The 121,896-nt window shown below is 43.3% G+C and overlaps 1 protein-coding gene across 1 annotated transcript; it reads left to right on the forward strand.

Annotated features, from left to right (window-relative positions):
* Positions 1 to 8,463: 8,463 nt before the first annotated feature.
* Positions 8,464 to 121,382, forward strand: LOC139205159 (carbohydrate sulfotransferase 8-like). The gene is made up of 3 exons (XM_070835299.1): positions 8,464 to 8,623; positions 118,810 to 118,847; positions 120,228 to 121,382. Exons 1-3 carry the CDS (start codon positions 8,464 to 8,466, stop codon positions 121,380 to 121,382), a joined length of 1,353 nt encoding a protein of 450 aa, XP_070691400.1.
* Positions 121,383 to 121,896: the final 514 nt, after the last annotated feature.

Here is a 121,896-nt window from a genome sequence, read left to right on the forward strand (position 1 = left end):
TCTGTTGTTGGCTACAAGAACCAACACAACAGTCTTCATGTCCTCCCCCCCCCCACCGTCTGAGGAAGTGAAGACCCAGACAGTCTAATTATTTTAATAATATACTAATATATTTATATTAGAGACATTTATTTATTCGTGTTAAGAAGATTGTATTGTATTTCAGGGCTTCCAGAGAAATGGGATGTGGCCACACGTACATGTGTGTGTTTGTTTGTGTCTTTCAATTTTATACTCATGCAGCTGATTCCTTTAAATCCAACCTTCTTCTTGATTACTTGCTCCCCCTTGGACAGGCCTGGAGGCAGAAAATATTAGGAATACTGAGTTGCACCAACGTTGCACCATCTGTCTCTCAGTATAAGGCATAAAAGTTACTCAGCCCGTCTCCTCCCTTCAATCTACCTCTTCCTTTCATGATTGAAGTGCATTCAATAGAAGATATAAACAGTGCGCGCTGTAGATTCCAGCTTGTTCCACCTGATTATTCTGTTCATAGACGGCAGGCGACCTTCTGCCCATAGCTTTTATTTAGCTGTGAGTTGTTGGTGAGTTCAGTGCACCATTACCACGAAGAGCCCATCGAGTGTAATTATACGAGTTTTAAATAGCAATGAAAGCATTGGACAAAACCGCCTGTTTGCCCAATGAAGCCTTTGTCTGGTGCATCACGGTCAGGTGTGTTGCTGGCGGAGAGAACAGGCAGTAGCCTCGACCCTATCAAGGTACTATGTTATAATCATTATTTATCCAGCTGAAATGTAGACAATAAAAACTGCAACTCAGAAACCACAAAAAGTCTCATGCTGCTGCTTTGTTTTCCAGCAGATCCTCACCATTACAAGCACGAGTACGAGAATCCAAATAACACTAAAAATCTCACCTAAAGACGAGACGGCAGATTTTTCTAACCTGATTTTAAGACCTTATAAAAATGACTGAGAGACATTTTTTTTCTAGCAAATGGGCTTGCATGTAATTTATCTAGTCTACTCTGCTGGTAATTGAGCTGCTGTGAGGCCCAACGTATTAACAGAAACTAATCTGTAACCTCATCTGAGAGGTGTGTGGCAGAGCACAGCAGTGCCCTCTGGCAGGTATTGGGCTGACATGATACGGCGAGGATGTGTTGTATTTGAGCATGTCCGATTGTGTTGGAGCTGTCATCACCTGCTCTGCCTGAGCGGGTAGCTTTCCTGAGGCCAGCATGCCAGGTCACCGTCACACAGCTTTCACATTTGTGAGGGAGCTGGGAGATGTTTCTGGTGTGGCGGTACTCTGGTAGCCATCTCTGCAGTGGAGGTGGGCGCGTTATATAACGCCATTTGATCTGTGACTATTTGTTCATTTGGCTTCATTCCACACAGAAGGGGGCTGCCAGAAAAAGGAGGGATGCTTGACATATAAAAAAAGAAAAAACTAGATGGCCACACAGTGGAAGTGTGGGCACTGATTGGTCTCATTCATTAAAGATGTTCCTTCATGTATCAGTTTGACATGTGGAAATTACAGGTTGTTTTCTTGAGCAACTGATTATCTCAAATAAAAGGTGTAGCTTGGTATAGCATGAATACATTTTGAATTAAGGATTCTATTGTTGTTGCCTCACTCATCCACAGAGAGGCAGGTCAGGTTATTGGACCGTCGTCCCGCTGAACAGGAGAACCCGTTTTTTTAAATATGTGTAGGCCTTTTCTGTCAGTAAGTGTGTGAGAGAAAGTGAGCTGGGTTGATGGCTGATCTCCTGCCTGATTATGAAGGCTCATCAAAGCAGTGTGGCAAATGCATTACTTCATCCCACAGATCACCAGCTGTCTTAAATAAAGACAATTAGCAAAGCTTTGAACATGATCCTATACCAGCTCCTCTTCTCCCCTCATCAAATTCCCATGCACGTAATCATTAATTTATGAGTCAGGCCTGGCAACGGCTTCCATCTCTTTTTGTTTACTAGCCAACACTCTCCCTGACATACTAGAGGGACCAGACATGCATTTAAAAAAAAAATCCAGGAACATTTTCTAGGACGTCTGATATGCTCTCAAATTTTGGGAGGAAGCAGGTGACTGGAATATGTAGTGAGATACTGAAGATGGATGTACTTGGCTTTCTTTGTCAGTGTGTGTGTGGTGAGGCAGTCAGCCCACACACAGGGTTTGATTCGTGTTTGTTATTTGTGTTCTAATGCGTAGAACTTTGATATCTAATTTCAGGGATGTAAAAACTTTAAGGAGACTTAGAAGTATGTAAAGGTTACACCTGTTCTCCGTAGTTCTGCGGGCGCGGAGCCTAGTAGCTCTACAGGTTAGCCCACTCATCCCTGCCAAGCAGTGCACTAAAATTTTCATGTACAGGGCTATACACTCTTAACATTCTTCATACGCTCAAGGGGGCAAAGCCTGATACTTACAGCTCTTTCCGCTATCGCGCTTTCACACAGACGCATCTGTCAAGAGCACCAACTGTGCACAAGAGAGAGATTAAGCACATCAACAGCCGGCCCAGTAACCAACGGCAGCCGTAACAGTTTGAAGGAGCAGCAGAGAGGATGCATGGATCCGGGGTGGTCCCAGTTCTAAACTGGGATACGCCCACCTCGGCCTCCACCCAGCCGAGGGCAGCAACACGAGCTGACAGTTACCTTAAAGGTCCTCCGTGTCCTACTTGTGGATCGAGATGTGTCACAATGACATTATTGATTCCTCCTCACTATCTCCATCAACCTGCGCTGTCCTGGATGCTACCAAACACTGAAGCTGGTAAAGCGTCAGGGCGTGGCGCTGCTGCACAGTGAAGTACAATTCACGTGGAACAAAAGAATCACATTCTCCCAAGTGATCAGAGTTTAATACAGGAAGTGTCTGTCTCTGAATAATAAATGATCCATTCACTTTTTTGCGTAAGACTTTAGCTAATTGAACATTGTTCAAAACATGCTTTTATGTTGTATCACAATCATTTTGGAACGGAAATCATAGATGTTTCATTTCAGAACAAAACACTTTTCATTTCATTAGAAACTAGAAGTAAGACATTTGGATAAGATGTCACAGTGAAACTCTACTGGTGTGTGAAAACATGTAAATAAACAGCACATCCGTTTGACTGGCATCATTTCTTTACGCTTTGATGTGTATTATACATGAACATCAAACAAAGAATCATCTCCATTACCACTCTGACACAGAATGCTTCTTTTTCTGTATAAAGTGGGGCATCTCGTGTCATTTCTTGGCATATACATCTGTTGGGAAGTAGAGTACAAAGGCAGTGCCTTTAAAATGAAGTGCTGTTTGATCACAATGGGATGTTTGTGTCAAGTTGTGACAGTTGCAGAGATTTGGTTTTCATCTTTTGTTTTATTTTCTCACATAAAGTTGACTAAAACTGCAAAGGCCTGTGCAGCTGTGCCCTGCTTCATAGTTTACTGTAGTTACACGTGCAAACAGCCTGCAGACGTCCACTGCAGCTTCTGTCTCACCTTCTCTGTGAGCAGCAGGGTTTGGCAGTGAACATGTGTACTCATATGTGTGTGTGTATCATCAACATGCTCAGACATATCATGTACTAGCAGCTGGGGAGCCTCACCATGGCATTCTCTGGGCATTTTTAGAGAGTTAAATGGGAAATGTTTGGTGCCATGCCATTGTTTCAACGGCCCATTATTCTGAAACCCCCAATAGTCTGAAAAATGTCCCACTGGACTGAAAGCCTGTTATCCTGACAACAAACACTCACAAAGGCCCTTTGCTCCGAAAATACACAATCTCCCTGCAATCCTTTGTTCAGTGGGCGACACTAACCCTAACCATAACTCCCTAATATCTAATAACCAATATCAAACACGTTTGTTAGTCAGAGCAGTCAAGATGACAAAAGGACAGACAGCTGACTGAGTTGGTGACGAGGCTACGTCTAATGACTTCGTCTGTGATAGTAAAATGGCTTGAAATGCTATTTGGTGTGAGGCCAGGCAGACAGAAACTCCCACCGATTCAGCACCACGGACAGAGCCGGCAGTCACTGAACCAACAGCTGCAGGGAGACGGGGGACTTTCAGAGCAACGGGCCTGCAGAGCAATGGGTGTTTGTTTTCACGGGCTGTCAGACAAATGGGCTTTTGTCAGACTTTTGGGGTTTTGGAGTAATTGGTTGTCAGAACCGTGGTCCAGTCCCCCAACTGTTTCAGGTTTTACACAATATAGTCCATGTAGACGAGATTATACTTATTCGCTTCACTCTTTAGCTTCTCAGCTTCATGGCAGTCTATGATGAAGATGATTCATCTCATATTAGAAGAACAGCAAAATGTTTTCTCTCTGACGGCGGTCATCTCTGTTGCTCTTGGTATGGAGCACCCCAGGGGTCTGTACTAGGACATATCTTACTAGTTCTCTTTTAAGGACATGTTGCTGCCACTTTGTTGTAAGATTTGATTCGATTAATCCGATCTAATGCTTTTAAAAAAGGCATTTTATATAACATCTGTGTTCCACATCACATACTGCGTTGGGTTTTATTCTGTATTTTGTATTCCTGTCTATCTGACCTCAGATTCCACTTTTGTATCTTTGTGCTGTCTCCCATCGTACTCCTCCTTATCATTTTATGCTGCTTTGCAACTCATGTTTTTAATGAGCAAGTTAACTCGCTGTAAAAGTGGGAGCAGATAGAAATAACAGAAATATCTGCAGCTCACGGTAAGGAGGCTTGTGTGACACAGTCTCAGTTTACCAATATAAAGGGACCTGCTGGAAACAGCCGCTTCCTTGAGGCCAAGAAAACAAGGACACTCTTTTCAAATCACTAAAATCAACACTGACACGACTGCATGGTTTTCACACCGCACTGGCCCTGTGCTCCTTTGCCATTCTTTGCACTGGACTTTAAGGGACACTGTATAAATCTGAAAACTAGTTTGTGCCGTTTAAAAATACCTGGAAAAAAAACAGCACATGGGTGTTTGCCTGACCTCAATACCTTGTACAAAACGAAGGTGATGAAATTGTGAGGTGAGATCTGCAAAAAAATGGAAATGGAAGTGAAAACCTGGAGTGATTTCCTGTGATAAGGTTACATTCTGTGGTTTTGTACTGTCAGCATGAATGACACTGAGGTGTAAAAGGTCAAACTCTGTTGAGAAACCGTGTGAAAGGATAGCATCTTTAATCGTTTCAGGTTCCAATCTTGCATTAAATGCCTTCATGACTCTGAAGGTATCAGAGGAAAACTGAGCCAGCTGGATTGCAGTCACTTCAGTCCTCACGTGCAGTGAAAGACTGAGTTCATTTCAGAAGTTATTATCTAAACAAAGATAAACCTTATCACTGATGATTTCTTAGCGTCTGTCGACTACGCAGGTATCATAACATGGACATGGCGGCGGTACAACAAACGTGAGTACTGTGGCTTTAAATCAGTGGATAGAAGAGCATTAAAACTGATCAAAATGTTTTCTAGTAGCGTTTACACATAGGGATATGACATGTATTAATCAGACTGAAATGTATGCATACAGTAAACCCCCATGGAGCTGTTTCTTAGATCACATAATACTAAATAGTGTTTTCTTTCCTTCTCCTTTTTTCATTTATCTCCATCAAATTAGTCCTCTCTGTTGCTCAGGGCCAGAATAGAGGAAGAGTGGAAGATGTGAAATGTCTCCTCAGCTGCTATAAAACTCAATACTTACAAACTTTACTGAGCACGAAGGGTGCATTATCCTCATTATGCAACAATGAGCACGACCGTCTGCACAGAGATCACAAATGTTTGTCTACAATATGTACCAGATATGTGTGCTATTTGTATTTTTACCTTTTTTAACGCTACTTTCATTCTGCAGGGGTCTGTAATAACTGTGGTACCAAAGTGAAACGATAAACACACAGTCTCCAGTCATCACAGTGTGAAGAGAAACAGACATGTTGAAAAATAAATGCACTTTCATTCTGTCCTCTACATCAAATGTAGAGCAGCCTGTTCATTATAATCATGCTTATGCACTGAGAAATCTATTATGGCACTTTTTAATGACACTTTCTGTCCAGTGTGTGGCTTCGCCTGCACCGTTTCCCTTCAGAATGACCAGAAGAACATTCATATGGAAATGAAATGTGGTCGATAAAATGAATAAATGGGCTTCAGGGTGGCTAATGGTTTGACGCCTCCATGACTACTTTAATCCCCACAAAAACGAGGGCTGTGACATCGTTGGTACTTTTCCTACTGGTTTCACCAGACCGCTCAAACTCCTCACATGCCGCTGCTTTGTCCCCCCCTACGGCGTTTGATACCGACGAACAAGGCACCTTGTAGCATCTGAATGAGACGCTGTATGGGCGTCGACTAAAGGGCCATGTAGTGTATATATAAGGAGGAGGTCAGGTGGATGTGTGGTAACTGTCCTGTGTTCAACCAAAAGGGAAACTTTTGATGAATTATTTTAATCTAATTGGGAGTCCCGTGGAAAAACACTTCCACTATGTCCTGCGTCAGGCAGACATGAGGCCAATATTACACTAAATGAGGCCTCACACCAAACTATCACTTCGAACAGAGCAGATCTGATCTCTGATCTCTGCTCCTTGTGCTGCTGCACGGCCTCGGCAAACTTTTGAATAGCTTTTAGCTGATTGCTGATAAACTGACCATCATAACATTGCACTGTAAAATATGTACAGTTCCCTCCGTCCTCTTAAAACACAGACACAAATACATCTGCACCTGGATGTGTGTCTTTACTCTCTTATTCATACATTTTATTATTTTGCACCATTCTCCTCCATGTTGGCTTTTTGCTGTGTTTTGTAGCTTTCTTTGCTGCCTTGATTATATGGTGAGACATTTTTATAATCCCCTTGGGGTTTCTGTTTCACCTGCATATTTGTGCCTCATGCCGTATGTCATTATCTCCGTATTTTATCACTCACATAAACAAGGCAGCAATAAAGTCAAATCTTGTCAGAACTCACTGTATATTCAAGCATCATGGCATGAAACATGTCACGTTTGTTATCTGACGCTCATTTACAGTTTATTTATAACTTCTGGTTTCACCACAGGGTGCAATGTGAAAGTCAAATCTTGACATCACTAAAACAGAGCTAATTTTATTTTCTGCGATGACAACACATGCTTCAGTAGTCACCGGAGTTCATTTACATATTAATTTGAAGACAGCTGCTACACGGTCCTTCTGCTGTATGAACAGAGCCCAGAGTTGGTCTGCGCTCCTGCTAGTCCAACTGGATCTGTGTTTACCAAACTGAATCCCTACAAACAGAATACAGATCTCTTTATTTGGAGGAATTTCCGTGTTTCTACAGAGTTTCCATGATGAATTTCTGAGCAGTTTTGATTCATCAGACTTCACGGATTCTTCCTTCTAGCTTAAATAGACAAAAATAATAATATACGCTGGCTTAGTTAGTCCTCCTGTACGTCTGTAACCTAACTGAACTGTTCGTGCTACAGGTGAGCACATTAAAATCGGACTTCATGCTGGTGTAAACACTATAATCAGGAGCCACTCCTGTGAACTGAGACACTTCTGATATGTTTATTACAAGTAGACTGTAACGAGGAGCGGTAGTCAGGAGCAAACAGAGTCAGAACCAGGACATCAGTCCAAACAGGAGTGCTGGAAGGTCAGGCATGAAGCTAAGACAGTCTGACAATGAGGGAGTCTACTGCTGAACCTTAAATAGGCAGGTGATTGCAAGTGAGTGCAGCTGGGGAACCAGGTGAGGGTGATTGCCACTGATTGGAAGGCGTGGCCAGGTGAGCAGGTCAGACAGCGGAAAACTACCAGCAGCAGCAGATTGAGACAGAGACACATCATGTATTTATTAGAATCAGCTCAGAACTTCTTCACTTCAGCAAAAGTAGAAATACTACAAGTAAATGCCCTGTTGTCAGTAAAGTAAAAGTATTATTGGCATAATATATTTAAAGTATCAAAGGTACTCTGAGAGAGAGAGTGTGTGTGTGTGTGTGTGTGTGTTTGCTGTGTTTATACGTTTTATCAGCAGAGTGACTGATAACTAAAGTTATCATATAAATGTAATGGAGTAAAATGTGTGATAATTACCTCAAGTAAATATATAAATTAGTACAAACTGTCCTCCAGACTCTACTGGCAGTAAACAGTAATCAGGTGATGTTCTGCTCTACAGCTGCTGTGATGGTTTAGTTTTGACTTTGGTCTTTTAAAGAGTCTGTTTGGATCCAAACTACCATTTTAAAGAACTCACCCTAACCCTAACCCTAACTCACGGTGACATGTCTGTTTTTGTCAATGCCATGTACCGTAAAGTTTGAAGTTCGACCTGCAGTACTGATAGTAAGAAAACTCTGCTCACTCCACTTTTGTCTCTGTCTCGCTGCCCCTCCTCTTCCCATGTCCCGCTCCCTTTGATTTTCTCCAGAACGTATTACATTGGTGTCTGACTGTGCCGCGTCATGCTGTGGATGAAGTGGAAGATGGTGGTGGACTCCCTGCGAGGGCGGAGAAGGAGGATGCCCTGTTCCCTCTGGTTCCTCCTGCTGTTTGCTGCTGGAGGCCTGGTTCTCTTTATCCACCAACGGGATCTGTCGGAGATGGTCCAGCAACAAGGCCCAGGTTAGTCTCTACTTCCCCTCAAAGGCATGACGATCAATCGACATGGCGATTCAACGGCTGAGGCTTGTTCTTGAAATATTCTCTGCAGGGTGCAGAAGCTTTTAGGTTTGGGGGCGAAAACACAAATTCAGTTTTTTCCTGATTGATTAAACATATTTTAGCATAAATGCTTTCAAAAGCACATGATTAACATTTGAATCTGGTTTGTTTTCACTTAATTGTCAGAATATTCTTCTGAAATTTCTCTTGTTTCAAGGCGTTCAGTGTTTCTTATAAATAACAAGATACAATAGAAGCTTTTAGCCAGACAGCAAACAACACTGCAAACAAGTGTTACATCAGACGCTGTGAATAGTGGCTGCAGTGCAGTCAGTCCATTTTACATTCAGTGCTACGTCTGCGTTCTTTCCACACCACTCCACAGACGTATCTGTACAATACAGATGAACAATGGGTTCGTCTTCGGTTCTTAACAGAGGCCTCGCTGTTGTATCATGAATGTATTTCAAGTTTAAGTCGTACAGTCGCCTGTGTACAGTGTGAAAGGTAGAGGTGAACTCACACAACCTTGGGCTGCTCCTGAGTTAGTAATGTCTGATTAACTTTAATTATCTGTATTTTCTTTGTAAGAAATGGAATAAGGACTAGTCTCCACTTGAATCACCTTTGCCAGTCGGCGCTCTGGCTGAACTGTGTTGAGTGCAGATGTAAAATCAAGTCCAACTGCATCTTCTGTGCTTCGATTCTGCTTATGTGCAGACTGATAACAGTCACGTTCGCCCCCAACAGACATGGTGAGCTGCTGAACCACACGTCTCTCTCACGACAGCAGGGGTTAAGGCTGCGGGACAATAATCTTCTTTAGGACACGGCGTGTTTGGGGGAGGTATTACATGTGAGGGCTTCCCCATTTCAGGTGTTATGTGAGTGTCTAAAACACAGAAGGTTTCCTGAGGTTATCTGGCTCGGTGGCCTTCCTCTGGCTTAAATGTTAGAAGATGCTCCTCGCCTGCTCAACACAGACGTCCTTCTGTCAGACTGCACAGGTATTAACAACACGATCTGAGTGATTTCCTCCATCAAACCCAGAGAAGAACTTGTTCCGGTGATTTGCAAACTGCCTCATTATCTGCCTCTAGTGTTTTGTGAGTGACTGACAGTCCAGTCATCGCCTTCATGGTGTCCTATAAGAGATTAGTATTGTGACTTTCAAAGGCCTTTTCTAGTTAGTTGTAGCTTGTGTGCCCTGTTTGTCTCCTAATTTCCCCCTTAAATCTTTTTCCACACACTTTAATTCTGTTGTGTCCTTGTTCTTGAAGCTTAACATCCTTAGTTATGTACATCTTGTTATTTGGACTGGTTTTTATGTCCTTGGTTGGCATTGCAGGCTGCACACAGAACTCCATGTAGTCTGTTTTTACTGCTCATATTCCATCCAGGGAGCCGTGATGAAACTCTTCCCACACAGTACAGTCAAAGCATGCTTTGGGTTTCTCTCTGCTGTCAGATGACCAAACACTGATGACATTCCTCTCAGCTTTACTGCTTTTCCACTTGGTCCACAAGATGGACCACTTTAGTTGTAGGAACTTAGCAGTTTGTCATCAGCTTTGAGAGAAAACCATTTCTGTGCATGCAGCAGCAGCAGAATCAGGTAGCCAGATGGTTCACCGTCAGGCAGAGGAGCATGTAAGTAAGTAAAAGAAAATTAATTACCCTAGTTTTAAAATGTTTTTCCCTATATGAACACTGTCAGGGGAATATTTGATTGCTATAAGGGAGGGACTCTGTACACTGTGTGTGTGTGTGTGTGTGTGTGTGTCCGTGGCTGATTTAAATAAAATACTGGATCAATCAGTCTAAATAATTTCACCAGTCAATCTAAATCTAATAAGATAATGTTTGCTGAGTAGCCTCTCATGGTTGCAGTGATTTCAGTGTTCAGATGCTTTATGAACACACATGCACAGGCACACACACAAATGTGTTTTGCTATGTTTATGGGGACTTCCCATAGACATAATGTATACTGTCACTAAAAACACTAACCTCTGACCTTAACCATGACCAAACTGATATTTTGACACACTTCGCTTTGCCACTAAAAAAAAAAACATAGTATGCTTCCCCTTTATTTCCAGCTTGGTGGCTTGTGTTCAGAGGGAGGGAGGCCTTGTTTTCAATTTCCAAATGAGTCAAACCTTTGTCCTCATAAAGGGACCCGATGTGCTCCTGCTTTAAACTCAGCATTAAGGAGATTGGGGTTTAAGCAGCCGTGATGGAAAAGTGTCCCGAGCGTGTAAAGTAAGCTGCTTCATGTCTCAAAAACAAAAGATCAGCTGCTGCCTCTTTGGCTTGTACTTTACTTTGTACCTAAATGAAAGCAGCACTAGTTGCATGTTGCTGCTGTTGTACCATCATCACAAACTGCACATGTTGGGTTGTTCCTTATAGTCCCTTTGGTCTACAACTCTGTGTTACTGTTTTAAAACAGAGGATGACTACAGGTGTAAAGATTCGATGTGTCCGGTGTGCTCAAAGAAAGCGGTGATGAACTGGTCCAGTGGATCTCTGGGGATAAAACCAGCAGAGACAGAGAGACTGCAATCCACTCTGTCGCGACACTATCGTGTGTCAACGGCACTGTGAAAAATGAATATCAGAGCAGTGTCACACTCCACAGAAATAAGAGCCACTTAGCCAGAGTGGGATCTCTCCAACCCTCTAATATTCCCCTGATTGTCAGATGCTTTCAGACGCAGTGGCAGGTGAAAAAAAGGCCATTCACAATGACAAACGTAGGACACACACAGAAGCACATATCCAAGCCAGACGCCCACATGATGTTCAAATACACAAACCGTGACAACCAGTATTTAATTTTCATAGACCAAAAAGCTTGTAAGAAGTTGCTTCATGTATTCGAAGATTACACCAAATTGATAGTTTTCAACCTTTCAATTTTGTAACAAGAGCCTGAGGCATGTGAGGAAACCATTTGTGAGAGTAGCTTGTCTGCGTGATGCTATGGGGACGTCTTGTTTTTGTTTTGTCCCCAAAAAAGATTTTCTTGCTGCATCTAGTTAAAGATGTCTAATACATGTGTTTCTCTCTGTTTTTAGTTATTCCTCTTTGAACCAGTTCAACGTAAACCTTCTATGACAGCTGTATTGTTGTTTAATGTTAATGTATTTATGTTTGGAAAGCTGTTGGTAAAAGTTGCCTTGGCACCGATCCTGTGCTCCACCTTTACCTCACAGTCACTGCAGTCAGCACAGGCTGCCTACTGACTGTGTGGCATCATCGGGGACACATCTCCCCCTCCCCCACAGGGACACAGCTCCCCCTCCCCCACAGGGGACGCCTCTCACCACGCCCACAGACTGTTTGTCCCCCTCCCCTTCGGGAGGCGCTACAGGACTCCCCGTTTGTGGAGCGACAGGTTCAGGAGCAGCTTGTTCCCTGCAGCTGTCATCCTGCTGAAGTCTTTATCGCCGTGGTAGCTCAGAGGTCTGGGTGTAATCTGTTCGCAGGATGTTCAGCGGTGTTTTTCATTTGACCAGGATCGAGTGAATACTGAAAATGAAAGAGACCGTGGCAATTAATTGACGATTTCTCTTTCTTTTGATTACTAACCTTTTTTCAAGCGAATGGAGTATCTCTTAGGTTAAGTTTTGCAGCCTAAGCACATCCTTTTATCTCGTCTGCTATATCACTACTTGAATATTGAAGTAAGAATTCTACTTTACTAAATCATGCATGAGAGACTGTGTGCTGTATACAGTGCACAGTGGCTCCACAGTCTTCCCAGGCCTCTTGCTAAAGCACAATGAGCAAGCAGTATCTTTGCCTTAAGCTATGGTGCTTCACCCCAGCAGAAGCTCATATCTAATAGAGCTGAGTTATAATACATTGGGTGTCAGCTTTTATCTGCCTCCCCCTCCTTCTCCTCCTCTTTATTTGGCTTGCAGTGCGCTTGAGAGCTTTGTATCCCATGGTTTAGAAGGCCTGCACAATGGCGTCTGCAGTTTAAACTGCAGTTTAACTGGCAGCAGTCTCCCCCCTGATCTCTCCCAAGTAATTGTTTAAGGACAATTGAAGAAACAGCAGCCAGTTTCTCAGGGACACCTGAAGAGCTAGCAGTTCAGATAAATTGTCTGCGCAGATTTACACCTCTGGGCATTTTTCAGATGAGTATGGCACAGAGGACCAGCTGCTCCAGCGAGTGGAGGGTCAGCGAGGGTGCCACCTCACGAACCCCAGAGTCAGAGGAACCCTTAAACGGAGAAGAGGAGGCAAACTTGTTTTCATTTGTGTCGGTGAAGATATGTGCTCACTAGCAAGCAAGTGCCTGGATCTCAGTGTTAGTGAGAACACACCATTTGTCAAGTGCTTTTAACAAAAGCAGCCTACATTAGCCTAAGTGCATACAGTTAAGCATCATCTCAGCTGGCTGCACACAAAACAGACGTTTATTTAACTTCAAATTAATGTACATAACGTTTTAATTAGACGGTACAGTGTACACTAAAAGAAAGCTTTGACAGAGATCATTTCCAAGCGTGTGTCTATGTTAAAATGATGTTAAAAGCAAACCCCTCTCAGGCAGCTGTGGGGTTAAAACAACAGCTTGTGGAAACATGTTAGTTTAAGGGAAAGAGGCCAGATGTTTTGATGGCTCTCAAATGAGAGTTTTAAGTAAATGTGCCACTTGTGAAAAATTAGTTTTGCATGCCTTTTCACTTTTCAGCCTACTATGTTGCTATACCCATCAGCCTTCCAGCTGCAGCATGCAGGTGTCAACAGCTAAGAGCGCTCATCAGCTGTAAATGACACTGGAAAATAGCACATAGGCCCATTCAGCATGAAAGTGCCACAACACCTACCGGATGAAATAAAAACAAAGGTGTGAAAACAGAATTCCAGACAGGTGTGACTGGATTACATAAATTTCTCTTTTTACTGGCTAGCACTCGATGTTTTTTTTCCTTATCATGACAGCTTGTGCTACTTATCTTGTAATCTTTAATCAAAGAACAAATTATGATAAAACCTAAAAAGCACGTGTTTCCTTAGAGCGGCCCTAATCAATATTTTTATAATCACAAACGTAAGAGGTCGCTTGTGGAGAATTATCATCGGACTCTGCAGTTCCCCTCAGGCCTGTGTGAGAGCTTACACTCGGTTCAGCTCATTGTTTGGTGCTTCCAGCCTGCAAACTGTCCCACTGTATTGTTTTTTCAGCCATAGCAGACATGTTTCATCGTGCGCCTCCTTCCCAGCTCAGTTAACCACTGGCCAGGCCAACGTTGGGGGTGCCAGATAGAGCCAGAAAGAGGAGATGCTGGAGTTACGTTTTGGCCATGAAAGAAATGAATGCTAATGTAGCTCTGAATCTGTTTGCTAGGAAGGTCATCAGCCACCTTAAAAGGTGATTATATGTCAATGTTGTGTTTACAGCTTGAGTCCACTGTCCACAAAAAGTTATTGAACGTTTTTTGTAACTTAAAAGTGTGTTTTCACCGCTCACTATCTGGCTAAGGTGGATGTTAAAAACATCTTCTAGCAAAGAGAATGATGTCAATACCTTTGATTTTGTCTCATGTCTAACAAGGCTTACATCTTCTGTAACTGTAGAGGGGGGGGGATTGGCAGTGAAAGGCCATGGTCTGAAAATGTCAGACTCCATTGACTGACTTTCCACAAACAAAGTAAAAACCTTTGAATGCCACGTTACATGTAATCCCATGACTTAGCCCTGTCCGTTCTACTACTAATACTGCTGCTGCGAAGAAGAAGAAGAAGGAGAAGAAGAGGGAAGCAGAAGAAACAGAGGATCCATATTCAGTGATGCAACATTTAGGCAGCATGTCACACAGTAAGCTGGCAGGCAGGAGTTTAAATAAATAGTTTAAATTGTTGGAGACTTGCAGACAAAACATTGCAAAAGCAGGAGAGGTTAAGAGCTGGGAGAAACTGGGGGGGAAGAGAATAGGAGGTAAAGCCGTGGAGACAAACAGCCTCTTCAGACACACAGAGGTTTGGCTGTGATCATGTCACATTTATTTTGAAACACTGTGCTTTTCCACATGCAGGCCATTTTGAATACAGTGAATAAAAAAGTGGAATAAAATTAATCTTCTGGCTATCCACCATTCGCCCCCTCCAGCTCCCCATCCCTCTATCTCTGCCCACATGGAGCTTGCCAGGAACTGGGCATATTGTTTCATGCTTGAAGGTAAAATTTGATCTCTCCGTCAGAGGTCCAGTAATCCCTTAAGCCTTGTCTGTTTGCAAAGTCCAATTTAGCTGCCTCTTAATGTAATTAAATTGTGCTGATGACCCCCAGAGCAGAGGAACTGCACTGTACTGTATTTGAATGCAAATCCTCTGCTGGATGTTTGTGGAAAAACTGAATGTTATTTTGCCCTGCTTTTCCATTCTTTCATCTGTGTCCGCAAAGCTCCTTTAACAAAGCCTGTTACTGTTGTGCTGGCACTATCCCCTCCATTCCTCCCAGAGCAGGAAGATCATTGGAAAGCAATACTTGGCAAAGACACCCCCATCTCAGTGATTTTTAAACCAACCTTGCATGCAATATGTTCCCTGAAAACAAGGGGTATTATGTCTTTTGAGCACATGACAACATGCCTTAATTGCAATGTCCTGCGCGGTGTTGGAATCACATGACATCTGGCACCGGGCGAGGGTACCCCAGCAACGACTAACGCAGTCGCTGATCCGCCTCCAGCTCCACCTACCCCTGCTCATCCCAGAGAGCAGAGGAAACCTTAGTGGAGGCCTCTGGGAGACCCTGAATGGAAAGAAAGGAAAAAAAAAAAACAGGCGATTGTCATGCATGGGTATCAGGTGGCTGCATCGCCGTCTCTCCAGCCTCTTCCAGACTTGGTCCATGTCAATTGGATTTAAAATGGAACCTCTCTGAGGCAACTGCAAGGTCATGTGGTTTTCCATTAACATTAATGCCCGGGGTTATGCCACTGGAGCCCTGCAACATAATCTGTTTTCCCTACCATCTGATCCCGCTCGCCAATAGCTGCTACATGCCAATCCATACAAACAGTTTTATTTTTCACCTTCCTGGTCCAGCGGAGGTCAGTGTCAAAAATATGCAGTAACTGTCCCTCGAAGAAGAAAACTTTTATGAAGGTTAACAAACCACATGTGGAATTACAAGAATGGAACATTTTCTTCTCAGTTCCTTTTTTTTTTTTATACTATGAGAGAGAGGTTACTGTGTGTGGTAGAGTCCAGTGGGTGTTCAGCCACAAATCACATTACTGCAGAGCTCTCCACTGAACTGTTCTTCACTCTCAAACGTAAAACAGAAAGAAAAAAAAAAGACAACTTCAAAACAGCTGATCTTGTGTTATCCAGAAAACCATGAAATATAAAACACTGGTCCAAAAAGCAGTCATACTGTATGAGGAGAGGGACGACAGGGAGGGCGGGAGGGAGGGAGGGAGGGCATTGATTGATTGAAATTAACAAAAAAAAGTGTATATATATGCTTTATATCTTCTTTCTTTCTGCCGATGCATCTTTTGAGCTGCTGACAAGCGGGCAGGGTTAGGACCCCTACTGAGCACCAAAGCACGGCTTTGCTGTCCTGCTGGTGGTGGGGGTGCTTTCAGGTTGCCCTTTTCCATAATGGCACGCTGAGTAACATTAAAAACTCCAAAGGAAATAAAACAGAACAAGGCTAGAGCACCAGGTGGATCCAGCAGTGAGGCTGATTTTTAGAAATGTCTTTGAAGACTGTAATCACAGATGCTGCCTCCCAATGCTGTCAGTCTGTCCCGTGTTACATCACTGCAAGAACCACAGCTGAGGCTCAGTGCACTCTCTGAGGCTGTGCACACAAAAGGTTTCATCTTTAGCAAGACAATTTCAGATAAACACAGACAAATGGAAAATCGCAGATACAGCTACAAATAAAGGCCGAGTGCACGGTGGTATTCATGCTCCAAAGTCCAATTTTCTGCCCATATCTGATTGTCTTGGATGACTGGTCGTATTTATTTTAGGCTTGAGGCCATTTCCAATAGCAATACAAGCTAATTGTGATTTTAAAAAGACATCTGTGAAGATGTCACATCTGCTGGCACACTACTGGCAGGACGTACCTCCTGAACAATGCATGTATTGTAACTGTGTTCGTCTGTAATTACTACGAACAGGCCGGCCTCGGCAGTCCTCAGAAATGCAGACGCTGATTGAACTCAGCACTTGGCTTCTTGCTCACTATGGCGTTGTCCTGACTGCCGGGGTCCCGAGTCGTTCTGCTTTCTGTCCGGCTATGAATCTTCAGGCGTATCTTGGAATGAGAGGCGTCTTGTTCCCGTGGGAGCACCAATTAATCGGGACTGGACTGGTTATCAAACAGTTCTTAATAACAGCAGCATGACTGACAAATCTGGAGCAAAAACTGACATCTCTGCTCTGTATCCAATAAACTGAGGGAAAAAACAAACTGCTGTTTACTTCTCTTTGTCTTATTAGCCCAAAATCTGTCAGTTTCAAAGTGTGTGTCACAGAGTTTTTTTTTAATAGTAAATTAGTTTTGAGCCAGTTAGGTTTGAATCACACTGGCAGAATCAATGAATCACTGCAGAGCCTCGGTTGTTAGTGTGGCTCCTTCCTCTTCCTGAAGATGCCCACTTAAGCTATAGAGTCCAAGCATATAGTGGACGTGCTTCAGTAGAACTGTGGACTCTTCTTCTTACTGAACAGAATACTTCATATCAAGCACAACAACAACATAATGTTATCATCTTAATATTGATTTTACTTTTTACACAGTATCTAATCTTCAGTTTGTGTGTTACATTTCACTGTCGGATTATTCTGTGATGTCGTGTGTCTGTTGAAGTTCAGACAAATTTCTCGATCAACACAAATATTTTTCCAAATACTTTAAAAAATGTATCTTAACTCCTTCCTTGTGTCATTTTTGCAGGCCTACATGTATAAATGTAAACTGTGCAGACACTCGTAACTCCACTGCTGACCCTTGGATGTTGTAACATTACATTAGAAGCTTCTTTTCTCTGTTTTTTTTTCCATTTTATTTGTGATTTTTACTCTTAAGACAGCCTTGAGCGCAGTCTTTCCAATTCCTGCTCCAGGACAAAGTGTGGTACTATATCAGCTTTTGTCAAGAGACAACTGTGGAAAGATGTGGGCTTGATTTAACCTTGTGACAAAAGATACTGTGTTGTACCTCTCCCCATAGTACATGGAAAGACAGAGAAGTCATTAAGCTGACTGATCATACAGGAAACCTCTCGCCAGCAAGATCTTGCCTGTCCTCTATTAATATTCAGTCTCAGTGAAAGGGGCGTTCACTGGAGTCCATAGAGCACCGAACCCAACCAATTGTCTCGACAGGCCGAAGTATTTCAGTTTTCTGTAGAGTTGGTGGGGATGCTGTCTGCTTCTGTGTCTCTCTGCAGTCTGACAGAAAGAAACTTTGTCTCTAGAATTCATTTTGTCAAACAGCACTGATGTGTTGCATAAGCAGTGTGATTTTTCTAGTGTCACTGCCTCTGTATGAGTCTGTTTATATCAAACATCATCGTCCCGTCAGAAAACTGGTGTTCACCACTGCAAGCACATCAGAAAAGCAGGAAGCCTTGTTTTAAGTATTCCCAGCCAAACAAGCTTGTACGTTGAGCTTTTCAGCCGTCTTCCAAGTAGGCTTGAGAGGCTGCGAACGCCATAGACAGGAAGAGGCATACAGAGAGAGAGAGAGAGGGAGAGAGAGAGAGAGAGAGAGTGGGAGGAGAGAGCGAGCTTATATAACCACAGTTCTCACCAAGGACACAACTTGCGGTTTCAAAAGCAAAGCAGTGATAATAAATGCCAATGTTCAAGGTTGCTCCAACTTATGCAAGATGGGTTTTTGTTAGGGCAACAAAACTGTACATTTCATTAACCTGTTTAAACAGCTCAATATCTGTGAGTATAAGTGACTCTCTCCCAAGCATAATGAGACTACCCAAGGCTCAAATAATGTTATTACAAGAAATAACCTGCTTGGATAGTCTAGTGAACACGTTTGTGTCTGTCTGCCTCTTTATTTAACTATCTGTTCACAGATGATGATAAAATGTAAAATGAGGTCAGTTTACTGTATTGTGAATGTTGTCAAAGGTGAAAAATCCAAAGCTCATTTAGATCAAATGTCAGTTTAGAATCAAAATCCTGACACCCCTGATGTTCATGGTGCAGTGGACTGACTTCACTTAAGTGTCTCAAATATTTTTGCTGCAGGAATCTCAGAGCCACTCAGGATCGACAGTTCTCCCAGTATTTCTTTCCGCTCCACCACACAGAAAAAAAAACAAACTTCAAGGACGACACAGAGTAGCTTATTGGTAGCCTGCAGCTGAATATTTGGAGACATCATGGCCTCTGCTGGAGTCAGAGATGACAAAGAAACAACAGAACTGGAAAATCCTCCAGCTTCCCTGAAGTCACCTGGGTGGTAACATTTTGCCTTCCCAGTGAGCTATTTGAACAACGAATGCATCGTTGATGGGAAAACTATAGTTTGTAGGCTATGCTGCACGCGGGTGCCATACGCCACCTCAGGCAACACGACAAACATGGCAGCATGTATTCACAGGCGTCATAAACACGCAGATTTGACAGGAAAAAGAGCATTGATGCAAAGTCAAGCTGTTGCTGCAGAGTGTCCTTCTGCTATCTGATACCTCCTCCTTTTTGTTTTTGTGTTAAACAGCTTGTTCCCCACCGACTGGTGACATTAGTTGTTGTTTATAACATTTTGACCGTATGTCCTCGGTGTGTTGTATGGTGATCGTCTCACACTTGATGTATCCTTTAATAGAAGAATTTGGAAACTTGAACGACAGGGCATAAAACCAACGATCTGTTTGCGAATCGAGGCTCGATTGTCCAACAATGGCATAGCTGTCTGAGCTGTCAAATCGAATCATGGACTGCGAGAGCTGTGACACCCCCGATAACTAGACTGCTGAGGAAGAGCTGGGACAAAAGGCAGCTGGATGACCAGGTGTCCATCAAGGTGAAAATCTCCAAACATAGAACCTTGTTTCTGTTAAAGCATCGTGTCTCTGCCCTCCTCTGAACACTGTCAGTGTGAGCTACAACACTGCACAAGCACCACGCCGTTCTCCACCCCTATTGTGGTCATGGATATTATTCTGAGAGGGATTCCACATGATTGTTCCCAAAGGACAAGCTCTGCCTTAGGAGCTGTGATCCGTCCCTCCAGACTGAAGCCAGCATGCCCATTATCAAATCAGACTTGAACCCATCCCCTATCTGCTAGGCAGACATGTTGAATGGATATCATTGTGCACTGCTGAGGCTTCCATCACTGTAATCCCTCTACAAAGTGCAGACACTCTTAGAGGAAGATGAAAGAGAGGAGGAGAGAGTGGCCTATTCACCATGTGTGTCACTGCAGAGGGCACAAGGAGGGAAGTCGGTGGAATCAGTGGCCTGAGCTGACGACTCCTCAGCCCTACCCCAGCCAGAAAAGAACAAAAGATTAAGCCCTCCTGCTATCCAGAGTGATAACAAGCTGTCAACTTCTAAAATGTAATCTGCTGACTCCGGGAGGAAGTGGTGGTGTCAGTGGAGTGGGCCGCCAGCTGATGCTTATCTCCTGAATGGCATACCATTGATGGAGAGAGCTGTGGCCCTGCTGGCAGATACACAAAAGCCACCTCTGTCTGTGCCCAAACAAAGAGGTCTGCACGAGTAAAGGAATCCATACTGAGCCAATTTTCAACCTATTTATCTACATAAACCCCCTCCAGACCTCGTCCCACTATCTGACGTGGGCCACAAAGGAAAGGTGATGGGAATGATAAATGACATGAATAGAAGCCAATAGACTGGGGATAATAAGGCATTGCCCCTGACAATGCTGACAAGTGATGGGAGGCTCCCCTCTGTCAACTTGCCTCCCGAGCCCTTCCACTCCATCTGGCCACAGATTGTTAAATGTAAAAGCCATATTGCTGCCAACACCGAGTCCTAATGCACACTTGAGTGGGCAGTGAGGCTGCGATATGGGAGCTGTCACCAAACTGCAGCCAGTGAATCAATTCATCCTGGGCATTATCCAGGGGATTGCCATGCAGCTAATTGCCCGCACCTACTGAATCTCTCTGTCTCTCATCGACCTTATGCCCTCCCACCCCCACTCTGTTTGTTTCTCCTAAATGTTACAACTCCGAAATTGCTTTCAAATTACCCAACAGAGCTGCCAGATGGCTCGTAAAACATGCAGGCCATCTTTGATCATATTAGCTATTGATATTGACAAGCCATATTTTTATCTGCGTGGATGTTGTGTCTCTAATAGGGTAAGGAATGCAATTTTCTGGTCCATACAGGGAAGCCACTTACAATCTTATGGCAGAGAAAGGGAATTAGTCACACAGGAGCTATTTCAGGCTGTTTACAATTTGATTTCAGACGAGAGCCAGAGGGTTTTCCCTTGTGGACTTTGGGCTATTGATCCCGAAACACCAGTCATATGATATGAAATAGATACTCTTAGATGTTTTCTGTACAGCAGAGTGAGAGAGAAATGACTTTGACCTGCTGCTATTTTGGATACCTTGGAGTCACTCTGCCCAGGCTGGTTTGATGGTGTCTGCTGCTCCAAAGTACAGATTGACTGCGATCACATAACCAAGAAAGTTGGGAAAACTTTTCCAACAGCAGATGGATCTGATGGACATACAAATGGCTGTAAAGGAAGTAAAACTGTGTATTATGGATAGTTTCATGTACGCATCAACAGAATAGCCTACAGCCGTGCAGCAATGATGAGGCTAACGTGCTGCTAAACGCTGAAAAAGATCCAGTGGTGCTGATGATGGGAACGCTCATCATTTTTACAGGTATGGTATGATGATGGTCTTGGTACCATGAGTGCATCAAAGCTAACACGGCCAATCCGGTAGTGGTCAATAAAACATTAAAAGACATACAGTGTGTCGACAGAAAGACAAACAGCTCATGGGGGGGGGGTTCACAGCGGTTTGTAGCTCTGCAGAATGTTTTTAATCCGATATCACAGAAGCTCGTGTGAAGTGGAACAGATCGGTGCTTTGGTCAAAACTTTTCCAGCATGTAGGTTGTTGTTGCTGGAAAACAGTAGCGTGCAGATAGTTGAAAGGGAGGAGAGTTCATCCTAGAACAGTCGGCTTATTCCCACAGCCCACTTCTGCTGATAGACAGATAAACCTGGAAAGAATGAGGCTACCCTCAGTGGTCCATTTGGGTGTCATGGTGGTGCGATTCTCTAAAGGTACTCCGGCTTCCTCTCGCAGTGCAAACACATGCAGGTTGGGTTAATTGGTGAGTCTAAACTGCCCGTCCGCCCGGTGAGTCCAGGGTGTACCTCGCGATGCAACCGGTGCCAGCTTTGATTGGCTCTAGCTCCCCCCGCGACCCTCTAAGCGGTGCAGATAATGGACAGATGGATGTGGTCTGGTGTCAGTCTCTGTGTTTTAATCAAATCAGAAATGATGTGATGTGATCTGTGTTGGTGCCACCCCCCTGTGCTGTTGTCGGCTCATCAAACGGCGACGGTGGTTGGAAGATATCAGAAACTATGAGTTTGGCCTTGGACAAAAAAGTCAATTTCCTGCCTCGTGGCTCGGTCACTGGTGTGGTAATGAGCGCGTCTGTGCCAGTGGCTGATGTAAGTGAAACCAGTGCGTCGAAGAAAGGAAATGAAGTAGACTGAAGATCCTGCTATTTGTCTTGTTTAATTATTTTTACATTCATGAATCCTGGGGGAAATTGACAGTGCAAGGATACTTTTATTCAGCACCATGCGGCTTCCCGCTCAGATACACTGATGAGGGAAAGGATTCTGTCAATTATCCAGTTTAAATCCTGAAAAAATGGGAGTAATGAAGGTAACAGTCTTCTCCTTAAATATAATAAGCACTGCTGAGCTGCCCTCACAGTGTGTGTGACAAGCACTGCAGACGACTGTGTTTGTACAACAGCACCTTAAAAATGATTTTGTGTGTGACTCCCAACACCAAGCAATCAAAGTAACACTTCACTTTGTTAGAGAGAGAGCGACGATTGTTTCATAGAGAAGGGTTACGCTGGGAATTACCTTTTTACATAAAGTTAACCTGTTACTAATATTCCCTGTACAAGTATAAATGTGTGTAAATGCAGCTGAGGTGGTTTAAGTAGGTGTAACATGAGTCATCAGGTTTAACCTCTCTATTCAGTATAGAAATGACATGTTTATATTCACCTCCATTTGAATCGGATCATCTCTTTGTAACCAGTGTCCCTGGTCTCTTCTCTGCCTCTACTGGTCATTGGTTTTCTCCCTGACAGGCGTGCAGAGGACATTAACGGAACATAAATTCAATCATGTGCAACTTTGCAATCAGGTAACATACTGTGTGAGTTCTTTTCCTGAACATGGGCAACATACCCAGTGAGCCCACCTCGGCCATGACAGGGCTCAGGACGTGTAACCAGCTAAAGTCGGCTCCAGAGCTTTGTCCTTTGTAGCTAATGGCCTTCACCAATGAGAGACCATTAATGTCAGTTCTTAGGATGCAGCAGAACAATGAACCCCATTTCAGACTCTATTTCTACTGTCAGGTGAGGACCAGACTTTTATGAGACCTGTTTTGTGCTTATTTTGCCGTTGGCTGCCTGTATTCTTGAAGGTATGCACTGTTGTACACTTGAGACATGAATGGACCTTTTAACCTTACTTTTCAAGGGAACAAAAGTGAATTGAGATATTGAATCTATCTTATTTTTCTAGCATCTTGTATCTGGCATTTTCTAGGTAAAGTGGAGACATTTGTGCTTTTCGGTTTTGTGCGTGTGTGTGTGTTTTTTTTTTTAAGCCATATATGCTAGTGTTTTAACGCAGCTTTTACTGAAAATTGAAAAGCTTTCAGGCAGCTGCCAGGCAGTTTTCAGCCTGTTTCCCTGAGTCAGAAGCATTTTTGCTCATTGTGTTTTACTGCATTAGCCTGAGCCCATAACAGGTACAGGCCATTAAATTACATCGAGACAAATTGAGCTATTCACCACCCATTTCCAATTTTCTCAGAGGTTGGCACAAAAGAGAATTAGACATAGATCCCCTTATATTTATTTCCTGATATCTCGGGAACTCTTGGAGGCATTTTGTCTTCCTGTGCTATAAAACACAGCACAGCTTGTTTTATGAGGTCTGACTCGGGTGAGGCAGAGGCCAAAGGACTTAACCTCCATATATGCAGTAGGACTGTCTTCTATTTCCAATTGTCGCTCTGCATTGGTGGGGGATTTTGTTCAGCTCCACTGGAACTGGTACACTCACCCCGCTGTACTGTCTCAAATGTCTCACCGCTCTTTTGTTTATTTGTGTCTTTTTAATAGTCAGTGCAGAGAATATAGGACCCCACCTCGTACGCCCTCGTCTATTGATTATGAATCAGACCGGACTTCATGACAGAACATTTCCTTATTTTTTGCCAACGTCATTGTGGGTGTTTATGTGCAAAGAGGATTCCGGAGCATCCATACAAAACGTTAGGAGCTGTTGAGAAATAAACCCACTTCAATGGAGGGATTTGCAAAGCCCACTCAGAGGTAGGAGGGAGCCTTTTAAAGCCACCTTTATACCAAGGCTGTTTACTGCACTGTACTCCAGACTCCATGTTCCCCTCAGCCAGCACAACCAGCAGCACATTCAAAAACTTAAGGGTCCACCAATGATCTGCCGAAGCCTGCTGTGACTATTTAAAACAGAAGAACAATGGGACCTGAAAGCTTCATGATGAAAACACACCTTCTGTCTTACAAATGTGACCAAACCAAAGATGCAGTGCTGCTTCTGTTCACGGTGGGAAATGTTTTCCTTCCTTTTAGTTTTTAGTGTTTGTTTCTGGCAACAGCACAGATAATGAATGCCTTTCTTAAAATACAGCCAAAATAATAGAAAGAACACACGTGACAATATGGTGGTAAGACAATATAACCTCACAAAGACAAGAGAGAAAAAACAGTTGATCAGAAGGTGAATGAAAGAGACACAATGCAGTGAGTATCCTTCCAGTAATATGAATACGTTTAGAAACTTAGATATAACAGGTGGAGAGTTTCATACAGTCCCACACGTCACTGGAGCCTTTTTCCTCGTTCATACTGTGTTGTGCTGCTTTGTGATGGTTTGTAGTATTTTTTATTTATTTTTTTTTCCCTTGGCTTTGTATTTTTCAGTAAATTTAGTTCTTGTTGGAGCTTTAATTATATTTCTTTCACCCAACAGAATAATTGAATCTATTATCTTTTCAGCCAGAACCCTAACATAATTGTATTACAGGTGCTGGTTTAAGATAAATGTAGAGTGGCCTCAGTCAGTTTTGGATGGCCGTCCAGAAACCTGCAGTGTGGACAATAGAAATTCAAATGCAACTGGTCTTCTTCTTTCTCATTACAGAATCTACATAATGATGATTGGCCAATGTGAAACGTGAAGCTGTTTTTTTTTTTTTTAGTAGCAGTGGTTTTGTAGCACATCTTCAATTGAAAGATTCTGGAGGTGGAATCAACTGTTGTTTTGTTAATTGTTCTGTAAAAAAAAAAACATGTCCAAGGTATTGAAATATTAATTTCTCTTCCCACAAGGAGCAGCCTGAAGACAAATGCCTTTCCGTTATGCCACACAGTGGAAATTAAAGATTCTGCTAACAGATCAATGTAGGCTTAAACCTGACAAATACGTGCTCGGCACCGTCTGTCCCATCATGGTATGACTGACCCCTAAATGGCAACTCCATCAATTCAGTGTCAATCCTGCTGCCAGCAGAGCCACAGAGGGAAGTGAGGCAGCATTAATTATGAGCCTTCAAGCTCCAAGGGACAGTTAATCTTTGTCATTTTGCTACCGGAGACGTTTGGATCTGCCACCAAGATTGGAGCCAGGTCACAGCTCTTGACCCTTAACTAAAAATAAGAATTCTGCTCACGCTTATGTAGGAAACCTTTTCTGCTCTTTTTCTTTCTTTTTTCCACACATCCCCTCCAGGCTGTTCTAGTCTGAGCAGTAATGTCTCCTCTGACTGAAAAGTTTCCATGATTTGAATCACTTGATGACCTCTCAGAAACACATTTCATCTAAATAGTTTGAACTCAGAGAAACTGAGCCGAGTTGGCTCGCAAGAAATCTGGACAGTTTACACATGACTTCAAGCATTTATAGCTTAATGTAATTATTGTATTTCATTCTATTTCAGCTTATTAAGTATAATATTATAAACCAAAGACCAAGTTGGCTTAACATATCATGACTGTTCTTATCATCCAGTCACTGTTGTGTCATTTTTTTTTTAACATAACTGATAGTTTGCTGTGAAATATGTTCAGTATTATGTATTAATTTTAGATTCACACTGATATACTTGTGAATGTGAGAGAGCTGCAAATGTTTCCATCTGCACTGATTTGCAAATTATCAGGACTTCAGTAATTGAATTTGTTAATGCACAGAAACTAAATTGTCAGCGAGTTGGAAAGAAGAAGCCTGTCCGTCCTCTAATGATGCCACAGCAGCACACAGAGGCTAGTGGGGGGCATCATAACCCAGGTGTAAAGAGCTGATTGATTCTCACAGGCGAGCCAGGCAACAAAGCAGCACAGAAAAAAGCAGGAGGACTCAGTGAGGGAACATTTTGACAGAATTGGGGCATCGCCTCCATTATACCTTCGCAGTGCCCTTTTGTGTGTGTTTAATATCTTTGGAACAAGACAGGTTTCACTGCAATAAAAACGATGACGATAATAAATACAAGCTGTTTTTTTTTTCTACTGCACATGTAAAGTCCAAGTATTCACACGAGGCAGCCCCCCCACCCCTCCATCCCCGTGGGTGCATGCGTGCATACATTGTCTCCATGCTGACAGCAGTCTGAGGACACACACTCTCTGCATTAACAGCCTAAGCTGCACCGCAGTATGCAGGGTCACGGGCACAGGTGTTGCAAATATAAAGAGGAGATTTCAGAGCTGCTTAAGCTGTTAATTCTGTAAATGCCTCCACACAGGTTATATTCAAATACACGCCCTGTTTGCCTTTCATCTGCTCCCCACCACATGCTCAATCTTTTGCTTTGACAACGTGCTACACGTCCAAGATGTTGAATAGTGCTCTCAAGAGAATATGCCACCTAGCAGACAGGCAGAGGGAAGAGGGAAACTCTGACTCAAGCTGCTATAAAGATTAATGAGGCTCCTGTTGTCGATGTCAGTTTTAGGCCATCTCAGCATGGAGACGAGCGTGGGATGTTTGAGGAAAGAGACCTGCCGTGCAGCATCTCCTGGTTTGAGCTCAGTCTGTCTTATCTTGGAAACAGGAAGATGTGGTGGGGAGGAAGGCAGATCCTGATGTTGGCAGCGTGAGAGTGGGTGTGTGTGTGTGTGTGTGTGTGTGTGTGGGTGTGTGGGGGGGATTGATGGAGTGGCACTGTGCAGAGCGGGAAAAAGGGGGATGTGTTGACTCCGTAAAGTTCAAAGGCATCATCAGTTTGGTTTGTGGCATCAGAGCTGCTCAGCTCCAACAGCTGCTCCATCTGGACACCGAGCTTCTGCCGCTATCATCTCCACGGTAACGCCCTAGGAGGAGCGTAGTGAGCTTACTGACAAATGTGGATGAGGAGTGGCTGTGTGCCCACTGATTTGGAAAATGTCTAGCTACTTTCTGACTTCTACCGAGCAGGAGTTCAACCTGTAACTGTTTCACAGGAGCCTTTAGATTGTTTCTTCACCTCCATATCGTTCTATATAATATCTGGTACCTGTACTGTAAAGGTCTCTCCTGGGAAGACCCCCACAGAAAATGCATTATGTTTACAGATACAGTAACAGCTGCTCCATGCAGGAATCGCTCGGATGTGAGCAGCCAATAAAGCATCAATGTTGCATTCCCAGAATATAAGAAACCTGAAAGATGAGAAGCGATGATGAAAAACATTCCTCTTTTTATTCTTGTGGGCCTCACCATTATTTATTATTTACAGAGTACACAGGCAGCGCCAACATTGGATTGAATATTAGCCAAAAGAAAACTTTCTGATTCTCATACATCAGCGTATGTTTCCAGGCTTGATCAAAAAAAAACAGCCAGTGTAAGCAGAAATCATCTTTATAACAATTTTAGTTCATCATTTGCTTGTGGCTACCAACTATAAAGCACAAACAGAGGTAACAAACTAGTAACACATCTTATAAAGTGCATTTGAAATATCCATGCAGTGCTGCTAAACCTTCAGTGGGTATAGCTGCCATCAAAGTACAACTGCTGTACATTTGCTGAATCATACTTTAAATTCCAGCCTCTAATTGGATGTGTGCCCAGGGTGTGGATTATCCACCTTAAACAGACATAGTAAGAGTGTGGGTGAGACATCGATTTCTTAGTGTTGTCGGCACAGAGGTGTTTTTTCTGACTAACAACTGATGGAATCATACATTTGAGAGGGGGATAGGGTATTCACACTTTGTTATTCATGGATTTGCTTTATGGAAATGTATTTTTCTTTTTTAGCAGAGGCTGAAAATGTTCTTTCTACTGCATTGTGAGTAAGATTCAAGCGCACACACACACACAAAACCACGCACACAGCTGTGGTTAAATGGCTCAGTGCCCTCAATAGGAGTGACGCTACAGAAAATAAGAAGCTGCCTGATGAAGATTTCCTGATTCAAATTCTCCAATAGTTGAAGAAGATCTGTCAATAAGAAGAGGAGCTCTTCCTGGACAGCAATAAATTAGCAGCGGGTTCACAGAGGTTTTATCCGTTTTATCCTTTTCAGTGCAGCACCTGTCATGTTTGGAGTGACTCTGTGCCAATCACCACATCAGAGAGATGATCACCATGTTCAAATTTGAACAGCCGATTAGATAGGCTTTACTGTTTACACGCTCATTAATTGGGAGGACGGTGCCGCTCTGTAACACAGGTGATGAGGACAGGCCTCCATTCTGGCCTCGCTAATCGCCCTCAGGAGAAAATGGCCTCAAGTAATGGATTCATAAAAGTGTTTCTCAGGGTGAATCCACTGACATTGTGCCAGTTTTCAGAATAAATGGTGTTTGAGACATTTCCTTGAAACTTCGTCATCCGTTGCGTCACAGCGAGACAAAAGCTCCTGTGAAGTCAGATTGTAAAAATTCCACTCTGGTGGTGGTGCGCTGTAATTGGAGGGTTTCAGAAGTCACTTGATGAATGTGTTGGTAAAAAGAATGGCTCTGAATTAATCATTTCAAAATATATCAAATATATTTCATCACCTCACTCAGGTGCCATCCAAACAGTGCAGCACTTTATATTATTGAGCCTTACCTCACCCTATTTGTCACTGTCCACGGGGAGACAAAGTTATCTGCAACACGGGATTAATCTATTGGTTTTCTGGCTTCTCTGTTTCAGTGTGAATACCTGCAGGAAAATCTTTCATTTGTCTACGTTTCTGCTGAGAGATGATGTAGCTGATAAGTTACTGCCTGCTGGCTGATATGACGTTACGACAATGTTATTTCTCCCAGTGACAAGCAGTTTAGCTAATTAATTTTCAGTGATTATATAAATTACCGTGTAGCAACTCGTGATGTGATAATTGTGCATAATGCAATTAAAAAATCCAATGAAAGCCCATGATGTAATAACCTGCCTATTATGTAGTTAATACACTGAATGCATAATATGGTCTTTGTTTTTGCATGTACAGGTTATTACATTGAGTCTATGGACATGGAACAAAATGAACTGTCCCACGATTAAATTCAAGAAGCTTTCATATTTGTGCTTCTCCTGGATTTCATATGTTAAATGACCAATCAGTGATTCACTTTCACTGAAGAATTATTTTCTCTGATAATCAGTCACCGTCCTTGCACACTAACACCGTCTTGCAGACTGATTTACTGTTGCTTCCTGGCAGCGGATGCAGGTGCCTCCCTGGATTTTGTAGACATCTGCGCTGGCCACAGTCCCGCGTCTCCCCTGCACCATGTTTGTCCTTGTCTCATCTGTGCTCCTATCTCACGATACCGTTCTCCCTTGGCATGTACTGTAATTCACACTCGGGCGTCCAAGTGATGATTCCCTTTAGGACTGACAGTGCGAGCCTTTCTAACATTTCCTCTGCTGTGGTTTTTTTTGGGTGCCTCACCAAAGCAAACAATAATTGCCTCAGTCTGTGCAGGTCAGTGAGAGATGTAGGGCAGGAGGAGCGTGAAGATTGGGTGAGGCCTCCCCGTGCAGCCAAGCTCATCTAATGAGTGGTCTTAGCGTAATTTGGCCTCATGGTCCGTCTCTCCCTGGTCCCCCAGCTCAACAGGGCCAGAGGGGTCAGCGGGCTCAATATCCTCCTCTTTAATTACTCACCTCATTAACACATGGCTCCTCTCACTCTATCGGTGCTGGATGGACGCTCACCAGCGACTGCAGCAAGCCTCTCATAACACAGCCTGATCGATTGGGCTCGCTCTGGTTACAGCTGTTAACATTATTGGCACAATCAAAAAAGATGACTGGGGTGGAAGCTCAGGATACGTCAAGACAGCGTTTGTTATTGATATTGAGTCATACCACGACTTCTGAGACAAATACAGCTCAATATCTACACGATGCTTTATAAGGACCGTGTGATGCCGTAGACACTTTTTGGTGAGAGAATGTGCTTAAATCCTCCTGCCGGCTTTGATTCATATACAATAAAACAGTCAAACTAAGTGGAAAGCAGAAAGCACATTTGTTGCGAGCCTTTGGAAACGAACTAAGTATCTCCCCTCTAATCCTAAAGTGGCAAAGTTTTGAATAATGCATAAAGGCAAACCTCTTTCAGGGATCAGTAGCCTCTCTGCTGACCAGTGATAAATCATGCGTGCATTATCAGTCCCGCTAAAGTGAAGAGGACGATAAGCAAGGTGCCACAGAGACAATGATAAATTCTCATCCTTTCCACGGGAGATGGAGGGGATTTTTGGATCCGCTTTGTTCTATCTTGACATCTGTATTATTGATTCTCTTTCTTTTGTGCTGCTTTGGCTGAGGTTTCTAATTGGATTCACTCACTGCCTGATTTGTACCTTATGGCCGCTTCAAATTATACTTTTTTTCCAGCACATCAATGAAAGGGTGTAGTTTTGATCTTCATCAGTCGTAGACCTCTAGTGGCCTCCGTAATTATGATGAGAGCAAAGAAGGAAGTCCGTTGACGTAGTATAAATAAGTCAACTTTGACTTATTTTATCAGACTTATTTTTGACTAACGCCAGACGTAACTTATGTCACTTATTTTTACCTAAATCAGACTCTAAACCAAACCAAGTAGTAGTAGTAGTTTTGTTGCCCAAACCTAACCAAACTGCGACTGTTTCACAATGTTAACATACATATGTAATGTAATGTAACATAAAGGGGACATATTGTGCAAAATGCACTTTTGGGTTTGGACCGTCTGCTCTCTTTTTCTCCTGCTCCATCTTTCACTAAATGTCTGACACTTGGCGTTAGCTTGTTGCTCGGCTAATGTGTTTGCCCTTCGGGGAAGGCAGAGCTGTGCCTGTTCAGGCTCGTTGGAGCTGACCAATCAGAGCAAACTGGTCCTTAAAGAGACAGGAGCTAAAACAGAGCAGTCACAGAGAGGCTGAACAGAGTAATATTAAAATAATGTGATTTTTTTGAAAATCACAGCATTAAACATATTCTATATTTTTCTTCCCTTAAAATCTTCCAGAAAACTACTGAAAGTTGTGAAACCTTTTTGAATGCATATGTATAATTTCTACCATCACAGCTACAATTTGTCAGTAAAGAAGAAGAATACATTGCATTGCAAAGATAATAGCTGGCTACTACCTATAAAATAGTATCTCACCAGGACGTAGAGGCACAGTTAACCCCCAACACTGTGTAAACCTCACCTAGAGGCTACAGTGGATATAGTAACATCTAATATTGGCACAGAGGCATCTAATATAGTGACATATCACTTCTAGCCAGTTTGTTCCATTTATTTGATTCTTCTCTCTGGAAAGAACCCATTGTGTTTGAGGCCTGGAGTTATTGCAGCCATTTGTTTGCTGGAGAGCAGCTTTATTGCAGAGCACCTACAGTAGAATATGTTTTCTGAATACTACAGGCTGCTTCCATCCTTTCCTCCACTCCGCTGGAGGTTTGACGTGATTAATATTGTCATGGACAGTATTAATGAAAGTCTATTTTTAAATCCTGGACAAAAGCAGCGCTTCCGCTTGTGCAAAAATAAATGAAGAGCTTCAGCTTCTGTGCATGAAAAAAGACATGAAGAGTTTTTTTTTTTTTTTTACTTTTGACTGATTGTTTGACGACTTTTGCAGTAATTCCTCTGCACATGCTTGGCTGTTTTTGTATTCTACTATTAAATGCTGTAGTCGTGAGATAATATGTTCAGCCTGTGCGTCACTGTTTGTTCTGTTCTCGGTTTATGCTTTGCATATGTGGGCTTCAGTACATCTGTCAGTGTTAACTATTAATGCCTATACCTATATGTCACAGTAATCTGGACCACCGTCATTAAAATCCCTGCATATTTATTCCTTGGCACGCGAAATAATTGTGTTCTTGAGTCATGCTGTCAGCTATGTGTGTCTTCTGAGGCTTTATGATATGGATATAGAGAAATATATAAGTGTGTGTGTGTGTGTGTGTGTGAGTGAGATGGACAGCAGAACACCACCCACTTCAGATGTTATCAGCCCAATAAAGGTCCTGTTACCAGTCATTATCGTTACCAGTGGAACTGATCTGATAGCAACATTATCGGACCACCGTCGCCATGGTAACAGTAATGAAGATGTTGCAGTTTGGTTTTGTTTTAAGCACCAAAACTACTCTGTAGTTTAAAAGTCAAAATAGCTACCATAGTTGCGTCCGTTGTGAAAACGCTGACTTTAGTTTTTCACACTCGTCAGGCTCCTGGGTGGAAGTCCTGTGTTTGACCCATCCGACCACTACAGAAGCTTTGCCAGTCAGAGTCAGGAAACAACAATCCTCAGTTGAGCTCTGCAGTTTGGACATGTTTTGACATGTATTGCACGGCCTGTTTGTTGCACAAACTCTGTTTGTCCATGCAGGACAAAAGGTATTCAAAAGGTAGCTTTGGCTCTCGCTGCAGCACCAAAAACGGCACCTTGAAATAAAGGCTGAAGCACACACAGGTGAGCAGTATACTGTTAATATCATCACACACTAACATGCAGAGTTTAGGAACAGTTTTAAGGTATGGATGCTGTTACATCATCTACTTTATAGCTTGAATATAAGTAAACAGAAATTACATTTTTATCTTTGAAAAATATTTGTGAAAATCAAAGTGAAAACATTTAGAATTTTTTAAACACTATTTTTATAGCATTTTTCTTTTTTTTTTTATTTGACCTGGACTCTGAAGCTGGCCACTGCAGTAAAGCCTTCATCAGTCTACCTGGGGGGGCCCCATCATTTAGTATTATTTTATGTTCACAAATCTAATGATTGGAGGTGTTACAAGTGAAGAAAATAGTCAATGAGTACAAGAAGGTGGACACATTATTCAGCTTGACGTGATATAAACTGACCGTTCATCAGTTCTCTTTACCAGAATCATCCGTAACATCATTACATCTGTCACTCAACTTCACACATCATCGCGTTCATCACTGTCATCAGTGATCATGATACTTGTGGTATCTGTGTCAGTCTGCTGGGAAATACATTCAAAAGGCAGTCTGGCATGTTTTTACTTTTACAGTATTAACATGAAGACAAACCTTTAAAAAAAAATCTGAAATGTAACTTTGAGTTTATTTGGCAGTTAACAGGATAGAAGCAGAATTTATATTCATGAAAATAGAAATATATGTATACATCATAGAATATAAAGCCATGCATGTATGTATTTACACCCACACACACACACACCCAATACAACCATAGACACATATACAACCAAACATACAAAACAAATCCCAAACACGTCAGCTATCCATCTTTTAAACAAGGAATGAGTTGCAGATGATACGACACAGATTAATGAATATAATCACATCTAAGTTCTAATATGTTTGATCCATACAAAAAGCTAAATCTAAGGGTGTTTTGAAGGGGGGTTATGTGTCAGACTTGCAAAGAAATGGTGAATTGCTTTAGTTACACATTTTTTTGCACAGATTGAACAAACATAATATAATGTATGTGGTTTAAAAGGTTAATTCAGATCCAACAAATATTTGTGGAACAGACAGGAACAGGAACCAGGCAGCAGCAGACCAGCAGCTCCTGTGTTCTGTGAGGTAAAATCACTGTTTTTGTGAATGGAGTCTGGTGTGTTTGAAGGATCTCACAGGTCTCTCTCTGTAGGGATCCTTTCCATGGTGTTGTCAGACACTTAGAGTAACAATCTGAGCCTGTCAGTGGCTGTCGGAGCTTGATTGCTGCAGATAATCTGAAATCAACAAACCCAACAAGATGCTGTTCATTAATTAATTTGTGATTTATGTATTTATGTCAGAAAGCTACAAATATTTTAATGTATTTAAATTTTAATTTTAAAAAAAAGCCGCACATTTCACTGGTATGCACTGGACTGTGAGAATGTGGGTGCATATTGTCAGTCCATATAGCCGTGTCCATACCAGTCAGCAGAGGCCTTCCTCTGGCTTGTGATGCCAGCATGCATGGTTTGCTGTGCAGCCGCCCATTCATGTGTGCTCTTATGTGCCCTGTTTACTGGCAGTGCTTAGTCAAAATAACCACTCCATTAACACAATGCACTTTCATATCCATCAGCGAGGGAAATATGTTTAATCATTTCACACTGACAGCTATGTCGAACGGGAAAACATGAACATACAGAAAGAATATTAATTCTTCTTACTTCATTCAAGATCTTATTTTAGGCTCCGTCCTTCACTTTGGTGCTCCTCACTGCTGTGTGAGTCAGTTTACCTCCATGATTGCCAGGTGTTTGCTGCTGTATTCTTTTGTCATGATGCCTCCTTGAATTAAATGTCAAAAGGAGAAAATTAGTGATCTAGTTGCAGAGTCAGAGAGAGGAGCTCTGATTGGTGAGGTTTGATTCGGTTTGATTCTGTTGGATGCTTGCTTTTATTTTTCAGGTGTCGTGGGGTTAATTCAACAAAACATCTGCGCTGTGATGACTGTGTTGACTACAGAGCTGCTCACACTGACTTGGCACAGTGTTGCACCAAGAATCAATCTTCAAACAGTCTTCCCAGTTTATAAAACCTCCCAGTTAAACGTTGACTTAATCACTGGCTCATCACATTATTTTTGGGAGCCTGAGCTGCTTGTCACTTCCTGAGCGTCGTCTCTGTGACAGACAGATGATTCTTCAGCAGTTCATAATCTCTCAATGAGTACCAGTCACCTGTGGTGTGGAGTATATAAACTAGGTGAGGCGCGGGGAAATAGCTATTTTAAAAATTACATTTGGTTAATGAGCCCTGCCTTTCCACTGCAGCACCTTGGAAGCGCATTGGAATAAATGAATATCTACGTGCTTGGAGAGCTCCTGTTCAGTGGGACAGCTCCCTGTTTTCGGCCCATGGCACCTCCCGTTCCGGCGGTCTTTGGGGGCCACGAAGAGGCGAGAGGGAGCGAGTCATTATAAGGAGTCTTCCTCAACAGCAGGGTGGGTCAGCAGTTTAGATTAGCATTTTAATGAGAGGAGCACTGGGAAAGCACAGCGGGATGACCTATCAGGTGACACTCGGAGTATGTAAATGATTAATTACAGTATCCAGAATGCATTGGGATCATTCGCTTGTTAAGTGAACGAGGAGCCTGTCAGAATGCAATTCCACTATTGATACTATCTCCCTGTATCACAGCGTTCCCCGAGTCATCCACCAAATGGAATGTGATGATAATTAAGTGGGAATTAATGAGATTTCTCAAGGTAATATTTAAGAACATCGTCCAGTGAAAGCTGCTATTAAAACACACACTGTAGAGCCACTGGCGTGCATTAGCCTAAAAGAGGACAGATTTTCAATGTTTTATCGCTTTTTAATGAAATCCTCATTATCTTGGCAACACCTTCTAATCAGAGGTTTGTTTTCTGAGGGGGAAAAAAGCCATAATACTAGATTAGCAAACCCTCTAAAGTTATGCACAAATTAATTTAACCTCGATAGTGAACAAGCTGAAATCTGCATTATAGACTCACTCCTCGCCTCTCGGTGTCTGCTGAGCCGCCTCTTACTCCAAAACAGTAAAGCAGACATGGCATGACTGCAGTCTTAATATTAGTGGGTGATGAGCATGATGAATATCACCCAGCTTTAGCTTTTAATATACCATTTAATTACATCAATTTGGAAATTAGTGTTGCCTTCCCATTAACCCTTTCCTGTGTAGACAGGAACCCGGATTTGCATAAAAAAAAATTGTCTGACTTGTCCACTTGTAGGAGTACCTGCTCATTATTTGGATCACACACAAATCATATGAAATGAGTTATTGTCTGAAGCGGGCGGGCGGGCACAGGTTAGAAAAAAGCCAGGTACATCTATGTGACATAAGCGTTAATCACATTTCTTATTTGTTACTCAGCGGAATAAAAAGTGCAACGTGACTTGGTTGGCAAGGCAATGAAAAATAATTTGTAGGGGAGGAGAGTAGACATGAGCTTTACCAAACTGCCCATTTTCAGAGCAGAACTGAACAGATGCTGTAGTTTTTATTCATTACAATATTGAAAGGCTGCAGGTAATCTGTGTGAAAGACCAAGAACTGACTTTTAAACCCTCTCCCCTGAAAGCCTTTAAAGAGTCTCAAAGACTATTTGTAATATTTAATGTCTACCATAACTGGCATTGACTTTGTAAAAGCTGCACTTAAAACTTGATGTGTGTCACAGGACTGACTCGCAGTGCCAAGGCCAGCCATTTTAATTGACAGGGAGTGGATGGATGGGGATGGATATCCAGTGTGTGATTTTAGGTCCCTCCTTGGAGATGATCTATGGACGGTGTGAGGCAGGCGGGTTGGGCAGAATGTAAATTCTTGTTATCGTGTGTCAGAGTGTTTCTTCGGCGAGACACAACTGCATCAGTTGTGCAGAAATCTGGAAAGGAAATCTTATCAGTTTTGCTCCAGGTCTGCTCCCCAGGTGTACCCCTGATGCAGTGTCCCCCCCCCGTGGAGAGGTTCACAGTGGGGTTAGAGACGGGGAGTTCTCCTCACACTAGCCGAAATTGAAAGATGATGTTTAGTGTGTGAGGGAGAGTGTGACAGGTACATTCAGGCCGGAGAGGAGGAGCATCATTGAGGAAACCATGCAGCAAGGTCATTTTGATGAAATCTACTCCATGCGGTGAAATGTGAACCTTCAAAATGTCACGCACAGTAGATACAAGGATACCTTCATTCACCTTTTGTGTTTGGGCCAAAAAATGAATACAAGACTTATTCACGGCAGAAAACACCTACAGAGTTCACTGTTTTCATCAGGAAACTAAATGACATCCTTCACAGCACAACGCATGTCAAATATAACTGCACTGCACTGGTTACCTGCACTAATTCCAGGAGTGGATTTTGAACACGAGTATTACATACCTGCATATTTCCCAGGACGCTGCGTTACAAGACTATCTCAGTTTAAGATGGTGGTTTTGTTTTACAGTCAAGAATGTCCCCCTGTGTGCACAAAGCACTCTTAAACAATTCAAGGCCAGTGTAGCAAAACCTTGAACAAAGCTCAGGCTGGTAGTGTATACATGTAATTACCACCCAGGGACTGTGCTTAGTGGTTCATGGCATCCAAAACACTGCCTGCCCTGTGCTTTCTTAATTACACTAATTATACTGCTGATTCCTTGCGCGCCTGTATTTCTGATTACTTCCTGAGAACAAGCCAGTGGGAGCGAACTAATGCACACACACACACACATACACAAGATTTGAGCAAAGCTTTGAAAAGAAAACCTAAAACGATCTAACTGTAACCATGTGAACGATAAAGACCAGATGCACGTTTGAAACATGCACCAGCCGAGGCTCTTGCTTCCATGTGAAAAATATGTCACAGATCATATATTGTACCTGCATGAAGTATTAGTGTCGACTGATGCATTGATTGCATGCTGCTCACAGCTGGTTTTCAAGTTAGCGGTGTGTCAAATTGCTTAGTTTAGGCTCCAGTTCTTCATTTCAATTCATTTTAATTTTGTATAATCGTGTTTGTTTGACTTCACTGCACAAGTCGCAGAGCCGCGTTTGCCCGATATAGAAATAGACTTCACTTTGAATCACTTTGTGGTTAGTCTGATGAAGAAAACATCCAAACTCTGAAGTTCGGTCTCTTTAGACTCAAGCAGAACGTTAAAAGTCAATATTGCTGTAACTGTATTGTCAGTGGTGCTGCATTGTTGGCTGTATGGCTTCTAACATCAACAGTCCCTGCATGATACACAGGAGCACATGAATAATACATGACAAAATGAATATTCTATGTCACCATGTTTTTTTTTTTTTTATTTCTATAACATACAACACACACTTTTCATTTATTCTGTGATCGCCCTCCTCTCGGGGCCCGATTCCATTTTCGTTCCGTGTGTGGAGGTAATTCACAACAATATTGACACCAATCTCGAATGCATTTCACCACCAACACCTGCTTGTGTAAAACTTCCATTTATATAATGGATCATGTGGTGTGCAGATATCCATACTGTATTGACCTTGAGCTGAATAAAGTGAAGACAATACCAACTCCGGGGGCCCTGCCCGGTGGTTGACCCCCTACTCTGGCCTCACTGGCAGTGGAGGCCGATCAATAAAGTATCGCAAAAAATAATAAGTGCAGCTATCTTTCTCCTTTGCACATTCATTATGACATTCCTCCAGTGTGAGGAATGACGGGGGAATATAGATGATAGAGCGTCTGCATCTGCAGACTGTCCCCTCTCTCATTTTCACAAGATAATAAAGCTAGCTAGCTAGCTCTAGATAACAGGACATCTGGCAAAATGGGGAAATATTTTGTGCAACATTGCTCTCTGGGGAAACCAGACCGGTGGGTGCCAAATCTTTTAATTCATTCAGAGACTTCCATCGTGCCAGTAAAACGCGCTGTACACCGGCAGACTGGACCTCAATCAACAAAAACGGTATGTTTTTAAAGAAAGTGCACAGCACGGCGATATTTCACGTAAGTCAACAGATGTTGTGTTATTGGCTCGTGCCGGCTCCTTTGTTTCCTTCGCCTTTGTTTTCTGTTTAGCGCTCAAAGCTACACAAATCCCCTGATAAGTAGCATTGGAAGCTGCTCCATTCCTCGGCTGAGAGTTATTTACCAAGTCATTTGGAAAATTAAGTAAAATGGAAAAAAAAAGGCAATTTTTGTTTGTTATGAAGCTCGAGACTTTCTATGGAGGGAGGATTTCTGTGCTGCAGATAATGGTTTCCTCCTTGGAGACAGCACACAGCATTATGCCAAACCCAGCTCAGTAAATTAAATGTTTCATACGGTGAAGTGTTATCCCTCTGTAATAGCAACAGAACCACTCTACCAGCCAATAATGAATGAAACAGATAATAATGTAACCAACTATATTATTCAAATGATCCCTCAGCAGTCAGAGCTGTGTGTAATGATGCTTTCTATTTGACAGTCTATGAAACTGCAACCGTTCATTCCCAAGGCACACAGAATCCAGGAGAACATGACATGATTATGCATGCCCCTCATGTCACTGCGAGAGGACAAGGTCACGCTCTCCGCAAAAAAAAAAAAAAAAGAATTCCTTTTCTTGAAAATCCTCATTCAGAATCTGAATCACTTTATTCTCCAAGTACAGTTAATATACACGATGAGAGCTTATATAAGTCTATGTGATCCTGGTTGCTACTCTGTGCACCTGAAACACTTTGGTGAGACCTCGTCAGTGGCCTGGTTAGACACAGTACTTGTTAATGTTTAACCACGTGGTGACGGACGTCCTCCCACACCTGAGTGGCCACAGGACCGGTGAGGTCAAGGCTCATTAACTCGCCAGGAAGCTCATGTTTTCAGCGCTGTTAGTTTGTCTGATTGTCAGCAGGATTATGGAAAAACTACTGACCTGATTACCATGAAACAACGCAGTTAACAATGTGGCACAGTGAATAGTGTCGGTGCGACTGAACATACAAATAACGTTTTTTTCTTATAGTTTTGAAACTATGACTCACACAGCGGATGCCTTTGCAGATTTGGATATGATAGAGGACTGTACTGTGGAGGTCGGCGCTCTCCGAGGCCTTTGGAGTATTCTTAATGAACAAGGTAGTCATCTCATCACTGCTCCATAGGCCACCTCTCTTGACTGCCCCAGCGGTGCAGCTGTTCCTGCACGTCCCTTCGACAGGCATAGAAAACACAATTTTCTGACGACGCTGCTCTAATTGAAAAAGACCTTACCTGTGGCTGTGAGGCCTGCATGCGCCTGAGACCGTGGCTTTGGCACAGGTGAGTGGGATGATTAGCGGGAAGACAGATGACACAGCAGAAGCCAGTCTGCACCTCGCAAGCTGACTGCGTCATCCAGTCTGCCCACCCACTCGCAGGGAAGAGTGAGGGAACCGGCAGGGCAGATGGGACCAGAATCTGACTCATTTAAATAGGCCTTGGAGTTGCCAGTTGGCGTTTAGCCTGTGAACTGAAGCAGAAAATAACACCTTCTAAATAATGAATTAAGCCTTCATTTAATGAAAGATTCAGGCTCCGTGTCCTTTTACTAAATCTGAAGGCCTTGGATGAGGATTATGTTACTATGGCAGAGGTTCCCCCATGTTAGTGAGTGATGTTGTGCACTATGAATATTGCTCACTCTCTCTCTCTGCCTCTGTCGTAGCTCTTTGACACATTACAAGGCAGCTACACAACAAAGATTTGATTGAAAGACACAACATAGCAGGACCTGACATGTGTAACAGATGGGACAGATTGAGTGATAGTGGACTAAACATACTGTAGCCATGACAAGTCTAGATTCAAAGCCAAAGATGTGCATGCATCTGGAGAGGACTGGTATAAAATAAAACATTTATACTGCCAGCACTGCGGGGGCTGAAAACCCATCAAACCATAACTCATCATGTTCTTCTAATTAGCCTTTTCTGCCATGCATTCCAGTGTCCTCACCAGCAGTCAAAAATCACACCTCATTAATATTCTGCCGTCACTTGGGCTACTTGTATAATTTTTCATAAGAATAATGTGACTTAACAACAGCAGACATCATTTTACAGCAGCACAGCCTGCAAGATTCCTTGTTATTGCTAATAATCATTCGCCCAAATAATGTTCCACGAGCATAATGTGATTTACCGAAAGACGCCGCTGCCTCAGAACCTCTGTGCTTCCATGTTTGAAGTATCTCCTCAGGCAGAGGTGGGAAGTAACTACTTATAGCTTCTCTAGTGTAACCCAGTGTGCCGTAGAGGCCCCGCTATCAGCCTATCAAGAGTCTGCCCTGCACACAAAATAACAGATGCTTGATTCACAAACTGAATCAAGCATCTGTTATTTGTTTCCATTGATTATTGGTTCACACTATTGCATGGCTGCGCCTCTATTTTCTACAGCCCGGGCATCCCGTTACAAAAGGAATTACATACGATTAAGGGAGTCTGATGCCTTTTCAGGAGGCTTTTAGGGTCCAATATCTTCTTACTCCACACTCATTGCCATGCAGCACTCGCCCAAGTGCGTGTGATTGAATATAATTGTATTAAAGTCACTGGTGCACTGCTGAAGGTTTGGTTAGGGGGCCTCACCGCAGAAGACTGTGGACGACAGCAGCAAGCCAAACAAAAGCAGACCTCCGTTGGCGAGTCTCTCAAGGGAATCAAACCACCCAAAGCCAGAGGGTTGCCTGAGATTACATCTTAGAGCCTTAAGTTGTCACATGATGCAACACGGACAGCGGCGGTTTTACTGTTACCTCTGGGCTCTCAGCAGCTCACCTTGTTGCTGTCTTTGACACAAATACTTGCTACTTTTCATACGGACCAAAGAGACTCCACAGAGGATATTTTTTCTGCTGTGCTTTGGACTTTTTTATTTCTGGACTCCTTGGAGCAAAGCACTCATTATAATAATTTGGTAAATGAACTGTGGGGAGCTGGATTTGCATGGGATGTAGATAAAGAGCTGTGTGTCTAAGTCCCTGGTTGTTAGACGGTTCTTTTCATGGATCATATATGCTCATCCGCTGTGCATGGATTTAGCTAAAAATGGTCACATCTAACAAATAAACTGCAAAAATGTAAAACTTTGTTACATTAGTGCTGGATAAATATGATTATCAGCAAATGCTATTTAAAAGAGCTGATTCCATATCCATACATATACTGTAGAAGGTGATAAGCACCTATTTTTTTTCCTGCTTGTTTACAAGAAAATAGTCCGTGATGGCGACCACATGCAGATACAGACAAACAGCGAGTTAGAATTCCCCATCTCTGGATGTTTGCTTAATATTATCGACGCCCCTCTTTCAATGAATAATCCATGAAATTTCCACATTGTCTTACACGTTTGATACTGAAAAAAAAAACAAATTGGCTTGTAGCACAGAGCAGAAATGAGGCTCCATAAACAAAGCAGGGGAATTATTATCTGAAATAAGAGGCTCTTTGACAAGATCCCATCCTCTGTAGAGGTCAGATGTCTTGGGTCTGAGGCGCTCCCCACTGATTGGATTATTCTGCTATTCAAGCAGAAGCGCTGCTTGGCACACAAATGTAAAGTGAGAAAATTCAATGTGTAAGGCCAGATGAGATGCTAATAGAAAAGAAGAATTGCCCTCGGAAGAAATTCAAAGGGAAGGCAGCGCGTATATGATATTTTGAGACCGAGGGCAAGGCTGATGTCTAATGCCATCTCAGCTCTGCTGCTGCAGGAGGAGGATGAGACTCGGAGTGAGATAATCACACGGCACAATCAGCTTTTATGTAGGCAATCAGAACAGCAATAATCCCTTCCTATCCAAACAATTCCAGTGTTGACTTGCTTGTAGCTAGCCAGCTGGCCAGCACCAGCCACTGAGCAGCAGCTCCTCCATCTCCTTCGTCTCACTGGCTCAGCCACAAGAACGTGATCCTACCACAAAAATGTAATCCTACCAAAACTGATGCTACCGCACAAACCCGTGGCAAAGTCTCCTCGGTACAGTGGCCACCTTTTAATCAGCCCACGTAAGCAGAGCCATATTCACAGCAGGAAAAGCTGTTCCTCTCACTAAATTAGCCTGTCAATCACAGCACATTCCCAAGACGCTTCCTTCTCCCTCTGCTGCTGATTAATGGCATGAAGTGAGTTTATCAACGTGCCATATGCAGAACACAATTCATTACCGTCATCTCCAGGATTCAGCAAAAAGCATGTCCTGCCTCACTACTTGCGCCTGTCCACCAGCAGAGGACACACACACACACACACACACACACACACACACACACACTCAGTCAGTAATGGTGCTTGTTAGTATGCTAATGTTAATATCGGTTTAGCACACACCTACAATTTCCAAGCAACACATTATGAGACAAGCAAGAATCCCCTCCAGGTTGACATGCATCATGGGAGAGGCGCACCGGGAAGGGTGGCCATTAATCAAATCATCCACAACTAACAAGACAAACTTATTTTTCTTTCTCGATTAGCAAATATGAGCCTGGGGATTTACAGCTGGTTACATACGCGCCAACCCTGGGGTGACTTCATACAAAGCTGCTTAGAATACACTGATCAGGCTGCACTGACTCGCCAATCTGCTGATTATTGAAGAGACTTTCTCTCTGATGATTTATGACAAAGCTCGTGTAATTTTTGCTGCTTCCATTTATCTTTTAATAATCACAATAAAGGAGATTCTCAGTAGGTAAGCTGTCAAGCTTGATCCTCCAATTTCAATTTTTACAAATTGGATAGCATGCATTCCCAGTTTATGAACTACTCAATCAGATGTCACTTGTAATTAGGCTAAAACGTTCCATTGATTTAGTGAGGAAATTATTTTCTCAACCACTTAACAAAGCTCTGCACACGTGAGTCAGAGCTCGAGGTCTGCAGATTGATAACTTAGGTGGAGCGACGTGAGTTTTTGCTTCACATTAACTTCAGCTGTCAGATTCCTGTTTGGATTCCATGCAGCTCCATCCACTCCTTTTTCTGACATGGAAGTTTAATGAACCTGGGCAGCTGTGCACTGTGAATAAATAACCCACAAGTGGCAGTGACACCAAAGCGCCCTTACACTGTATCAGCCAGTGTTGCTGTTAGTAACGTCACTTCATCTGGTGAGCCGAGGCTTCAGAGACTCTCGGAGGCTCTCAGAGAGAGAGAGCCTTAAATAGCTTGTGCCTTTTCATCCTTGTGTCTCCAACTTTATCTTGGCAGCTGTATGATGTCGTCTGAGTGAAGGCTCCCCTGTGAGGCCTCAGCGAGAGCATGAACAGAGAGACGCTCCATGGTGAGAGCTGCAACAAGCCCAAGGAGAAGCCGGCGTTGTACAGGGGGAGAGTGAAGTGTCCAAAGGCGCTGGAAAGTCTCACACCACTGGTAGAACAGCCGACGTCCTTTGTACTTTAACCATGAACTGGTCTGGCTGCATGATGGAATCCAACACACGTTTTTTTTTAATGGAATAAATTAAACATATCTCGACATTATCTCTCGTCCTTATCTAAAAGTTTGAATGTTCTTGCTCTAGAAGCATTTAGAAACCTATAGGTTCAAAATTTGTGTCTGAGCGAGAGAGAGAGGAGGTAGTTGTAGTCAGATATGATCAGTTCAGATAGGTTGGTCTGTCAGACCTGAGCTTGTGTCTGTACTTCTTGACTGAGGTGGACTTAAATGCAGTTTGAGTGTAAGTGTTCCAAAGCTGAGCCCCCTGGTGTCTAATAGAGAACGGACAGACGCAGTACGAAACACTGGGAGGTGGAACCACGTGTGCTATTTCACTTCTGTACATCACAGTTAGGCTGGAAAACACTTAACAAGGCACAGGAAGTGAAACAGGCAATGTAATAAACATCTGCTTTATAAATGATGTATAAGAAAATATTCTGAATAAGAAATGTGTGAATCATTGAATCATTAATTCCTAATATTCAGCGTGTAGCCCTCTCCGCTCGGAATGAGTCTGGCAGCAGTGGGGGTGTTTCTATGGTTACAGCATCTCTCTCATGTTCACATGTGCACCTGTGCAGGATTGTCCAGGTTTGCAAAGCTGAGGCGTGAGCGCGGACATTTTGGCTCACACATGTGTGTATTACAGGTGGGGGTGGGTGCTATTGTGACACAGCCAGCACGGCTCTGGTCCGACCCTCTCACGTTCACTTACAGGACGTTCGCTCTGCAGCTGATGTTACCTCGGTTTGATTTGATCTCAATTTGGGACACAGATGATGGAGATGTGTCCAGGACAGTGTGGTGTTTCTGTATTTGACACATGTTTTATGCACCATGCAAACATCGACGAGCTGAAGACAGACTGCGTCTTGTTTGCTTGTTTTCAGTGTGGTGAAATAAAAAGGGACACTGTTTCACACCATGTAGATTTTAGTTGGATTTTCTTTCTTGTCTGAACAGTCTGGTCAGAAAGCGGCCACATGCTGGGAAAGTGGCTCATTATTTAAGGCAACGCATGAATGTGGGGAAACCAGCCAAGTAAAATAGATGTATTATGTTGCCTGAATTAAATGTTTTAACACCAAAGATTTCACTGGATTACAAATAAACCCTGAGTCATATTCCATCACAGTTCATCACGATGCACAATTCACAGATAAACAGTTAATTGTGTGCTCGTGAATGTTTATGAATGCTGCTGAATTGTGTCCCTACTTGTTGACCTAATCTGTCCAGCATCTATGGGATTCTTTTGCAGGGCAATAAACCATTCATATAAGATTACCTCACAAAAGACACCGTGATTTCCTGCACTGGAATAAATTTGGTGATATTATCGCAGACATTATGTGAAAAATGTGCCTCTAAATAAACACATGCTCACGTGCAGGTCTTATTGTTATTCTCAAAATGCAACTTCTATGCAAACTACCGAACCCTTTGGATTTGACTGGACTCGGACCAGGAGAACCACCACCAGAGATGTGGCCAAACACTCGCCATCAGGGAGGCGTGCCGCCCCAAACATGACCCATATCAGTGAATCTGATTAATTTTCCTCAATGAGAGACCGAGGTGGGAGAACCATGTGGGAAATCACATCAAATCTGCGGACTAATAGCAGTGTATGTTCAGATATTGGTTCTATTACCGTCATGGAGTTGCACATTGTGATCCCCTGTGAATTCAGTGTCGACGGCTATTACTTCTGATTTGATTTGCATGTCAAATGAATCAGGAGTGCCCCCCCCCCCCTCTCTCATTTACCAGTCTATGACCGTAACAGCCATAGAGTAGATTGACATACATCCTCATGCCTGCGCCTACGCTTTCTTACTATAATGCAGCGATGACTGATGAAAGATTCTGCGTATACGGTAATTGGAGCCTCTTTGTATTGTAAGAAAACCTTTTTATGGACAAGAAAAAAAAATTTCATGACATTTATGTGATGAACAAGCTGACAGGACTGAAGAATGGTATCTGTGGATGAGAGAATGAAGGCAGCCATTGTTCTGTGGAGTGTTCGGTTTGATGTTGGCTCAGCGTGTACATGCATAGTGCTGTACAGTATGTGTGGTCCATTACAGGCTATCTGTGCTTTCCGTTGACTCACAGACCACTTCACTGTGGCTTTTCCCATAATGAAACGAGGCCTCTGAAAGAAGCAGTGCGAGAACATGATGGTGATGAATTTATCATCAAACGGGGTTTAGCGCAGGGCGGAATAAACATGAAGCGCATTATCTCATGATGAAGATGTTGGGCAGACTGTCCGTGAATACTGAAAGCTTTTTTCTCTGAACGGAGGTTTTGAGCACTGCCCAGTGATTAAGTTGTAAATTCAGAGGAGGCAACATGGGTGCAAACTGCCGGGAGGATAATAGCCTGTTGTTTTCGGGGTCAGGGAAAACTAATTATACAAACTCCACTTCTATATTACCACTCACTCTTTTTCAATTCTGCTCAAGAGTAAAAAATATGTGTCAGTTTTTTTTTTTTTTAATTTGTTGACTTCCAAAATGTTGGGCAGGGTGCCATCTGGAGAGAAATTATGTGGGGAGAAATGTCAAGTATAATTCATAGCAGCATGTTGTGGGTGTGAGAGGAGCGCTGGGAAAGGGAGTTGATTCATCAAACTCCAAATGATGTGCCTTTTTCTTCACAGCAGAGCAGCCGAGCAGTTTTGCTGTGTGACTTTTCCCCGCTGCCCTCGGGACGGTAGATGGTTTTTTGAAAATCGCGTCATCTCTGCTGTCAGACTTCAATCCAGCAGCCTCATATTTGGAGATCAGAACATACGTAGACAATGATCTCGCTGCATTACTTTAATGAAAATGATCTGCCACCGGTAGCAGACCTTGAAGTCATTATCCAGCTTCAGTGTTAAAAAGTCCCCCGAGTTAGGACACTATGCTGCACAGATAGCCCCCATGCCACACGGCTTATATAAGGCTCGTGTCGACTGAGAGATACACATGGATGGTGTCTGCAGAGCCAACAAGCTGCCAAAGGTTTTACGGCCGCTGCTCGGAGCCCCATTAAAATAACACTGTGAGCCCAGCTATAACTCACTCCCCTGGAACATCTCCACATTGACCCATTGCTGCTTTGATTGGGCGTTTCTGTCAAAAGGTCCGCCGTCACCGTAGGGGAGTTTTATGAGGCACAGCTAGAGGCCGTGCTCATTTTATGACATGTGCATTTCAAATAAAAGCAGAAGAAGAAAACACAAGCAGTGTCATTAATTCCTCCACACGGCCATGAAATGTTTTTTTGTCTGCTGTGGTCATTTCTACGCAGCGTGCTGTTGACGCTCTGCTTCATAGGTCAGCGTTGTCAGCCCGTTTAATTCATGCAAACTTCCTCATGGTCTGCTGGACCTTATTGAACCTCAGGCCGCTTTCTACAGAAGCATCTGTACCGTACAGTGTGCTGTGCTGAGAAGAAAGGATGCTGAGCTCATCATTAGAGCCGGCGCATCCTCTCTTTCTGTGTCGATATGACTTATTATTGCGATGGCCGCTCATTATGCCCAAGCATCAGTGTGTCTGCCTATTAATATTCTTAGTAGAGGGAAGTTCTAATTATGCTGACTGTGATGGTGAGCGGGCACGCTGTCTTTACTCTTGGAGATGTAAATCCACCTTTAGCTCTGCACTTTGTCTTCAGCAGCCAAAGTTAGTACACATATCTGGTTAAATCTTCTGCCAACTCGTGACCATTAAGTCATTCATGTGCTTTTTTTTTCTCTTTGTATTTCATTATTTCCCCTCATGGCTTCTTGTGATGCAGCCTGCCCGTCTGTTGGTAGTGCTCTCTCGGATTTTGCTGGAAAACCAGTTAGAAAGCTACACTACTACGCCGGACCGAACTGAAAGCACGAAGCAGATTATATAACTCCTTCTTTTGTAGTTGCTCTTATTTTTCTTGCTGATTCCGCCTGCTGTAAAAGCTGTCAAAACTTTGGGGTGCTTTATTAATGGGAAAATGTATGCAGTGTCTCCTGAGAGAAAACCGCATTACATTCTTCGTGAGCAATGCTGCAGATTAACTCCTCCAGCAAATCCAGCACAATTCGACATCCCCTGTATTATACATACACTATGTTTTGCTTTCAAATAATACTGAGTATCTGAATAGGTGTGTTGTCAAGACAACAAACTCCAGACACACAGCACAGTTGTGACAGCGTCCTGTGGATAAAATAGCGATTTAATAAAGATGTATTGAAGCAGTGGATCACCTGGTGGATCAGTGTGTGTCTAGAAGACTTGATCTAAGGCCAGAGTAGACGATAATCTCAAGGTTTCTCTTAATTTCACTTCTGCTGCAGTGTGTTTGAGTTGTGAGCTTGATTTTTAAACTGAGGACCAACCTTGAATGTGCAGAAGCCCAGTCTTTATCAGTGGAAGGCTTACCTGCTTTATTTCTTTATTTATCAGTGTAGTCTGTTGCCTTTCTTATTTACATGGATTCACACGGAGCTACTATTATCAGAGGACCTCGTGTGATGTAGAAGGCGGTTATATAATATATGATCACGGTTATCGTAGTTATATGGTCGTTATGGTGCAATTACAAATTACCAAAGGTTCCCAGGTGACACTAGTCCAGTGTGAATGGGGCTTTAATGCCCTCTGTCCAGTGCAGACACAGTGTTTATGTCACCAATAAAAACTATGACGAAAAATATCTGATGACCCACTTTTCAGGGCGAAAAACAGCCTTTTGAAGTTCATATCCTTTAACATAGGTGCATCCGTTGAGCAGTGACACAGTGCACACGTTCAAAATGAATTTTAAATAAGTAAGCTATTCAAAATATTTGCATTCTGATTGCTGTTTTCTTCAGTAATTGTAATGGATTGTGGTTAACATCGTCTGCAGTTTTATATTAGAAACCCATTTCATATTTAGTTATTGCCGAGCCCTTACAGCCACTGTCTTGCATACCACAGTGGCAAAAATAAGACATTAGAAGCCTGGCAGTTGTATTAAAGTCCATTAGGCAGATTTATTGTTCTCTATAAGAATGCTTATTTGAACCAAACATCCATTTCACATTTCCAATGAGTCATGCTCGATTAAATTCAATGTGTTGAAGATGGGAGAGAGTATTATTAAGCTAAGCGAGAATGTGAATTAATTAAAGTCCTAGTTTTTAATTCAATATAAATGTCAAGCTCTGTATGTGGCAGGATATTGAAATCAATCAGGCTTTAATATAACGGGATCCTGTGCCTGTGACAGGGATCAACACGTCTGTGTCGCATGTTGGCTGCTCGTGCATGGCAGTGGGAGGAGGTCTGAGGGCTCAGACTTTCCGTCCTCTGATCTAGAGCTGTGTTTCCATGTGTTTGACACCAGAAAAGAAGCGTGGCAATGAAAAATAGCTCCCAATCATTCTTAGGAGCAGTGAATCACCACCGGAAAACTGGATTTGTTGTGGCTACTTAACACTCCGTTGTCATTGTTGATGGGAATATATTTCTTTTAACATTCTGTCACATCCGACAGAAATTCATTGGTTTAAAAGTGACAGCTAATCCTTGGTTTTATATGTACCACTGAGGCTGAAGTTTATGGAGTCTATAGCACAGACAAGGGTTCACTAGGGAAAACACATGCTCATGAATTCCCAGGCAAACCTTTTGTTTCTAGTTTTCTGTGAACATAACTTTAAATTACAGTCTCCTCACACTGCCACTCAGCAAGAGGAATTGATTTCAGTGCAGAAGAGGAATTGCTTTGAAATTTTAACAGCAAGAAGAAAATGAGTGCAACAAGAAATGCGTGCACAACATGGGGCGAGTCATGGGCAAATGAGCTATACACAAAGTATATCATGCATAAAAATGGCATCAAGCTGCATCCATGCGTGGACACTGGATTGAAACATCAGGTCTGTCCTGCCTGCAAAGACAGCGGACTGAAAAACGGGAGAAATCATTGCTTTTTAATGGAAAAGGGAATGAACATGGATTGGCAGCGTCGCTGTGACCCTGGCGTTTGTACAGGAAGCTCATATTAAACAGCTTCATTCAAGAGCAACAGAGAGAGACGGAGAGAGTTGTTTTTAATTTTCATTAGTGCACAGGGTACAGGACTGATTCTCTCAAAAAGGGAGGTATTACTATTATATAGTTGTATCAGCGGTAGCTGTGACAGAATGACTGTAGATAACGAACTACGCCGTCTGCCTCTGGCCAAATCATTATCAGCTGGTCCAGTGACAAAGTTGCAGGTAGCAATCATAAACCAATTTCTATTTTAATGAGCATGACATTAGATGGAAGTGTTGAATGGGCCGTGCTAAACGACGCTAAGAAGATGCAGGGAGGGAACTTTTGAGTCCTATTAAAGGAGGGAGAAAACCAGCTGACTATGATTTGTGGTAATTGGCAGGGCGTTCTGCTTGAGCGCGCGTACACAGCCCATTCAGTCACACTGTGTGGCTTCGATTCAAAAAGCAGCAAAAAGCATAATTATGTTTATTACTTTTTCCCACACAAAGTGAGTGCAATCGATCCCAAATGAACGGCTTCAGTCTCTCACAAGATACGACACTCTGCAATGTAACACCTAATTATTTTTGCTGACTGATCTGGAGCCTGCCATCATTCACATAATGAGCTGCACTTCTGCCTTTCCCACTTGAATTGTTAGGCGTTGCAGTGCAGTTACAGTACAGCACTGCCAACAATATGCTGCAAAAGCTACAGCAAAACTCCTGAACAATGTTGCCATAGCCACCATTTGTATTGGGGATGCCCTAATGCTCCACAGAAGTGACCCATCAACATCAAATGCATTTCCTTCCTTTCCTTTGAGTTACATCCACTCAGTCACAGGCGGCCATGAGGCAATAGGGCAATAGAGTTCAGATAAATTCATCCTTAGAAGCACTAGTACTAGTACTAGTAGTAGTAGTAGTAGTACTAGTAGTAGTAACTAACTCTAGGCGACAAATATATGTAGTGCAGTAGAAAGTTAGCAGAGTAGAAATATAAAGTACAGATGGAAAGTACAAGTACCTAAAAAGCACATCTCCACACAGAGCTGTGTGCAGGAAGAGGTGAGGCTCACACAAAGTCCCCCCCAATATAAAACGATTCATTCAAGTGTAATCATCATTATTATTTCACTACTGCACAGTTTGGTGACCTTACATAATTCCCCTTTTAACTGGCCGAAATAGACCATTTTCATTGTTATCAGTTAAACCTGTGCTTCTCCTGAGATGACGGATCAAAATGTCTGCACTCGGCCTGAGCGGAGGTCTAATGAGCCTCGCTAGCTGAAAACACACCTGTGTTAAACAGCAGCTCACAGCTTCCTTTTCCAGCAGGTTTTCCCAGAAGGCTTTTCAACCTGTAGGACCATCGCTTAGACAAAACAAACCAAACAGTCCAGCCGTAAATTAGCCAGGAGTGTGTGTGTGTGTGTGTGTGTGTGTGTGTGTGTGTGTGTGAAAGTTCATTACATGACTCCACTTCCTCCCTCGGCCAATTTTACCTTTTGCACACTGAGCTGCGAGTGTCAGACTAATTGTTTTGAACTTGAACTGCAACTGAGTTGCTGCTAATTAATTAACACTGCGCTGCCTTCAAGGCCTGTGAGAAATATCAGAATTAGTTTGTGCAGAGATTGGTCATTAATAGGCAGAAAGTATCTAAACTTAAGTTGTGTTGTTTCTTATATCTTAAAATAAAGATAAAATCACATTTCTCATATTTTTTGACTTAAAGTAAAATTAACTTTATGAATGATTCAGATACTCGATTACTCCATACACCATATACTCCATTCTCAAATTTACCCCTAAGCAAAAGTCAGTGTCAGTGCTGCCAACACACACTTTAGCTCACTGACAGAATTACAGCTGGCTTGAAGCAGCACTGTGAATGAACCTCACCAAGAAAAGGAAGTGTGTGTCGATATTTTGCAAACAAGCAACGGTGTCAGAGAGCTGGAGGATCTACGGGGTCTTCAGCCTTAATGCATTTAGCTTGTTAAACATTACATTAGTAGTCAGCGGGTTGTAGTTCAAATGAATTACACTAAAAAACCTCAAGCATGTGAATTTTTGCATTTAAATAATTACAGCGGCCAAACCTTCTATTAAACCTGAATACATCACTATAGGCTATTATGCTAATATAAACCTGGTCTGCAGGTGGGAATAACATTTGCAATTTGATGGACACCTTTATTCCAAATGCCTCACAGGAACATCACGGCGCACCATTCTGCCATACAGGTTTCCATTTCAATTTAGTCCGCAGCTCTGTGATCGACAGCTTATCTGACACCATCTGAACCGTCAGTCCCACCAGCAGCAGTTCAAAGCAAACATTAATAAGTATTTGCAAATAGAACTATAAATAGATAGGAAAATCCATTACTACAATGCAAATATCTGTCAAATTAGATGTTGAAGACAAGCGCCTTTAATAGAGGATAATTATAGAAGATCAATAGATGGCCTGTTTTCTCGCAGATAATCATGTTTGCCAGCATTTGCAGCCAGACCATGACGTGCAGTGTGACAGCCTGGTCAGTGGAGCTCTGCTTTTCTTGTCATGGATGCCAGGAGGCACTTTGTCATGTACAATAACTAATCACAAAATTCCTGGATTACAGTTTCATGGATTTAGGACTAAGGAACAGGTAGCATTGTGCTGATGTTTGAATGTAGGAAAGTTCAGAAGGTGCATCCCTCTGCAGGATTTGACCAGATTACAACATAGAAATATTTGTCCTATCACCAGTGGGTGATTTGCTCATCTTTAACAGGGTGGGTGGCCCACTGGGAGCACAGCCGACACAACTAACACAAACGCCTGCTGCCTACAACACGATTGTTTCCCACTGCTGTTTAAGCAAAGTAAACTTGTGGACCTGAACTAAACCCAGAGAAATGATAGTGACAAACCGTGGTGTAACATGATGGTTAAAAGCACATCCAGCAGGTTATTAAAGGCAACTTTAATGAGCACGGTTCTCAGCAGTGTTACTTTAATAACATTAGACAATGTTCTCGCCTGAAAACATTTCCTAATATAGTTTCTACCCTTCAGCTTTGCCTCTTGTTGCTGAAAGCCCCCACTGTATACCCTTGCCACAAACTTCTTTTTCAAAGATACTAATAGAAGACTTTAATTATAGAAACATCCACTGTCATCTGCATAATGTTTCAGGGGAGGATACGTATGTGTGAGAGGTTTATTGTGCAGCCACCACCATTGACTTTCATAATTTAAACAGGCCAGGCCTTATTAAATGTAGATTAATTGCCAAGGTGAACACTTAATTCAACAAAATATAATTTCCCTAATGTTTTATTTAATACCATTGTATAATTAATTAAATCACCAGCAATTTATTATGAAACAGCAACACAGGCTGTCAAGACTAAATAGGATAATGACATGAAAGCTGTGCTAAAACAATGACCTAGATTCATTTCTTTCTTATTGAACTTATAGTATTAGTCTACTGTGTTTTCTCCATTTTATGCACAGACTGAGTGAGCTATCTAATTAAATTGACTTCTCAAACATTTGTATTTTCTCTCATCTCTTCTAATAATCCCACCGCCCCCTCGCTGTTTCCACATTGATTTTACTCTAAGTTGCCTAGAGCAAGGCCTCTAAGCCAAACTGTGTAGCTGGAGGAAGCTGGGGGCCAGGGGCCAAGGGTAGTCCTCGCTGAGGCCCCGGGGCTGATGGCTGTGGGCAAGAGCAGAAAGGCCGACAGAAGACCCCAGTGCGCAGTTCCTGCATTAATTATCAACTAGAGGGGTGAGAAATTGCTTTTAGGGAAGAAAAGGAGTCTGCAGGGATTGTGTGGAGATTGTCTTGAATGGGCCTCAGAGATTTCTCTTTTTCACGGTGAGCAAGGTTAAGATGCTCCTCACCCTCCACTGCATCCAGCTGCCTGACCCTGAGAGCACTGTGCATACTGTATGTCCTGTGTTCAGTGTTTTTAATGCAGTTTTTTTTCCCTCTGAAACGTCTTTCCCGACTCATGCACACATGTATTCACACAGACAGACAGAGAGAGAGAGAGAGAGAGAGAGAGGAACGCACCCACATCCATGCACAAACACACGCACACATGTATGTAAGTGTAGGTGGGGGAAGAGAAGTAGGAGAGAGTGCTTTATAGAGTGATTCAGTACTACTGTACATGTGTATGTTCCACCCAGCCCTGCACACTGTAACATCACGTGGTGAACACACGATGTAAATGTGTATCTGTGGTGAAAATACACGACAATTACTGAACACGGATCCACTTGGATGCAGCTTGACAAACACTAAATGTGTCCAGGCTGTTCCTTCATCCTCAGGAATAATTGTCTGAATACTCCAAAGAATAGTTTGACATTTTGTAAGATACCCTTATTCACTTTTTGGTGAGTGGTTGTAGGCTATATAATGCTGCAGCCAGAGGACAGATATCTTAGCTTAGCATAAAGACTGGAAGCGGACCACATGGCTCCGTCCACAGATAACAAAGCCCACCTACCAGCCCTTCTAAAGCTCACTAATTAGCATTGGAGGTACTGGCAGACAGACTTTATTACTTTTGAACAAAGCCAGGCTCGGCGTTTCCCCCGGTAATGTGGGCTAACCAGCTGCTGGCTCCAGCTACATATTTAAAGCACAGATGTGAGAATGGCATCAATCTTCTCCTCTAAGTCACAGCAAGAAAACAATTAAGTGCATTTCTTACACACTGAATCGTCTGACAAAGAACCTGGTATGGGAAATTTGTGACTAACTTTGTTTTCCTCTTTGTTCCCCCTCTCCCATCTCTTCTTCTTCTTCTTCTTCTTCACCTTGTGATCGTCTGTCGATGCTCGTACCCGACAGGTAAGCATAATCTCTATTCCAACCGTTGCTTTCAGCTAAACAGACCGGTGACTAAATCAACAATACTGGAGCTCCTCATGCATTAAAAGCCTTGCGTTGAGTAGATCTGACACCCAATTAAACCAGCAGTTGAACTCGTGTTTTGAAATGTTGCCACACGCTCACATGGGCATCACTTGAAAGTAATGCAGAGGAGTACATGCAGTAGTCCTACAGAGCCCGTCATTGTTTCCTCCAAGATTTAAGTAATGCAAGTATTAGTGAGGCTCAATGAGAGCCCTGTGATTTGGGTGCCTGTAGGCGGTTGTGGCTGGCAGACTTGAAAACGGCAATGAGCTGAAAATTGATTTCAAAAGAACTATAAAGCAGATTTCAGATGAGTTCCACAAGGTTGCTTGTTCACAGAGAAAGCGCATAATAGATATGCAAAGTACATCCCTATGCACAGTGCAGCATGGCAGAAAACATTTCAGCAGAGCTTGCATACTTGCATTTGTTTGAAGATATCAAGGCTATTGTTTTTCCCCTAGAGGAATTTGTCTTGCTGGAGGAGGACATTTTTGTGAATTGTTTTCTATTTTGAGGTGGATGCTCAAGACGTGTAATGAATATGTTTATGAGCAGCTACATGAAAGTAACCTTAGCAAATGAATATTACTGACAGGAATTTAAAGACTGCTCAGAATTGTCGGCCGAGGGCTCCTCATATGAAGTAAATCTTTCCCTCTGATAGCATCCGACCAGAGCGGCATGTAACGAAATGCTTCGTGGGGTCTAATCTGTGGGACTGAAGACAGTGATCAAGTTGTTGAACATGTGAGATGCTATGAGGGTCAGTCATTTATTCGTATTGACTGTATTGATTTGGATTTGCTGAGAGTAGTCTTGAGAGGTGTGTGATGAGGAAGCCAAATATTGGCTGTTTTAACCACACCCTCGGAGAGCGGAGACCTTCTGACCATCCCTCAAGGTCCCCGAGCTCAGCTGTACACATATTATTCGCACTGTATTGACGTTCCAGTCACATCCAATGTATGCCAGCCATATTTTTCTTTAAGCAAAAACACAATTCAACCCTGAGGCTTTCAATGACACGTGTGGGCATGTTGTCATTTACCAGAGAACAGCATTGTGGTGTTATATAACCAGTTTGGGTGAGCATCTCTGTAAAAACCTGGCTTGGATATTAGATCAAAGGGGGATTGGGAGAGAATGAGCGTGTCACTGGGGTGTTGAGGTGCGCTCCTCCTATCGCAGATGTTTCATTAATTTAGACACATGACGCCTCCAGAGGGATCAACACTAATTTCTGGATTGCTGCAACCTTCCCACTAAGCACACCCAGCTTCAGCTACACTCGTCAGCTCTACGCCTGTACGTGTGTCTCACATAACCCCGACGCAGCCTGACACTCTTCCATTTACAACTGCTTTGCTCCTTGTGTCAGAAAACCGAACCATGTTGACATTTAACTGCTAAGAAGATAGCACACCCAGCGGTGAGGGTGTGATTCGTACAACAACACTCCTATCCAGTGCAGAAGAAACTGTACCAAAAAGATTTGTCATACACATAGCAGCTGCAGCAGTTATTCAGTGGGTGGTGGTGCAGTTTGTACACCATCACGCTGAGGAAAATGAAAGCCAGCTGAAGCAGTCCCCTGTTTTTTGCTGTGTGTGATTCACTTTAGATCAGATGATAATCAGGAGCTCAGCAGGGACAGACCCTCCTCTTCTCTGTGTCCAGTCACACTTCCTTTGAATCCCCCCTCAACCCGCTTCTCCACACCGCCACCCCCCCATCTCCTCCACCCCCAGCTTGTTTATTGCATTCATAGCGCTGTCTTTGATTTTCGCAGGGCAGCGACATGACACATCAGCTGCCAGTGTATTGTCGAGATGACTCTGTCACATGAGAGGCGTCCGGCTTGTTTGTTGCCGCTGCTCTGCCGAGGCAGGCAGGCAGGCGGTGTGGTCCGCCTGCTTGGCTCCCATCTCACACTCCCAACTAGAGCAGTCTTCCCACATAAACTGAGCCCCATACCATGAGCTTGTCGCTACGAAATGTGGCCACGCTGCCTCGCAGTCTGTGGAGATTTATCAGGGTCAGCCTCCCACAGCTCAGAGCCACACAGCCACACCTGAGCACAGTCCTGCTCCGACCCATCCCGCCTCATTGAGCTCGTGCTGCTATGTGTGTGTGTGTGTGTGTGTGTGATCCCCTGCAACTCGACACACACGCCAGCACACACACACATGCACGCAGGCTTGTGCATCCATTTGTGGACACGTGTTGGGCAGAGTACAGGCCGTGGATAGGGAGCTGAATTGAAGTACAGTGGCTCATTGTGTTGAGGGATCGATGGCTGGTGACAGACTAGTGTCCTCATGAGGTTTTTAATGAAAGCCAATCTTTGGAATTGATTTATATGCAGTTAGCAGGAGTCCTGATGGAAAGATTTGATGAGGACAGACAATAAGATATAGCATTAAACTTTAATACGCTACAGTATCATTTTTTTTGTATTGACAAACTTCATTTTTCTTTTTTTTCTTTTTTGGTGGGGGAGTTAATTTGCCCGTAGCAGCAGAGCACAGTCAGGACATGAAAGGAGGAAGGTTCAGAGTGTCCTTTGATAGTGCACGCTGGCCAATGTATTGACTCAACCTTCATCTGAGTCAAAAAGGACGAGAGGCAAATACACAGTCAATCTAGAATAGAGGCACAGTTGTCACTGGATGGTTAAACAGAATTCCAGATCTGTTCGATAATGGATTCAGTGGTGGGCGTTACCACGGCCAGTGTTCAAATGCCACAGCTTCCACGCTGCAGTCACCACATTCCTTCCTGCTTCATTATGAACATTTAAAATGTTCTGCTTTTACCTTTGTCTGATAACGTCTTGATAACTGATAACGTCTTGATAACTGTCTGTCTTAGATAGTTAGCATGTGTCAGATTTACCATCCCTCTCACTCCTACTTCCCCTTTCCTCCCCATCCACCCTTCCTCTGAATCTGACAAGACGTTTATAGGATTAGAACCACTGACTCCACCTTTAAGTGGCAGCGCAGCACCAAAAATATGTATAGAAAGATATTTATAGAAGATGTATATAGACAGATAATTATTGAATGTAAATACTGAACATTAATAAAAGTTAAAAATGGGTTTGATTTGAAGATTGAAGATATGAAAGATTATAACGAGTCATTTAATGTGCTAAGTCGAGTTTTTCTGTTCTTTTTCTGAGTAACATCTGATCCAGCTGCCCGTTGCTGGAGGATTCATGCAGAACTGTTTTCACAAGGTTGCTTATTTTTATAAATAGTTATACACCTTAATAATTTGTGGAAAAAGCCAAAGTGCATGTTGTGCAGCTCACAGGCTGATATGTCCACCTGCCTCAATCAACTTGAAGCCCAATCCAACGCCGGACTGTGACCTGGTAAAAAACAATATGAGTATAAATTGCTTCAGCCTAGCAGGCTTTTCGAGCTGCATTAAAGGTTTGTGGATCTCAGGCTGCCAGTCGTTCTTTGACAGGGACGGCTCTGGAGAAGAAGCTGTGAAAGGCCAGTTTCCATTGGCAGCTGAGTGGATCAGAAGATGTGTCACTCACTGTGGTTTGGCCACAGATTTGTTCAGCCTTTTGTCAGGCGCGCAGACAAGCCCTCTTTCCTTTGCTGTCTGTTTCTCTCAAGGTTGCCAAATCCAGGGCAGGATTTACAGACAAATGTATCAGCACTGCACATATAAAGGCCATGTGGTGGCTGATTGGATGACTTGCTAAACTCTAATGCTTACTTAATGCTGCTCAACAGAAATATTGTGATAGAGCAGAAACGACACTGGCCCGTTATTCATCCGGCCCTTTGGCAGGCCCTTCCACACAAATCTCGGAGATTCAGATGTTTCTCCATCCTCATAATTATTTGTTTATAGCCTGGTGGCATTGATTATTTCTCCTGCCTCAGCGCTGTCCTCCTACAATGATCAAATAGCTAGAGGATAGAAAACCACACAGGCCTCATTCACCAGCCCACTGGCCCATCGTGATTATCCACAAACCAGGGTAGAGGCAGCACAAAGCAGCCTGATTACCACCTGACCGTGGGCTGCTTCCGCACAATATGGATGGCTCTGATGGAACTGTTGGCTTTGAAGTCACTGAAAATCCCACGCTTCTTCATCCTACCCAGTGCTTCTGTTTTTTTTTCTACAACAATCCTCCTTCCATCAAATGTTTGTGTTCTTGGATGTAGCTCGTTAAATGAGGTTTCCAGACCTTTAGTCTCATTAAAAAGGGAAGTCAAGCTCCTTTCTATCACGGAACGTTATCTTGTTTCAGCCAGATGCTTAAAAGTAACTTAACACTTGAGCTTATTAAAAAGAAAAGAACAATCAATTAATTAGCTGTTTTTTCCCCCATCAGCTTCTGTTATACTGATAATGGTTTTAGTTTTCTAGAATGAGGGTTGTGGGCTTTGATTTCTGTCTTCAGCAGGCTGCCACATAGACGCACAGAGAGACACAGAGGAGACTTTTAAGATTTGCAGCTTCTGAGGGTTTCTGTTCACTCTCACACCTGATGACGGGCTCTTACGGTCGCTGTGTCACATCAAAGGCTGATAGCTGTGAGGAGAGAAATCCAATTCCTCAGGACTACTGTACCGGAAGAGAAGCTGAAGACAGACGGCTACTTGTCAGTTTTTGATTTTGAAACACATACCCACGTCTGCTGGCTGCAACCTGAGACACACAACACTTCATTTGTCTGTAGAGCAGCTAAAATGTTTCCCTGTATCCGTTACCTTTTTAAAACACCCCAATCCTCTTAAGGTTTTATCTTCGCTAACATATCATGCGTTATGTGCACAAATCCGGGACAGCAGTCTGTCTTCAGACAATCGATGCAATGACGTGTGCGAGCAAGGACTTTTAATGACACCTGGAACCTCTCAGATGCAGCGCAGTCTGCAGGCTGTATTACATTATCAGACCCCAAATCAGTGAGTAAGCTGCCAGATGAAACAGAATGGAGTGGGTCCCTGGATGGCAGATGTTTTCATGTTAAGACAGCATGATCCACGCAGGATTGAGAGCACACTGTCCTTGTTTTCATCCATTTAAATGGCCATTGCCTTATTCATGACTGCATGTGGTGCAGAGCTATCAGCCAGTTTTTAATAACACACAGTAACGCAAGCTGTGGATGTTTTTTTTTTTCTTTAAATCGATGTCAAGAACTGTTAGTTAGATTCTAAAATGCCACACATCCCGTTTGGAACCAAATAAAATCGCCACCTGAAAATCTTCCGTCAGTATTTCACACCACTGATATTCACCCTCAAATCACCACCGTTCTCGTAAGCAGAGGTGGCACATAGTGTGCTTCAGTTTCATGCAGGCATTCAGTCTGTCAGCAGAGTCGACATTCATAACCCATGAACAGCTTCTCCCTTTCAGATTTCAGAATTATATTTTATCTAGATTCTAAAACACGGGACAGAAAAGCTGCCTTGACAGGTGATTTGGACCAAATACAGGACGTCTGCTCTTGTGTACGATTATGCAACTTTTTTTGTGCTTTACTGGACATATGGCTGCTAATTGGCGGCTGTATTATATAAGGAAAACAACCGTTCTGTGTTGATTTGTTAACCCAAGACAGAACAGTGTGTGCCAAAAGTTCCCCATTTCATACCAACACAAAGTAAGTATCACAAGTTCACAAAGGCAGCGAACATAAACAAGCCGTGTCAAACCACAGCCGCAGCTAACATCATTTCACAAAGCCTTAGCAGGCAGTAGGGAGCAGTTCTAAGACTGGAGTCAGCCCATCACAGTGCCTGGCAGGGCAAGGTCACCTCCTTTCTGCCCTGTATCGAATGCCAGTTGACAAGAGAAAAACATGCCTTCCCCTCTCAGACACTTAAAAGAGCAACCATTCAAGGATTTAGCGGGGTGCCGCTCCTTTTTGATGACGCAATGCTGAGTAAATACTTTTGCAGCTTAGAAAACTTTCTTTGATTCCACTGGAACATTTCTTTAGCCTGATGGTGTGAGCCCGGCACGCGTGTCTTTATGCATATTCATTACATTCAGAGCGGCGTAAGACTAATAAGAAAGATGGATGATCAATGGATTAACAACAACAACATAAATGATTTATAAAAGGTATTGAACTGATTGCAGGACAACACAAGCTCGTGGTCGATCACTGAAACGCTGTTTTCTTTCATGGAGAAAAAAAGAATCCAAGCCAAACTTCATGGTTTGCTTCACATGAGTCAGAATTAATTAAATGTGAAGCCTTTAAAACCTCTCTATGGAAATATTGCAGTACAGTGAATCTAAAATGTGAGGTCCTGCTTATCCTCATCTGCTCCACAATGGATCAGCGGAGGGATTGTATTTGTATGGAAGACAGCGACAGTGACATTTCCAGGTGGCTTCACTGATGGAGGGAAGACAGCGAAGCAAAAGGATTTAAAAACTTGTTAGAATGGTTCCTATTTATATGCAAAGGAAAGCTTTAAATGACCTAAAAAGGCCATCGATTTTGCCTGTAGATTCTTCAGATTTCTCTTTCGCATCATCAAATTGTTCTCAGACGCCCTCTCCTGACAGTCATGGTTTATCTCGGGAGTTAATCTCCCATTGTTTCCCACCGTACTGACTCCACCAACAGTAGCTGCAGTAAGCTATTTCCAAACCTCCAAAGTGCCAGAGAAGTGTAATGGGTGACTTTTTGCAACATTAACTATTTATTGGAATTCTGTGCTGCACCCTCAAAACCCTCCCATGCCATCCATTATCCTCGAGGAAGAACAATGCATGGATGTGAACACAAATTCCAGGAGAGGATGAATTTCAGTCCATTTTTCTAACCTGGCAATTCATTTGTCATCCTCGCAGCCTGAGGAGCGGCTGCTACCTCCCAGGTCTCTGATTAAACAGGAGAGAATTAATAACAGGTGTCTGAGGAAGGGGAGGCTCAGCCTATTGAGGGGAAAAAAGCTTCCTTAGTAAGAAAGGCCAAGCAATAAGCCACAATCTGCAATTAGAGCAAAGGAGCCGCTGATACCTTCAGCCAGAGTGTGTTTGCTCTGCCACATCAGCCCAACCTGAGAGCGTGCAGGCTGCTGAGGAGAAATACAGTGTGGCTGGACTGTCAGTAGCAGGGTTGCTTTTGCATGGAGGACAGCATATGTGCAAACGTGTTAGCCATCGTCAGGAGGTTTCTTTTAATGATTACGGCCCCCGGTACATTCACAGTGATAGATCTCTGATTGCCACAAAGGAAAGACAGTGTGCCAGACAGATGTCTTTCACAATAACTCTACATTACATCTGTGATTTATGCTTGTAGATCACATGCCCTTTAAATGCATCCGAGATGGAAAAAGAGAGCACTCAAGGTGCTCGCTGGAAGCCAAGGTAACAAATTCAGGAGAATCTTTGATTACCTCTAATGTGGTTATAGGTAATGGTGACCTGTCTCTAAGGAGCCAAGCCAGAGCTAAATTATATTTCAAATCCATTAAACCCTACCTCAGATCCATGATTTGCTTCCAGCAAGCAGCTACCCAGGGCAGCGGGTAATTGAATTTCAAACCTGAAGCCAGGAAGCAGATAGGCCCCTGAGCTAAGTCCTCTGCATGAGGTGGAATACTGTTATGCATAAAGTCATGATTTATTTGTGCCTATCACATCTTGTAATGGGCTGCTCTCTGCCACGGAGAGGAATAACTCCATTTGTTGAAACAACACTTCTGTGGAAACAAATTAGATTGCTATGACCAACAGACATAAGCAGTTATTACATTTGGGCATTTAGCCTGACTGCAGCTGCAGAGGAGACTTTAAAGGGACGGAGGGACTTGCTTAATTACACAGACATGGAAGTCAGAACAAGGCGCTCTTGTGCTTTGCTTTGATAGATCTGATTCATATGCACTTTCTGCTACACAGGTTAGGATCATCAGGCCCTGAGGCTGTTCACTTTATACATTTTCCAATGTAGACTGAAGCTGCTTCGACGTATCATCGCGCACCACAATTTAAAAGGACCTCAGATCAGTTAGCGGACGAGGTAATGGTTAATAGTAAAACAAAAAAGAAGGAAAACATCACAAAAAGATTTGAGGTCCCATCCAGCAGGTGTTGGAATAGAAACCTTTCTTCATAAGCTGCTTTAATTCAGCCTGGTGACAGCCAGACTGAGCCGTAACCTTGGTGTTTCTAATTGCTTAGAGTGGGCTGAACTCTCAGGGAGACTCTGGGCTGTTAATAGGAGGATCATGCACTCAGGGAAAAGTATTGGCTCCTCTTTCTCTTCGCTGTCATCCCTGCTATTTCAAGACATCCTTCACTGCAGAGTCAAGACAGACGACACCAAACTCGATACTGAATCAATCATTAGACCAATTTACCAATTAGGCTCATTGTACTCTATAAATAAACACATCACAGCCCTCCCATTCTCTGCCCCTCGAGATGCAGTCTCAACATCCAGTCCGGCAATCGGGGCACACAGCCAAAGACACGCCACATTGATCAGGGATCTCTGTTGTACTGTTGCTTTCTTTGGCAGAGAAATCATAAAGCAAAGACGGTGCAAATGTTCCTCAGCATTAGAACTGAAACAATTAGTCAATTAGTGGAGCGACAGAAAATTAATCTGTAGCTATTTTGTAAATCTAATAATCGTTTGGTTTACTTTTCAAGCAAAAATGTCAAAAACCTTTCTGGCTCCAGCTCCTTAAATGTGAGGATTTGCTGCTCGTCTCTGTCGTTAATTGAATAACTTTGGGTTTTGGACATTTGGAGGCGTCACTTTTAGCTTTAGGAAACAGAGACAGACATTTTATATTTTGTTGACCAAATGAATAGTCGGTTAATCCCAGACAACGATCGTCAGGTTAACTGATAATGAAATGAATGGTTAGTTGCAGCCCCTCTCAGTATTACCAGTGCTCATAGTTGCAGTTATTTATAGCATATACGCATCATACAGACAGTATATTCACTTGGTTATTATTACAACCATGTGCATAATCAGTGGCTAATGAGTGCTTAACATCTGCCTATACAAAGAATTACCCAAGCATACACCATCATTAATAATTCAAGGATTCCCCAGGGTTTCTTATCAGTTCCATCTTAGCAATTTCCAACATCATACAAAAATATCCTGTCCTGATTCACGTCCACTGAAAGAAGTGTGGCAATTCACTCAGGTGATATCTAAACCGTTTGGAAACGCCACAGTTGAAATTTTTAAGACGCAGTATATAATTTATAGTGGAAAGAGAGGCTTTTGTAATGATACAACAGCTCTTGGCACCATCGCTTCCCCTGGCAGGCCATCTCCTGCTCTCAGCCTCAATGCTGGAGCTGCTGTTGTTGCTGCTGCTGCTGCTGCTGCTGCTGCTGCTGGTGGTGGTGGTGCACAGCTTGCCAGAGCTCCAGCATGCTCTACCCACCTGTCACCATGCAGAGAAAAACATTTCATTCACAACGAAGATACATGTCACTAGCTCTCACAGAGAACCACAAGCATTTACAATAACTGTCAAATCGCTGAGTTTAGCGGGAAAATGTCTGCGTATTTTCCAGATATATGTATCTGTCTTTCAAGGCATGAGTGTACAGCGAATGTCAGAGCCAGGATCAGTTCATTTAGCAGGTACAGCAACATTTATTGTCCTGGTGGTATATACCAATACATACTGACACACACAGTAAGGGGGTGAGAGCAGAAATAAAGAGGACTGGATAGTGTACTCACTGCATATGCAAATGAAGCACTAAATGCAGTGAACACACAACATACATATAATCAGTGCCTATTTTACATGACAAACTGGTTTAGAGGAAGATTGTCGGAAAACCTTTTACAACATCGTACACAGTACACCAGAGAGTGGAAGGGCTTCGAGAGTTACTGTGAGTCTTTCAACACCAGTGTTGCTTCAGTGGACGACCTCCCAGAAACTGAGTGCATTCCCAGAATAGAAAAAGAACTGGTTATTGACTCCGCAGTACGCCCAAGTGGGCTTTATGATTTAGTGCAGTGAGCCGTCAACTCTCCGAGCAATGTGCAGCAAACAAAAAACATTTTATCAATATTCCATCAGGCAAGAGCCCTCTCCCTGTTAATATAGTGCCCAGATGCATCTTAGCACCTCAAGAAGATCGTGCATTCAGGCAGCAGCTCAGCTCACAGACTGCCGCCTGCAGCTCTTGGGACACTGCTGAATTAAAAAGGAACCACTGGCCATGTCACATATTGACAAGCATGTGATGTTTCTGGTGTTTTATTCCTTTTATTTTTGGTCACTGATTTTTCTTTTCATCTCAATTAAATTCAAAGAACTGCATTTATCCCTGAGGGGCCATTCCTGAGTCAACCATAGGAGGAACACACAAGCAGAAATATAAGGCCAATATATCACCGTCAAACTGAGACCATGTGGAAGACACAGGAACAGCAGAGTCACATGGGCAAATGTCCAGCAGTAATAATACATGATGTAAGAGTCTTAAATGTGTCTTGAGCGCAAAACATGACCTTTGAAAACAGTAAGAACAGAAAAGATAAATAAAAGCTCGTCAGTAGATGAAGGCTGAATCAGTTTGTGTGACAGACGTTGTCCAAAGTAACAGTTCCCGCCGATCATGATTCAGGTGATCACCTTTTCATTCTACTGTTACTCGTGTTTGTTTGAATCTTTAAACCGCAAAACTTGTAAAGATTTTGATCAGCGGGAGAAACTGTCTGATAAGTGCTCATTCATCGTCAAGAGGTTGTTGGACTCCGTGATGAACTCCATCCTTAGTAAAGTCTGAAGGCCACTGCGGAGGTTTGTTCAACAAAACGTATGGAAATGTGAAAATAAAAGAGAAATCCACAATGCTGTTTTCTATAATCTGACACTCAGAAAACCTGAATGAAACCGTGCTTGTGCTGAATTTAGGAGCCTGTCATGCCTAAAAGCTCCTTTTAAGCAAACGTGTAAATGATTTCACCAACACTGCTTCAGATTCCCTCCATCTACATTATTCATAGCAGCTATTTAGCTCCTATCCAGAGTGACATGAGCTGAGTGCACCAGTAGTGAAGGGTGGGAATCGCAGACACATTCACAATACAATTTGTCGCCACCATCATGGTACCTAATATATATATATATATATTATAATATATATCCTGATATCTGTCCAACTGATTTGTAATTTTTTACGTATTGTATTTTACCTCGAACACTGAGGTAGCAACAGAAAAGTGCATGGAGGCTTGATCTGTTCGCTTTTTCTATTAGTGTGGCTTAGTGTGTGTGTGTGTGTGTGTGTGAATGAAAGACACAGGGAGAGGACACAGCAGACATAGTGTACTTCAGGCTGTTAGCTGGAGTACGTCCTCCACCTTTGCTCTCGTCTCTGCAGACGATGCTGGTGTGGCCTTCTCTTTGAAATATTTCCGATGAGGCATTTCATTCCTTAGAAAAGTAAGAATAGCAAAATACAAGCACACCATTAAAAAAACATCTATAAACACCAGAGCTTATGAAAAAGCAATTTAAATAACCCTAAAGCTTGAGACCAGGTTTATGCTCAGGGTTAAAAGCTCCCTGCTGCTTGGCCATGTAAAGCCATGTAGGCCATTGTAAATTGATTCTAAAAGTACAGTAGTCCAGCTTTGAGAGTATAAAAGCGTGATTATTTTTCTCTGTGTTGCTTAACGATGTCGTTCCTCTGATCTTGGAAATGTTTGTTGAGTTGGTAAAAATATCAATGTGCCACTTTTGTGTGTTGTGTTGTTGTTAAAAGCTTAGCTCACTGTCAAAAATAACAACCAGGTTCTTAAAGGTGCCCTCATTATAGCAGTGGCTTGATTGATCACAGACGTGATCAGGTGATGATCAGCACCTTCGTTTTGTCAGAATTTAACTTCAAAATATTTTGTGACATCCAGTCTCTCACATCAGCTGTGCAGCGCTGTAATGTGACCATGCAGCTCCTTGCCTTCAGAGGGTGTGATGGAGGAATTAACTGTGTATCATCTGCATAACGGAGAAATAAGAAGATATGGTGAGGGAGGATGTGACCCAATGGAAGCAGAAGTGGTCTTAGAGGCGACCCTTGAGGTGTGCCACATGCTGCGTGTGCAGTTGAAGAGATGAGTGAATCAGCTGTAACTTAAAATGTACTATTTGACAGATAGGAGCAGAACCACTGCAGAGCAGTCACAGAACCAGTGGCCAGTCCTTGAGTCTGTTTCTAAGTGCGGCATGAACGCTGATTGACCTTTGTGCCGCGTTCAGCAGCACAGAGAAGTGGCCACAGGCTGCAGCCATTAACGGGAGACATGAAGTGATGACGCTCTAATGCGGTAATGGTCAACGGGCAAAATGCAGGGAAAGCTCAGACTACAGAATTTCTAAACTAGCATTATTATAAAAACATTCATATTTGACACACGCATCAGGGGAATAACATCGGATCGATTATTTTGTTCCACCCCTACAGGAGAGTGAGTATAAGTTTCTAAATTTACAGCACTGCAAGCAAATGACAATATTCAAGCTCAACTTGGAGTCAAGTTTCTTAGCTGGGTGCAGAAAAGTCAAATGAGGAGAGAGAGCGAATCAGAGTGGAGTTAAGATGCAGAGAAATGCCAAATATTTCAAGTTAAGGGACACTGATTTTCTGACTGAAGTGGGAAATATTAATTAATTTGTTCAGTTACTTTACTTTGGAAGGCATTTAATGGCTTTGTCAAGAGGCGTAGTGTCAGAGTTGGGAGGTACACAACAGAGGCAGACTGTAAGTGGCTTAATAAAACAAATTAGTATTGTAAACGCAGTACAAGAGGTCAGAAGACACGTATGACTCCTGGGGCACGGTCTCTGTCATGCAAGGTGGTTGCGACGCACATTAATGTACGCAGGAACTGAACAGAGCATGGAGGGTGTACCCCTCTACAATTAGCTTCTCAGTAAACTCAAGGAATAGACGGTTACTTTTGGGAGGTTTGGGAGATGTTGGTGCTAAGGGCTCTGAGTCATGCCTTCATTTAAACCACTTCCAAATGTTTACTGAATGCTTCATTTTACAGACTAAAATCCTTCTGTGAAAATGAGATGAGGATGCCAGATGCAGTCCTCTCAAGGCCAGTAGAGAAACACATATACAAGATATCAAATGGTTCACAGCGTCTTTAATATCAGCTTCCCAAGTGAAACAAATAAATGAAAATCCTCTTTTCTCTTCCCAAATAATTGATTGTGAATGAAATGAATACATGCACACTAAAGCGTGATTTAATCCAATCCAAGCGCTGCAGTGAATGTTGTAATAGAGTGGGCTGAGGCCATAGTTTGTGCTGCATTATCTTCTAAAGTGCTGCTGCTCTGCTATTGTATAAAGTAAAATCTCAAATGACCACAGAGCTCAATTCATTTCTTTTACACGCTGTCAGCAAAAGCAATGAGCTTCACAAAGGTGGGATTTATGGCGGGACTATTCTGCAGCATTGATTTATATTGCACAGGTGTTTCTTTGAGCGCGTCCACCCCCTCTGTCACCTAAAGTAACTCTGTCGTTGTTCCAGGAGTTCAGCTTCCTGATTGAAGCCATGAACTGAAGTGACAAAATGTGATTTGACCAGCACACCTTCCCATTGCTCCAGCCAGTTTGGTGCTTACTGCAAATTACTCGCCCGCTCTGTCACAGCTTGATGATTGTATTCGTTGCTCAGAAAGCGTGTGTGTGTGTGTAATGCTGCAGACTGCCTGTGCTGCACAAGGAAGAGCCTCAATATTAAAGCACAATACGAATCCTGCTTATTAGGTTTTCATGCTTTTGTTTTTTTTTTTTTTTTTTACTTTTCCACATTTCCCAGGACAATCTGTGCTGTGTGCTGGGATTGAGGCACCCACAGGGAGGAGGGGGCTCCTGGGGTGAAATCAGCAAAGCTGCGCTCTGTGAGGGGACGCAGAATGTGTAGCGCCACTTGTGTTGTAGATTATGATATTCATCATATGGCAGCTTGCCATTGAACATGGTGTGGTGATCCAAACAGCCCTCTGTGATAAGTAGATGGTGCCGCAGATGATTGTGGCCCTGAGGAGGGGCAAGTTGAGCCGCTGAACCAGAGCCCAACACAGCCGCCTCCACCAGCAGAGGAGAGGGCCACAGGCTGCACAGAGATGAGCACTCTTCACAGCCATCAGAGAAATAGATGACTCTTTACTCAGAGTGGGAAAAAGTGGATCCATGCTTATGATCACAGTAATTCACTACTAAACACTTTGACCAGCATCTTTCCTCATGATTACTGCAGCCCAAAATGAGCAGCTTTTTCTGCAAAATGTAAATGAAGCATAAGTCTCTGTTAAGTTTATAATAAATTGAGGGAGTTTTTTTTTTTAAATGCAAGTCGCTTGTAAAAAGTGTGATTGTTTAAAAAAGAAAATCATTTAATCAGTGTTATTTTTCAGAAACCCACATGAGTCAGTGGCACAAAATCACTTTCAGACAGGCTGATTCTATAAATCAAAAGCTCAGGTTTGGATCTGTGAGGTTGTTCAGTGTAAGGCTGGAAATGGTTTGCTGAGTCTGAAAGGAAGTCAGCCCGAACAACCAACATCAGCAGAAATGATTCTGTAGGCAGTGAAACATTTGCATGTAAGTTAAAGCTGAAGTTTGATTTTCTTTTTACTGGAAAAAAAACTGGTGGCCATTGGATTTGCAAGCATGCTAAAGATTTGACTATGTTTGTTGAATAAGGACAATGACGAAGAACGTATTGCACATAATGAAGACATTAAAACTGTAAATTAAAGCCGAAGGACCAGCTGAAAAAGTATCCTTAAAGACACTCTATTGTCACGTGTGGAGGCAGAGGCGTATTTATTTTCGATGTCAGCTGAAACTGGAGTTGTATGAGCCAGGTCCCACCATTCAGGAAGCTTCACTGAAAGCCAGCTGTGAGCTGAGGTTGAATGCCGACATTCTGGACAGCAACCACATCATAATTCTCTCCTGGCAAAATGAAATCGCCCAACGTGTGAATAGGTGACCCCAGCAGAATGCAGAGGAAGCAGTGGGATGTGCAGAACTTGCAGACACCACACATTATATGGTCCTTCAGTCTTGGCACAGTGGCAAATGAGGGATTTGATGGGGAGTACTAGAGCAGTGGCTTGAGTGGCAGAATGCTCCTAAAGCCCCGGCTAGTTCTAATGAGGCAGCTTGATGTAGCAACCAGGTCCACTGGGTGCAGGAAGGACCAGATGTCGCTCGTACACTCACTCGTTCCTTCCAGCACAGCCTGCATTCACCGTTCAGCCCATCTGCCGCCATAAAGCACAGTCAATATTTAGCCACTGGGAAAAGGACAGACACGCTCTGCACCTGGATCATTATAGTGCCTCTGGTAAATTGGAGATTTTTTTTTTTCTCAGCCTAACTAAGAAAAAGTAAACAACTTTTTTTCAGCCCACACTCTGTAACCCTTTAGACTTGACCTCCTGATGTTTCAGATACTTCTTTTCAGTTCCTTTAACAGTGTATACTAATGAGGAGAAAATATAACACATATCAGTGCTAGATCGCATGCGGGAACAGTTGAACAAGCCTCACAGCTCATGTTGCATGACTCAGCGGTGAATCATGGGTCGCCAAGGCGCCACTGAGCAAAACTGACATGTAATATGCCAATTCTCGCCTGGAGATGAGACATTAACAAATTACTGAAGAGGAGGAAAATCAGAATCCATTTCCCTCAGAGAAAATGGTTGAATATCTGTCTCAGTTTGTCTCCTGTGTGACGAGTGTCTACTATGTCATTTAGCTAAAGGCGCCTGTGACTGCGTTACCAAGGCTCATTGTGAAAAGTGATGAGAAGTGCAATTTAGTTAGAGGTGAAAACTTTCCACAAGTGACAGGCCTCCAAAAAGTAAGAGTGATGTTGACCCAGCGTCAGCACCGACAAGAGAACTGAAGAGCCCAAATTATAAATGATGACTCGGTAACCACTTAGAACACATTATTCATTTTATTATTCATGTGGATCCTGGAGGTCATGGGCCCTGAAGGAGCCTCATAAGTGGTGAATGAGGTACCTCTTCCAAAAACATGACCCACAACAATGAAATGCCGCAATGATCCTCTACATCAGGGGTGTCCAAACTATGGCCAACTGCGCAGGAAATTCTAAAACTGTATTGGAACACGGCCCACACATGGAAGTTGCGCTGGACTGTATTGTACTTCTTAGTCTCACCACTAGGTGGAGTAACTGTCTTGTCTCCATAAAATGAGTAATAGAAGAAGAAATGTGCTACAGGTGACCCAAAATGGCGGAATTAAGGAAACGTAAGAGACCAGGTGAGTGTAGAAAGTTTCAGACGCGGTGTGCGATGAGAGCACAGCTAATAACTGATGACGATCACTTTTGCGTTACGGAGGAGCTGCTTGATGTTAGCGGTCTACAGAGCACCACGACAGGTGAGGATGTTTTTGAAGCTGTGCCACATGCAGTCGGCATGATGGGACTTAAATGGGACGAGCTGTGTGGAGGTACGATGGATGGGGCTCCAGGTGGGACAGGCGAGCGCAAAGGAATCTACGGTGTCCGCCGAGGGGCGAGAAAGTGGAGGTAAGGGGAGGCCTGCTCTACCATTCTCATGTGCGCTGGCTGAGTCGTGGCTCTGTGCTGCAGCATTTTATTCCCTGAGATCAGAAATTGACCAGTTTTGAAGAGAGAGAGAGAGAGAGAGATAGAAATACTTTATTGAAGTGTAATATAAACTATAAACAGTACGTGCAGAGTAAACCAGACAGAGTGCAGAGAAGCACCGACCTCTTCATGAGCTCAGTGATCCTCTCTGGTTGGCATGTTTAGTGGATCTCACTCACTGATCACCTGAACACACTGAACACGAGCCTACAAGGCAAAGACCAGCTTGTACCACAACTAATGAATGAAAGCCCACTAATGGAAAGGCTTGAATCATGAATCATATTCAGTTATCAAGGAGGTGAGGCGATATACATCACCTCTAGTGGATTAAAGTTAGTAATCTAGCTCACTTCTAGTGGGTGGCCCAGCCCTTTGGATGTTTTTCTATATGTGGCCCTCAGTGAAAACAGTTTGGACACCCCTGCTCTACATGCTCTGATGTCCGCATGCTGACCAGCGATGCACAGGTAAACACTCAGGATTTAGCTTCCTTACTTTACTGCCACCAGCTAACTTGTACAGCATTAATAAGACCAACAGCAGGATGCTAACATCAGACGGCCCAGCTGTGGCAATTCATAATTGATCTCTGTTGAATGAAACACGTGTATTGCGCGTATTGTGCTACAGACATCTCCTGGGCAATCTGGGGCAACACCGCACTCACTCCTCAGACAGTGTTGAACATGATGAAATAACAGTAAAAGTGGTGCGCACTATTACCCTACTTGCACAGTTAAAACACAGGGCAGACATTATGAAAGCTCCCTCTCCTCTCGTCTCCTGGAAAAAGATCCGGCCAGAAATCTCTATTACTCCATGTGTAGGAGTCTGTGCATGGCTGACGTGCATCTCTGCCTGCATTAGCAATCAAATATCTTAAAAGACATAGAAAGAATAGACAACATATCTCGTGTTAGTACTCCTCTTCTCCAACATGGCATGTGCTGCATTGAGCTTCTCCCCCCGTGGGGTGGATTTATATTCAAATTCAATGAGCGGCATGCGTTGTTGCTGCAGCAACATGAACATCCTTACATGAAGAACTTGAAAGGATGTGTTCGTGTCAGCCCTCTGCCTCGGCTTCCAGGCAAAAAGAGCGGAGCGTTGTTTAATCGCTAATTCCTAAGTTATGAATTGCAGCCGTGTGGCTCTGATGAACTGAGGAGCTCTTATTAGACCACATTTGCATTCCACGGAGCACTCACTATAGTATCTACTTGGCTTATACTTATTATAAAAAATGGAGGTTAATCAGCAGTCATCGCTTCAAACTTTTCTTTAAACACCAAGAGATATGTGCTGAAATATTTAACACCGCTCTGTGGTTTTTCAAGTCATCGGTTTAAGAAGGAAAAGAATTCCTTCCCACTCCTGAAATGGTAAGTGGAACAAAGGGTTATCTCATATTACTTCACAGACTCAGAGAAAATCGAAAACCTTTTAGATTACTTTTGAGAATCAGACTGCTGCACTTAAGCTCCAGCTATAGCCAATACAGCCAGTTAGAATCATGAACCTCTGAAACAGCCACATCTTCAAGGTCCAGAGCTGCTCAATAGCAGACTGAAGCTGAGGGGAAGGTCTGCAGAGGAATAGTTCTAATGAACATGGGAAGGATCTAGTACAGTAGAACTTTCGTACTAATCATGAACATATATAGTTACATAGCATCACAATTTGTAAGCCTGCAGTTAATTATTACAATTATAAGTTATTTTTTCTCATTAGTACGATTTAGGAGAAAAATGGAGCCTATTTCTAAAACATTTCTTTATGGCCTGAAATCTCTCTCTGTCACACACCCCCACTCAGCATCACCTCTACCATGGACCACACTGTGTTTGCGTGTCTGCTTGCGGTTTCTAGCTCTAAATGTTCCGTGAACTCAGGACTGAATACACTTGTGTGTTGTTGCATCGGGACATGTTATCCATTAGTTCACTGCCACGTTTTCATGTCACTGGATACACGTCTAATGGGGCTGTTACTGTATGAGGCCACTGTGCCTCAAGGGCCAAACTGCCCTTTTCAGTTTGCACTTCTGTAATTACATTAACATCAGATGTATCAGACATAAAACGCAGAAATAGCCCTTTGGTAGTCACTGAAGAACCAGGGCACAGAGTCTCCAGCTTAACTCATCCGTCAGAAAAGCACAGAGGATGCAAAAATAATCACATGATATATTGTGTGTATCAGCTAATGTTGTGAGTGTTTTGTTCTAAGAGAGAAGGAAAACAAATGTGCTGTGTTTCCACTGTATGCCAGGGCTCAGCTCTACTCCGCTTGCTTTTCCACTACAGATAGTTCCCCCTCAATGTGGGTGGAAGTCTTAGCGATGATGAGTGAAACTATAGTGACATCCTCTTCAACACGACACAAACACACGGTGACAGTGGAGGTGTGAACCTTCCTGCCTTTGTTCGCTGGCAAACTGTAACCTACGCTGTACATTAAGTGCTAAACTGTCTGCCGCTCGCTCTTTCTCATTCGCTCAAACACACACTCGCTCAGCTCTTTGTCTGGCAAGTGATCATTTTAAAGACAATTCTCTCTGACCAAACGGTGGACTGCAGCATTTTAATGTCACCTTTGAGTATTGGCTCAGCTCACTTGGAACCTTGATGGAGGCGATACCAAAAAGAGAGCGCCAAGCACCAGGGACTGTCATCAAAAAAGAAACCCAGAAAACGGAAAACAGTTCCAAGCAAGTAAAGTCTAGTCAAGTCGAGCAGAGCGGAGCCATAAAATGTGGCAGAAAAGCAGCTAAAGAAAGATGAAAGGAGAAAAAGCTTTTACCAAAGTCACCAAGAAGTCTTCATGACTTCATCATTTCGGAACAGTAAAATGAGACAGTCTTCTTGAATGTGTAGACTTCATCAGAGGAGAGGTTTTCTGGGCCGTAATCATTATTCTTGACACGTGCTTCCTGGTCAGTAGGTTGGAGGTGAACTGAGGCCTTGTTGTCTGTTTACTCTGTCGGTTCTGGTGCCCTTCAATCGACAGCATACAAAATGAGTCCCTCTCTCCTTGTAAACACAGGATGATAAGGCAAGCAACCCTCATAATCTCCTCTGATTCCCACGCTCCACCACTCTGCACATCATATACACATCTTGGAGGCTTGATTTCCATTTGGATCGGAGGCCCCCGTTCGGGGATTTCTTCCGTCGTCGCAGCCAAATGCCTTCAGCGAAGGCAGGTGCATCGTCTGTTTTCATCTGAATAAACACCTTCTGCGCAGTGCACTGTGTTTACTGTCAGAAACGTTTTGGTGTAATTGGTCCAATACAATGTTTATGAAAGTGCATTAAATGAAATTGAGATAGCATCTTAACTGACAGCTTCATCATTTTTTCAATTGCTCCCATCAAGTGAGTACAAACGATGTTGTGAGTAAAGAATTACACTTCTTTGGAAAGTCAAGGATCTTGCTGCTGAGGCACCAGGTGTACTTTGCAGCTGCAGGGAGATAGAAACCGTCCACCCTCTCTCTCCCCTCTCTCTCTTTGACTCCCACAGGAATTGACTAGATACTTATTTTCATTTTTCATATTTTGTGAAATATTCAGTTATCTGCTTTCCTCAAACAAATGCAGATACCTTGTACATTGTTACTAATTCATCAAGTGATGTAAAAATGTAGAGCAGTCAGCGCTGATCTATTTTCTCCCACACGATGAACCGTGAACCATCACGAAGCATTCATCTTCCCCCATTCTTTCATCAGTCTTCCATCTTCACCGTCTCCACCCTGCCTCTTAACCTACGCAGCCTCTGAGCTACCCTCCATTTAAATGGCATGTGACCCTTGGGTGATGCTGATGCTGAGCTGCCATCAGAGCTAATAATATCTCATTAGTATACAACAGACAAGTAAAAACCAGCTTTTAAAGTTGTGCCAGGAGGATTTACCAAATACCCATGGTGCCTGCCAGCCGCTGAAAAGGAGAGTTCTCTGTTTGTATTACAAAAAGGCCCCCACTCAGCACATACAGCATGGCAGCGTACACCTAACTGCAGTATCTTTTGAATAATTATAAAAGATAACTTCATCAGAGTTTGGAAGAAAAATAAAGCTTCTGTAACATATGGTATTTTTTGGCACTTTTGTGGATTGGCACTTTGATTCAAACTTTTGTCGCTGAGAGTATACAGATCCTCAAAGTGTTGGTTTATGGACTGCTAGCTGTTGGCAGGTTGCTCTCGCATGCATCCACTCATTCTTGAACCCAGTGGCCAAGCAGCCTCCCACCAACTGATGTTGACGCCTCAGCCTGCCCGTGTGCAGTGGGAGCTGCATTAATTCAGTAAGGGGGATAAAAGATACCTGCAAAGAGAGGAGGAAGAGAACAAAGATGGCTTTGACACAGATGGTCTCTTTCAGTGTGCATACATCTGCAGAAAAATACAATAGAAAGAAGAAAAGGCCCAGTGATCATGTCACAGAAACCTTCAAACACTTGGCTTCATTTCATAAGACATTATGTGTTTCCTAACAAACATTCTGCTGAAGCTTTCACTGCAGCATAAACATAGACATAGAAATCTTAAAGCGTGTCTATATTTCTTACATTTCTTAGTACTCCTGCAAAAAACCACCCCAACATGGGCAGGCAGCGGGGGCCGGCGACAGCAGCGAAAGAAACAAAATGCTTACTCTCCTCTGTGTTACCAGAAAGCTCAAAGGAAACAACTCAAGTTCTGGGACATGTAATTCTCCGTGGAAAGTTTGGCAGTCATTTGTGACGAGCAGAAAATAATGAAAGAAACATATGGAAAAGCTTGTCTCAGTAGTTGATAGCGACAAAAAAAACAAAAAGAGCTTTTCTCTCAACCTGAAGAGGGAGTGTAAGAAGATTGCATCAATCATATTTCTTTCTGGTGGCAGATTACTTTGATATATGCGGTGCAGCCAATCCTATTACTCAAGACACAAAGGACCACTGAGTGTTCTGTGCTTTTCACCAGCTCAGCACTTTACACCTGTGTGGAAGATTATAATTTTGTATGCTATTGTCAAGGTCAGGTTGTCGGTACAGTACCCCTTGCCCCTTTGATTGGATGTTTTAAAGTTTGTCACGCCTGGCCCTCCGGCCTGCCGTCAGCTCACCCTTGAGAGCGCCACACCAGAGGAGACCTCCCCAGGCGGTTAGAAGCCAGTGCTAGTGGGGAGACAACGCTTTTAGTGCAGAATAAATCAATCTGAAAGAGAGGCTTTGAATCAGGAAAGATGACACTGTTGTCCCATTTTCCATGTGGCATTAGTTTAAGGTCAGCTTCATCGCTGAGCGCAGAAACAGACATTGTCTTGGCAGAGGTGTTTTCATTCCCTGTAATTTCAAAAGATCGATAGAAGCAGTCAGTGACCCACAAAGCTCGAGGGTTGACTAGAGGTCTATTTATAGCAGCCGATGTGTTTGCTCTGCACTGACACGCAGCACCATTGAACCTTCAGGTGTACAGCGAGTTCAGGCTTGTTAGAGAAACGGGTGCAGGAGCTAAGGACTCACTGATAAGATGGCATTGCTGGGTTTGGCATTAACGGTGTCGATTGGTGGTGGCAGAAGTGTAAAACTTGACTAGCGAAGTGAGGAAATAAGGTCAGCGGCGCTTCCACTACGAACGCTTCCAAGAGTTTGTTTATGAGTCACAGCTGTGAGTTAATGCAAAGTGAATAGAGGTTTCACACAGTGCACTGAAAAATCCCAAACTGTAATATTAAACTCACATGGTGCGGAAGAGCAAGTAATCAATTACAAGCAAAATAAATTGGATGGCAGGCAAGGAAGGGATGGACAGCTGATGACATATTTATCAAGGCACAATCACCACAGAGGAATTTTCCAGCTCCGCACTCACTGAGTGGCAGATGGAGAGTGTTGCCGGTTTAGCAGCTTCCCTGAGAGACAGGTTTTAAGGAAACGGGACCGAGCAGTACGCTTTAGCTGTTTGGGGAGGAGACTTGTGTTTCAAAGCTGGAGGGCATGCGATAAAGAATTCATCTTTTACCTGAAATAATAAAACAGAGGAGGTTGAATTATGCATCTAATCCCAACGCATGCATGTCTAACTAAGTCAGAATTGAAAATTGCCAAATACAGCTGATGATGAGCTCCTTCTCTGAGAGCACACCTTATGTCATATTAATTAGCACAGAGGCCACACACACACACACACACACACACACACACACACTCACAGACAGACTAGTGTCTGTGATACAAAGTAAGAAGGTTTTTTTTCTCCTCATTTTTTGGCCTGCAGCTTAGTTCCCTGTCTTACATTAGGATATCAGCTTCCTCACTGACCAAACCATGCATGTCTCGGGGCTATGCTCCCTCTCTAAGAAGCTGTAGCCAAAGAAAGGACACCACTGTGAGACATGTTTGTTTTCGTGCCCCACGGTGCATGCTCCAAATGAATCACACAAATGTTTATTTAAAGAGATTAATTCCTCTTACAGTGTATTATTCATCAGGTTTTTGAGGGCATCCTAGCTTATAATATAGCTTGTCATTTTCTCCAACTGACTGAGGCTCGGCTAAATTGTCCTGAATAATTCAGGAGGCTGGTAAATAAAACAGCAGACGGGGCTGGCGTTAGCCTGGATGGAACACACTGAAAGGACTCTTCAGTCTCCAGGTGAGGAGTCTGCTCATCTTTCAGAGGCAGGGATGCAAGAGAGAAATGCACATTATTTAAGCTTGGAAACACTGGGCCTCCATCCAACACAGGAAGCTACTGTAGGAGATGGAGGAGGGAGGGAGGAGCAGAGGACGAGCAGTTGGCAGCCCATAGATGAGCCTGGAGTGGGAAACAAACAGTACCCGTGAACAGAAGGCAGGACCTCGGAGGAGGGAAGGCTCGAAGGGCTGGACAGCACAGCAAATAAAACCTGTGGTGGTGTATGAAGACCGCAGGGGCCGCAGTTTAGAAAAATGTCCTCTGACACTATCTGCAATTTCATTTTCAACTGTATTACAAATATATTTAGAGAGATTCAGAAAACCCATTCACCCACCTTGAGAACATATGAATCTATGCAGGAATGTGAAGCCATGTCCTCCATGTTGTGGCCGGTCTGAGCCTGTGTGGAGGTCAGGCATTAATACAGCACAGTCTGCGGTACAGCAGTGATATAAGTAGTATATCCTCCTCCCAGTCTCTATCTCAGCTGTTTCAGATAACCGCTGTGTTTGTTCCACACTGTGGTGCTTTCTCAGTATGAAAAGAAGTCGTACGAGACGCTCAAATGTGGAAGCACATGTGCAGGAAAAGAAAGCCGGCACACCCGGAGGGAGGCTCACTGATGTGTCTGCTGTGTTTAGGCTACTACTTACTGTGCCGGCTCCAAATGCATTTTTAATCAACCTGAAAAGTTCTCTCCCAGCGTACAGTATGTCTCTCAATTCAAATGTGTTGCTAGAATTTCTTGAGTTACATTTTAAATGATCTTAGATCAAAGTAATTTAAATCGGCATTGAATCAAAAAGAGAATTTCACACTGTATTCATCCGTTCCGATACATTCACAGACCGACTGGCTTATTTTGTTGAGACCTGGGTTGTCTGGGCTCGATGCACAGGAACAATGTTTGTTTTCCTTAGATGAGTAATATAATGGATGTGCTCCATGCAGTAGCTGGACTATATCCTCCATACAGGGTATCCTGGGAAAACATGGATTACATAATGGAAATGGTCAATGGTAACAGGGCAGAGATATGACTTTAGACAAGTGGGCATAGACATGATAATAGAGATGGTAATCAAAACTAATGGAGGCTCACTGAGCTATCAGGGTGTATTTTCTGCACACAGCATGATAAGATGTGATAGGGCACAGTCCACCGTGTCATGGCAGGTCTCTCATAAGGAAGGCTCTGAGAGAAAGAGGCATTGCAGTTTGCTACAGTGGATAATTGCCTGCAGACAAGAGTCCCATTTCACTGGGACGTGCTCTCAGTGAAAAACAATTTGTTACACACTAAGTGTAACACAAGTAACAGTATGTGCTGGACACGGCCATGTTGTGTTCCAATCCACATGTCTTATGCTGTTTGTGACTGGATAAACATCTGCTGTAACAGAACGTGAGAGCAGGAGAACGTCAATCAATACGCTGCATGTGATGCTATCAGCTTCTTGGAGCACTTAAACCTGACTGCTGTCATTTTGGTTGTACATTCTGTTTTTACGTGCTCATATTTATTGAGGAATTTCTCACTTAGGTGACAGAAGATACCTTCAAAGAGAGTTTGAATCTCATCAGCTCTTCACCAATGCTAATTCTCAGTATAAGCCAAGACCAGCAGCAGCTCTTCACACTAATGCAGAGGACCAACAATAAATAAAGGTCTAGAGATGAGTTGATCAATAGAACTAAATCCTAAGTAGTAATTAGTATTAGCTGCTATGATAAAACAAGCATGGCTGCTGGTACCACACATACATTTCACCATTCATGTAAAACACAGATGTGTGAGTTGGGTTGAATGTTTTAGTTTTTGGTCTCTCGGGCAAATCAACCCAGGAAGAGACCAAACCTTTGACTTAAAGGTTTCGGCACAGTGAGGTGGTTCCAACACTTGCTGTTACTTCTTCTTCTCCTTGTTTTCAGTGGCAGTTCAGTAAATCTGAAGCATTAATGCTGTTTATCTAACAGAAATATCTCTGCATGTTCTGCTTGAGACATTTTATGTCTGCAGATTTTATATTGACATCATGAGTTTTGCTTCTCTGAGATCTTTCACCTGTTGTCGTTCCTGTTCGTATTATTAGTCACTAATAGTGACCTGTTTAAGTTACTGTGGTGAAGTCTTGTTCTTTTAAATATCACGTGTTCTTTCCTGGATCCATCTGTTTTTTTAAATGTTTGTCTCTTTTGTCTCTGTCCTGTTGAATTATTCTGGTGCACTTTGCAGAGGTTGTTTAGAAAAACCATCAACCTTCATTTCCTTTCAGACCCTCAAGTGCAGGAATCCACAGAAACTGAATAGACATTGAATTAAAGGATCTTTCAGGGTCATACGGACAGAAACAGACCTAAAGCAGATTAAAACATCTTCAGGTTTATTTTCTGTGCAGCATTTCCACTGAGCATACTCCGAGATGATTTGATGTTCGCTTTAACCTTAGCATGTCATTTATTATTCTGGATCCTTGGAGCCATCAGTATAGATCTGTAGATGCAGAGAATAATGATCTATCATATGAAGTGAGAATGCTGATATCAAGTCAGCATTTCCTTTCCCAGCCTTCTTGAGACACAGTAAAAACATACCAGTTGATTGTACCCTCGGCTCAGCCTCTGGGATGTCAGACCCATCTGAACACTAACCACCCTAAAGTCATATCCTCCAAACTCCCTGCCTCCTTGTTCCCAGAGTTCCCGTAGTACCACTTTAGTGCTGTGTTGTTCTCCGTGTCCTTTGATTGTTAGCAAAGTAATTAGTCATTAGTTGCTTCCCTCTGACATCTAGTGGCAGCCCTGAGCCCCTCTCAGCCCCGGTCCTCCCCGAGGAACAGGGGCAGACTTCACTGCTCCACAGGAGCTTGTGCTTCAGTTTCTCGAAGCTTCTGCAACACTGTTTTTGGGGCTGGGCCTTAAACCATGCAACTGTAATCAAGCATGTGTATAGATTTCATGGGAAGCTTAAACCCCCTCTTACCCACTCCCTCCACTTTATCACGATGGTCTGTCCGAGCTGACTTGTAGTAAAAAAGAATTGTTAAAAGTCGAAACATTTTCACCCTCCAAACATCGTCCGTACATTTCAGACGTCCGTTGTTCTCCCAGTAAAGAGCCGTGCAGTCGTTCAGTCGCACACTGAACTCATTTATAATCACATGTTCCACACAGCCTCCAATCATGAATGCTCCTGATCCATCTCTCACAATAAGCGCCCCCATATGAATATTTGGCATTCATTCAGTTTGCAACAGTGCTGAGCTCTGCATCCTCACTGCTGCACTGCCGTCTGCCATCAGTGCTGCATCTCACGCCACCCCCCCACCCCCACCCCGCCTCCTCCTGTGTTACCATTTAGTCGTGTGTATACTGTGAATGTTTTCAACATACGTTCATTGTCATTAAATGCTGTGTATCCCAGGCTCTGCCAGGGAGCTTGTGAGCTCCGGTCCGTGTCCTCAGCTTCCTCAGATTTGTTCCAGATGTCACATGAGCAGAGTCACACCGCCAAACTCAAATGCACATTGCTGCAGTAAATGGGTCAAACCTGTCCTGACTGAACTAGTCTGTTTGTTTTCTCAAGTGCGAATTTAAACCCCTAATCTTGTGCCCACTGCTCCACCCTGCTGTTTGCATCCAGAATCTTTTCTTCAGTGTCAAGGCAGCTGGCGTACGGCGTCGTCGCTCAGCCCCAGTTGTCCCAGTTGTCTCCCATGGTACCACAGCTAGCAGCATCCCCCGCAGGCCCCATACATCATCATAACAGGCACAACTATAAAACTGTTGATAGGATGCCACAAACGGCAAACAAGGTCAAGCATCACTCTCTGTATTATGAATTCTTAATCCATGAAGGGTTTCTGTTTGTAAAAACTCCCTGAGGGTCTGGGGTCATGACGTCACCCCGCTGTAAAGACGGGAGACGCTGCTGCTCGTGTGCAGTGGGACACATAATGAGGAAGTAAACGTGGAAGCTAGAGAATATTTTTGGCTTATCATCCATTACTTAAGGGAGTTGTTCTTTATCGGTCAGTTCAGACAGATGTCAGTGTGTTTTTTTTCTTCATTCGTGTCCGTTACCAAAAAACCTAAGCATCAACCTTCCATTTTCACCTGGTTCTTTAACAGACTCGTGTTATTATCTCTAGGAAGAATGAAGCAGATTTCCTCTAAATACCCTGAAAAGAAAAACAAAACAAGAATCTTGTGAGGTAGAGGTATTCAAGCCTTATTTCTGCCTGCAAACACCCTCTCCTGAAATCTGGAGTGAGTATAAGCTCTGAGGAGCTCTTATTTCATTAGCAGCTGGGTTCTGTGAGCATCCCCAGTATAATACAGGCTTTGTGGCCCCCCAGGAGAATCCAGAGTGGCTGTGCCAAAAGTCAGGAAATGAATCACCATCTCTCACTCTAATCCGCCACCTTCACAGGAGGGAAGTGAGCGACTATACGGTTATAGTCTTCATGTGGGAAAGTACATGTGCACACCATTGTCTGGGCCTTTCTTCATTGTAAATGTGCAGCAAACCCTGGATTTTGGTTTATCAGCGTCCTCCACAGACGCCACCTCAACAAACCATCCAGAGCCTCCAGAGGCAGTCACTCACCATTACCCAGCCTAATCACTGAACATGCTGCTGTCTCCATTAATGGCCTGACAGTGTTGTGCAGCATCTGGGAAGTGAGTTGAGTGGCACGTGGCCTGCTTTACTGAGCACCTTATTGGCCCTTCAGCATGGAGAGCAGTTTAGTGTTCTGTTGTGTGGTCTAATGAGGTATCCCGCCTGGTAGACACGGCGTGAGGGAAAGGGGCTGCTCTTAAAGCTGAGATGAGCACCGGTGCTGAGAGAAACCACACTGACCACCTCCACTTTGGCAGTGGATGATGTTACCTCGCTTTCTTCGGCCCTTTTATCGCTATACATTAGACTGAGCCCGTCTATAGTATCATGTATCATGTGCAAGTGAGGACACCTTTGAGTTGGATGCCTTTGTTGATCCCCTCCACAGTTAATACAGTTTTATATAATCTAACTCAGTGTGTTGTCTGTGCAAACTCAAAAAAGAGACGTGTTTGAGGACTGATTGATGATTTCACTGACTGATTTCAAGGCCAAGATTTGGTGGTAAGTAATTACAAAATATCCCAATACTGGTCCTTTGTGAACAAGGTCAGCACACTGAGCAATTTCTGAAAATGGGTCAAATAAATAATACATTAATTAGTAATTGAACAATTTCCAATGATCTATTCATCCACTCTTAATTGCACAGGTTTACCAGGGCTCACGAGACATGGGCTTAAAAAATGTTTCACTGGTCGTAACAACCAAATCTTGATTTTAACATTTTAATTGAATGCCTTAAATATATTTATTCTTAAACCGTGGCCTTATGTCGTTTCTTAGCCTTTCTGAGGCTCTTGCATGTCCATCCTGGCACCGTACTTTATTTTTCAGGACTTAGCGTTGCGGAGCTCTCCATGGTGCTGATCCTCCTGCTGAGGGACCCGTTGTTTTTTCTCTATCTGAACCGTTGGGCAGTGATGGGGCTCATGTAGAGGAGTGATAGGTTGTCTCCTCTGGTTCACTGGCACTGTATGGATGCCATGCCATACCTGTAGGTCTTCATATGTTGTAGAAGTACAACAACCTGAAAAAGGGTTTCCACAGCATTTCACTGAAGGTCAGTGAAATACAGAGAAAGAACGTCTGGGTTGAGTCTCTTGTTTGAACCTCAGAAAACTGCTTGTCAGATGAAATATAATTTAATGAAAAGTATTTCCTGTACTGTGGCTACTAGTGCTCCAACTTTACTGATACATGACACTGATAAAATCAGCTAGTCAGCCAATCAATAGTTTGATTTACTTCACATAGCATGTGCGTTTAATAAGACTATGCATGTATTGAACTCAGGCCTATTTGCAGTCAGCCTGACTTTCACTTCTGGCATTGATATGTTTTAGCTAGTCCCTGCCTGTCAATAATTGAAACATACTCTTGAAACATCTTTCCCAAACATCTCTTAATAAGGCACCCTGCGGCAATAAGCTCTGTGTTGGAGGAAAAGGAGCTCGTGTCAAGATGTTTTCTGTCTCAGACCGTGCTCAGAAATCCATCATATAAGTGTTGAATTGACTATAGAACCCAGTTCTGTGTGTGTGTGTGTGTGTGTGTGTGTGTGTGTGTGTGTGTGTGTGGTAACATCATGGCAGGAACATGCTGAGTCTATGGGAAATGTGGTCCTCAAAAAATGACAAAATACTGCAGAGCGACGTTCACCAAGCCTCACTGAAGACTTATTGATTTTGTTGACTTTGGCACTGTCCTATTTGGGGTCCAATCTTCCTGTCTTTGTGTACAGTGTGTGTGTGTTTGAAAGTAAACATCAGCTCTCTCACACACACACACACACACACCCGGGGGGTTGGGCCATGGATCTTTTTAGACAATGACGGTGAGTACAGGGACATGGATGAGAGAATAACCCTGTGAAAGCTCCTGCATCTCTTCAGACTGAGACCATGTTTTGATCCAACAGTTAAACCAAAACCTAAATGTCCCCTAAACTTTAGACTGAGCCTGCACAGACTCAACCTCCAGACGACGCTCAGTAAAAGCTGTTTTACTGCAAACTAGTGGTATGTAAATACACTGGTGTAAATAGTCTTGAGGAGGAATTAAAATCCTATTAAGTCAAATGGGTTGTTGACCTTCCCTCTGTTTGGGGAAATTATGCAAGTGGTGAAATTAAAACTATTATGCAAACTGCACATGTAATTTTCAGCAGAGATTAAACTGCAAATATGAATCATTACCCACACTTTTGGATTTAAAACAAAAATATCCTCATATCATTGCCATGAAATTATTATTCAGGAGTGTCACTTAATGCACTACGTCTACATTTGCTGTCACAGAATGTGAGTTGCAGGGAGCGGTGTCAGACAGAGAGATAAAAATGAATCCTGCTGAGGATATTAAATTACAAGGATATTAAAACAGCTCTTCAGGGGGATATGAGGTAGCCCGCCGTCTATGGACTGCAGGATTTTAATAACAATAAAGTATTGCTTTGGATATTCATAATAAAAACGGTGTGATCTTTTCAGGCTGCTTTCTCGCATTCTGAGAATAATTCATTGGTTTCTTGTGCACTGCAGCTCAATGAAGTGGCATTTTGAGACTGAGCTTGTCTTCCTTATCCAGCCATCCAATTTACACACAAAGAATAGTCTTTTCAACTTGACAAAGCTGGTGACATTTATTCCCACGTCCACATCGTGCATTCTTACATGGCATTGCAGTCTTCAAAGTGTGTCAGTTTGGCATTAGAAGGTCCACGTTAACAACTGTATACAGTATGTTAGAACAATCACCACACAGACAATCGTGAAATGTCCGAAATCATCTCCTTCATTGAGCGTGCAGCTGTCAGAGCCTGGAACAGGCTGCTGCGAACAGAAACACAGCATCAAGGTAGATTGTATATTGTAAAAGACATTCTGAAAACATGATTTAAAACAAAAGTGCAGCTGTAACATAAAAACTGAGGAAGGTCTTCATCAAAGGTAATAATAATTCTGTTAAACAATGTATTGATAATACAGCTCATTGATCAGGAACAACACACTGTGTAGTTATCTGTCTTGCTACGTTGAGTTAACAATTAATGGCACTATTTTTTCGTTGTGTAGATATGATTAGTGACCAATCAGCAGCCTGCTTGCTTATCACACTCGTCTATGCTGTGCTCACATCACGAGTGATGGACGACAGAGCAGCAAAAGGAGCGACTCCACATGCTTCCAGTTAGAAAGAGTGGGAATCATGATGGATGTTATTTGCACAACTAACGTATATATCCTTTGGATCCCACACGAGTCAGCGTGCAGCCTGAAGGCTCCGGTCAGGGGCCTCTTGTCTCTCTGAGTCGAGGTTAAAGACTCTCTGCTGTCAGGGCTCCGTGGCTCTGACACTGCAATGTAACTAGTATTGTAGTTCTTAGCACGAAGCTCAACATCACTAGTCAGATTACTGCATTAGTCCATGTAGTCGTGGTCGTTGAACACACTTTTATTAACCCTTATTATCACTGTGTTGTCTTGACTAGAAGAGCGTCCCATTTCTCTTCACTGTTTTCATCTGTGCACTTGTTTTCTGCTTTGTGTCGTTGCTCATTACATAGGCTGTTGTTGCACCCAGCAGGAAGTGTAAAGAACATCATGTGTATCTGATAACTGAAGACAAACAGTAGACAGCGGCTATGTTTTAACACCCGTGCAGTTGTAAAAGTGGCGCTAATTGTTCACCATTCATGGTGCGTGCTTCGGCTACCACAGAACGCAGCTGCTCCCCCAGTAAATATCAAAAGATTGAGCCACTGGTGAATATTAAGGGCTACAGTACAATAAAACAGCCGCATGCAGTCTTGTTTTGCCCAAACGAGTGCTTTCTTAGTCTGCATTTCCAATTGTTGAGCTCAAACAACAGTTTTCATGGCTGCAGATATTCAAGGTAAAAATACGTTGTACACGTGGTTAGTATTCACGTTTTGTCTTGAGAAAACGGCCACACAGTGACATTTACTCAAGGTCAATTTTGAGACACTTATTTTCATTTTCTGCTGCTTTATACGTCTCCTTCTCCACTATGTTTATCTGACAGCTGTAGTTGCTGCATACTTGTAGAACCACAGGATTACTTTGTATTCAAGCGAAAGTCCACTGACCATATGTGCAATATAGTAATTTTCTTGTGGTCTATTTTCCCACAGCAAATATGCAAACAAATTGCAGAGACATCATGTCTCCTCCCAGGAGTGTGCTGGTCCTGTAGACCTAAGACCTCACTTCTCTCCAAGCAAAACACAAAATTAGCAAAAGAAAATATTTTCCAATGAAATTAAAGAAAATATCCAGAGGAAATGAAACACTCAGAGAGCTATACATAACTCCTTCACTGCCTGATTGTATAGAAAAGTAAAAAATAGTCCTCAACAACTTGAAAGTGCTGCTTACAGGCTAATCAGAGACAGAAATATATATATGTATTGTAAATTATTATATATTATAACCTAATAATACTTTTTTCACTGTAATATTTAAGTATATTTAGACAATAACACTTGTCTTGAATACAGACTTTCAGTTGTAAGAAAGTATTTTCATATTTTTGTCTCTATTTTTACCTAACTAAAGGACTTAAGGACTTCTTCCACTGCTGCAACATCAGTCTTCAGCTCTGTATGTGTGACCCTTAGAGATACTGCATCTTGCCATCTTTTAAGGTTTCCTTCCAGTTTTGTTTTGTTGCCCCTTAAATAGCAGTTGTGCAGCTTTGGGAAATCTCACACAAATGGGATCAATTTCTTTCCCACGCCTGAGAATCAGCAGACTCTCATTTCATTTGTCAGGCAGGACAGCATCCATCGATTGGTCAGTCGTGTGCAGCCACACCATGACAGGTTTTTCAAAGGTTGAGTTGAATCCAACTTTGCCTGCGTAGGTCTGCGGGCTGTCCTGTTTCTGAGACAAACACCAACACAGTTGTTTCATCGGAATAAACCCACCCACTGCTCTTCACTCTACGCCGCTCCTTTAATCGTTTGTTTGATTTAGTTGCTCATTCTGGGCTGAAATAACACGCTGTGTGAAGACCATGTCCAGGGCAATCTGTTGGATCAGGGTTTCATTTAGTCTTTGTCTTTATGTTGAAGTAAACATACATTTTGAGTCACAATTTTTCAAGTGTCTCTTAAAATACTAGTCAGATTCCTGCATGAACACAGCACCAGGTTCTGCTTACTGTAATCACTCCTCCTCTTCTTACTGGCCGTTAGGAAACCCCCTCCTAATGGGCTTTCTATGTGCGTAATGAGGGACAAAATGACAGTAACTTTGGAAGATTTGTCTCATGTGGATTCTGACGCCTCATATGATCTGCAGATCTTCCCAGAAAAAAATCCAGTTTTGGCGTTAATGCCAGCAAGGCAGCATTTTGTTTAATTATTCTACAGTCAGTCAGTGTTTCTATTCTATAGCTCAAACAACAGGCATGCTGGGCCACTTAAAACTTCTCTCTCTGCTAATAACTGTCCGCTGCTGCCAGTCTTCATCCGGTGTCTCCATCCAAAGCATCGGTAACCGTGGAAACGGTTGCACATCATCTGTTTTTGAGTCCGACCAAAATGTCGCCTGGAGGTGCACATTTTTAATTATAATGCAGACAGACGTGTGGCTGTGATGAGCAACATGATGTGATAGTAATTGTTGGGGTTCATTTTGCAGCGGTTCCCAGAAACAAAAGAGTTATTTTTAAAATCCCAGTTTATTTGTGGATCATTACCAGGTTTATGTGGCAGTAAGAAGATTAAAGAGGCAACAGCTTCATTCCCAGGCTGTCAGCTATTATTTTTGTAAATAAAAAGGTATTCATAAAAAATGTTTTCAACATGGAGAAAACTTCACCACATATTATTTATTCTGCTTTCGTTTTATTTAAGGCTTCACGGTGGCATTTAGCAGCAGATGGTGATTATATGGATCATTGTGGCAACAAATCAAATTGCCCACTATTATCCAGGGAATATGGTGACCATTGAGTCTGCAACACAAAAGTAAATTCAGCTGAAAAGAGTCATCATCTGCTCTCGGAAATATATTTCAGGTGCATTTGTAACGTCTGACAGAGCAGCAACTCACCCACCATCAACCTGCGGAGGTGAGCAGCTATAAACAAACAGTGTCCAGAGACAGTGGTGACAGCTGCTGACTGTGGGGACGGACGAGAGGCTGGACATGATGCATCGGTCACAACATGTTGAATAAAACCATGGCAGCAGCAGCAGCAGAGCTCGTAGCAGGTTTCATATCCTCTGTTATGTGCATCATGTCGTTTGTCCCGCTGTAACATTATGTCCACTGTTTTAGATTAACTGTAGGAAATGTTCCACATCTGTCAGTTTATTCAGAATGTAGAGGGGCAGTGCCCTCTGCTGAAAATGTTCCCATGCACATGCACACATACATTTAATATTATGTATTTATCATTATTTCATGATTATTTTATAGATTATAGTTTTTAAAGACTGTGTAGTGGCCATGTTAATCTGTGTTCCCATTTTCTCTCTTGGTTTAATCATGTTTGGAGCTTCATCTTAAAGGCTTGTGTGTGTGTGTGTGTGTGTGTGTGTGTGTGTGTGTGTGTGTGTGTGTAGGTGTGTAGGCGCATGTGTGTGTGTACCTGGAGTGGTAAAGGTGGGGGTACACTGACCTTTGTCTGATGGATTGTTTTCTCCCAAATGAAGACATAAAGGAGGCAGAGGGGGTGATGTGGAGAGGGTGTGTGTGTGTGTGTGTGTGTCCGTGTGTGTGTGTGTGTGTGCCCTGTAGAAAACAGGAAGGAGGTTCTTGGAGTACCTTGAGATGAGCTTCAGCTCTGCCATGTAATTATGTACTCCTCTTTCACCTCCCTACCCTCGCCTCTCCTCCTATACCGTGTCCCCTCTGCTCTCATTCTGCAGCAGCTCCCAGCTGAGCCGCAGGTGGTGGCAATCTCTGTCTGTCCCACTGCTCTGACTGTATACCCATAGAGCTGAGAGCTGGAGAGCCGCTGCCCAATAACACAGGCTTTACCTCTCAGACAGCACAACTATACACGCACACGCCTGCAGGAACAGCACAGACACACACACACACACACATAACACAGAGCTCAAATACAGGCACACATGTTCATGAAGACATGCACACATCTGCCTGTAAAGGGTAACTTTGATGTTTTAAAAAGTCAGTTTGGATCCAGCACAATCCCTGTTTTAGTGAATGTAGTCTGGTGTGTGTGCTGTTTGTGGTTAAACCAAAAGGATCTTCCAGGTCTCTCTCTGTAGGGATCCTTTCCATGATGCTGTCACACACTTAGAACAACAATTACATAATATTTAACGTTTAAAAATACCACACTTCCCTTTGACCTCCATCCCTCTTCACCACCCAGATTAAAGCTGCATCACGCCTGAATCTCACCTGTGGCTGCACAGACTGAAGCATCTGAAATAATTATTAGACCAAAATGAAACACTGCAGCAAAATCTTCAGGCAAAGAAAGTCACAAAACCAAAGTAAGAAGTGTAATTGTTCTTTCACGGCTAAAAAGTAACCATATTAAATAATAAACAGGCCGACATCTTGTCAAGAAATCATGCAGTGTAAAAGATTATTGAAAGGATGGTTTTAGCAGTGACAGCGTTTAATCAGGTTGCCTTTGAATTAATCAGTGAGTCTGACGCTTTATCAATCTCAGAATAGTTTGCATGCAGTTTCATCACACCATTTAAAACCTGCATTGATTTTCCTCATCTCTAAATGTATCTGTTAATTTGGAGACATCCACCGTTCCCCTGCTTTCCTCCAGCAACAAATGGCACTTTTGATGTTTATGAGATAAATGGTTCAGGAGGAAACGTGTTTTCATTAAAAGAGGTATATTCTGATCAAATAATCCTCAGATTAACCAAATCATATCTAATTATACGACAATTTGTTATAGATTTCCATGCTTTCGAAATTTTTAATTAACATTTGCAGATTTATTTATGCAGATTTATCTCTGATTTGAGCGCTGATGGTACCCAGATGCACTTTTGATATTTCTGCCTGTGTCCACTGCTGTCATGTCTTCATGAGGATTCATTTTCTCTTCTTATGGGAACTTCAGCTCTTTCTCCCTCTCTTTGTTCTGTCTCGTGCTCTCCCTATAACACACACACACACACACACACACACACACACACCGCTCCCTCTGGAATTAGCTCTCTTTTTATTGGGGGCTGGGTTCATTGTATATGACGGTGGCCTTTCGTTTTGCTAATGTAGGTGATTTTCTCTCCATGAAAGCGCTGTAATCCATCTCCTGCTCGCAGGGGGTGGCGATTCATCGTGCGCACTGGGCTTTAACGCACCACAGCTAAGAACAGATGCAGCGCTTTAACAGATAACACGGTGGAATAAGATGGAGCATTCAGATTAGCCGTGGTGTCAAATAAATTGCATGCTATTGGAGTAACCCTGGAGTTCTAAAACAGTATCCTCTATATCAGATCTGCCGTAGGTTCTGGCATGACAGAAGCTAAATGAAGCGTAGCCTTGCATGGGCTTCTTCCACACGGGACCCTCCGAATTCCTCCTTTTTGACGGTGGAGCCTTCACATGAAAGCACATGTGCAAACACATTCAATACACACAGGCACAAACGCATACATGTGCGTATACATGCAAACCCGCACGTGTCTCTCTCAGTCACTAATCAAATGCCACCAGCTGTCGTTGTGCTGCTAACATTTGCTCTTAGTAGTTTCATTAAAAACCTACATGTGCAAAGAGGATCAGATGAATTTATTTCTTAAAAAGCCAGATTCTCTTTGGTGGATCCTTTAACTTTATGGCCTTTCATCAGGGTCTGACAGGCGTAACCCAGAGAGCGAGAGTATAACTTTATACTTTTTTCTGTGAAATTCAATTCCACTCTAATATCCTGGCATTAATGTCTAATTTTCTGCACCATGACCATGTTCACTAGAAAATTCCATTTTTGCCTCAGAATGAAAACATTTAGGACTTCAATTATCTAAGGGGTAATTACAAATGCATGCCTGTAGCCGCATTAATGCTGCAATAATGTGCTTAATGTGGAAAAAAGTGGGTTGAAAATGAGATATCACCAACAGTGTTGCTGAGCTTTTTGCTGCAGCTCAACATTCTTTCTTTTGCAACAATTTTTTCCTTCCGACTGACAAAATGTTTCAGATCAACAAAATCGCCCAGTCAGTGTGTACAGTGCAAAGGATCACGTGACATGAGAGAGGCAAGTTTGGAGAAACAGGTGATCTGTTACACGTCATGTTCCCTCCACGACCAAACTTCATGGTTCCAAATTTTGGCCATTTGCCTTTTTCCAGTTCTGAGGAGTGGGTAACACTAGAACATACTTCGCTAACTTACATGTGCACAGACTGACATGGTGAAAACAGGCTGGTGAACATCACACCTGTTGCTTTGTCCTCATTCAGACTCTGCAGCTATAATCAAAAGGCTTGTGTGAACTATTGATTGAGTGGTGCTGGTCCAAGTCCTGACTTTCTACTTTATTCACTTAATCACGTTTCCTCTATGGGCAAAGTTTACATTGACCACAGTGACTCACCCGGGGGGAGTAGCCACTACAGGAGGAGCAGTGCATCTGAGAATGGGCCTTTACAATCAGTGGCCACATAATTGAAGTGCCTATTTGCTCGTGGATATTGTGGGGGAGATGGCACCATCCTCAGCAGCCCTGCACACGCCCCCACCCCACCGCCAACCTTTTCCCTTTCAGCCTCACGGCCATTAGAACGGGAGCCTTCTGTGTGGTGGAGAGGAGATGACTGCGGCTTTTCTTTATTGATGGGAATGTTTATGAATATTTGAAGGCCCTTTCAACTTGGCATGAGAGGAAATAGGGAAACAGGTCTTTGTGGGTGGCATTTATCCAGCAAGAGCACAATATGCCCCTGTTCTTAAAAGCCCTTTATAACAGCTGTGTGAATTCTCTGCTGTGGTGAAATGTCAGTATTACCCAAAGGCCCATCAGCCACACCCACTACTCCAGTGGTGTAATTCACCTCTCCTCTCCTCTCTTCCTTTCTTTCTTCCCTCTACCTCCTCAATATGCATTTTCCAATAAAACAGACAAAGGCGGTCATAGTGGAAGGAAGTGAATCCGGAATTATTACACAACTGATTCATCCTACAGCAGATGGCCTCCTTTGTGTGAGCGTGCACATGCCCTTGTGTGCATATTAAACAGCATCCGTGTAAGAGCCGTGATGAGAGACGGAAGAAAAGATGACCAGGGATAGTGAGCGCCGCCCACACAGCGGGGGGTTGCTGCCAGGTCAGGGTGAGTCGCCCTTCCACCGGCTCTCTCCACACCAGTTGCTTTGGAGTCAATCCAGCTCCAGCCGCCTCCGGTGAAAACAGAGCTGACCTTTTCCAGCACTCGGAGCTGCAGGATACGGACTCTGAAAGGGTTGTGATCTTCATCTTGGCATCACTCTTGCTGATTTTTATTGCTTTCTCTCGGACTGGTTACGGAGAAAGTCGCTCACCATAGTGCACGCTGTGTTATCTAGAGTTTGTGTCCTTGCATATTTTTCTGATCCAGATATACGTGTTAGCACAGGGAGAGGCCTCCTCTATCCTCTATTGCTCAGGTTTTCACTCTCTGCCACTTCGGCGGAGGTGGAGGTATCCAAAAAGCTGCAGCCCACCCTGTCACCACCCTCCACAAGCTCACCCATGTCACTCCTCCTACACGGCTCCTTCTGGCTGCTTCGATCAAACTCAGAACTCTAGTGTTGGCACATGAGGCTGTGATACTGGTGATGCAGGAATCAAAGCTCGTTTTATTACTGCACTCGCTGCAAGTTGCTCAGAACTTGTACATCAACTGAACGACTGTAATGAAAATGTGACATAGGAGACATTCGGATGGTTTCTCAAGCCCACACGTCTGTCTCCCGAAAAGATCAAGTGATTCATTTTGTTGAAAACCACCAATATCAAAAGCTGTCCATCAACTTGGAGACAGCATGCCAGTGTTAATATAATCCCCTTATCTGCCTCACATTTCATTAGACAAAGCGAGGAGGAAAGGAAAAGAAGCTGATCGTGCGTTCAGTCTCTTTTGATCCTGACACAATCTGTCCAACTCTGTCCCCCGAGGACTTTAACACCATTCTTTTTTCTTGATATGAGGACAGAAGTTAGATGGATAGCAACCTTTTCCCTGGAGGGAAACTAGGAAAACACCTAATGAAATATCCCAATGCAGGGAAAAAAGAAAACAGGAGCAAATACCGGTGTGAAACAAATCCTCTCCATGAACTTGGATCGCTCAAAGATGTGTTTGTTTTATCTTAACTTTGAAATCCTTCACTTCAGAGCAGCTTCTGGCTGCTTTCATTTTTTCACATTATGACCTTATCTCTGGGTAGAGGGAAGAGGCTGCCTCTCAGGAGCCAATCTTCCCTCTGATGCTAAATTTTAGGAGCGAAAGAAATTGGAACTAAAATGTGAAAATGTGACAAAAAAAAAGGGAGAGCGTCTCCCTGCTGTGCCGTTTCTCACTGGCTGCAACATCCAAATTGCGCTCCAGTGTATATGTCACTGTAAAAAATGATGCCCCACAGGTTTCATTTGCAATTAAGGTTAATTAGCAGATGCACAGTCTCCTTTACTAGTTCCTGGCTGTGGATTATTGGGTCTCTGAATGACAGGAGGACACCCTTTGGACTGGCATTCAGCACTCTCTGAGGCTGAGGCTGATGGCAATGCCAGTAATCAGCTTACATTTGGTCTCTATTATGATGCCAAATGGTTCCCGTCATTCAGCAGGTTCACATTTGTTCCAATGGCAGAAACTCTCTATAGACTGTACCTTCAGTTGCTGTGGGTGGATGCGTAATGTACCACTGACACGCTGCCACACACTCTCAGAGTGTGAAGATGAGAACAGGAGTGTTATATGTTCCCGTTACAGCACAGCTGCTATAGCTTCCTCTCAGATTCCAACATGTTCTCACAGGAATTAACCCTCATCTACCGACTGGGGACCCTCAGACCCCGGAGGTGTTAGTGACTTTGTCAGATCTCACTGCTGCTCTATTCCAACGTTTCATGATTTTCAGTTAATGACTTTATATCATTGGTTTCTATTTTTCTCTTCACACATTATCAAAATTAATTGCAATTTTGGTAAAAGAATAATAATCTTTTTTTTGCTGAGATGAAATAAGTAAATATTTTGGTACTTTATTCTTGGGAGGCCACTCGATAATCCTTAAATATGTTAAATATGTTGGAGGGATGACGGTTAACTGCAGTTTATACGTTTCTCATGTGAGCTACAATTTCTGGAACATATCCTATGAAAAGTTATGGCACTGTTTTTCAAATTAAAGCACAAACATTGGTTTTTCATCAAATAATCAAATGCAGCCATACCTGCTTACTCCAGCTTTGGCTCTCTTATTCAGTCCTGTCACTTCTGAAGGTTTTGTTCAAAGTGCTGAAGCATCTACATCATCTAATCCGCAAAAAAGCAGTTCTACCCACTAACTCGGTATAATTTGTGGTAATCCAGTATTTCTGGCGTTCGCTGTATGCTCTCTGTGTTACAGTTGTATTATCAGCAGATTACCGGCATTTGGTGACGGACCTGGCTCAGACACAGTTTGACTCAGTTCTGACGGCTGCTGTCTGGTTCTGCAGCATAAACATCAGCAGAATGTGAACGGGTGTGTCTGGCACACATCTCCATCCAGAGAGGAAATCCTTCTGAACACAACAACACTCAGACTCATACGTTCATGTTATGGCCACCAGTTCTTTATATCACTCTTATATTTTTCGTTGCAGCCTTGATTCGACAAACTGGAGGTTAAATCTAACAGAATTGCTTCGCATTCATTTGACCTGTGAATTAAAAAGAAGCTGCACGGTAGCTTTTCTACATTTACACTCATCAGAAGATAGAATCCTCATCCATAACTCAACTATAAGTCATGACCATGAAAGTTAAGACCATTAACTTCTGATTATAGGTCACTGTTTTCCACTTCCGTGGAGTGCACTGGGCTTTTGTTCCCATTTGGTTTAATTACTACAGTGCATCATGCATTCCTGTTTTCAGTGGAAACGTTTGATATGGCTGCTGTGTACACCAGAGAGCCACCTTAAACGCAGGATATGGCATTAGATATTCAAATGAAGCAGCTCTTGTTACATCAAAGTGCCATAACCTTCAAAATGATGGAAACACTCAATAGGAGGCACTCGTTCCATGCTGGCAGGCGGCGCAATTACTGCACCGCACTGTGGGGGATGAAGGGTGCAACCTAGCACAAATAACACTTAAAACTTCATGTCTGCTGTCTGACTGCTGCTGCAGCTTCATCTCAGCTAAACATAATCTGAGGTGCTCTCCGTGTTAACTGGTTGGAAGATAGAAGGGCTGCGAAGGGTCAGCTGGCAGAATAACTCAAAGGTGTGAATTTGGGATTTGGAGACTGGGAAACAAAGTCAAGTCTGCTTTGCATAAGACAAAAGGCACTAAGACAAGATACACAAGGAGCCTTCCCTCTCGTAAAGTGCTCTTAAGGTGCTCTTGAGTAAGACAAACACAAGCCCACATTGTTCTGCAGAGCAGCTTATTGGCCAACAGCAGGTGATGCACATTTTTTCACAACCCTCATTCAGCTCTTTCCCTGGATAGCAAAGGTTAAAGCCATATGCATTGATTTTTTTCCTGGTTTTGTTTTTCATTTTTTGCTTTGTTTTGTTTTTGTTTTGTCTCCTCCAACTCCTGAAGGAAATATCTGGCTCTTTACCAGCTCAGCGCTCCACTGTGCTCAGCAGCTAGTCATTTTTGTGTGTCTCGCTGAAAACGGTGGCCTGATCCTGGTGGTAACAAAGCAAATGGGAGCAGTGAGAGTGAACCGGAACAGTTAAGTTTCAGGCCATAAAACCAAAACAATGACTTGAATGATGCTACGAAGCTCCGTGAGGCCGAGGGGAACGGCAGAGTCGGGTCATTATTCTTGTCATTACCAGCAATCCCTTCCACTTAACACACAGTAATTTGACCCACTGTTAATAGCAGAATATTGATCAGTGCAGCTAATAAAAGCAAAGCATTAAAAGAGATAATATTAGTGGCAGCCAAAGTGCACCTCTGGCTTCGGCTGACCCTCTCTCTCTGGACGCTCCTGTAAATGAACGCTGATCCATTTTCTGTGGGAGCGCCGTGAAGATTAATGGCAGGTATTAAGTCTACAGTCATGTCATACTTCGGCTATTTGAGTTCCTTTGAATATAAAAATTGGCCATGGGGAATTACATTATCACATCAGCTCATAATCTCAGCTGTTCATTGCTGCCGTCTGACAGCCGTTACTGTAACTCGCCGCTGTTCTTATACAAACTGTGCTTGTACTCTCTGCAGACTGTGATACTCTTTCACTTTTATAAACTCCCCCCGTTCCTTTCTGGTATTAATGTAGCGCTACATTATTTTGGTGGAACGGTTAAGCGTGTCATTTATTCATTACCTGACCAATCCCCACCAGACTGAACCTCCGAGCCGACAGGCGTACCCAAAGCTGAGGCTGTAATAAGGTTTTAAGAGTCTGTCATTAATAATGCCGCGCTGACACGACACAAGGCTGATCCATCCCTGGTATGTGGGTTTGTGGGCCGCCATCATTAGGCAGGATGTCTGGCAGGGCGGTTGACTCCCTCTCTCTCTCCTCACTGAGCAATCGGCTGTTTCCTGTTTAGCTTTCAGCTGCTGTGAGTTCCCCACAAGTCTGTCAATCACCCGACTGACAGCTCATCTTCCTGGTAGCTGATGTCGCTATTAGACTGATGCACAGGACAGATTAATGGCGTAAGTAGCGTGACGAGACGCTTCCAGGTGCACAGGCATGAAGCTCAATCTGAATTTCAAGCCCTGCTGGGACACAACACTTTGAGCACGTTTCATTTGATCTCACATAGAGAGTGAAAACAAAATGGAATTTGTAAAAAAGAATCAACTATATATGATGATTATGTTTTCAGGCTTAACTGATGGTGCTTGAAATCCTCCCAACCTGGAATCTGCTCGAGTGTCCATTAAAGATGTAGTGCAGTGCAGAATCAAATTTCCAGAAAATAGTCCAAAAAAATGCAAATGAATTATTAATTAATACGATTCATTCATAGGAATTGGGCACATCGTGACAAAACTGTGTGCCATTAAACTATTGCAGATGAAGACCATATTAAAAGAGCATTCATCATCACACCTGAAATGGCGGAAAATCATAATCAACAAACATAATCATGTTTATTTCATGTATTCATTGGCTGCTGGCTGAGGTGATCTACTGGACCAGTTCCAACACTTTTACTACCTACCAGTCACTCACACACCAGGATGTGAACAGATGGGACCCAGGGTTAAAAAGACCAGATTTTTCCTTTAAAACAAAATAAAAAGTAAGTTAATGAAGGAGCCAGTGTTGATCCTGGTAAGTAAGCAGATGTATTCTTTACATGTAAGACAAGTAAGCATTTAATACTAATCAATATTATCAGAAGCATCATGTGCTGTTAAATTAGTCAAGCCAATAAAACAGTGGAGGATAACTCATTCACATGGAGGTGAACAGTAGGAGGACAGGTGTAACTGATGCCAGATCAGTGTGTGGTTAGCAGCTGCTCCATGATGTGAATGACTGACCTCAGTTTATGAATAATTACAGAGTGAGAGGCTGTGGAGAGCGTCTCATGTCTACCCACTTTCATTTCATTGTCATATTTGGGTCACACATTGTTCTGGTGCACTCCACTGGTATTCTGTTGCTGTTTCTTGAGCATCTCAGCTTTTTGTTTCTCTCTTATTATCTGTGTTTCTGTCACTCTGCCCCATGGTGTCATTTTTTCACGGCTTCTCCCGCACACTGCTCTTCATGTCTTTCTGTTCATATCTCTTCTTCTTCTTCTTCGGTTTTTTTTTTTGTTTACACCCCCACAGTCCCGTAAAGCCCACCAGGGTTTCTGTCCTGCTTGTTGACGTAGCACAAACCGAAGAACTGCTACAGTTGTTATAAGTGCATTGTGAGCCACAGAGCGAGGCGCTGAGTTCAAAGTGAGCTCCTTTCAATAACACAGATCTCCCATAGAGCCAGCGATCTCGCAACGCACCGCCGGCCAAACTCCCGCTCGGCCGGAGCCCTCATCAGCTGAACCTGCTTTTCATGCAACATCAGAGCTGTCAGTCGATGGAGGGCAGAAACCGGCCAGGTTCTGCAGCACAGTCTCATAACACAACACAGTACGGAGCAAGAAAACAGCACTCTGCTATGAAGGCAAGGAGCCACAGCAGGGGAGGGAATAACAACTTTCACTGTTTCATTGTAGGCATTTCGCTGATGCTGTGAGTGCAATGATAAAATGAGCTTAAAGTATTAGGTCGGCAACATCAAACAGCCAGCAGCACAATAATGGTGTTGTGGAAACCACATAGTTTTAACCTAAGATGACTGGCCGTGGAGCTGAGGGCTACACTTTCTGCAACACACAGCGACACAGACTGAGGCTCAGCTGCTCGTCCTCCTCTGTTCACCGGCAAAATAAGCTTCTCTAAAGCTCTGGAGAAGTGAGCGCAAGCTTCATCCTCAACACGCATCCTGTGTCTGTAATGGTTGATACATTACAAAAGGCATTTTGTGATGATGTGGTGAAATTTGTGCCTCTTTGCCAAACTTCAGCTTTAATACTATTTCACAGCACATTCAATACGACAACAGTGGTCATTTCATTCTGGGGACTTAAAATGGACACTGTTCACACAGGCTGGGCTAGTCGTAGTTATTATGGCGGGAGCATAAGGAGGCAGTCAGGTGAGCTTGTAAAAGGAGCAATGAGTCAAACACAAGAGACTGTGAAACCAAAGGTCTGATTTTAACCTGCGTCTGACATCACTTCTACATCTATCAGGCCTACTTTCACCCAAACCATCATCTTCAGTGGTTTTGATGCCCAAACGCGACCAATCTGTGACCACTTCACAACATTAAATGACTCAGACGATGTAACTTAAGTTCTTTGGCTTCTGTCTTGTCTCCATCCGTCAAATAGGAGGCGCTTTAAACACTTCTGTACGTCAGTGGAAATCAACCTGCTCTGTTGTTTCGACGTGTCGGATGAATTCATGTTTTCAGTCAGGTTTGCTTGATTGCAGCACAGTGAGTTTTCTCCCTGAACAATTCTGCTAAAACATTGCAGCTCTTCATTTTCTCTCTTTTATTACATTGAAGGACGTAAACTGAATTGCATCATATGATATAAAAGCACAGGGTTTTTTTTTTGTTTTGTTTGTTTTTTTTCTGTGCCAATTCATTTTATAGCACAGTGCAAACCCAATTTTGGAATAGTGTGCACCACTTTCAGTAAGTCGGCCTCCCACTCTGAGTCTGACACCAGCTCTTCGTTGGCTGCCTGCCTTCATCCCCACAATCTAACTGCACACCACACTGGAAATGCAGAGGAAGTGCGTATGTCTAGACACTGCAGCAGCGGCAACAGGAAGTAGTATGCTTGTGTTTGTCTCGTGTCTGTCCTCACACGCTGAGCTTTCAGCGCTGCAGGATTAGCTGATAGTTAGGTGACTTGTTTTGTAGAATCTCTGGCCATTATTCATTTCTGTAATATATTCAATATAGAGTACAAGTGTGGGTGTATTTTTTAAGGATTTTTTTTGCTGGAAAAGTAAATAAATGTTCATTTAAAAAGTGGCATCAAAACAACTTAATACATTAAAAGTACCTCCTAATTAGCCGAACACGAGGACCACAGTGCATGAACAAACACATCCAAAATGTTAAAAGTTTAGTTAATTAAGAGCAGTTCTGTATGAAAACCATAATTAAAGAAAGAAATACACGACTTTTCTACGCCTGAACTGAGTTCTCTGTTTATATTTAATCATCAAATAGGCGGCAGCAGTGGCTCTACACACCGGTCACTACTGCAGCAGGACCATGTGAGCTACACTTAATTGTCTGATTGAACAGATGCTTCTGCTTCAGCTTTACCTCTCACTAAGGTTTGCTCTTTTGAACAGTATAACACCAATGTTTGTTTTACAGTAGCTTCTAATCTTGCTCTAATCAACTGACATTTCTGAGACATTTAAAAGCTCGATTTTGTGGTTGGCTGATCCACCTCCCTGTTCTTCTCCAACTCCTACATTAACATTTGAGACCTGCTGCTGTTGTGTTACAAGCTGAATCCCCTTCTCTCTCTTCCATTTGACACAATTGGATAAGATGTGCTACAATCGTTTGCCACTGAGATTCATTTGTGCTTTTCAGTTTTATGATCTGAGATGTTAATCTCACTTCACATGTTCTTTGGATGAGCAATGTGCGAAAATGAAAACTAAAGTTTCTGTTGTTTCAGATTCACTAAACCAGTCTTGAATACTTTGTGCCTGAGATTTAAAGGTTAGTATTTTTAAACCTTGGCCCTATCTAGGACTAGAAGATACATTAAGTGTAAAGCTGCAAAAATGGAGTAATCCTTAATCCTTTGGGACAACTGCACCTGATCACAGTAGGTCCACTAAAAGAGCTTGTTTGATCCACTGATCCACTGATCCACTGACCTTATCTTACCTTATCCTTATCTTATCTTACCTTATCGTACCTTATTTTACCTTATCTTACCTTATCTTACCTTATCCTTACCTTACCTTACCTTATCTTACCTTATCCTACATGTTGCCAGTCTATCGCTGCCTCGACCAGTTAGTTTGTCAGTGTTATTGTGTGTCACACAGACATTGTGTTGACACTGAACAAACCTTTTAGAGCACCAAAGTCACACAATGCATCACACAAAACATTCCCCAGTTGGTCTGAGACTCCAAATGAGTGCCAGCGTCGCTCCTTAAGTGCTTTTTCAACCAGGAGGACGAGGATTTCTCTAAAGGCTGAAGAGTGAAAAGTGAAGATTTATTGAGAAGTGCATGATAGAGGTATGAAGTCTTTGGCAGTCAGAACAAAAGGAGGTAAAGATGTATGATAGAAATATTGAGTCTAGGGGTGAAAAGTAAAGCTGGTAACGAAAGATGTGGAGCAGACTTCTGATGAGCACAGTGGCCGAATGTGATGAGGAGTGGAGGAGGGTCAATCAATCAATCAATCTGTATTTATATAGCACCAATTCATAACAGCGTTATCTCAAGACGCTCTCTATAAAGAGCAGGTCAGACCAAACTCTTTAATTAGAGAGAGACCCAGAGATTCAGGAATTCAATATCAAGGATTCAAGAGTCCCCACATGAGCAGCATCAGGTATTATATTAGGAAACAGTGGTCGCATCACCTGAAATAACAGCTGGCAGCACAGAGACAGATTAACTTTGATATGACATGATTGGCTCACGAGGGTTTGAGCGATTGGTTTCAGTGTAAATGCCCAGTTAGAGAGAATGGAAACAGTGATTGATCTCTGACTGGACAGACTACCTGGTTGGAGTTTTGCTGAGCTTCATATGAATCAATAAGCATTTTTATGGTAACACACATGTTGTGTTCACCGTTTGGTCCAGAAAATGCAGCGCCCATGCAGAAGTCATGTAGGAACAGAAAAGGAGACATTGTGGTTTGAGCCGTCAGCCTGCAGTTTGGAGATTTGGAGGTATTTACTGAGCATTAACAGGTAGCTCGGCCTCGGTGGCTTCATTCAGCAGGTTCATCCTCCCAGTGAAGCTGCAGGGATTTACTCAGCCCTCCATTATGAACAAAACCCTGGTGAGATCTGAATGTGGGCTTACCAGTGGCTGGCTAGCCAGCCATGAAGACACAACATGTAATTACCTATTTGAAATGATTATCCTTTACACGACATGTTACTGAGAGCAGTAATCGTTGGGGTGGGTGGACGCTGTGTGTCACAGATGGCCGAAGAGGACTTTAGCCCTCAGGTGGACCCAGCTGACAGACGGCCTGAAAGGATTCACTGCTGGCCTAAAACTCCATTTCATTTATGCTCTCTCTTTCAGCTGGTATCACCCTCTACTCTTCCTCCCTCACTCTTTGATTCCATCACTCTGTCTGCCAGTCCTCCTCCCTCTGCTCTTTTCCTTATTCCTCTCCTGTCGTCTTTTGTTTCTTTCCATCACGCCCGTCCCTCTCCTCCCTCTCACTGTATATTGGTCTCTATATATTTCCCTCCGCTCCTCCTCTCCAGCTTTGGTTCTTCCAGTCTTCCTCTCATCTGATTTCACTCTTCTTTTTTGTCTCTGACAAGATATATGCTTGCCTTCCCTCCCTCATTCGCACTTGCACTCACACATACGCACCGATGCACACATACCGTTCCCTCTTTCTGTCCATCTTATCTGGATCTCTACCAGCCCGGCAGTTCTGGCCTGTTGCCTGCCCTCCTCGGGGAGCACAGCTGAGCGGAGAGGAAAGAGGAGCAACGCCTAAAGCCCAGCCTCCTTAGCCCGATCACACACACACACACACACACACACACATACACACAGGCTGTCACACACTCACACCTCCAGAAATGTGTGGAATTATCTACGAGCACTAAGGTCCATGGGACCTGACTAAATTGTAATTCTCATGGGTACATTTTGTGACAAATCACAATTTTCTCTGTACTGCAAATGAAATTGCATTTATTTTTTCTTCTACTGGAACTTTTGATTGTGCAGAATTGGAACAATTCCAACAAACTGGGCTTGCAGAAATTTCAAGGTGTACAGGGCGAGAGAAGGCAGTGATGTGCCTCAGCCGTCCCCATGGTGCCGACAGTGGGGACAGGCTTGTTCGCCTTCTAAAAGTTGGACATTGTTCAGTGAAAGATGTGCTGCTTGGCTTACAGACAATTTCAGAAAGACCTTGGCTCACATAGCAGTTATGAAAAAGACTGGATATTCTCGAACTGCAAATAAGAGAGTCTGCTAGTCTCTCCTGGTCTTCAGGTCTGTTCAGGCAGGAAGGAAAGCCAGTTTTCACCGTATGCTACTCTGCAAAACGTACACTGACTTTTGTCTCACTTTAAATTATACGTATTGTATGTCGTTTATTCAAGATTATGATCTGATATTGAAGGGTTTACAGTTTTACAGCCATATCCACCATGTGTATGGGAGTACGGCTGCTCAGCCTCCAACTGGTCTCAGAACTCACCAGGAAGTCCAGTTCTGTCATTTCTCCCCATGTTCCTCTCCCCATGTTCCTCTCCTCTCTGTATGTTGGAGCCTCAAAGGAAAGTCGGAAGTTAATAAAAAATAAATAGGAAATTAGACATTTCGGACACAACTTTAGACTTCTTGTATCAGGAAATGTTCAGGTGTAACTACTAGCATTAATGATATCTCACTTTGATTGAGTGCCTCAGCAAGCAGCCATCATTAACGGCATTAATTGCACCATGACCTCTAACAAATGTCTGCTATTAAAAGAGTCTATGGATATAGATGGTGAGTCTGCTGCTGACGTTATGATCCTACAGGATGTTTTAGTCTTTCAATGGTTTCAAAAATCACAACAAAAAGAAATCACATCAGGAGCCAGAGGCATAAAACTGTGTGTGCACATAACGACAGAACTGTGCTTGTGCATGATGTGTGAACATGTGTCTGTTTTATGAATCTCAGTGGTCGTGGAAGCGTGTGTGAAACATGCACAAGCCTCATTTCCACTCCCATAATTTGCCATAAATGGACGTGGAAACATTAAACAGCCGTTTGCATACAGATACTTGTGCCTCTCAGTGGACCGGTCAGTGAGAAGAACACCAAAGACCAAATGCAGTTCCTCAATAGCACAGACAAAATTCACATCAAAACGTTTTTTATGGACAAAACATGGAGAGTGCATACGCCCCGAAATATTCAGATTTATTGTGCACACCCCGCGTCCTTCTGTAAACCCCAGTCAGCTTGAAATTTGGCCTTTGTGAGCGAGCTTCTCGCCCCGTCCATTTAATGCTCATAAAAGTCAGTGAAAAGCCTCTAATTAATATTTACCAACACAGACTGCATGCAGAGAATGATGGTGAATTCAGAGAAAAGAGACAAAAAGAGAAATTTCACCCAGTGTGAGACACAAGTATTTGTTGGGGAGGTAGAGGCAAGGAAGAATATATTGTTTGGTGGACACAGTGTGGGCATTACAAACACCAAAAAGGCTTTAGAGCGGCAGCAGCATGTGGTGGAGGCAGTGAATGCTGCCAGCTCAGAAGGTCGGACCCTTTCAGAAATAAATGGAGAAGTGGTCTGACTTGAAAGTCAAAGCCAAAAGGTGCACGGCTGTGAGTGTTTGTACCACGGGCGGGGGCAAGGGTACGCCGCCACTCAGCCCCCCTCGATGAGCAACTTGCTGTAATAATAGGAGAATCCCTCCTGAGTGGAGCAGTGATGGAGGCGGAGGGGGACACGCTGTTCCTGTTATTATTTATGAGAATACATTTAACAACGGGCAAACGTTGTTTAACTGTAAATAATATTTACGACATGTTTTCTGTTCATTTGACACTGTGCAATTAATTCATTCCAACTGTAGCCAAGTGCACAACAGGTCAACTGAACGTCCCAAACTGTGAAATTTGTCTCAGGGAAAAGCATACAGTTCAATATTTTGGTCTAAGGGCTATGTTTCAATTAGATGAATAACTGCATATTGAATGGATTTAAAAGGAGCGTAGAGTAGTTTTCTTCCAATTTGTACCAAATTACATGGTTCTTTACCGGGAAATGTCCAATGAAATTATTATTATTGTTCATAGTAGAGGTAGTAGTGGTGCTAGTTGTAGTAGTAGGGAATTATGGACCCATTAAATGAAGCATTGGTGTTTTGGACCAGGAAATCATCTTTTCTTTTCATCACAAAATGCGGAGCTGCAACGAACCATTTACTTACCACCGGGTATAAAAACACACATAAATGCAGCGCCATCCTCCCAGAGCCCAGCAAGTGATCCGTCTTTTCTATCTGTTTGAATGGTCTTAATGGAGGCTTTGTTACTCTTTATCAAACTCTCCGTGTTTAACAAGGCATTACCGGGGCTACAACAATCATGGCAGAAAACCTGCCCACTATCAGGAGCCTGAAGGGCAAACACTAACCTCAAGTGTGTACACAGAGAGCGTGATGAGAACACACACACACAAGCGTACGTACTGACACAACATACGCGTGCACCTGTTCGTAAAGCACACAGGCGTGCACACAAACATGAATGCACTCGGTCACACATGCCAGCGGCAGCAGTGGGCGGTCCCTGGCGAGGCTGAAACACACTAATGGATAATGACAGGGTTTGACAGCAGGAGAGTGAGCTGAGTCACTCTGGGCGCGCAGGCAATGAATAAAAGAACGGGAGTGCTGTCTGAATATCCCTCACTGACTGGATTTCCTTTGATACCACACTATTCCTGCCAGTCTCCCGTGGTAATCCTGCTCATTACACTGTGCTGTCCCTCTATTGTGAGACTGGCAGCAGCATCCAGCTTGAGAGGAGAACAGGGGGGACAAGAAGTCGTCCTCAGCAGCTCGCCAGCTCCAGAGAGAGGCTGCAGCCAGTACTTCTGTTTTCTTTTCCGCTTCTTGATGATCACTCAAGCATTCAGCTTTTCACTGCAGACCTCTCTTACCGTCGTTGGCTGACATGCAAACACAAGCTCTGATAAATGAATGCATCCCAGCGTCTCTTCAACATGGCAGCCTCTATTGTCCAAATTGTACGATTGTACACCAGTGCTGCTGAGATCTTTCTGATGTTCTTGTTGAAGGTTGTGGGGAGGCAGAACTACAGGCTCTTGCTGTTTTCCACGTGTGTCATCTGCTAATAGGAAGATTCACCCCTTCACACGGGATGCTGTGGATCTGTCCTGCTCAGTAACAGGAACCAGTTAAAAGGTTGTGTGAAACCTGCCAGTCATATCACAGTACTGCTTTTTCATTTGGGTTAATGCCGGTCCACTGGAGCCAAACTTACTTGCTGTTTCACTCCTTGTGTCAGCTGATAGCAGGACAACTGGCTGTCTGAAAAAATAATAATAATAACACTGTCAAATACCAGAAGCTGCCAGTCATACCATCCCATTGTCTTTGGATGCATCTGCCCCACTGAGTGAGGTCCAATTAAGACCATCATCAAGGCCCAGCTCCGGCCAGCGTTGGCTTGTTGTTCACAAGACCCGGACTTGGCCGAAAGCATCATTTGTGTCTCTGCAGTCTGTTTTTTCCGGGAGCTTCCGACGCAAACAGCTCTGACAAAAGGCCAGATGTCTAGTCTGTCTGATTAACCCACCACTTCTTTAGCTAGACAAATTGTGAAATCTATTCCAGGAATCTCCGGGTTGTATTTTTTCCCCCTCCCATCCCAGTCGGACGCGTTAAATGTTGAGCTCTCTCTGTCAGTGTCACATTGACACGTAAATGCTATTCCAATTATTCTGCGCCCTCTTTGCTCGCTGTCAAATTACCAGCACTGGGCGCGGGGCATGGCGCTCACTGCACCTCTCTGGCATTTTCCCTGACAGGGAGAAGAAAGGAGCCTGAGATAGCAGAACGAGGGAGGGCTTGGGGCTCAATGAGCACTTTAAATGCTGAAGCCAGGTAATCAGACAGAGTCAGTGAGACCCGGAGAGAACTATGGGATCGAAGACGTTTTGCTACGGATGGTTTTCAGCTGATTTTCCAGGCAAGACTCTAGCTTATGAATACCTGACCAGGTGCTTCACACAGATACAAAATAAAAACTGCTTGCAAACTGAATTCATGCATCTTATGAACAGCTGTTAGTGTTATTTTTTTACACAGTAGGCAGCAATAAGCAGAGGCTTGAGCAGGAGAAAAACATGTGAACTGGATTTTGATCAACAAAACCTGAGCAACATGAAAGCAAAGACTGCAGAATTTAGCTGCTGATTTCAGACGGTGTTTGGTCGTAGCCAAGGTCAGTGTGCTGCTGTTTTTTAAGGCGCAGGTTAATTTTCTTTTGGTTTTGTTTTCTGCACAATAGGCAGCGCAGTGAGGTGGCAGTCAGCAGCATGTAAGCTGCAGCAGAAACAAACTGAGTTTCTTAAATGACACCTCAGCTCTGGGGACCTTGGGGCAACAGCCACCTGACGTGTGTAAGACTTATTTCAGGCATAAGGGAGTGTCAGTCAGAGCGACAGCCCTTTGCAGCAATCACACACACACACACACACACACACACACACACACACACACACACACCTCTCATTAGCACAGAGCTGTAGTGGGGTTGAGTAAGTGCTGCTCTGTTCAGACGTTCACACACACACGTCACTGCCTGTCAGAGCCCAACCACATAGAGCACTGTGGGACGAGAGGCTTCTCGAAAAGAAAAAAAAAAAAAAAAAGAAGGTGTCTAAGATGGAAACTTTTACCATCATTATTTCCATCGTTATTTCCATGCAGAGCTGAAGACAGCGGGAAGCCTGCCGTCGCCGCAGCAGTTGTAATGGTACAGATTCTGTAGGCGTGCTGTTATGTTGATTGTTTGGTGCTATTTTCTATTGTTTGGTTGGTTTGGAGCATGTAGCTGGAGAGCAGCGGCGAGGGCACAGACAGGAGCAAGAGGAAATTATAGGTTGGAGACTGGAGGCCAGAGGTGATGCGCGGGAGAGGAGCCGAGTGTAGGGGAGAGAAGAGAGAAGAGATAAGACGCGTGGTAAAAGAGGATGGAGTAAAAGACCAGCATCTGGAGCGGGAGAGAATGATAATGGAGGGAATGTGGAGGGAAACAGGCGAGACCAGAGGCAAGTAAGAAGAAAACAGGGAAGTGCTCAAGGCCTGGTGTGGTGTTGTTTGTGGGGTGGTTGGGGGCCCAGAGGTGAGCCGGCAGGCACGTTAAGAATGTATGGCTTCAAGGCCACTGACAGACAAATAATGGTGCTCGGAGCAGTGAACCAGGTGCTGGTCCTGGTCTTCCTCAGCTCTTAATGTGACAGATTATCAGTCTGAGCTATTCACGCTATGTACATGTGTAATCCCAGAAGGCTGTTCAGACGGGATTAAAGAACCATGGGATTTCACTCAAATGACGGCTCGTTCGGCAGATTTACAAGGGAATGATCCACTCTTCACCCTGTACGTCAGCCCTCTCTAAACAACCACAGCCACCACAAACCACTAACAATGACTCCACCAAAGTCCACTGCAGCATATTACCACCATGAGGCGACACGTGGGCAGTTTGTCTGACTGACAATCTGCTGGTATCGCACATTACACACCAGTCACAACAGCTCCATCATTTTATCACACCACCAGGTTATTTGCTCCTTCGGAAAGTTCACTTTCTTCTTTTTGTCTGTGTGTAGTTGAAATAATACGAGAAGTCATAGTGAAACTAATCTAGTTCAAATAGAGCTGAAGCCCTGTTCAAGAACTAATATTGGCCGAGATCGTTCAGTGATTTGAAATCTGCAGAGATTTAATCGGAGTGAATCTTAATAATTTAAGTGGTAATCTTAGATTATGGCCTTATTTTAAAGAAGCCTCTGGTTGGGACTAATCATACAGACCTTTTGTGATTTTTTGCGATGCAATTTCTTTTTCATCGTTTTCCTTTCAGTCGCAGTTTGGTTTTTTATATTTTTGTATGTCGGCTTTACATGACTGTGTCTAAGAAACTAAAATCTAATGAAATACAAAAACATGAGTCGTATTTCATCGATCAGGAATTTTAATCTTCTCTCTGCATGTCAAGGTGTTGGACTGACGTGAACTGCAGGCCGAGGGTGAATTCTGACACTTAAGCATTCAGCTGTCGTCTCTGTGCTTTACTCACATGTCTGGTCTGATCAGTCCTTGCTGTAATCAGTAGAGCTCTGACAGGAAAACAAGGTGGTGTGTAGGAGAACGTGAAGCTAACTCAAATGAGAGGCCAGGGTAAACAGTGACAGGGCCAATTCCAGTTCCCAATCTCACTGCAAATAGAGGTGAACAGGGGAGCAGGGGGACTTAACGAAGACATAGCAGCATCTGATCACAGCACCTCGGCGCGCTACCCGTGTACCAACAGGTCACGACTAAAGGATTTGGTGCAGACTTTAATCTAGAAGAAATGAAAAATTGTGCAGGAAAAAAAACCATAAAAGAGGTCATCAAACAACTCATTTAATCCCTCCAAAAGCCAGTGCACAAAGCTTTCTCTGGCTTTGTGCAAAGAAGAAAAAAATAATTAAAAACTACAGCACCAGGGGTGCACAATTATGTTTTAAATGATTTTATTTGTTTGAAGGGTGCAGTCAAAGTCAGCACCCCATCTCCAGCAAAAGCCACCAGGTCGCTTCCAGATCAAAGACAAAATGTGGCAGATAATGAAAAGTGGAGTTTCACTATAAAAACACAGCGCGAAGGACACGAGGAGGTCCACGCTGTGTCTTTTTAGTCATTAATTATAATCTCTTCATCATTTCTGTGAGACAAATGCTCTTTTGAGAAACTACTGAAACATATTTCTGGTCGAATCAAAGAAATAAGTCACTGCTTATTTAAAAATTGGGTGTTTTTCATTTTGCATCCGTTTCTCTTCAGGTACAAAAACTCATATTTCAGCAGCAGCAGCTGTCTGTGGTCCCCCAGTGGAAAGAATCACCGTCCAACACCCTGGTTTAACTGGCATGTCCTAACCAGCTGAATAAGCAGCTTTCAGACCTTTTGGAGTTCTCATTTGCTGTGTATTTCTTCATTTAGACTGTAAAATGCAGTGGAGGTAAGGGGAATAAAGCTTTGCTGAAGCAGGCATGATGTACATGATGTCCTGTCTCAGCAGGAGGGAGGGAAGGAGAGTACAGACACACTCATTGTGGGAGCTTTCCATGTTGGGGGAGTAAACAGTCCGACAAAAGGATGTCAGGTTTAAAGGAAACTTGTTTCCGTTTGGAGAAAATCCAAAAACGGTTCCATGTAACATGAGTGTGGCTGAAGTGAGTGGATGTTGATGGTTGTTGATGGCGTCCCTTGTTAATGTCGATGGTTTGTTGGCAGTGAGCGAGGTCACTGTTTAAGATGGAGCCACAAAGGAGTGGTTTTTTGAAAAGGCTGCAGCGTTAATGAGGAATTCAAGGGTGTGTGTGTGTGTGTGTGTGTGTGTGTGTGTGTGCAGGACTAGACTGAGGACTGAGGCCTGTAAGTGCTGCTGCAGGTGATGACAGTGGGCTTAAGTGTGTTTTCACTCCTTCCTGCCTCTGCTCTGCTTTTTAAACTTCCAACATCTGACTTAACAGAGCTGCAATCAATGAAGAGAAGTCTGGCGTGATCACTGTGATTGTCTCGGTTTTGCAGGAGTGAAGCACAAGTCAAGTCTATTTTATTCAAACAACCCAATATCACACACCACAAATTTGCCTCAAGGGGCTTTACAGTCTGTGCAGCATCCAACCCCCTTCACTCTTTGACCGTCATGTTCTCCACTGTAACCGTTTAGCTTTTTGTTCTCCTCTTATTAGCACCTCATCACAGAGGTATTTTTATTATATTAGTACGTTATAGTTATGTTGTTTGGCTGAATTGGAGTTTTCATGTCCAATAAGGAGGGCCAGATGTGTGCTGATTATATTCCTACGTGTGTTTTAATAAGTATTACTCTGAGACGTAGTAAATGTCTTTTCTTGTTCAATCCTCCTGTTTCAGAGACTACTTTGTTCACACAGCCGTTCGTAAAGGTTGTCAGAACTGTGGCTCTCTTCGCAGAGTGTCTGTCTTCCTCTCTTCAGCTTTCAAAAGTTGACTCAGTGCTCAGGCTGTGAGAGCACATCACTCCTCTCATTTCATCATCCTCTGCTTTATCTAGCCGTGCCTGTGCAAGTTCCAGGACAGCATACAGCAGCTCAGCCTGCAGATTTAATTGTGTGAACTTCACTCAGGCTTCTAACCAGAAGAAACTCTGATTGCTGTGTGGACTTTCTGTGTCCCATCCGCTCCCCGTTCTCATCGGCAAGGGACCGGCTCATGAAGGAAGTACTGCAGTGTGTGCTCAGCGCCTAGGTCAAGAGCTCTGCAGCATCTCAATAAGAAGTGTGCCAATTAAAGCCTCCTGCACCTCGTCTCAGCCAAGATAATTCACTTAACCCCCGGCTCACAGCTGACAGGTAGCATTTGTTTACACATCCCTCCTCGTGCGGGCTGCCGGGCCCCCTTCCCTGCTAGGTATTAAAGCACGCCACCTCCCTCCACAGCGCTCTGACTCTCTGTTTCCATGGAAATCTGCCCTGGGAAGACTTCACATCTCCTAACCTTGAAAGTACCCCAAGTAGGATCGGCTCTGAGAATATATTGTTGTCAAAATGAATTGTCATAATGGTAATCAGTGCCACATTTGATACCCCCGTTCAGCAGCCTCTTATCTGTGTAGTTCATTATTCCCCCTCCTGCTGCGCTCAGTGCCCAGTGTTACCAGAGCTGGAAAAGAATTTGAAGATTGCACAGAAAAAGGAGCCCAATATTGGAGCAAATTAAAACATGGGGCAGATTATTATAGCTACCTACTTTATCGCCCCACAAAGGCAGTTTCTCATCATTGAGCTCCATTTGAAGGGTTTTATTCCTAAAGCACTATACAGTATGTCCATTTAGAGAGAAGAATCCCATTGCTTCAGTTCCATCATTTAATTAGCCTGAGATAAAGTAGACCTTCTCTGTAAAAACATCTTCAAAAATAAGATAAAACATTTTTACATATTTTAATTATATCTCAAGAAAAAATGCATTTAATCCCACATACGTATATATATCACTTCATAATGTGGCACCCTTAACTAATGCACAAACTCATACGTAGGAGTGATGGTATAATGCCGTGATGATGCATGATCTGAGCAGCTGCTCTGCCTCAGAGCAGCAAAGCAAAGTGCTCTGAAAATAGTACCAAGGTGTTAATGCAGCACCACAGCCTCACATCATAAATAGTCTTCGACCGTGCTCAGTTTTTATCTCACTGAACGTTGAGGTAGTCTTAGTATGCTTCGCCTGTGCTCCGCCACGGACAATTATGAGCCAAAGAATGTGTTATTTATGGAGCATGGAAGGCACGCTGTTTTAATGTGGCCAGGGGTTTGGAGCAAGTGTCCTCTTTTCCTTTTGAGTTTCAGCTAATGAGTCGAGGTGGAGGAAGCACGCAAGATTATTTATTTAGCTAAAAGTACTAATTCTCTCTCTCTATATATATATATATATACTCTGTTAGTCCTGCATTCCAAACCTGACACATGTAAGAGTATGAAAGTACTTTAAAATTAACATATATAAAGTATAAGAACTCATTATGCCGAGTCATATATATTATATTAATGGACTATAATGAATTATTGATCAATCAGTGTGTGCATCACTTTAATTTTGCAGCTGCTAAAGCTGGAGCTCATTTTTTGCTGCCTATATTCGCTTGTGAATTTCACCGAGGCATCAAAAAAGTTTTTGATCTTTATCCATAATAACACATGATTCTATTATATCCCAATCTGCAGTGTAACTATGAACTAAAGTGATCAACTTTATAAATGTAGTGAAGTAAAAGTTTGGTATTTCCCTCTGAGATGTTGTGGAGCAAAGGAACTAAAGTACACAGGCTTAGGTACAGTACCTGAGTAAATGTACTTCATTACTTTCCACCACTGCCAATGAGACAGCACCTCCCCGATGATTTACACGTGACCTTGATGGGGGGGTCAGAGGTGGAGGGGGCGCCCACACATGGTGTTGTGAGCGTCACGGGATTTATGGGTTTCACTAATAACTCCGTCAGTGTGTGCCTCCTCAGAGGGGCAGTAAAGAAGAACTGTGCTGAGGAGGTCAGCCAGTGTCATCACGGGGGTCAGGGGGTCAACGGGCGGGTTAATAAGAGGCAAAACTACACTGTTCGTTATCGTGACAATTACCACACAAGCTATTTTTCTTAAGCTACAGCGTGAGGAAGATTTCCTGTTATTTTGTATCTAGAATAAAGTCAAAATGTCGAGTGTGAACTTTCAGTTTGGTGCCGGGAAGAAGAACTTAATCAGAGGAGGAAGATTTTTATGTTTGTTTGCTTTTTGCGTTTCGAGAGCAAAGTCACAATGTTGACAGTGTTTTTTTTAAGTGGAGCAACCGCTTAAGTGTTTCCTCAACTTCTCACAGGAATTTCAGTTTTATTCTCAGTATTTCAACTTCATTTACAAACAGCAAAATAAAAGCAAATCTTCCTCCCTCATGCCTGCTCCTGATCTTCACTCACATCAGCGTCTCCTAAATGTACTATCAAGTATCACCAAGTGTGGCTTCATTAACTATAATGTCGCTTTATGAGCCTCTATTAACGACCAGGGGGGACAGTAGCCTCGTTGACACAAGTGTGAAGGAAAAACCCTAAAACTATAGGTTTCCTGCTCACGGCTCTGTGCTCCGTCAGCGAGGGAGCAGTTTTAATTGCCAGATATCTCAGCACACACGAAGAAGAGTGAAAGTTAATGTTGCTCAGTGTGTGCTGTGTTTAAATAAGAGACGGTTGCTGTTGTTGAACTTACTGTAAGAGGCGATGACATGTCAGCGTTGTGTTCACAACTTGTTTCAGCTGCCGACAGTTTTATTGTCATTTCCTATCATTATCATTTACTACAGCAGAATGAAGCCTGCAAGTGTTATATATTATATTTTTTATTATGTTCATCTGTAAGTGAAGCAGTAGCTATAGCCGTCAGATGAATTCAGCATCGCTCTCTACCTCACTGTCTTTTCATCTCTCTGCTGCCTGTTCTAGAGGACTCATCAGGACTAAATCCCTGGGATACCGTTCTGAAATGGTCCTGTGTTATTGAATCCCAGGCCTCTGATTGGGCAGATTGTTTCCTATTCAGCAGTTCAGACTTGGTGTGTAAATCAAATTAGAGTACAATGTCTGCCGGCATTAATCTCTTCTAATGCCGAATCCTACCGGCCGAGTGTGGTTGGAGTCATGGTTCCCACAGCGACAGAGACAGTGGTTGTTTGTTTCATTTGCAGTACATCACAACTGATTGGATTAAAGATGTCTTATTGATTCATTCTTGGCCAAAAATGTGCTTTGAGTTGTGAACATCTAAGGAAATGTGAACGCGTCCAAGCCTTCCTTCATCACACGAGCCAGTGCTCAGATGAGAATGCACACACATTTTAGATGGTCGGTGTTTGGTCTGTGGAGAGCCTCCGCGAGTACGTCTTTAATCCCGCATCACTGGCTGCTCACCCATCACCTGCTCTGCCCCGGCAGCAGCTGCTGCCTCCGGCCCAGTCCTGGAGGAGTTCAGCACCAACTGAGACATCTCTCCGTCTCTTAGCAAAACAAGTTAAAACATCAATGGGCCAGAGCTTAAAGCCTAATATGTCTGTTCTCAAGCGTCCTTCCTCTGATAAAGCACACCGCCATTGCCAGAGCCCGGTATTCCCACACAGAGTCAAGTGGAGGAGGAGCACGTGTGCAGAGTGCAGGTGTGGGTGGTTTGGTGGGCAGGGAGGGGAGGGGAGTGCAGCTGGTTGGGGTCACAGTGGCTCACTGTGCTGAATGACTAATGAAGGGTTTATGGTGGCGCAGCACGACTTCCTACCCTGAATGAAGGAGGACACGCCTTGTCTGGCTTCTTGCACCCTCCCGGCCTGTCTCTGGTTAAAACCAGGCATTTAACACGTTCTCCCGGAACACAGAGGCCACAATCCCACACTTAACAAGCTCATTATTTCACATTGTTTTTGTCCTTTGCTCCTCCTCGGCGGCAGTGGCAGAGAGAGGATGTTTGATGTGTGTCTCTGTTAGAGAGCCGTACAAGGGTCTTTGAGAGGGAAGGATGATAATGGGTCCGCTAATGATGTGGCCCTTGCTTATATGGATCCTTGCAGTAATGCAGGGTCGTCTGCATGAATATTCAGAGGCTTTGTCTCAGAGAGAGAGAGGTGGATGCTCAAGGTTACCTTAGAGGGCAACAGAGGACAAGGCTTAAGAGCCGATTCTGCTTTTAAATCAGCTCCCATCATCAGCAGCATTACAGTGAAATACTTAGAATCAAAGCAGAACTTATCAGAGCCACTCTTTTGATCTATGCTGTGAACAGTGGTTTTCATATTTGTAATGAGTTTACCAGACGCCTTTAGAGCGTCTAAAAGAAGATACAGAAGCAGAGCTACTGGAGTTTGACATTTAATGTCTGGAGATGAAAAGGATTCGGCTTGACTGTTTTCTCCCCATTACAGAACTCCCCATTCGTGCATTTACCCCGAATCCTTTTCGGTAAATGCTTCAGAACACAGTCACAACAAACCTGCATGCAGTATAAATCTCTAATGCCTCTCAACCAACTTGCAGGGGAGATTCATTCACCTTTAGATCATTTCCAAAATTATTTCTGGAGAAGCTCGGGCTCCTGCAGTGGCTGCCACGTCTGTGTGTGGAATTACCAGGATGAATTTTCTCCATCACACAGATGAAACCTCAGTCTTAACAATTTATCACTGTTTCACCACGCAGCAGTAAAAATCAATAGCATAGTTATACTGAGTGGAATTGACTGAGTGTGAAATTGCAATCAAACAGCAACTATTACCCTCAACCAAATAGATGCTGGAGAGATAAATGATGTTTACAAATCCCCCTGAAATTCAGTTTACAGTGTCATACTACTTGTTTCAGTCGTGGAAAAATGTTCCTCTCATGAAATGCAATTTTGGCTCCCTCCTTGAGAGATTATTGCATTTTCTGAGCCAGAGCTCTCACTCTATTTGGAACAGATTTGTGTAATCAAATCAGCCCAGGTCAGATTCATTTTCAACACAACTTTAACAAGACACTTTTGTCACAAAGTGCTGAACAGGACAACGTGTGCGAAGCCTCACGTTTCATTTCTCCTCTCTCTCTCCCTCTCCCTGCCTCACCTTTTGCAGAACACACGATCTAAGTAATCGAGAAACTAAACACTTTGATCGCACGAGACATTTCTGTCCTGAAATCCATTCTTGTTTCAGCAGCTGCACGGTGAAGGGTCTAAAATTTTACCCTGTGAGAAGGTGCGAAGTGAGATGGAAAAGTGTGACAGCATTGACATCAACAGCTGTGACAAACTTGTAACAACAGCCAGTCAAAACACCTCTTGGAGGGAACCAATTAAACCTTCGGAGATTTCAATTACCACCTTGATGGGGCTTTCGAGATCGATAACTAAGAGTGTGTCTTGACAAGATGTTCGGGGCTACAAGGGGCTCGTGCCGCTCCATTAGTTTAGAACAGCAGACACTGAAAGACCGTTGCTATTGTTGCGCTTGGATGTGTTTCCCTGGCGATGGCATCTGTGTGTGATGTGATAAATATTCATGCGTTTCACATGCGCCAAAGTAAACTGATATCAAAGATGCACATCCTACATGAGCTATCATTAGGGTTAGGGGATCAAATAGCACAGCAGCACCCAAACAAGATTAGAAAATGTCACACGCCACCTCCTTAGCCCCAATCCTCATCTTCTCCCTCCTCCGCCTCTTCCTCCAGTGTCTCATTCAAAAGAATGGAGACGAGCAAAGATTCAACACACAGAGCAACACAGAGCTCTCCAGCGCATACTAATCTAAAACAACACAGCGTCTGGGCAACGCGCTTTATTCCCTCCCCACTGAGGCGTGTTTAAGTGTGAGATGGGGATCTGCAGATTTCATCACTTAGAGAAGGTTGTGGCCTGCATCTGAAGCCCCCCCCCCCCCCCCCCCCCTCCACCTCCCACCCGCACCCTCGTGCAGGTTCCTATCACTTCCACCCTTAAATTGGAAGTGGCAGGCCACTCAGGCAGAGGTGTCTTCGCTCCCCCCATCAGCAGCCATGCAGCCCCACTCAGAGCTGTCAGACTGATTATATATCAGCAGGCTGGGGGGACCTAAGGAACGGAGATGTCCAGCTGGAGACAGACCACTAAACACGTAGTCTGTCCTGCTGCCACACATCTGCCAATACACACAGCACCTGTCCCCAAGGCTGCCACCAGACTACGTCTCTATCACTCCGCTGCAGCCCTCAACAAACTGCCTCCTTCTCTACATCTGTCTTCCTGTCTCCACTCTGGCCTGCAAACTACCTCTTTCACGCTCCAACTTTCATTGCTTCTTTTTGCTGTCTGTCTTTCTTTCTTTCTCCTCCCAAATTAAAATAAATAGCATCCTGTTTTCCTTTTCTCTCCTGTGCTACTTTCTCCCCCCGTCTCACCCACAGCACTCGCTACTCCACCACTCATTTACCAACTTTTCATGCTTGTGGCAGCTCATTACACAGATAAAGCTACATGTCTTCTCTCTGTGGACGCGTTGAGCAGCGGTGGTTTTCCTGGGGATCAAAAGTAGATGTGCAAAGTGATAGGAAGCATTAAGTTATCGGAGCCTCCGATGCATTGAAGGCTCCCAACTCTCTTCCTCAAGGACAAAAATACATATTGTTTACTAAAGTGCTGATTTTCTTGTCTCTTTTCTCTTCTCTTTTCCCAGGCGTGAAGCTTGGAAGCACTCCTCGGCAGTCCAGAGAGGTACGTCTTGACCCCATTCCTCCCCAAACGCGAACACACAGGTTGCTCCCAACTGTTATCTATTGCAAAGAAAGTGATTGTCAGCCTTGTTCCTCTCAGCGTGTCTGATAACATCTGTGCAGAGAGGCTGACCTCACACTGTGCATTCAGCCTGTCAGACTTTACTGAGTAAACGGTCCCTGTCGAACGACGCCTCGGTTCCTCTGGGTGTGATCGCACCTATTTCATCTTCATCTCACAGCAGAAGGCTTCATTTCTTGTATTTCTGATTTTGGTTAGTTTACACCCGTTCTGCATTAATGGAGAGTCATAAACAAAAGTCACATGGGTTCACATTTATTCCGTTTACCAACTATGACAATCCATCCCATCGTACACATACAACTTTGCATTTTGAGGCCAGTTCCTGTATTCTTAGACAGTTATTTGTACAAGAACAAGTTTAAATGAAACTGCTCTCATGTGTCTGAACAAAACCACCTTAAAATGAACCCTTAACTGTCCTCACAACATTACAAAGGCGTGGAGGCTTTGAACCAGGCCTTTAACAGACAGGCAGACAAAGAGACCGACATCAGGTGTGACTCCAAGACAATCCATAAACTAGGTTTCTATGTCAGACACGCGGCAAACGTCCTGCACGGCACCTTCTCTCATCTGACCCCTGCTTGCTCTCTGCTGTGACTGTCAGCACAAGTGAGAGACTTCCATCAGTGCGAACCTTAAGAACGTGCTGTCTGCTGCATAGGTTGCCGCTCCGCGCCTGCCCTGCACATTAAACAGACAGGGAGGAACCGCTCCTTCCATTTTCTCCCCCTCCAGATGTCCCTGCAGATGAAAGAATATGGCCATTTAAGTCAGGAGGGGGATCAGCCAAGATTCATAATGGTCTCATCACCTTGTCTGTTGTAAAATTAAAATTATACATCCAGTCCATTGGCTTTATGATGCCATTACAGCATTTAATTGAAATAAAATGTCAGAATGCATGATGGCCTTGGGCATCAAATGATGCTAATCAGGCATTAGATGATTCTAATTTAGATTCCCCATTAAGTGTTTATAAGACATTTATATTATATTACAGCTCAGTTTAATGATAGGTCACGGATGGCATTGGGCAGTGTGACATTTCCCTGGAACAAACTTAGACTTTTGTTTGAGGTGTAGTGAAACAGCGCCATCAAGTGGCTCATCTGAGCACTGAAGGCAAACTCAGGAGTCAGTCTGGCCCCCTCTGGTGATACAGCTCAGATTTACCAGCTCATTAAGAAAAAAGTATAAATTCTCTGTTCTTGACTCCAAGTGATGATCTGAAAATGTTTCCTGTCTGTTGTTCTGCTTCTGTCTACTACAACCTGTGCTGTCGTTGTTTTATAGACTCTTTCCACGCAGGACAGAGAGAGAGGCAAACCTGACGGTTATCAGGACCATCGAGCAGCTGAGGGCATCTTGTCCAGCCCGATCCCTCCAATGCAGTTCCCGCACTTTGAGGAGAGCAGACAGCCGCCCCCCCCCGGGTCTCGGGAGCAGGACATAGGCTCCCTTCATGTCTCCAAACGGCACCGCAAGCTGCTGAAAACAAGTCCCCCAATCCATCACACCGGTAATAATGTTTCCTCACCATCCTCCTCACCGTCCTCCACATCTTCAGTTTCCTCCTCCTCCTCTGCCTTCGACTCCTTTTCCCCTGAGAGCTGGAAGAAGCTCTCAAACATCCTGGAAGCACGCCGACAACTGATGAAGGAGACGTGTGCTAAGTACAAAAGCAGCATCTCCAGGACCATCACCCGTCATCACGTGAAACACCTGTTTGTGGAGGACAAGTACAAGCTGCTGTACTGCCAGGTGCCCAAGGCAGGCTGCTCCAACTGGAAGAGGACCCTGATGGTGCTGGCGGGCCAGGCCCCCAACGCTCAGAGCATCAACCACGACACAGTCCACTACGGCCACCATCTCAAGACGCTTGACAGCTTTGACCGGCAGGGCATCATGCACCGCCTGGAGACCTACACCAAAGTCATGTTTGTCCGAGAGCCCCTGGAGAGAATAGTGTCGGCCTACAGGGACAAGTTTGAAAACCCCAACAACTACTACCACTCCCTGTTTGGGAAACCCATCATCTCCAAGTACAGGGTGAACCCGTCCGGGGCGGCGCTGAAGACGGGCAGCGGGGTCACATTCAAGGAGTTTGTCCAGTACCTGCTGGACGTCCACCGGCCCGTAGGAATGGACATCCACTGGGAGCAGGCCAACCAGCTCTGCAACCCTTGTCTCATAGACTACGACTTCATCGGCAAGTTCGAGAACATGGAGGAAGAGTCCAACTTTGTGCTGCGATTGACTGGGGCGCCACCCAACATCACGCTGCCCAGTTTTAAGGATAGGAACCCAACCGACAAGAGGACCTCTATGCAGATCACACAAAAATACTTTTCACAGGTCAGCATGTTGGAGAGACAGCGAGCCTACGACTTCTACTACATGGACTACCTGATGTTTAACTACTCCAAACCTTTCAAGGATTTATACTGACTGACTCGCGACAAGACGCTTCAGATCACAGTCACATTCCACTACGTCTGCATCTCTGCCATGATAGACATGTCAACATAAGGAGGCTCGCTCACATGCTCACGTGGATCTCTGCGTCCGAGCAGAGACATCAGAGACAAACCTTCTTCTCCTCTGAATACCACAACAGTTGCTTTTTATCAATTCATTTCTACCACATCATCTTCATTTTTTGACAATTATGAGATGAAAAGGTTCGTGTGATGTTGTACTAGATACTCAAAATAGTTTCTAAAATGCAAGATATTTATTCACTACTGGCACACGGTGAGGTAGAATATTAAAATTATTAATGTCGTGCTTAGAGAAAAAAGTTTATTATATTGTTCAACCGGCTTTAAATTATGCCTTACTGTGAGTCAAATAGTGTTTGCAAATGCATTTTCATGGTTTGATTTGACAAAGCCACCACATGGGCAGGATTTGATATGCGTTCCAGCCACGTCCCTGAATACTGAAATGAGTTTAGTATGCA

The sequence above is a fragment of the Pempheris klunzingeri genome, chromosome 1 (assembly GCF_042242105.1).
Source record: "Pempheris klunzingeri isolate RE-2024b chromosome 1, fPemKlu1.hap1, whole genome shotgun sequence".
NCBI classification, from domain to species: Eukaryota; Metazoa; Chordata; class Actinopteri; order Acropomatiformes; family Pempheridae; genus Pempheris; species Pempheris klunzingeri.

Coding starts and splice junctions, on each gene's coding strand:
- LOC139205159 (XM_070835299.1), top strand. CDS start 8,464: ATGCTGTGGATGAAGTGGAAGATGGTGGTGGACTCCCTGCGAGGGCGG. Junction 8,624..118,809: donor GGTCCAGCAACAAGGCCCAG/GTTAGTCTCTAC, acceptor CTCTTTTCCCAG/GCGTGAAGCTTGGAAGCACT. Junction 118,848..120,227: donor CTCCTCGGCAGTCCAGAGAG/GTACGTCTTGAC, acceptor GTTGTTTTATAG/ACTCTTTCCACGCAGGACAG.